The 144,179-nt window shown below is 31.6% G+C and overlaps 2 protein-coding genes across 2 annotated transcripts; one reads left to right on the forward strand and one right to left on the reverse strand.

The window, feature by feature from the left end:
* Positions 1 to 1,338: 1,338 nt before the first annotated feature.
* LOC111003432 lies at positions 1,339 to 60,859 on the forward strand. The gene is made up of 13 exons (XM_045628103.1): positions 1,339 to 1,572; positions 28,021 to 28,373; positions 33,903 to 34,039; positions 35,891 to 36,091; positions 39,971 to 40,207; positions 42,641 to 42,747; positions 43,063 to 43,282; positions 43,705 to 43,854; positions 47,215 to 47,361; positions 50,235 to 50,396; positions 57,847 to 58,061; positions 58,197 to 59,117; positions 59,359 to 60,859. The coding sequence occupies exons 2-13, from the start codon at positions 28,070 to 28,072 to the stop codon at positions 59,888 to 59,890; spliced, it is 3,333 nt and encodes a 1,110-aa protein (XP_045484059.1). The 5' UTR covers positions 1,339 to 1,572; positions 28,021 to 28,069; the 3' UTR covers positions 59,891 to 60,859.
* A 54,236-nt stretch (positions 60,860 to 115,095) lies between these two features.
* LOC111003431 lies at positions 115,096 to 116,322 on the reverse strand. Its single transcript, XM_022273943.2, has 2 exons — positions 116,265 to 116,322; positions 115,096 to 116,021 (listed from the first exon to the last, which is right to left on the reverse strand). Exons 1-2 carry the CDS (start codon positions 116,320 to 116,322, stop codon positions 115,096 to 115,098), a joined length of 984 nt encoding a protein of 327 aa, XP_022129635.2.
* Between the last annotated feature and the right edge of the window lie 27,857 nt (positions 116,323 to 144,179).

Consider the following 144,179-nt stretch of genomic DNA (forward strand, 5'->3'; position numbering starts at 1 on the left):
TTCAATCCACTTTGATATTTGAACATTTCTTTGGCGAACTTTGACAATGCAGTAGCTGTTTGAAACAAAATGTTTTGGCCTAAATATTCGAAATTTAAGCGAATGAGTCAGTCAAATCGGTTAAAACTTTGATGAATATTTCTCAACGTAAATCTTAATTCGGTTGCTTTGTCTCTTACGACGCATGTTTGAACAGGTCAAGAATTCTTTGTTACTGTACATTGGTAGTAAAATGTATTTTTATTTCGAAAACCATATACTACATATACATACACTACTACATACAATACTTACATTATAGTACCAGAATTGTATCTGGTTCATTAGTAATACAAAATCACTATAAAAACGATATCCTATGTCTAACATGAGTGGACTTTGAAAATAATATTACTCTGCAGACCAATATATTAAGTATAAAGTATTCTTCGAGTTAGTGCAGTGTCAGGTCACATTCGGTTCTTGTACTTTACGCCGGCTAACTTATTAAAGTCACTCGCAACACCTGCTCTCTAGATAGAAACTTTGCTATACATACGTAATATACTTTAATATTCGAGATCCATTCCAGACTTACCAGGTCTATATGAATAAGAGACAACTTATTTAAAGTTATCATAAGTTATGTCGTCTATTTAAATGAGCATATTACTACAAAATTACTGAGAGGTACATTTAGTTTTAATGTGTATAAATATTAATTACCCTATAATCAGCCGTAAAATAAGGTCATATTGCACGGTTGATTATACTATTTTGAAACTGTATTTATACATATTCAAAATTAGAACCAGAAAAGTGAGATTTAATAATAATTTTTGAATCTCAACTTCAAAAAAAAATATTAATCGCAAAGTATCAAACGTAAAAAATCACGTTATTTTTCAATTTAAAAATTTCGAGTATAGCAAAATTTGGCTTTCGTATTTGTTTTTCTCAGATGAACCAAATCTCTTAAATTCAAATCATCGTTAGGGATTACAAGTTTAAATCGCCTTGCTGTAGAATGGTATGTATAACAAGGCTTCGAATGTGTGCGTTAAAACATAGACGTGTTTGTCATTTACAACCCGAAAAATGTTACTTTCCCGCTTCCTCTTACGGCCTTTTGGCGGTGAGAGCATTTGTGAGCGTGCGTAGGAACGTTGTTACAGCTACGAATGTTCGCTTGTGTGCGCGGTCCGGGTTTCGTAGCCCCCGCCAGTAGCTTGTCGGTCGTGATAGAGCTACGACGCGTCTTCGTCGTAGCTCACTATCGGACAATAGAATCTGCGTACGTACAGTTTTGTTATTTTTGTGAAAAGCTTAAAAAAAGGACAATGCGAGAGAAAAAAAGTTAAATATGCCCAAGTAACATTGACTATATATTTCTTCCTGTTTTCAGTAATTTAATATATGTATAATTAATTTTGTTGTAATTCAAAACAGACGATTAGTGTGAGACAAATAGGGCTCTAATAATTTCAGATGGATTATACAGCATTTATGTGACGTTACAGTGTCTGTGAAACTTAATTAATTCTGACTGCTTCACGTGAGTGCTTATGGAATTACTGTAATTGTACCACAAAGGTAATATCTTTTATATATTCATATTATAAGACTTGCTTTACATTAAATATTTTTATGGTTTTTAACACCGGGTATAAAATTAAGGTATAAATATTGATATGAATAATGTTTAGATATCAATAATTTATCCCAATTCGATAAAAACATTTTAAAATTTTAAAGGGTGATTATGAAACATATGTAATCTTAAATTGTTTAAATAGCTTAAAGCGTGAAGGTAAAGTGTAAGCTCAATATTCTGTAGATATATTTTTTATACAATAGAGGGCAAACGGGCAGTAGGCTCCACTGATGTAAAGCGATACTGCCGCCCATGGAAATTCTAAAGTTAATTGTTTCTGTTCTGTTTATTTATGTATTTCGCTTATAGCTTATATGCTGCTTCTACTAGATGTACCTTATTATACAAGCGGCCTGTCACGCCTGGATGATTTATTTTTTAAATAATCCTAAGGATTATGAAGGCACTTGTAAAAAAATTGAAATCGGTCCATATGTTACTGTAGATATATAGGCAGTTTTTATTCACATTTTATAGTCAACCGATACAAAAATTTAAATTAAGTGTCAATTGACTATTTCAATATATATAGTATATCACATATAAACAAACAAAACAAAATGTAAGATTAATTTCTTTATTCACATCTATTTTAGAGATATATGTGACGTATTGTAAGAATACTTAATACTTCATAAACAACTTTGTATATTCCCTCGTTGAAGTCTAGTAAGGGTTACGGTAGCCTAATCTCCGATTGTCATCTCGGAATGGGGTCTGAAACAGGCAGTGTGCCAGAAAACCTGAAATATTAACGTACAAACTTCCTCCGCCGCATACAAAGTAAAATAACTTAAAATTGGCAACACTATTTTACATTAAAAATGGAACAGTTACATTTATTTTAAAACTCCGAGCCAAAAGATTTCATGACAATTAGCGTTGATGATCGATAACCATTTAAAGACTGACATAATTGTTCCTTATGCCTGACAATAAACGGTTAAAAACATTACACATAGAAGCATGCCTAATCTATACAAACAAAATATGTATTCGATTGGGACTAGATAATTAATCCATAAATATATATATATAGTCAAGTTTAGCTGACTCTTAAGGTCCATCATCATATGGCAACGGTTTACAGCGCCTACCCTAGGCAAACGTTTATAGTATCAATGATTTCCATAATTACTTTTTTATTAAAGACTTTTATATTACCTGTGCTAAAATATTTAATATAATATTTTTTAACACAAAACTTTTTGGGACGTCCCTCTAAGTAAAATTTATGATGGTGATTTTTCCAAATGATTTTTGCGCCTGTTACTTTGTATTCGATTTTCTTTACCGTATCTCAAATATTTTATTCCGTTTTCGTTACAAGTATTAGCAATAAACGTTCATTATTGAGAAGTGAGAGCACAATTCAAATTTCAATAACAAAGTCGAAACTCGTCAAGATTGATAGGGAAGTTTACCCAGTTAGTAATAACTGATATACACTTCACGATTTTTAATTTGAGATTGATAATACTTAACACATCAATATATATATAAAAAAGAATCTTTATTGCCCTTGGTATATCTGCGTGATGTCTTGTGAAGTCTACTGATGCGATACTCGTGAACGGAGAGGACAATTTCGCAAATTCTGTTCTCCTGACAATAATAAACTGTTATGTTTGTAAGGTTCTTATCAAACTAAAATTAAGAAGTTTTTAATTGTATCAAAGAGTAGAGTGGAAAACTTTTAGACAATATTTAATCTACATAGCTGTCAGTAGTTTGCATTAACTCTCAGCAATTGACAGAATGTATGCTGCAAATGATTTTTAACCCAGAGCAGTACAATATTTCTTTAATATTATTTATTTTAGAATTTATATTCAAATCGAATTTATATTAGTCATTTGGACCTTAAGCAATCTTTTTAGGCAAGCCGTTTTTAAAATAATTAAAAAAAATAAAAGATTCAACAGAAATTTTGACATGATTCCACAAATAAATATAAAATCTCAGTAAATGCTGATGTTAATTGTTTAGTTCATAATGCATGCATGATCATAACTACTACTCAATTATACATATATAGATGAATATGCAAAAAAACAGCTTTCAACAAAAGCTTCATTTTAAATAAGAACATTATGAACACGTGGCCTAGCAAGATAATTAAAAAAAAAACACAAAACATCCCCTTGCTTGTGATTGGTCAACATCTCTAGTTGAAACGTATTGAAGCAAGAAATATTACACTTGCAATCAAACAGGGTTTCGTTATTCATCTATCGATTTACATTCGTGTTACACTTGAACAATACTCTGCGATCTATATTATCGGATGTCAATTGTTGTGTCGTATCGCGTACTTTTCAAACCCCATACGTTGTTTGTAGAACAAGCAATACCTCGATTGAGTGAAGTCATTGTGTAATGCAACGGTAACTCCATTGTGAGCGCGAAATGTCATAGTCACCATGCAGAAATTTAATGCCAGCCTACTTCAGGTTTCCGTAGCAGCAATTGAATGTTTTAAAATCCTGTAACAATGGCTGTTTCGGTTCAAATACGCCATTATAGTACAATAATTATGTTGTTCGTTGTGTTTGGTGGCTTTCGGTATACTTATTGTTTCATGTTTGGTACTAATTTCGTATCGTCAATCAAAAATTACTGATACATCATAAACAAAATTTGGGTATCTGAATTATTTTGTGAATTTAATTATGGATTGCTATTTTGTTTTTATTATGTACTTATGTTTTTATTATGTATTTTCTTATGACGTTGTCACGTTCAACTATCGTCAGTGAACCGACTTTACAGAAGACCGAGTTTTTTTTGTTCTGTTTGCACTTCAAGCTTTAAATGGAACGCATCAGAGGTAACGACGCGCCGCGTGGTAACGCTGCATGTGTCATGTTTTTTCGTGCAAATTCTCTTCATCGAATTATAAGACGTTATGAACGGCTAGATCGATTTCGCTAATTCTTCTGACGTAAGAATTAGCGAAATCAATCTAGCCGGTTACGCGTGATGCCGTGACCAAGGGAAATAGGGATTCATTTTTATATATACAAATTTTATTAAACTAAACATTAGGCTATTTCCTACTATCACTATATCTTCTACAGTGCTATTATAGTCTGGATATTTCTTGTTTATTTTCAAAAACGAAACGGAGAATCTCATTTTCTATGTGTCCTTGAGTCATATAATTACGTAATCTTAAATGATTACTAAATATACATATAACAGTCCGAATGTTCTTAGGTTTTTAAATATAGAACAGAGAAATATTTCAAGTACTTTCTCCGTGAGAGTTGACATCTCTCAAGATGTCATTGTTAAGGAGATGGTTCTTATTTCGCAGAACTCCTTGGCTTTTAAATTAATGAGACAAAAATAAGACAGTACGAATACAGGAATATTGCGCATATTGTTCTTAATTCAAATATTATGAAACACCTTATTTTATTAAATACATTTAACAGGAGAACGTTATTATTATTAACGTATTATAGAACGTTATTATAGGATGTTATTATATTGATTACAAGGTTTTGATGATAAAAAAAAACAATTAACGTAACTAAGCCTGCTCTTACATTCTAAAACGTTGGAAAAGTTTTATTATTTTAAATTTTAAATAATATTATTTATTAAATAATGTAACAATTTTCTCACACTTAAATCGTTTAACTTTTTATATAATATGTTCAGCCATTTGATTACTTACCCAAATCTTCATTATTTGACTTCAAACCTTGGACATAGTCATGTGAAATTTCCCTTTGCTAAAAGACGGTCAACAGCAGCTGGAAAATAGTGCATTAATAGAAAATAGTTGCTATCGAGGAAAATTGACTGAAACTGAAACGTCCTGTTTGCTTACTGCCCATTTTGCTCCACTTTTGATCGGAAGCTTTGTCGTGAACATTTTCTATTTTTTTCATCAAAACACGCTTTATTTTTAGCTCGTATTAGCTTTTCATATTTACTGTTATGCAACGGCGTAAAATTCTAAATGAAGGGAAGGCAAGGCCTAATGTAATAATTTGGAATTCAAAAAGCCTAGTTTTACCTTTAATACAAAATATTGCGTTTTGATAACAATTAATTATATTCACAGTTTGGTAGTAGTTTGTTAGTTAAACGTTAAGTTTATTCAAAACAGTTTTGGATTGATTTGAAGCTTAATTATACATTTAAGTATATATATAACAGTTAGCGGAAGGTTAAATACTTAATATCTCTTCTACAAACAGTCAAATTATTGTACATTATATAATATTATTATTAAAGGACATACTATTTTGACGGACAAGATACAAAAGTTTTTTCTACTAAATTTCGTACTAACTATACTGACTTTTTACCTTTTGTTTTTACGGATTCAGTATCAGTTTAGTTTTTTTTTGTTCTTGTTCAGTTTCTTCTTAGTAACTACGATATGTAACATGTATTTTTTCACTTCTTGCCTATCTTATGTAATTTAATACATTTTTTTTTCTCTCACAGTGGTTGCCTGGAAGAGATCGCTCAAAAGCAATAAGGCCGCCAGTTGCTCTTCTTTTCATTTAATTATGTTCAATTTTTATATTTTAATGTAACGAATGTATGAAGTGTTAATAAATAAAAATAATAAAATAAATAATAATGTTTTGGCTCACACATTTGTAACATCATCTTTATGTAGGAAATGATCTATGCTGCATTAGTTACTTAAAACATATAAGACGCATTATTGTCTGACCGATTAAATCGTCTTAAACAGGCTATTTGTAAGCAATGTCCTGGGCATTAGTTAGTGCGTTAAAAGAGAATGATTTTAAGAAAAGCTTTCCTGGGAAATTCAATTTTATTTTAAAGCTTTTGCTTACGGCTTACTCGAAAAGAGTTTGGAGAAAATTTTACAAACAATTTTCAAACCAGCAAACTTGTATAACCAATTTGGACTTTTATAAATATTTAACGAATTATTAAATACTTAAATTAATACTAGTTATTTTATTGTGATCAAAAAGTACAGTTACACCTCCAATTTAGAATAGAGCTTATAAATTTATGCGCTTGCAGATATTGTCTATGTAAAAGATAGAGTTTATCGAATTGTACAATAATAGTATGAGTTACTTAAAAAAATAAAAACATGCAAACCTGCAGCCAATAGTTGTATAATAATTTATAACCTTAAGTCCAAAGATCAAAGATCAGGTATCCGGTAACAGAATAGTTTGAGTTATTATAAACTTAAAAAAATTGAGTGGATGGGAAACATCGTAAAACATTACACTTGATATTAAAATCCGTCAAAAATTTAAAAGTCTTAAAGCAAAATACTACACGGCACGTACACTTAAAGTTACACCTATCAATCAACTTTATTAATAGGTTTACATTTAAAGAAACTAATTTTTAATTCATATTATATAATATTTTTGAAGTGAAACTTCTTTACGCACGCTTGACTCGGGGAGTAAGCTGGCGAACGCGTTACGTAAGCGTTACGAAAAGTGTGATGCGCACGGAAGTTGAGTGGGGGATATAAGCAAGAGACAGCAGTGCGCGCATATTTTCTTTCTCTCTTCCTCTCTTAGCCAAATACGTTCCGTATCTCTAAGCACACTGCAGTCCTATTGTCTGTTTCACAGTGTAGGAGCAAAAGAGAGCAGTTTTTTCTAGATATCTGTCTAATTTAATTCTTACTTATTTCTCATACCATAAGTCAATTCTATTATTATTTATATCCTATTCTATTAAAATAAAAGATCTATGCAAAAATATTAATTTACCAATGAAAACATGAAATAAATTTAAATATTTGCAGAAAATTAATATATGTATATGTACATACATATATATATAATAATCTTAAAGTTAATGATAACAATAGTAATCTTAAATCAAAAAAAAATCTTTTTATACAAGTTACCTCATCTTCATAAATCTCATTCGGATTGACTTTTCGAAATGACTGTTATAAATTATGTTAGAGCAATTTCTTTGCGTTTATATTGTGCGTGATCGTTCGTGTTTGTAACTTCGAAGGTTTTGTATGCTTAACTTATTTATTGTTCCGTCTCGTATAGACAAGGTCATTTTTTTGTTAGATTTAGAAAAGTTTCTGATAAAGTTTTTTATACTAGTATATACTCTATTCTCGTCATTACTAGATTTTGTTAGAGAATTTAAGGAAGTTTACAAAGTTTTACAAAGTTTACAAAGTTTAATTCCTTTTTTAAAAAATTGAAAAAGGCACTTTTAAATCGATGGCAGCAACACCTGTCATTGATCTAAACAAGCCAATACAAATCCATATTTAAACTTAGAGTAGGTACGTAAGTAACGCTTAAAATCATTTATCTGAAGAAAAAGCTTTAGCCGTTTTAGCGTTTATACCTGGGCAAAAGTGCCCTTATGAATTTTTATAGGCCCGGGGAATGTTTATGAGACGCTGGTTATACCCCCAGGCCGAATATTCCTTGGAACGTAAAACAATTTGGACATGTCTATTTTTACCTACGTCACCCACCTCGTCACATTTCTCCGGCCAGCGAGGAAAAATATTAAATGCCTCGCGTGCCGTTTGTACCTAACGATTTTTGCGAACTTTCTGTTTTTTGCTTAACGCGTTAAAGATGAACTTGAAATAATGAATCGTATTTTAGTAATATCTTATAATTGTTTTAAACTATTTCCAGCAAAATTATTTATATATAGAAGCATAATGGTTGATTTTGAAAATCGATTAATTATACTTTTACGATAAATTATTTGTACATCTACAAAAACAACACATGTGGACAAGCAAAAAAACAATCTAACCTGACAGAAAGAAGTTCAATGTAACGATAAAATATCGTTAAAGAGTTATAAAAATTAGAATAACAGTCAATGTCAAAATGGAATTGGACACATCAAGAGAACAAACATGGAATGTATGGAAATTGGAACTCAAATCAAACCCGTAAAGGTTATATAAATTTTAAATAATTTCCTATCATATAATTACACTTTTTATAAGGAAGCTTACTGGACATATTTAAAAGCTTGGTGCGTCATGAGGGGTTCATGTACCAGTTTAGGAAAAGACAGATCAATGTCTTGTTTTGATGATGTCTCTTATAGAAGGTTTTTTACCTCTAAGTACATATATTGCATCCAGAGTGTATTTAAAACCTATGCTGAGCAAATACACATTTTTGAGTCTTTATTGATGAACATGAAGTATGTAGGTATGGAGGAGTTGGTTGAACAAGTTTGATCCATAATCAAACTTACAATTCAGCAAATTAATAAATTTAATTCGATGTTTTGCATTCTTTGCTTCGTAATTACAACTATCTAATCACAAATAGATTATAAGTATTTGATAAAAAATCTCTACGCAAAATGACGAACGTAGAAATTGAGACTTGCCGACAAAAACTTCAGCAAGTAACGGCGAAGTAATAACGTTATCTAATACAACTCGGCTGTGTTTCCAACGTGTGTTATATGGTAATATATTTTAGTATTTTATTCCGAAGTCCTTTTATATTCTACTTTGTTCTACATTCAATATATTTTCTTAAATCGCGTTTACTATTTCTAAAGGTTGTCCTAACTCTTTCATTGACTGACTTGGGAAAGCCTTTTATTAAAAGGCCTTAACTTGATCGATCCAACGTGTGGGGTTAGGCCTAGATCTTTCAAAGCTTTCATATAGCTCATGTTCCACGATATATATATAACTACTAGCGGACCTAACAGACGTTGTCCTGTCTACACGTCTTTAATTTGAAAATTTCAAACTTTTTTTAATAATCTAAAACATTCCGGACCATTTTGATGAAAATTATTATTCAAATGTTATGACAATATCTAACGATCCAGCACATGGTCAACAATAACACAATGATAACAAAACTTTTTTTTAATTTGATCGCAGCGCTGTCGGGACAGACTAAAATTAAAATTCGAATATTATTTAAAATTTGACAGTGCGATGGTAGCGCCGTCTGTCGGATCCAATGTAAAACATTCCAAAATCAACAACCACTAATAAATTAAAAATTAATTAAAAAAACATTGTCCAGCGGACAAAATTGTGAATCTAAACCATTCCCGGATCCCCTTGAACACACACAAAAAATTTCATCAAAATTGGTCCAGTCGTTTAGGAGGAGTTCAGTCACATACACACGCACACAAGAAATATATATATTAAGATTTAAAAAAATAGAAAGTGGATAAATATAACTTAACCTAACTTTCCTCCAACTTTTTTTTGTTCCCTTTGTTTTTCAACTTGGACCCCACGTCTAGAAGAGACGAACGGTTCAAGTGCACAGGTGCTAATTAAAGATTTAAATATACGCTTGGTAGATTATACTGGTGAGCCAAGAGCTGGTGATTTTCTCGCTCAAGGAATAAATAACGCAATACAGCGAGGAATTGCTACCAGCATAAAACATACATTCACGCCACGGGAATCTTACTTATTAAATTTGTTTTAGTTTTTTATGTATCAATTTTTTAACTACTGTTACTATTCATGTATCGGTTAGGAATATCGTGAATGCTTATATTTGTGTGATTTTACATAATTAAAACGGATCAATTATTAAATTATAAACTATTTAACGACTCATTACAATAAAAATTATACGAGTACACTAGAAGACTCGGCCAAGCGTTGCTGTGGCTGAGGTTTTTGTTATACATATTACAGAGAACTTATATGAAAGTTAGATAGCTTCTGTTAAACTTTGGTACCTTTAACAAAGCGCCATCTGTTAGAATTGTATCAAATAATAAACAAATATTTGCAATAAAATAAAATTGCGACTATAATTAAAGACCAGACTGCTCACGGTGTGCCAATTTAATTTAAATCGGTTAAGTAGTTTAGGAGTCCATCGCAGACAAACATCGTTCACTTCACTTTCTCATTAATAATATTCATTATTATAGTAATGATTAATGCTACATTTCGTATCCTCGAAGTACATTGAAATTCAGAAATAGCAAGCAATTTCAGAATGGCTGTCTGCGGATTGTACTAACTTCAGACATTCAAGTATTTTAGTCTTGTCGACCTAATTTTATTACTTGGGCCAAAATGTTCAAGCTGCTTCCGTCTTATTGAGATAATTCGACATAGCCAGTTCGTTTGCAAATGTTGATATAAATAATTTATATATAAAATATATTTTGATGCATTATAAATATGCAAAGTATGATTGTATAAATGAAAAGGTGACTAAAAATTATTTATGTTGATCTCCAACGTATCTCATCGTATCTCTCATCTCAAGTAACCTAACTAAATAAATATAATAAATCAGTGGTTCTACAACCTCTTTTAGGTCTTGGCCTCAGATTTCTGAATCTGTTTCATGATCATTTTTAAATCTAATAGGCAAGTAAGTGAGTCTCCAGTGCCTGATTAGTCCGTGCCAGGACCCTGCAGTCTTGCATTAGAACTCTGCCCACAAAATATTTATTAGACTGAATATTAAATGCGAAAACATATTTAAGTATCTGTGCTCAGTGTTATGTAGACATTAGTACCACTGATGGAGGCCTTCTTTAATTAATTTATTATCATTCAGTGGTGCTACAACACTATATGGTTTTTAAGACCCATATTATATTAGTGGGCCCTTTTTACTTAGGGTCCTTCAAGAAAAGAGTGTACCAATTCTTAAAAGGCCGGCAACGCACTCGCGAGCCCTCTGGCAATGTATTAAATAAAAGTTACAAGAAACATCGGTTTATCAAAAGATTTAAATGTCGGAGAAATATTATAATCACACAGATTGTACGTGATTTAACGTAGACAAGGCAAGCAGATGGCACAATTATTTCTTTTCTCTCATACATGCTCTGTTTACAGTATAATTAGATTAACCCCTCAATTTGCATGAAGGGTTGAAGGTACATGGTCTTATGTTTTTATAAATTAACATGAAAATAACCCCTACTTACTTTCATTGTCATTTGCATAATTTTCATTAGGACTGGCTTGAATTAATAATATAACTAAGATCACATGACATTACATTTTATAAAATCTAGATAAGTATTGCCTATTTTTTCTTGTAAAAAATTAAGGTGACGGAAAGTTTCTTCTAAGATGATTTAAGCATAAACTGATGATTTAAATACTAACATTTACTTTACAAATCATCAGGATATGGGAGATAAAACATATCTACATACATAAGTAGTTACTTGAATTACTTAACAAACATATCCCAAAATTATTTTTAAATTTATTATTTACACATAAGTTGAGTAGGTATTACACAATTAAAAGGAATATCTTTATTACCAGGTTATAAGTGATTATAGAACTCACTAAGTAATGAAAAGAACGCAAAATTAAGACTAATTTATTATATGGGATTCCATAAAGTAATTCCAAATTTGTGACAGTAGAATATTTGTTTTGTGTAAGATCAATGGATATGTATCAAAATTACTACAAAGTTGCGCTATGTATAAGGCAAGCCTTTGTCTAGTGACAAGGATACATATAGATTATACGACACTAGGAACAAGATCCATTTAAGGAAAACATTTCGGTGTATTATACGAACCTGAAATGCCGCTAGGGAACAATTTTGTTACTTCCTTGAGAGATAGATATGCTTCAACTATTTCTTACCTCGAGCTTATCTGAGAAAAAGCTGCGGCTTGCTACAATATTTTCGAGCTTTCTTTTTTGTGTTTAAATGTATTTCTAAATTCATAACGTGAGTTTTTTTTCATAAAGCTAAAAATAAGGATTTAAATATGTGAAGCGTTAGGAAGAGAAATATGATAGCTGATTTTCTGTATATGCAAGAGGTGCTCTCTGTAAAACGTTTAATTATGTAAGCGTTTTTTTAACGTCTTCTTAATAGAAATTAATATAGCTCATTGAAAGTTGTTTATAGAACAAATGAATATAATTGAAAATAGTTGGTATTCATTTAACATTGTGTAATTATCACCACTATCATGATGGCTGTGGCACACCAATGGACTTTTCTATGAGTTTATTTAACGGCACCCATGAATTTAAAGACAACGGAGTGTATAAGGAATATATTTTTTTCTGTAGCTTCTCAGCCTCTTAAGAAAAACCAAATTCATGAAACAGACACAAAAAACGGTCATTAAGACCAACCCTTCGTGGGGCTGTACGTGAATTTTATTTTTCTTAAAGTTCTAATACCGGAAATATTACCCTATTAACAATCATGTGTTTAAAACTTTAAAACAATACTGTATTACTAGAAAATATCCTTTGACAGATTTGAGTTTGATTAACGTCATGAAATGTTAGTCTCAAACAAGATGGATGCTAAATTTAGAATATTTGAAATCCTAAACAATGGGAATATAATTCATCACATGATAAGGAATATTGCAGGTACCTCTTTGTGCACTTGTCAATACGTCGATGACGCAAACATATTTACTGAACATACAATATCTTCTGTTTGCTCATTAATTTTAACCGTTAAACGTAGTAAGCGCTATTCATAATTAACTAGCTGCAAATCAAAGCAAATTATGTCAAGACAGCATCTACGGAGAAACTGTAACCTAAGTGCTTAACTCGCTGTTTCGCAAAGGGAATTGGCTTTAGATCAGCGATTTTCTTTATTAGGTGTAAGAATTTCATTAATGCTTAATTTCAGTTGATACATTAAATAAAACCTCTAGCTTTGCTCGATTAACTAATTGCAACAATGTTGATACTGATATATACATAATGTAGAATTATATATGAATTACACATATAGTGTACCAATTGATTATCTTTCTACCCACGGGTAACACTACGTGATACGAAAAATAATCATTGAAACATCGGCATATCGTTTTACGCCATCGTTAAATAAAAAAACACATTTTGCAGATTTATGAATCTCGTTCATTGATTTTGATGCTTGTGTCTCCGCCTTACTACACTTTCCAATATTGGATGTCTATTTCTTTGTCGGGAATCAAACCAATGACCCACGGAGATCCTGGCCTGATGCCAGTACTACTAAAATATATAAAATGTAAATAATACGAGTACAATAACATTATGTAAAGTACAAAAGTTATCTTCGATTAAATTTACTTTGACGAAGCTACCGAAGCTCATTTCGCATACCATTATCTCTTATTTCCTTGAAGCAAAATGTGTTTCTCTAAGGATTTCAGGACTTCAATTATGGAAATCTAACATGTAATATGGATATAGGATAGTTGGAACACAATAAAAATGTAATAACATTGAATGGCGATGTATGGAGTTGCAAGAAGTTTTTATATAATACGTATAAGATAATATTAAAAGCGATAAATTATTCTAATGTCTTTCAATGCTGGTACAGATTGTGACAGCAGGTAGTATACTATATTTTCCACATTTTTGTTTCCTCTAGTAACGTGGAGCTTGGTTTTTTCTGAAATCGATTTTCGGTCACACAAATATTATTGTTTCAGGTTGGTATTTGGCCTGTGACCCCGAAAAAAGACAAGGCCACTCTGATTAAAATATCTATGTTGGATATTAAAATTTACTTCAATTAATTTCGATATAATTTCGGTAAATTCCCATTCATAAATCATTCACAAAACACCCCATACGATCGATACAGGTAAATAGCTCGATTATCGATTTCACAGTTACCCATATCTAATGAAATACACTCTGTATGAATATTGAATTCCTATTACGATAACACTGCATTGAAAACTATTTCGTGGAAATTCAATCCTCACGGGCAAAGAGAACAATGCCCGAAGCGGAACGTTCGGTCAAATTAAAATGCTCTAAATAGTCTTGAAAAATGGATACCATATTTTGATTACGTAAACATCGTATCTTTAATGGCTATATACAATAAAAACTGAAAGAAAAAGAGTATGTTTAATATAGGACTAGACCATATGATCAATAGAATACAATTTAGTTAGGGTATATAGTTGACAATTCTATCTCTCGTATAAAAAAAATAAAATAAATAAAAATTTCCTTTATTTCACTCAAAACAAATATTACATTTTACATATTCTATATTTATTACATATACATCTATGAGCACTTATAGCAAGTATAGTTAACTGGTTTAATGTAAAAAACTTACTGCTAAAGAAGAATAAAACAAAATGTATTAGATTTACAACTAATAGCGTAAAGCGAGATATTGATAACCTGAAAATTAAGGACAGTTGTCTAAACTTAGTTGACAAAACTGATTTCCTAGGCAAAACAATGGATAGTAAATTCCAGTGGGACCCAAACATAGAGACTCTTTCGAATAGGCTGAGCTCTGTAGCATATGTAGTAAAGAAAATCCGACAGTTTTCTGATAAGGATACGGCTAAAGTTGTGTATCATAGCTACTTTCACAGCGTTATGTCGTATGAAATTCTACTGTGGGGTGCTGCTGCAGAAGTTCAAACAATATTTGTGCAGAAGCGGGCTGTTCGGGGTATTTCTGTGTTTTTACCTATATGAATAAAGATATTTTGAGTTTGAGATTGAGTGTGACTAGTTTATAAATCTTTTAGGTTGTCGCGTAATAGATACCTTGCATATATAGTTGGAGATTAAATAACCAGCATTTAATGACGTGTAAATCTTAATTCAAATAAATTTTATTCGAAACCCTTGTTCATGCAGTCAATGCAGTTAGATATTATGACGGTACTTGAATAGTTTTATCGTGATAGTTTCATTTTAGCGCCATGGATGAACTGAAAATTCATACAATATTCTAATATGTTTTCCAACGTGCCTAAAAACGGTATATTACTGGTTCAATCCTTTTAAGTCTTCATATATTGAAGAACAAGACTCGTGATCAGCGGGTTGTTCTTGACTTCAATGTAAAGCTTGCGGGCCTAATAAGCCTGCGGGCGGAATAGTGTAAAAACAAAAGTAACGATTAAAGAAAACACTTTTTGGATTGTAGCTATGTATTATTAAACTTATAATTATTTCACATAATTTTTCCAACGTTTCGCGTGCTATACAGCTTATTAACAACTATCTTAATAAGCTGTAGACGTATTGTCTTTATTTATGGGCAAAATTACCGATATTTACACGTATTACACAAAGTATGCATAGCACTACTGAATCGGTTTAGAAACGAGGGAATTATAAATCGAATTATAACCTGTTATACAATTCGATTCTCTACGGACAGCGCCATGCGCACTGGATAGAGACTAGATAAAGCACATTAGGTGCTAAAAACAAGCTATTCTTCAGATTATCACAATTTTTATGATGGTGACTGTCCGGTGGACCAGTGCTGGTTTCTTACATCAAAGCTTCTTTCCGAATGACACAACAGTGACAGATGTTTATTGGCAAGAATTGCAAACAATGGTGGAGAAGTTCGCGATTCAACAGCTTAGATCAGTCAACAAAATTACTGTAAAGGAATAAACAAATTGCCATCAATTGGCCAATTGTGCCATCAAATTGTATTTTGGCCAGTATTCAAATTAGCTGAAAAAAATTACAAACTTAAATAAAATAAAATTTATAAATAAACTAGCGACCCGCCCCGGCTTCGCACGGGTGCAATGCTGATACTAAATACACTACAGAAAAACTGTGAACGTTGTATATAAAAATGTGGGTTATCCATAAGAGATAGACATATACCATCACGGACTTTTCTGTAGACCTTTTCAATGTGTACAATACTTAGTACATTATTTTGATAAAACTCGTAGGGTTCAGCCTGCGTTTGCAATGTAAGCGGAAAAAATGTAATTATTTACGACATCACATTAGAAATCTCAAAAATAACAGTACTTCTCCACTATTTCATGGATGTTATTATACATATAAACCTTCCGCATCAAAATCGGTTGCGTAGTTTAAAAGATTTAAGCATACAAAGGGACATAGGGACAGAGAAAGCGACTTTGTTTAAAACTATGTAGTGATGTATAATAAGATTTATAGTTTAGAGTAAAAACATACAGGTTCCAAAGATACTTATTAAAAAATACTTGGCTTATACTTTGCTATGTTCAAAACATTGTTAATACAGTTCTTAATCTCAACTGAAGATTTTATCTTTCAAAAACAAATTGATTCCTTGTACCCTACCAGATTAATTACGGGGGCTGAATGTAAAATTCTAATGGAGTTTTCAACATGCATCCCTAATTCATAGCGTTTGATGACTATTTTGATTACAAAGGGGTGCCACATTCTATTCACAGACCCCACACGGTCAGTTGAAAGATAATCACTCTTTATATATCTCTTTTATGTTATTATTTATTGATCTACAAAATTGGAATGATTTTATGTTTACACAATCGAGTGAATGAATAGGTTGATTTTAAACCCAACAGCGAAATTGGTATGGTGTAAATAGGAAATATGTAACAGATACAATCTTTAGCAGATTAATTTTATCCGATTGTGAACTTATGAAAGACGAGCTGGTGTATAAATATTTGGTTGAATTATTATATTTAAGGCATCTTTATCGGTAGAATTTTTGATGAATTTTATACTGCTGACAAAAAATATACCATATACGTAATCAATACAATTTTTGTCAAGTATTCTCTTTCACTTAAGTATTTGTAAGTTGTTTTTGCCTTTACCATCTAGCAGGTCAAGAACATTATTGTGTTTAATGTCTGGTTGTACTGGCAGCGAAAATAAAAGTGCTTTCGAACTAACGATAACTTCTAATTTTAAAAAATCTGTGGCTGCGCTTCCTTTTAGCCCTCTCTGTATCCGTGGGTGTTCACCTACCGTCAATCAACCCCTCTTTTTATTGATACGTCACTAGGTTATTTTGTTTTTAGGGCGAGAGGTTATTTAGTTTGGTATCAGTACAGTTGTGTCTTAACTATAGTGCACGATACATATTAATCAGAATAAACTTGCAAAAAGCATGATGCTATTTAATTTAGTTGGCTTAGAATTAAGGGCCTAGACTACGCAAATGGGGCTTATGTAAATGAGTTGAGAGTATTTAAGTGCCGGCTTAAAGGGTCTCACACGGTGTGTTTTTACAACGCCGCATGCCGTCGGGACAAAACACGGCTCGAGAATGCCGTAGAGCCATTGTACTCAACATTTCAGCCACTGTTTCTTTTTCTAAGTGGCCGAGCTTTGTTACCGTATGACAGATATATAGCTGGTGTTTTTTTAATTCGCAGATTTGTCCATTACTTTTAAGGATTGTCTTAATTTTGTATGTATGCTTTTGAATTTCCTTTGTAATCTAGTTATATTGTGTGTAATGACTAAGAATAATTATGATAAATGGGTAGTAGAAAAGTGTATTCTGCCATACTTAAGTTTTTAGACGTTACAATTATTACAGTTGTTAGAGTTGTATTAGATTGTTAATTTGACCGTTTGTAATTTGCAAAGCATGTACTTGAATAAGATTCACTTTTCTTTAAAGATGTAGTTCTTAATATGTTCGAAAACTTAATATTGAAATAAGAATCATTATTTAGGCTTCATAGTAAGTGGGCAGTTGAGTGACAAGAAAATAACAATGTAAAATTACAAAAACTCATTTAAAAGTCGATATTTGTTTAAAGAAAACACTTTTTATCAGATTAAAACTATGTATTATTATATCCTATATCAACTCCGGGGAAATTAATACAGATAATATAACTTTTCATACAGCTGTGATACTTTTTGACATTCAACACCTTTTGTCTTCAATTATGTAAATTATATATAACTTTATAATAGATGTTTTCAATCTGTTAAAAAAAGTATTTTCTTAAATTTTTTAAAGTTATGGTATTAAAAGACAATACTAGTCGATATATGAGCTGCTTATGATTAATTATCATTTATTTATACTAGCTGTCTTGTTTATTAAGCAAATATCACACTTTCAAAACGAGTTAAATTATTACGATATACATGCTCTGAAATCGTCGTCTGATAAAAACTGCTCGACTTTAGTCTACTTTCTAAAATTACCTGTTTTATGATGTACATTTACTAGTATTGTCTTTTATTAACATAACTTTTACACATTTAAAGAAAACACTTTTTTACGGATTATAGTTACGTATTATTGTATTTAAACTTACAATTGACCGCGCACACTGTATAGCACGCGAAACGTCGGTTTAAATTTAAAAATTATGTCTAAATAATTATAAGTTTAAATACAATAATACATAACTATAATCCGTAAAAAAGTGTTTTCTTTAAATGTACATTTACTGTTTATTCTTATCTAAAAGGACACTTTAACTATTATAAATTAATAATAATATCTTGTGAGACAATTATACTAGTGCGTTATATCCGGTAAACAATTTCCATTGAAATAAATTTTCTTAATATGCCATTAACTATCAATTATTATTGATGTACAATGATAAAATATGTTACAATAGAAATACCAAATACACGACTATTAAAACTTTTACATTGCTCGATACATCAACCAATTTCGTCGATACAATACAGTACAGTATAAAATAAAAAGCGGAGTTGTACAAGTTGTGCCAATAAATATTCCTAACTGCCGTAAGGAAACAAATGCTCGAAAACACAATGATGGCCAGAAATAATGGCGGGAAGAAGTGACGCATGTCCAACATATTCAGAGGAAAATGTTCTTTTATTTTGGTGTAGCACGCGAATTTGAAATAGGAATGTTTTTGAAAGGAAATATAATTTGTTATATACTTATGGAAATCCATTTACTTTCATGAATATTGTGTTCTTTAGCAACTGTCTTAAAACATATATTGGTAAATGGAACACACAGAATCTTACGGTGATTTTTAAGAAAACCGTACCATAAAATAGGCTTTTTCTAGATTTGATATTTAGGTGTGATTATAAGCCTTGAGGTGTAACTGAGCCACCACTGGTAAACAAATGTATTACATTTTATTTATTTATTTAGTACTCATACAGCTAACATAAATTATATAAAATTACAAACAAATATAGCCAAAGATGGAATACATGATACATTTAACAGCAAAAATATTAAAAAAAAGGGAACAAACAAACAAAAATTATTTAATACATTTGACTAATTGTGATTTAATTTATTTAACTAAGCCTAAATTAGTTGATTTTTTATTTCATTTTGATTTTAATATATTAAATATGGTATAATTATCACACATACATACATATGTATATGTCCAAATTGCTATTCTGATAAATACAAACTGTAGTTTTGTAGACCTCATGTATCCTCTTCTAGTTATACGAGTAACTACATATATTATAAATGTATTAACGAGGAATTCAGTTTGTTAACCCTTTAATACAGATTATGGTTATTGGATATAATGCATTTAAATCTGACGGACGTTCCGGGTAAAAATACGTAATATATAAGCCTTCAACCGACCGTATTCATAAGATAATCTAATAAGGTTTATATTCTGTACTAAATTTCCGTACATCAAACAATTCAATCATGAAAGCAATCAGAATCTCTTTTATTAAGTCAGAGCGTATATTCTCAATATAACGAGCAATTTTTTAAGCTATTATTCCGTTCGTAACGTGAATATAAATGAGTCGCTATTATAGCCACTGCGATGAATACATAAATGATAATATTGTGTATGTAAATCAACTATCGGAGATATGAAAATTGTTTCCTGTTGGTTTTAAGTTAATTGAACGCTTGTGAATTCAAGTACTGAATGGTTATTTTATGTATTACATATGAAGAGTGTGTGGTACGGCGACCAAAAGTCTAAAAAAGTAAAATCAATAATTATACCTGCTGATGATGTATTAGTTATCAGAATAAGTTATTCAGAAATTAAATGTACAACAGGAAATTAAAGTTTCTCAAATAAGTTCAATGAAATGGATTTCTGAAAAAAAATTTCAGTTCTTATCCCTTCAGATTACATACTTTTTCGCAACATTTTATAAGTACAGCGATTTTATATTTATAAGTCATAATGGTTCCTAATATACTTAAATATTTTAGTATGTGATTTGACGACCGATTCAAATTTTAAATAAACTCTTAAACGTCTAAGACTGGTTTGTTTGATTCTTAACAAAATCCGAACATTTTCCTATAACGAAATAGTGTGGTGAAACTGCAGATAACATTTTAACTAACCCTCGTATGGCGTAAAGTTCGCTACCCATCTATGGACAGTGGTCGTTACATACTCCCATACTAATAGCCATTTCCAAATATAAACTTGGAATAGAGTAAATCTCTCACTAGAGTCATCAAGTCATTTGCCCAGATTGCAGCGCAGACGGGATTAAACTTGTGACGTCTGATAGCCCTCAGTTTGCTCACAGTTGGCGGCCGATCTCAGGGGCATTTAGGAAATTTGCATGCCAATACTATTGGGACGGAAATAACGAAGAAAGTTTCAGATAGCTATAAGGATAATACTTATTTCAGTCAATTTAACTAAATGCTAAGGATAATTGGTATATACACATTTTATACAACATTATATAATATTCTGGGAGTGTGCAGCGGTTTCGTTCGTTTTTTCGTTCGTAAAAGTAAGTTTGGTGGCGGTAGTTGGAAGGATGTTCAAATAATGGAACCTCTTTGTTTGAAGCTGTCAACTGTCTTTAATCGTTATGTGGTTACCCCATACCTCATGTAGTTTCCTTATAATATATACATTACCGATTTAGACGAAATTTTTTGTGTGTGTTCAAGGGGATCTGGGAATGGTTTAGATTCACAATTTTGTCCGCTGGACAATGTTTTTTTAATTAATTTTCAATTTATTAGTTGTTGTTGATTTTTGAATGTTTTACATTGGATCCGACAGACGGCGCTACCATCGCAGTGTCAAATTTTAAATAATATTCGAATTTTAATTTTAGTCTGTCCCGAAATTTAAAAAAAGTTTTGTTATCATTGTGTTATATCGTGTGTGACCATGTGCTGGATCGTTAGATATTGTCATAACATTTGAATAATAATTTTCATCAAAATGGCTTATTAAAAATTGAAATTTTGAAATTAAAGACGTGTAGACAGGACAACGTCTGTCGGATCCGCTAGTATATGTATATATTTTTTTCTTTTGTTAACGTTACAACGTACTATAACCATAATTATCTATTATTATTATTTCTTATCTTTTGTCGATCCGAAGTGGTGGAGGCCTCATGACCTGTAACACAGGTGCTCTAACCTTTAGCAGGCATCAGTGTCGCGTAACAATAACTATCCCTCAAAAGAAGAATGTATGAAGTTTTGTGAGAAAATAAATAAAGATTATTATTATCGTTAAATGTAACAGCTATATCTAACAAAAAAAGACACCAAGCAGCAAGCAAAACTAAGTGACACATTTGTTACATATAAAAAATTGAAGTGATGTCGACCTTATTGTACCTCGTAAACGAGAATATAAAATTAGAATATATGAATGTATGAAAAACTAAAGAGCTCATTTATTTTACTACCAAAACTGCCGTTTGACTACAAGTGTAAGATGATTGATTACATTTCAGATTTTATCATCAATTAATATATATGTACTTAAATAACAAATCATTTGATGATTATTACTATCCTACACATTTTCATTCAACTCAGTCCAGTACTTCCTGATAAGTGTGTTTGAACATATATTTTAGCCAAATAAAATTGATATTTAATATATAGCGTTAATTGTTATAAATGTAATGTGATTCGAAATTGTATAAAAAATATAAAGTGGAACTATAATTAGTTAACTATGTTTTGCGTTCGTTAAACATAACCACAGGAAACCTATGAAGTTAGCAAAATAAACGTAACAATTATTCTAATTGCGAACGCTTACTTCACGCGTATAAATTAGCAGTCAAGTTCCACTGTACTAATGAGTCAAGAGATATACTATTATTTTTTATGTAACATCTGCGGTCTCTTTGATTAATACTGTACGTTAATACGCTTCTGCAGTACTTTATGTAATGAGTTTTTTTTATATATGAGTACATAAACACTAAAATGGAGTACATGTTACGGTTACTCCAATTTTCGTGCCATAATAGAAGTATGGGAACAATTTTATATTTGATGAGTATAAGTGGGATAATTTTATAATTGTCAATAAATACGATTATATAGTCTGACATCAAATATTCTATTTCATTATTGATACTCTTAACATTACCTCGTATACAAATTGAAAGCTAAGCAAAGAATTTATATTCAAACAGTTTTAATTATTATTTACATAGCAACATAGTTTCATTAAAAGAAAGTCGACTTGAAATGTAACAAAGGATTATACAGTATAACGCCTACTACTGTATTTTTCACAATTTTAAAACAATGCTGTGTAAGTTTCCTTCCTTTGTTTTCTGACGGGTAAGGTCTTATGTTGCGACGGGCGTGATTTTTCATTTTCCACCAACAAAAATGTTGAGCAAAAATTGCACCTCACAAGCTTATTACTAAAAATAAGGCTTAAATTATGTGCATTGTTCTTTTTAAAAATAGGTTTTTATCTTAAATGAGGTACCAACAATTATTTTTGTATATAGTTATATACAAACGTTAATTCACAGCCTTTGGCCTTGGCTATGGATTATATTATATGGGGCAAACGGGCAGGAGTCTCACCTGATGTGATATTCTGCCCATGGACACTCAATGCCAGAGGGCTTGCGAGTGCTTAGCCGGATTTTAAGAATTGGTACGCTCTTTTCTTAATTATCTCATATGGCTGACACAAACTGTTCGTATGAATTTAGGCTTTCTTTCCTTTTTGTAAGCATTAGAAACAGCTGATTAATTCAGTTCAGTTAGTTAATTAATTTTACGTAATAATCGTTGGGTTGATCAAGTGATTAAGTTGTATCTTTTATATTACCGATGGTAATAAGCTGTAATTTATATGAAGTTTCTTTAATCAAGGCACTAGGTTACAGGTGCGATTTATTTACGATGCACACATGTTACCAAGGGTGAAATGAATTGCTCCACTTACAGGGGTCGATCGTTTATGTTTGCCAACCGGGGTTTGTTAGTTCTCCTTATTATGTTTGTTAATTTTCTTTGATAAAACAATATTGTAAACAAATCAAGCCAGTTGGGAGTTAACGCCTATGTTATGTAACCGACCAACGCTAGAGTGGATTATCGTTGAAAATGTATAGTTAAAAATATCTATATCTTTGCGGGTGACGGGATGTTGAATGCAATTAAAACATGCTTGTTTAATACAACATTTTTAACTTAATGAATTATAAAAATTGATTATCTATAGATACTACAAACCACTTTGTAAAAATGTAACAATAATTTATTATAAAATAAATAATCAATGTTTTTGTATTGAATATACAATAATGGTGTTATTTTTGACAGAAAGTTTAGTTATTTGTTTATGGTTGACACCTGACGTTTCTGTAATATTAGTTTTTCAAGTCCAGAGATAATTAAAATTTCTCAATCTGAATCATGATGGATACAATGACTACTGAGTTGATGCATATAATTCTGTTTGGTCATGTATAGCACTTGAACAATTTGGGAATCGCCGCAACTGCGACACAGCATGCAAATGACCGTAAAAGCGAATTTGTGTTTCCGAATCTGAAATGCTTACAAAGGGTTTAAATTTGCAATTCTATCATAAAACCGTTGCAGATACGTATTGGTTACGAAGATCAACATAATTCTGACACAAGGCGATATTGATACTAGTCAAAAATTCTAGGATAGTTTGCATTTTAAGCTTTAAGACGTGCTTTTGTATTTTTAACAAGCAATTAAAGGACTCGTAACATGTAGAGAGACTGTGTTAACTGTTCGTATGACTTAGATACATTTCTACAAATTTTTCGAGAGTATTGTATAATTTATATACGAACGTGTAATTTTTATTTTATTTTTTGGGTCTTTTTCGTGCGTGTTGTGTACTGAAAGAAGATTTATAAGCTTTTTCCTCTAAGCGAGTTCAATGAAGAATATATGGCTATGTCAGAGCTTAATATTTATTGTTAAATAAATTTGTTTAGCGGTCACAGAACCGTTTTTTGGTAAAAAAAAATGGCTAAAAATTATATTTTTATTGCATTTATTATTTAGCTTAGGTATTACACGACTAAACTGAATCGCATATTAAAAAGCTACACTTAAGTTTGGGTATGGTCACAACGTCAGGGCTGAGATTCCGACTCTTAATCATTACTAACAATGCTTTCTATATGTAATAAATATTTAGACATGTTTGATGGTAAAATGAATAAAGCATTATGAACAATCAGCTATTTGACTAACATTTTTTTTTAGTGAAAACACCCAACAATTATAGGACATGCTATCTTTAGACCACGTTGTGGCACTAAAATTATATTGCACTAACTACCCTTTACTAATATTTATACAAAATTGACGTTCATTAAAGCTTCCTGTCTAAAACTGACTATCTCACGTAGAGGGAAGCTGACAAAATATTGCCCAAATGTTGCCACTGCAAACTAATTTCGTGGAGGCACTTTTTGGCTTCATATGAACAGGGTATCGTTAAGAGTCGTTAGTTATGTACGGGATTAATTACCGCGGCGCGACAATTTTAATTTCACTGCTGTTTTTGGAACGATGCCTGATTTTAATCACAATGCTTATAATGCAGAAATTACTAATAAAGGCTACTTTATAATCACATGGTATTTGTTTTACGCGAGTCTACTTTAATAAAACCTTACGTAGAGACTCTCTCGAAGAGAAAGTTTTACACCACAATTTAATAGATCCGCATTGATATCTATTAAAAAATGTCATTATCTTTATAAAAAACTCCTGTCACGATGTTTGTCCGCGATGGACTCCTAAACTAGCGAACCGATATAAATCAAATTTGCACACCGTGTGCAGTTTGATCTAACTTAAAAGATAGGACAGCTTACATCTCAATTTATACCCGCAATATTATTTTATTGCAAATATTTGTTTATTATTTTATACAATAATTCTAACAGGTGGCGCTATGTTAAAAGTACCAACGTTTTACATAAGCTATCTACCTTTCAAATAAGTTCTCCGTTTCCCTTTAATAGTTTACTACTATGTAATATAACAAAAACTTTAGCCACAGCAACGCTTGGCCGAGTCTGCTAGTAAATTATATAACATAGTTAAGGAAGAAGATAGGACTTTAAAACGAAAAGTAAGAATATTCTTTATTTATAAAAAACAGTCTTTAGCGAAGATATATTCATATACTTTTTTATAAAACAGGAGAGTCCCAATGTAATCGTTGCGCATTAACTTTTCTCTGTTATATTGTATTCCGTTAATTAATTTTCAACGTGTGACACGAGTGTTAATAAAGAATCGAAATATTCTTAAAATTATTAAAGGTAACCCAACTATACTTACGTATTGGGTGATTGACACGTGTTCTCAAAATTCTCAAGAACAGTGAGTAGGTAAGCTAAAATTTATGTATCTGCTTTTTATTTTAACTTATTAATATTAGCCGAACAAAATTGTATTACACTGTTTGTGCTACATGCATACATAATTTTGTATTTAGTATAAACACTATTATATTATTCACTGAATTTCGTCCTAATTTTGCTAGTTAAGTTAGCGTTATAATTTTGTTCAAGCCATTGACTCGATACAATCTCATCAAATGAGCCTGCTGTCGAAAGCACTGGTTATGCAAGTTATAATAAAAATTACCTATAATATTGTAAAATAATTACTATTAAAATACTTAGTACATAAAATGCTATAACTGCTTAACACAACGAGAGTAAATTATTTAGTTAAATAATAAATTTATATTTATTAAAGAAACTTAAATTTATTTGTCTGTTTTGAGTTATTTATCTAGAAATAGTAGGTGTATATGGTGAAAGTCCAGGGTTCAGTTTACGATAACATTTTTGGCATATGTATTTCGTTTTTAAAATGAACAGATTGTCCCATTACCGGGCTTAATACAAAGCTGTGAAACAAATAGTATACAACGTGACGGTGAGTTTGTTTACGTTTTCAAGCTTACATTGCTGAACTAACAAAGGACGAACACACTGTAAAAAGGTTTTAACAACTTACGAAACGTGGACATAGATATTTTAAACGCCACACTATGGAAGCAGCCAGTGTTTATTTATTTAATTATAAGTAATCTAACAGCTTATACTTATACATATTATAATATAAAATACTAAGACAATACAGAAAGCCAAAACAGATTACATAGATAGACAATTTATGTATAAAAAACAGAAAACAAGCAAGCGCATTAAAAGACAAAGATACATTAAAAAAAACAAAAGAATAAAATTAAAAAACTGAAATTTGACATTTAAAAGCAACAAATAATATTAAGAATTTAAAACTACTACTTATAAAAATCTCCCCTTATACTCTTCCCGCTTCTCCAAGTTCTTCTTGACATCTCTCTTTTTGAGGTGGAAAAGAGTAATGTCCTGACAATGTTTGTCATAGTTCGATAAAACCCGAAACATTGGCAAATTATGCAATATGCACAAATAAGATTCTAAACATAGCTAAACGACAGTAACTATGCACAATAATATAAAAAATACATAACCTTAATAACTCTTCGTATGAGTTTAAAATATATACATAGATGTCTGCGAAACAAAGATAATAAATACAATTTCGTAAAACCTCCATAAGCCTACATAAGTCGAGCCGCGATACAATATTGGAACTCACGGTTAATGGAAAAGTTAATTTTGAACGAGGTAATTTCCCAACACATGATGATTAATTTTGATATATTATTTGTATTGCAAATTTAACTTTATCTATTTATAATTATACGCCGATAAATTTACAAAGCATTTAATCTGTATCAAGTGCATTAATAGAAAATGTACGATATATAAGATTTTGTCTCTTAGTTGCGCTATTTAAGTTGTAATATATAATTAATATTAATGTAAGTAAAGTATCTAAAGCTTGAATTATGACATACTGTTGATATTAATAATTTTCATTCAATAGGAAGACTGATGAGAGTAGAAATATAAATAAGGTATTGTTTGCAGACTGTGTAAATTTAAAAATTTTGTGCGCTTAATTTTCACACCCTGCTATAATTCAAAGGCTTTTTTCTGTTTGATGAACAGAAAGTTTCATTACAGGTTTATGAAAAATTCCATTCTGTCTACAAATGAGATTTTGCAACGTTTTTTGATGTCAGTTTTCACACGTTCACTATAGGCGTAAGGAGTGAATGAATCTTTGGAATGGATTTTAAATTGTTTTCGAAATTGGAGTAGCTTTCTTAATAAAGATTTTTTAATGATGTTCCATTGAATAGAAATACTTTGAGAGTTAATCTTTATTTTAAATGCAAAAACCTAAATTTTATGCTACCAATTAAGACACAATTTTGTTCAGGCGTATAAAGCCGACGCATAGCATCATACCGTAACCAACTTGAATGAAATTTATTAAGTTTATAATAGTATAATATTTTTGTTTCAGGTACTTCCAATCCATAGGAAAGCCATGTTGTGACAGCAGCGCGCGCAAAATGTGTTTCGAAAAGCATCTTAACTTTCTAAATAATAGAACTATTTTGTTTATAATCGTTTTACTATCGCTTAAACTGTGCAGTCCTCAGGACTTGAGTGACGATTTCATAGAGGACAGTATCGAAATAATAACAGAAATGAGTGCAGTTCGAAAAGCAAAATTCCCTAGAAACATTGGAGCGGCAACTCCATGTAGACTTAGTGAATTACTTTGTGATACGGGCCAGTGTATATCCTTAGATAAATACTGCAATGGCGAAGACGATTGTGGAGATAAGAGCGACGAGCCGAAGGCCTGCACCCGTAAGTAATTAGTAACCTCTGTATTAGTAACTGTGAGAAAAGCTAGAATTGAAGAAAGGGTTTAAAATATGATATTTATAGCCGCAGATAAAAAGTGTGGCCTCGATAGTAGGCATGTATGGCCATCGCAAACATTATTCTTATTATATATTATGTAATTAACAAGTTAACATTGATAAATTTACAACAGAAGAGCAAAAATCACAAAGTATAGAAAGATCACCTATGAAATAATATCATATTTCTATAAAAATATGACCGGGAAAGTCGTTTAAATTTTTGAACTTTAGTGTTCATGGAAACACTATTTATTAAGTTATGAGATGTCAAATAAACAAAAAAGCAGAAAAATAAAATACTATCAAATTTTTCCCAAGAGGATATAAAGTTGTAGTCGAGAAAATTTTGAGAATCGTGACGAGAATGTTGGAGCACACCCATTCCCGTTCGCCTTTTTATTCTCTGGACGTCTCCTTTGATTCACCTGAAAGGATCTTATAGTTTTGGAACAGGATTCTTCTCTCCTTGCACCTAAAAGTTTCCGGGCGAAAATTCCCTTGGCGATTGGCATTTTTATGACCACTTGTTTAAGCTTTTTTAATATGACTCAACACGCCAAGCGATATATATACAGATAGAGACATATTATTATTTGTTAGTTGTTAAATCAATTTAACTGGAATTTTCATTCAGATAACTGACCTAATACATAAGCTACATTCAATTATTGTTCTTACGATTAACTCTATTAGCACTTCAATAGTAGGGTTAATTAACCGCTTAGTATATTCAAGCGTTATATCTTGTAATGATATTCTATGATAACAATAATTATTAACAGTAGACTAATCCTTACATATGTAGAAAAAGTATCGAGTAAAAAGACGCAAATATATTAAAGCTTATTTACCCATAATATAAACTTTTACTTCTTCACAAGTGTAATAAAATATGAACATTATTATTTGTAATGGAAATAATTTGAATAGATTTATAAAATTGTCTTTAAACTTGCATCTATGTCGCAAAATCGAAAGGATTTTTAAAATAATAACGGTCTTCAAAATTCAAAATAATTTATAAAGTTGAAAAAAAAGGAAAGTATATGTAACAGAATTTATGGCCAGAGTAGTCATATAATAATATATGTTCTATTTAATATGTTTAAAAGATATTATAATGTTTTGCGGTAAAGCAATAAGTTAACAAATCATTTATTTGTGTGTAAATTAGCATAATTATAAAATACGGCGGCCGCAGCCGAATTAATTACATTTGAAAACTATACAATTGTTAATTTATCTTATGCAAGATAATTATTTATAGTAATATTAACAAGTGAATAAAACTTATTTATGTTAACACAAGGGAACAAATAATTCTTACTAAATCACTCAAAGTACAGCTATTGTTTCATAATTTTTAAATGGATCGTCATTTAATTATTGAAAAAAACAAAGGAATGAGAAATGTAAATTCTGTCATTTTAATTTCGATTTTTGGGTGCTAATTTTTATTCGTGTAAAACCCACTGAGCCTTAATATGTAATTGGTGAGTCATGAAAATATAATTGGTGATTACACGATTTGATTTCAAACTTCAATGACCTACAACTTGACTTTTTAAGTACAATATTATATTCATAATAAAATTTATATTTAGGGTCGTCAAAAATTGTTTACCACTAAAATATATAAATTTTGTTTATCACATATTAATAAAATATATATATGTATATGTCTTTGTGCGTATTTGACACTCACTAATATCAAGTGCCAGCGATTTCATAGCACATTATTATTATCAACATCTTGAATAGTATGTCCCTTCTATAATGAGAAATAATAGTATATTTGAAACTTAATATGTGGCTTTTTTTATATAGAACAGGGGGCAAATGGGCAGGAGGCTCACCTGATGTTAAGTGATACCGCTTAACATGACCATATGGACATTCTCGATGCTAGAGGGCTCGCGAGTACGTTGCCGGCCTTTTAAGAATTTGTACGCTCTTTTCTTGAAGGACCCTTAGTCGAATTTGAGTGCTTATACCTGAAATTATTGTTTATACAACTAATTAGTATCTAATATTGGTCTTCGCATTTAACAAATTGTGAAAGACTGCTCCATCGGGTTAAGTAAATCATGTATTATGTATATAATTAAAGAAGTATTTTTTAAATAACAATTTTATATCTTTTTTTAGAACAACAAAGCATGTTAAGCACCTAATTAAAGTGCCTCAGTTTCTTGCTTTGAAATACGTTTTTACGAATGGTCGGATATAATTGTCTTCAAAAGACTCGACAAAGATAGAGCTAGATTACTCTCGGTTCTTGCAATTCAGCAATTCCTTTGGGAACATTTTTCCTTCAGATCAAAAGGTGATATTTTACTTCGAGAAAAAAATCTTTTTCGTATTTTTTATATTCAGTTTTACATATATTTTAACTATCAAAAGTTATTTTATAGTTGGGAAAAGTGTATTGTTTATTTTCCGATTGTCTCAAAAAAATAGATAACGTAAACGAGAATCAGATGGTTTTTATAAAATAGATATTAATTTACCAGTCATGTAAACTAAAAAGTATGAACCAGTGTTTTCTTGTAAAGTTTCCTACAAATCTAAAGGTCAAGATAGATTTTTGTGCAGTTAAATAGGAATTATATACAGAATTTCGACATTTTTAATTGTGATATAAATTGTTACATCTTTAAGTAATAGCATATTTTTATCCTAAGTATGGGGATGAGATTGAAGTGCTGGTTATATGTGAATTACCAAATTTATATTCCAAGGCGTTCAACCGTATTTAATTAAGGTAACTTAAAGCCTCGCTCGTACGAGGCTTTCACCCGAAATATAGCTGCAATTAACAAAAAACCCCGAACCATTTTATAAGGTGTTAATTTGTCGCACTCTTTAGGAAATAGCGTTTTAACTTGTTACAGTTAAAAGTTTTTTACGTTTAATGTTTACGTCTATATCAAGATGAAGTATATTATTTTAATTCTTAAAACGTATTGCGCGTATTCAAAAATGATTTATTACAGGAAATTAAGATTGTTTGCTGATATGATTTTTATAACTGTTATGTAGACGATAATTTAAGCGCAATTTCAAGTCTGTATAGGTTGTATTCTGTATTTGTTTAACACGTGAATACACTATTGTCACGTGGGACCTTTTTGCGTATGTTTTAGTGCTTCTAACATAGAGAAGTGTTGGCCTAGTGACTTCATTGTGCAACTCTAATACCAGAGGTCGTAGGTTCAATCCTCGGCTGTGCACCAATGAACTTTCTTTCTTTCTGCGCATTTAACATTTGCTCGAAAAGTGAAGGAAAACATCCTGAGGAAACCGACGTGTCTTAGACCCAAAAGTCGACGACGTGGGTCAGGCTCTGGAGGCTGATCACATGCCTATTAGATTTAAAAAAATGATCATAAAACAGATTCAAAAAATCAAAAGTAATAAAAAATGATTCATTGGAAATTTATATAACCTCCTTTTGGTAAACTTGCAGTATTTACTATTATAAAAATTCTATATATTCTTTTAATTGTTATATTCCTACCATATTGTTTATTATGTATTTGCAATGTATATTTGCAGATTCTTGGCGGATGCGACTTCTTCGATAGAGTGAAAAAAAAATAAAAAAGTTAGCGCTACGCATTCTTAAGTTCTTACATATTTTTATAAATATTTGATCGTCCTCTTTTGAACATGTGTGATGTGAAAAATGATTAAATAATTGATTAATAAAACACATGTCATAAATAGTTTTATGACGAGCGCCTTTTACTTTATCCCTACTTCGCGGCCAACCGTCACGAGACATGCGCCACACAGACCAATAAGTTTGAGACGATGTAATAAAAGTTTCACTTTAATTTGGAAAATTGGAATAATATTTACTACACTACTGTATTATCCCTAAGCTACTACCCGTAATATACTAATTATACACTAGAGTGCCTTATATAAATGAAGATGACCGCTTGAACAGACATTATAGTACTAATTGAATACAATATCTAAAATATCTAAATTGGTAATGATAGCAGTTTAGGCTTACAAAAACTGAAAGGTATTACAATGAACAATAACGTCCGTGACGGAGTAAACACTCCTTGCTGTGTACTTAATGTGGCTGTCAGTGGACAAAAGGCTTTGAAAAGGTTGTAAAAACATCGCTCCTACTCTATTGTTCTCTAAGCTTTAATACTTTTTCTTGTCATTTCCGTTATATTTGGAAGCCGCCATGTTTGTCTATTTTGATTGTCAAATAGACTTCTATTAGTAATAATTTGGTATCATAATTTAAAAGCTAACTTCATGGTATATTAAAATTAATGAGTAACATAAGTTAATATCTTGATCTCTCTCGTTTCATGAAAGCATCAATATAATTATACGGAAAGAATGAGTTTCAAATAAACACTGAATTAATGTCGACAAAACAACAAACGAATTCACGGTATCTTGGTCTGCAAACGAGCCCATAGCTCAGTGATAATGTATGGTCTTAATACACTTAATTAATGTATATCATTGTACCCAAACTACGTATAATGATAATTTCTAATACGGAAAAAGAAATCGATTCATGTTTTTGATTTATTTACGTGTGCATACCAATTTTTAGGTTTTTTCCATAATATTGTTATATTAATCTATTTGTTATATTAATAGCGTCACTATTTTTTTATTACTTAAACAGGTTAGACAGGTTCAAATTACCAGTTTTAATTTAAAAAATAGAACAAAAGCGATATATATTTTATTTTGCCTCTCATTAAACTAATTATTATGACTAATATAAAAAATAAAACAAATAAAATAAAATACGTTTACCATGGAATATAAAATAGACCGGTATCACTTATTCCACGTCATTAAATTTGAACCTGTAGGCATCCCTACTCATCGGCAAAAAGACAGAGGGTGTAGGTCGAGAAAAAAGACGACGTAAAAATCTCTCGGTACTCTTTTAAAAAAGCAAATCATCAAACAATTCTTATTTGAAAACAAATAAAGCAAATTAATAAGAAGTAGCCTGCCCAACAATAGTTCCATATAATGTTAAGGTCTTCTCTTTGGTCATAGATCAAACAATGATAAGTACATGTTTGCTCAAAATGACTTATTAATATATCAAGTGTTTCATATTTCAATAGTGCCTTCAAGATTTCTTAGTAATTTAATTGATGTGCCTATAAAGTAATTATATTGTATGTATCATATTCTGTCCTATGTCCACAGAGATATTTATAAATATATATAAAATAAAATACTTTAAAAATTAAAGGTGGGTTAGTGGAGTACATTGTACTATCAAATTAATTAAAATTAAAATAAGCAAAATAAAATTAAAATATAAATTGCTCAGCAAATATGAAAATATACACTGTTTAACTTTGTAAAATTGATTCGCTTATACTCCACTCCTTATACTCCACCGCATTTCGTAGATAATATATAAAACTTGTAATAATAGGCAATAATGAATATGTTTTTTCAGCGTGTAACAGAACGTACATGGGTGACGTAGGCCGCACTTATGAGCTAGAAGTACGAAGACCGAGAGAAGACCATCTCCCCTTCATATGCTACCTCAACTTTACTGCAAGTGGTGGAAATTATGGCGATATAATACAGGTATATTCTTATTTATTTACACTTCGTTGCCTTAAACATATAAAAGACAGGTTACCTAAACTATACTTAATATACTCGACGACCTAAATTAATTACAGTAGAATTTACTATAATATTATGCGATGAATAATGTATCTTATTACACGCTTCCTAAGTTTCATTTTAGTATGTATTCCATATTTGGTTATATCTATTGTATGTTGTTTTACTGGAGTTTATATGTCAAACATATATAGATCGTATCTGAAAAAGCTGTTTAATCTGTATGTATGACTCACACGGGGGATTACGGCTATCAAACCGAAATCCCAACACGTAAAAACCTGAAACTGATCGTCATTCAGACTTATAACTACCAATATTATTTATTTCTTGTTATGCAATCGGGCTTATATATTCAAAGCTATATGTATTTAAAAAAAATATTGTTTCTAGAATACTGGACATTCTATGAAATGTTCAGAATTCAAGGTTCTAAACTAATTTTGTTTTGACCAGAAGGGTTCAATATTAATGTATAAATGTAATGTAATGTTATTATAATTCCTTGTTAGTAGGAAATGTGAAATAAAGGTAAAGTTTTGTTTCCATGAAATAAAAATAAAATAAATAAAATACGTTTATTTTGCAACATAAGATCATCAAGGTATCACTTATTCCGCGTCATTAAATTTGAACCTGTAGGCATCCCTACTCATCGGCAAAGAAGACAGAGGGTGTAGGCCGAGAGAAAAAGCCGGCGTAAAAAACTCTCGGTACTCTTTTAAAAAGCAAATCTTCAAGCAGTACTTATTTTAAAATAAATATAGCAATTTAATTAGAATTAGCCTGCCCAGCACTTGTCCCAGATCCTTGTATCAACTAGATAATGGATTCATGGATTCCTGTTTATTCGTATATTGTTCAGTTAGTATGAAAGTTAGACATACGATGCGATGATGTGATGATTAAAAGGAAGATAGAGAAATAGCTAAATTCCATAGCCTCACTGCGGAGACCCCTAAAGAGAATTATAAGTACGCGATAATATTTCTAAATAAATAATAATTGCAACTTCCTTCCAATTCAATCTTATAGAACATTTTAACCATACCATACTTGTTACATGTACATATATCCAATATAAAAATCATAGATTTAGCTATCCAATTTAATACCATTGCCGTAAAATGAAGGTATTTTGACGTGACAACGTCTTATAAATTGGTTTGCCGGGTGACACTTCAAGAAACTGCGTTACGCCCCGCTCACGTTATGCGCTCACAATGAGAGCGAGTGAGAGGCACGCGTCCCTTCCACTCGGGCATGGTTAGCCCGCCTAAGAGCGAGAGAGACAGACATAAAAAATTCAGTGCGAGATTCTTTGTATGAATTAATGTTTTAAATATAATTCTTTGTATAAATAATTGTTTTAAATTGTTACTATTATTTCATCCTTCTTCCTACTATACGAATGAATATTCAAAGTCACTCAAAGTCGTTGTCACGTAAAACTTTCGCCCGTATACCGACTTTACAGGCAACCAATTTTTTATTTTTATAGAACAGGGGGTAAATGGGCAGGAGGCTCACCTGATGTTAAGTGATACCGCCACCCATCGACACTCTCGATTCTAGAGCGCTCGCGAGTGCGTTGCCGGCCTTTTAAGAATTTGTACGCCCTTTTCTTGAAGGACGTCGAATTTGAGTGCTTATAACTGAAATTATTGTTTATACAACTAATTAGTATCTAATATTGGTCTTCACATTTAACAAATTGTGAAAGACTGCTGCATCGGGTTAAGTAAATCATGTATTAATTAAAGAAGTATTTTTCAAATAACAATTTTATATCTCTTTTTTTTGCTTCAGCTAACATTCGACACATTCACCGTGGGTAAATTCGTGTCGTTCACGTCGGATGGGTGTCCAGATGGGCATATGACGATTGTGGAGAGCAGCCCATCACCGCCTACGGGACAGTGGTGTGGTTCAGCTTGGGGCTACACAGTGTATTTCAGTGAATCAAACTCCATCAATATGACACTGAGACTGGACCGTTTGAGCCAACAGGTAATGTAAGAAACCCCTTTTAATAGATTGTTGAAATATATATCACTTATATACACTACAAAAGGAGGTTATCAGTATGCGATTTTCTTAGAATTAAAAAAAAATTGTGTCACCAAATTTCTCGAAAGTCATATCTCAATTGTTAGGTTAATTATAGTTTCAGTAAAATTGATTTAGTATTGTTTTTTTCTTTTCAAAGGATAAAAGCAAATAAATTTAGCCTTTTGTTTAAATTTAATTTACCAAATTTACGCTAAATGATTATATTAAACTATTGAACAATCACCAATTTGTTCAGGGTCGAACGGGTTGCGGGTTCAATTAATTTATTCCAAACCTACATAACCATGTTGTACTAACTTTACTACTTGCGCACACACGATACTTTAATTTCGCCCAATTATATTGGCCTAAATGAAATATTCAATGTTTGAAGCTTTTAACTAGACATACAGTCGGGCCGCTATTGTTTGAACTGATCTAGAAGTAGCGTGTTACCGGTGATCCTTTCATACATTTTAGCTTCGACACGAAACGTTAATTAACAGTTTCAGCACATTGCAAAGTTAATCCATATAAATGAACAACGGTATTTATCTTCATTAAGAGCTTACTAAGCAACCCCTTGTTTCAATGACATGACGTAACTAACAGTGCTCACGCTTGTAATACAGGATAATTAGGACAGTAGGCCTATGTTATATGGACGCTTTATTTGAAGCCAATTTGTTTACATTATTAACTTTAGTTAGTATGTTCACTTATTTACAAGTTTACTTAGAAAATATATATTTGGAGTGAAACTTCTTTGACGGCGTTGGAAAAAAAATTACCGTCACATTTTTCGGTTACGCGCCATCTTGATAATCGTTTGATTCGCAGAGAAAACAATAAAAAATAACGATAACAATGATAGTAATAATTATATTACAGTTAATTAAATTCTGTACTAATCTTAGTAGTTATAAGGAAAAATGAAATATTTGTATTCATGTCTATGATAATAATAGTCTTTTGTTAAACTGTATCTAAATTAACTTTATTTAACCAATTTCTGTAAATTTGCATATAGCAGATCATTTTTAGAAAAATAAGGTCATAAAGATGTTTCACTTCTAACGTGTGTACACTAGTACACGCACACTTTTTTGTCTTAACCTTTCTCTTGCCGTAACGAATTACTTAAATTTTGTTGATGTCGATAAGCTGTAACGACCTGATTAATATCTTTCCTTAACTTAAGTTGCCAATAAAAATTAGAAGATGAAGATCTGCCAATTAGTAGTATCATAATAATTTGTTATATTTAAATTGAAGAATTGTACTTGAAATTAATTAACAAGTCAAACGGAGGACTAGCTGCCGACGAAACAGGAGATCCTAGTATACTTTCCCCTTTAAACTATACATCATTTTCTATTGTCTAATAAAGTTTATTTCTTTCCGTTCTAATCCGATTATTAAATAGAAAAGTTGTATGGACTCTTAGGTGCCCAGAACATCAGGTGCACAGGTGCTAAAAAAAATTTAGAGCTGACCGAGCTGGTGTTTTCCTAGCTCAACAAATAAGTATCGTAATACAATGAAGAAAAGCTGCCAGCACTAAAGCTGCCACAGACACGTCATAATTTAATTAATTTTTTTTGTTTATTCATGTTTATTCATTATTATTACCATGCAGGTTAAGAATAATGTAAATAATTTATATTTGTCTGTCAATAACTAAAAACTTATAAGAAATGTTATTCTTTGAATAACTTTTAACAGAGTAGTGCGGGTATTTTCTAATGATACTTTTTAAAATCACACAACTGATTTAAGCATACTGTGTCACTGACTTGACTAATATTTCACATCAGCCTAATTTTACCGGTTCACTGGTCCCCTTTATCTCATTTTAGCTATTATGTGTAACGATCAATTAATTAAGAGATTATAAGGAACACCCAAGGGTAGGCTATTCTGTTGCTATTAATTCTATAAAATTGTAGAGATTTTCGATAAAAAATACTTTAATCCAAATTATGTAAGACTATTTAATTGAAATTCAATAAATATTTTTTTAGTAAAAGTGGCGCAAAACAATGAAGCGAAGTCAAAGGTTTGCTTTGGCCTTTGCTCTAGGTTTCAGAATACTTCATCTGTTTAGTGATATCTGTATCTGTCATGCTGGTTTTATTACGATGTTTCCTTTAAAGTGAGAGCAAGTCTTACGTAAATGTACACGTACAAAAAACCATAGATGCAAGTCCTGGGTTCGAACGTATGAACGCATGAATTAGAAAGAGTCGGTTTAAATACTAGATTAGACTGCTCAAGATGTATTTAGAAGAAACGAATTTAAACTTGTTTACAAAAACTTTATACCGAATTCAGTTTAATTCGGCATATTTTAATAAGTCATCTTAATATATATATTTCTTGTGTGCGTGTGTATGTGACTGAACTCCTCCTAAACGACTGGACCGATTTAGACGAAATGTTTTGTGTGTGTTCAAGGGGATCTGGGAATGGTTTAGATTCACAATTTTGTCCGCTGGACAATGTTTTTTTAATTAATTTTCAATTTATTAGTTGTTGTTGATTTTGAAATGTTTTACATTGGATCCGAGGCGCTACCATCGCAGTGTCAAATTTTAAATAATGTTCGAATTTTAATTTTAGTCTGTCCCGAAATTTAAAAAAAGTTTTGTTATCATTGTGTTATATCGTGTGTGACCATGTGCTGGATCGTTAGATATTGTCATAATAATTTTCATCAAAATGGCTTATTAAAAATTGAAATTTTGAAATTAAAGACGTGTAGACAGGACAACGTCTGTCGGATCCGCTAGTTATTATATAAAACACGCGTACAAAAAAAGAGAGAAATCGGAGTTCTGGATCTATATAGTGTTGTAGCACCACTTTATATATATAATATTATTACTCCCGTTTCACTTTAAAAAATAAAAACATATTTATACGAGTGTGATTGTTAAAAGCACACAAAAATATAAAAGTCTATTGGTGCACTGTCAGAGTGCGGACCTACAACGTTCTGAGACAACAATAATATAATAATATTAAAGAAGGGGTTGCTTTTTTGCTTAAGGTTCTCTCACGGTACATCGGCTATCAGGGTACGCCGACTTATATGTTTGTATGACACATATATAACAGTTATAGGTTATAAATCAATAAAACTCTATATTCTAGCAGTAACACGAGAGACAAAAACAATTACTTGATAATGTTAATGGCGATTTAATCTGAGGATCCCCTTAAATCCTTCGGAGATTTCAAATATTTTCACTGATTAAATTTCGTCATTTCACACAGTACCGGGTAAAATTAGCGGATAATTGTTTGAAATCCTGAATTGCTCGAATAATCTGTTTCGGATTGAGTACGAAATTAATGTTTAAATATTAATATTCCTTAATTTCATTATCTTTACAAGGGTCGCTATATTTATGTTATTCAACGAAATGGTTAAAAACTGTAATACAGCTTAACCATACCAAAATTGTAGTATCATAATATTAAAAAAATAATGTTAAGTGGAAAATATAAGTAATATTTACTGGCTTTGGTTTGTGTACTTTTCAACATTAAACAATTGTTTTTTTGGGTTTCGGTCCAGGGACCGCTGGAAGAAACGCGTTTAATAATAATCATTTAAACTCCTTATATGACTCAACCACTACACTATAGAGGTGTTACTTATGTAATTATCTTTAGTTTAGACATTGAAAAAAACCTTATATTATTCAGATAAGGTCTAGTCTAGTCTTTACAGCAAGAACTTATAAGCTAAGCCCATTGAGTAGCTAGCTAGCGTCATCTCTAGACACAATGACATGACGATTGAAATTATTCTAATTACGGCATTTCTAGGGCGTTGGATACAATTTCGACTTCAAGTTGGCTTACAAGTTTCTAAGACGGAGCGACGCTAGACTCCGCTTCGGTAACACCACGGTGGGGGCGTGGAGGGGGGAGGGGGTACCTGGAACGTACTGCGACCGCATACTGAGTGACTGCGACCTAAGAGCATGCAGGATACAGTCTCCTAACTTCCCTGGAGTGTACCCGAGGAACGCGACGTGCACCTATCGCATTGAGCATACTAAGGTGAGACAAAGTTGTGCTTCTAGCAAAAACGCATTTCCATTGTCCCATAAGGAATTAAATTTATTGTATTATTATTAAGACATTGTATACTATCAAGTCGATTATACATACATAATATTCACGTGAATAAATCGATGGATGCCTATTACTATTATATGTGCTGATTTGTCTTATATAGGTACCGTAATCGCGAGATTGTGATTTGTGAACTGACGAAAGATTGTGAACCTCAACGTACTACTTACAATTTAACATATATTCAGTAGATTTTAATCTATCGAAGTGAAACCGTCAAATTATAATCTTAAAATTGTCAACTGTCCAAAGGCTGTCCCTAATTTGAAGAGAATTGTTTCACACCGGTTCCACTTCGATATATTACAACCTAACGTTATTTACAATTTTACGGTGACATATATCTTTGAAACTACTTTTAAGAAACTAGAATCCCAACCAGCATGATGTATTTGATAGTGCTCATGTTGTATAATTCACGGGTTGTGATTCGATTAGCGGAAAAATCATTAAGTAGTAGTAAGCAATAAGATCCGACCTCTGCCATTCACGACCTATTGTTAAAGTTTTTTGACTCTAATAAAAACTCTTAGATGTTCCACGATGGGATAGAAACTATTGAAAAACGCAGTTACGTTCTATTATAACTTTTATATCATAAGAAACTTCGATACGAATTCCGATTCAACACAGATCATGAAGCACATAAGCTTATTTACTCATAATAAATGAGATATTGAGAAGATACGCGGTTCGCAAAGTTTGTATGTACTAGTTATTAAATTAGTTTGCTGATTACTAACGAAACGATGTTACATAATATTAGGAGCTGTAATATTTGTATTCACCAAACTATAAAGTTTTATACTAATATTATACTTTACTTATTAAATTTAAAATACAAAATGTTGAAGATATTTTTCAATAAAAAACGTATAAAGACTTTCATTATAATATATTTTTATAAGCTGCTTACAACTGGAATATACAATAAAAGGGAAAGTGAATTCGGGTTGATAGACCTTGCCGGATTCCTGGAGAAAAATCCAGGAAGTACTAACATATTTTATTGTGATTATTAAACGAAATGTATTAATTAACTTTTTTTATATCCTATTCTTATACTGTGTGTATAGAAATATCACGTATCATTAAATAAAACCATTGTGTTAAGGTTACATGACAAAACAAATTTACCGAGCTATAAATATCAGTGGACGTATAATTGACTCGGCAATAAAAAACAAAAGCGAAATAATTCGTACGCATAGGTTTGAACCGTTTACGAATTCAGAAGGAGCGGAGGCCCAACAATCGCTCGTGTGGTTGATGTGGCTGTTTGTATTAATATTTAATTTAAAATTTACACCCGAACTCGGTATGAGATTCGCATTATGAATGTACGAGAATTTGTGACGTAGGCATATTCAACATGCAATAGATGTTTCGGTCACAGGTGATACAATTTAGTTTTTCTTGGCACGAGTTCTTAATTTTAGAAGCATACCAAAATATATTGGATCATCACCATGTTCTAATTGATAACGTTTATAGAGTGTAACGGAGGTTTGGGGTTGATTTTTGTACGCTAAATTAATGAAACCTTTATATGCCTCGAGTCACAGCTGAATTAAGTTTTACACAGATAACATTTACAATTTACAAGTACAAAAATGAATGGCTATGGTTGTGTCTGTTTTAATATTTAATGCAAACTTCTCACCAGTCCTCGGTTGTAAAATTCATATCGTAACGCGACTTAAGATTTGTAACGTCATTTCGTGTTACCTTTTTTATCTCCTCATTCACTTCGCTTTGACTTGTTTTGCCTTTTGTTTTTATGCGTGATTTTTTAGTATTCTGTCTCGTTGTATTCTCTCGGTTTTTTTTTATATCTCATATCTGAGTCTGTAACGAGGTAGTCAACAAGGAATCTATTTCTACCTGTTTCTGTTCAGTGCCTTCCTTATAACAGTCTTTTGATTTGAGGACGATGAGTCTTTCACATGATTGGTTCATCTGGTTTCAATCAATGGCCACGTGAACTTTAACCTTCTGCATTACCAATCGCGATCAGTTTCGCCAAGTTTTATTATTCTATGGCCGAAATATGATTTAATTCGTTGTCGGTATATGATAAACAGGCGAGTCCGTATGAGGAGTTGGGTCAGGTTTGATGTATTTACGCTGGTATTAGTTATTTTTTAGTCATGAACTTAATTTATCCAATTTGAGATACCTACTTATCGATTTTAGAGGATACATTTTTATGAAGCGCTAACATTAAAATTTTGAATGTGGTCCTGCGATGTTAAATAAATTAACATAGTTATATAAAAAAGACGTTTTTTTATATAATATCAGAATAATTTCCTTAAATTGATTTAATAGTGAAGATAATAGGAATGAATTTTTCAGATACCAGCAGACAAACACGTCCTATTGGCAGTGAGGCAAACGAATAGTCATAAAATACATATCAAAGACCAAATAGTAAAGTACGATAGGAGTCAACGCGTACTAAAGTAAGTATAAAGTCTACCAAGCTTTTAACCTTAATTACGATAACATTGGTTTAATTACAGCCGTCCTTCAGTTAAAGTGACTTGATAAATGCAAAAGTTTGAAATTTAATTTCCCGAATTTATTTATAAAAGTGAAGAATAATTTTCTTTAATTTATTTATTTTAATAATATTGAGCCTTTACAAGATACTTTATATCATATATATTCCGATATTCTAATATTTTCGTATTCTTTTAAAATGATTTAAATTAAAATTGATACATTTGCAATATGTATAATTTTATCAAGTACATTGCTGTTATTACTTGTAACAGAATCTGGGACCAATGCAACGTAGTCCAAGACTACCTAACGGTTTGGGATGGACCAACAAGAGATTCTCCAGTGCTTGTGCGACTTTGTGGTGGCGATGCTGTACCAGATATCATTAGCAGAAGTCCAAATATGCTGCTCGAGTTTCATACATCGCCGTATGATAATCCATTTCATCCCGTACCATTAAGCTACTTGCCAGGATTTGAACTTGAAGTACAGGTAAATTCTGAAATAATTTAAAATGTATGTAATATTTTTATTTATAGTTTGATGAGAAACATTATACATAATAAAAATTGGTACAGAATAAAATCTTTAGTATTTTTTTATGTATATATAACATCGGTCAATTAGTAAATTAGCTGGTCAATATATCCACGTAATATATATTTGCGTTTATTATTCTGTAACCAATTATAGTTTAATTTAGTCATTTGAATGTATTTTTTTTTAATTAACAAAGTGCCGCCCATGGACACTCTCAATGCCCTCTGGCAATATCCATGGGCGGCGGTATCCTCCTGCCCGTTTGCCCCCGTTCTATAAAAAAAGAGCTTCTTGATCTTTTCATATATTTTTCTTTATATAAGTTTTGAACATACATTCGATATCACGTAGTAACAGAATCAAATCGCCGTCAGGTGTTGTACGTGGACAAAGATTCCCACTCGTACGTGGGCACCGATGGGCGCTGCCGTTTCGTTCTACGCTCCTCTGACAGGACGAGTGGCGTGCTACGTAATCCGCGACACTCCCTGCCTCCTAATACCTCCTGCGTTTATTACTTTCAGGTTAGTTCTATTTTTGAATCTCACAGTATTGAGACCACCTTTTATAGTTTTTGTTATTGATACAAACACAATGGTTGATGTGTGTGCAGTCATTTGAATAATAATTTTAAATTAGTCTCCTTAATTATATATTACTAGCTGACCTGGCGAACTTTGTTCCGCCTTAATGGCAATAAATAAGCAGTTTGGGTTTTTTTATTGGAAAATATACAAAAAAATTAAATACCTACATTAATCATTCATTATTATTTCTGTATTTTAGTACATAGGTTGCTCTTCACTTAAGTACCTTGTGATACACATTTTTTCATTTTTTGTTTTATTATCAGGCGCTAAAACAAACAACGCTGATGGTCTTCCGACCCGTGAACATGCCACGTATAATTGACCATGGGAAAAACATGAATGTTCTAGATTTAAACCACAAACTTTTAAGGATTGGCCTTGTGATTTGTTGATGGTCATGGCAAATGCAAGACGTATCGGAAATTGAAGTCTTTTAAATTCAAACGGCATATCGGTTGGGATCATCGGGATCCTCGGAATAAGAACTTCCTCACCTTTGAATTTTCCTATCATTATCGTAGCGTAAATTACATTGTTCTTCAATTTTCTAACCACCAAACGCATACCATTATGATGTTCAGGTCATCTACATCTTTATTCTTTTTCTTCTTTTTTATCAGTAAGCAATGTAACTCTCATGTTTGTTGTCAGCTGCAGTTTCGTCACATAGCGCCATAGATTTGACGATTTGAGGCAAGCGTTTATTTCGTCGACAGCCGTAGATCTTGGAATTACTGGCAGTATTTGGCGGAAATCGCCAGACAGTAAAATCATTGCTCCTCCAAAACATCTCGATTCATTGCGTAAATCTTTTAATGTTCGGTTAAGTGCTTCCAATGCACGTTTATGCGCCATTGTGCATTCGTCCCAGATGATGATTTTCGATGCCGCTAAAACTTTGGCCATTGCTGAGTGTTTTGCAATATTACACGTTGGTTCTCCAATAGTTTGAAGATTTAACGGTAATTTTAATTCTGAATGAGCCGTACGGCATCCTTCTAACAATGTGGCTGCTATTTCAGAAGAAGCAACTGCAACCGCTATGTTGGATCTCGCCCGAACAGTTGCTAAAACTAATGACATGAGGAATGTCTTGCCAGTTCCACCAAGGGCATCTAGGAAATATAAACCACCATTTTCATCATCGTTTGCCTTCATTAAAGTATCATAAACTTCCTTTTGTTGGTATTTCAACAGGGGTACATTCGTTTGAACTACTAAATCTAATTCCTGGTGATCATATTCACGTTCCCGTTCCAATACTCGATTAAATGCGTCATTCGACAACAACAACAAATAGAAACATTCATCATTCTTTGGATGAACTGTATACATACGACAATACCGAGTTTTATAGTTCTCTTCACTGTTTATACGAATGGGCAATAGCACTATCATTATAATTAAATTGTAAATTGTAAAAATAATTAAACGTATTTATTTAATAGAAATATTTTGAATATTGATTTCTTACAAATATCAAATTGTCATATATACGTCATTACACAGCTGTCATTATACGTCAATTACATAGCTATCATTTGCGTTTTATTATTCCAAGTCTGATTCTTATTTGTTATACCACTTTTTATAGTGACTGACGTTTCATGTCAAGTCCCACGGGAACGCTGTCGAACGGGATAAAAAGTATCCTATGTCCGTCTCCTGGCTCTAAGCTACCTCCATACCAATTTTCACTCAAATCTGTTCTTTCGTTCTTGAGTTATAAGTGGTGTAACTAACACGACTTTCTTTTATATATATAGATTTAAGTTAATAAAACTCAGCGATATGCTTGTGTTATTTAATTTCAATTTGAAACTTATGCTATATAAACTTATTAACAATATGATTGCTATTTTGACGTAAAAGTAACTGCAATTGAAAAATTAAATGTAAATAATATACTCGTAACTTGTATTAAAATTATCGAATTACACTATTAACCTATATAAAACGAATTAAGTATTGAATATAAAAAAGGTATTTTTATACCTTTGTCAGCGGCATAGAATTCAGGAATATACGAAGAAAATAATATTTCATTTAAACTAATCAACGAATTCTATTGAATCGATATAATTATATGGAATAATTGTACATGAGTTATCAATTTGCTGGTTAGAACTATTTAAGGTTCATTTGACACTATATCAAATTATTCATGCAAAACAATTTCAAATGTATCGAAATTGTATACTGTGTTTGGGCGAAACACTTACTTATATTTAATTAACAACTTTTACATATATTATATTATATGTTATGTGTATGAATTTTTATTTTATATGAATATTCAATGCAATGAAATCGAGTGTTTGAAAATTAAATATAAAACATCTGAACTTGATTTATTTGCAATAACTCCATCGTAATTTTGTTTAAAAAACAAGTGAACAACGATAAAACCGAGAAGGGACCCTTAAAATACAGCATTTTGTATGTAAATTCTCGTTTTTAATACGGTATAATCCAAGTCTTAAGATGAATAGTACCCATTCAGAGTAATGCGAGCCAGAATTACCTTTCTCAAACAGACATCGTATTTTGTTTCTTGGCTTATTTTAATCCGAGATCTCCACAATATATCTTGATTTATTTGCCTTAGATGTTTGGAATTATTATGAACCTAAAAACATTTGATGATTGAGTGAAGCGGTTGTAGAGATTTTTTATTTAACCTTACTTATTTATGATTTATACTTTGCTATTCAGAATGACCTGAAAGACGCAGAGTCCTTCTGAGTATACATCGTCACCACTTTTTATGAAGCGTAAATAAAAAAAAAATAACAACACAATCGTTGTCTATCTTCACCGAACATTGCATATTTGAATAATACCTTTCGAGCCATATGCAGTATAAAGAAAACAATAAGTCACATTTATTTTTCATATTTATTTTATACTATTAATGGCTTATGGTTATTGTTGAAAAAAGTATTTGGCCAATTTTTTAAAAGTTGAGCCACGGAAACTGCAAATGTTTGTCTATCCCATTATGCCTAGGTAGTTATACAATCTATTTAAAATTTATTATTTAACCAAATTGAATAATGATAGTAATGTCAATTATCAAACAGGTTATCACATTAAAAAACGATCTTTAGTTTTTTTATTTATATTTTGTCATCCAACTTTGTCAGTCAAGTTATGAGCTTCATAAAACAGTTGAATTGTAAAGTTTTTCAATAAATTATTAATGATGTTCCGTTGCCACTTTTACTGAGAGTCGTTTTAAGTGTATTGTTCTGTTAAAGTTTTTCTTAGCAAATAACAAAAGTGCTCTTACAGGGTCGTTCTAACGAAGTTGTGTGGGTTTCGTTTGTGAAGTACCACGCGGCGGGAACGGAGCCGGCTGGCTTTGACCAACAAAAGGACTGCTCTTCACAGCTAACCATTTGGGATGGGGCTGCTCCAGATGCCGACCTCGATAGAAAGGTAGGTTATACCGTATTACGGGATAAATGTAAAATACTGATTGAATGGCATTGAAACTGTAACTATATATTCCTATACTCAAGATGTATACTAATTTAGTTCAGCAGTGGTTTTTAATATCCCGTTATAAAACTAGCAATCAAATTTTTATGCGAGAACATTCTTAATAAAATCATTATGTTAACGTTGTGTGGAATTTTACCAACATTTTCAGCGATATTTTTTTCCAACAATGTTCGTTATCACTGACGTTTAAGGAAAATATTGCGAGGGCACGGGTGGTTTGAGCCCTAAAAATTGTGAAATGCATTTTAGTGACGAATACTACGGGCGCCCCGCTAAGCAACGAGGTGGCCGCACTATTCTACCGTCATACAGTTTTTAACAAGCATGGGGGTAGGTGTTAGTTCTACGTCACTACAACTAGCCCATATGTAATAAACAATTACAATTACAAGATTGTTAAACATTTATTACGTTTGTTTTTAATTAAAGATATAATTAGGCTAAGTTTTTATTGAAGAAATAAAGATTTTAGTACACGGCACAGTATAACAAATCGGTTGTATTAGCTTGTTGTAAGGTTGGTGGTATTAGCTTTTATTTATTGAGACTACAACATTCGGCTGTTCGCTACGCACTCGATAAAAATGTCTAGTTTCTCGTAGCACTTTGCCAACTACCTATACTTGACGTTGGAGCCAAACATTAATTTTCTTTAAAGTGTCTGAACACTTTCCTACTTGCTCTGCAGTGCGGTGTTTTCATTCACTCGACATTCCTATTGCATTCAGTTCGGATGAGCACAAGTTTTTGTTAGCACTTTAATCAAAAGTTTTCTGTGTCAAGAAATACCTGAGTTGTGAAGTTCTATATATCGTTACAGATGAGTGCCAACACTAAAATGTTGACTGTGCTAACTTCAAGGTGTGGGTTTTTTGTGACGGTGTGCGCGCGCATCGTAAAAATTTACTCTCATAATTTTTCCTTAACGTGCCAAAAGTATAACTTCAAGAAGCTAGCCTAGCTCTGGGCTTAGGCATGCGGCACTCTTTTCTGTCTATGTGCGCATCTAACACTCGCTCCTACGGAGACCGGCATGCCACAAATCTAAAAATCATTGATCACCTATAAAATAAAATATAAATTTTAGTCCAACGACAAAAGTTTTCCTCAAAGAGCCTCGACGATGTCATTAACCTCTCGAGTTTGCTGACTAGCAAAATGTCAAATATGTTCAAAAGATTTAAAATTAATAAAATAATTGCGCATGTCATCGATAGCAATATAGCAAGATAGACAACTACCTTGATAAGTATTTACTTAAATAAAAGTATTAACTTCTCTCCTAATTTTGAGCTGTTTTATAATACTTGAGACCCATCTAAAAAGTTGAAGTCAGCAGAAATAGGTTATTTTAATGTTCCACGCTGTCAGTATGAATCCCTAGGTTTCCAGAACTGGGTTATTCATTGTAGCAACATGTAACAGGGATTAAGTTTCACAATGAAAACGCTAGATACGGTTATTACTGGCTAGATTAAATCTAAATCGATATTTCTGCTGTACAAACTGTACTTATTTACGTCAATCGATACGTATAATTAAGCCGTGGCTGACGTTACATGAAACATGTGTTTATACACTGTAATTGAACGTTGTGTTGTGTATTAGGAATATTTCATTGCAAATGTTATTAACTAACAAATAGACATAAATGTTTTGATTTCCCTTGCGTAATAACATGAAATGAACTAACCTATTTTAGCTTACGCCATTTTGCATCAATAAAGAGGAAAATCGTGTTCTCAAATATAATCAATCAATCAGTAGGGAGTAGTTTTTCTATTGATTATACATTACTTAAGCATTGTAAGTATTACATTGCAGATGATATATAGCCTAATATATTATTATAATAATAGCACTTAATTTACATCACACTAACACGAATAGTGTGAAGAATAATTAAGATAAAAATTAATTACTGCTATATCTTCCAGAAAACGTCACTTAAAACTTATTGTATTTTTATCCAACATAGACAAGCGGGCCAGAGATGTATCGATTGTTAAGTGATGAAGCCACCACCTATGGCTACTCAATGCAAGAGGGCTCGAGAGTGCGTTGCTGACTTTTGATTGTTTTAATTTTTATGTTGTTGTTATTTTATGTTGTCTACATAAAAATATCAAAGATGCGATGATTACTAACACGTAGGAATAATTTCTTCTTCGTGGTCCGAGTTTTTGTTATTATTAAGACGTATAAGAATGTGAAGTTGTTATTGATGTGGTAAAAACAAACGAATGACGTTGGCCCCCGTTCATTGTATTGAATTAATATTAAACCCAAATACAATTATAATATTTTAGTGCTGTCTGTTACCATTTTATTTTGTTTTTAAACTTTCTTCTTGATACGTATTTACGTTTTACTTCCCCGTACTTCTCTTTTACGTTTATCTTACGTGAAGTTGTAAAACAAACTTGAAGATTTTACATCTTTTTTATGTGAACAATATCGCATAAGGGTCGGAGTGTGTAAATTAAATTATGATTTCGAATAAACAAAGTCATTTCTTTTATGTGTATTATATTTTATTATACGCCGGTTATAATTTTACACCTTAAACGTACTACTGCCTTGCTACTAAACAACTACTACTGGAGAAAAGTATCATGCTTGTATCACTTTGTTAATGTACCATGTATAAAATATTATAATTATGCCATTAAAAACCTATCGAACGACGCAAAACGAATGCGTTTTAAATAAATATCAAATTCATGCTACGAATGTCCGTTTTTAGTTTGTTATAATAAATTTATAAAATACCTCACAAACTTAAAATTATATTTTTTTCTAATTAGTTGGATATGACTGACAAGAAGTTGCTGCTGGGATCGTTTTGTCGCGAAGAATCTCCACGACTATGTGACCACGCCCTTCTCTCGAACGCCACGAGAGCAACCAGACCTTGCGCACCATCTGAGAGTTACATCACTTCTGGACCAGCGCTTACAATATTACAGGTTTGCTTTATTATATTTTATTTATGAAGCAAGTTTTAAACCTTACATAAGCATGAATACGTTTATAAAATGCGCTTTTACTTTTTATACAGTCTAATAAAAATTACTGATTTTTTTTACTTTATAATAGACTTTTATATATATTAGAAGGTCAAAAACACTATCCTAAAATATTTTTGTAACAAAATACTGTGTTTTTCAGGAAAAGGACACTTTAATAAGATTTCATATTCACCATATTTTCTTGCACGTGTTACGTAATCTCTTTGTGTAGCTTCCGCATGATGCGATAACGCTACGTCGTAGCACCACAAAACGACTCCAACCTCAAAAAAGCAAATTTATCACATTTATATTGTTCAACAATTCAAGTCGTTGTAGCAGTCATGGTCACTATTGATTCTACAACGTAGAGCCTATCTATCGAAACCATTTATATAATTATATAACTAATCCGGTATTAAGAAATATATAATACCCTCTTGTTAGTAGGTAACGTAATTGTTTTATTGATGATGTGAAGTAATCGTCCTTGTTATATCATGTTCTGTAATATATTATACATATGCAAACGATTTCAACTATTCACTCTCTATATATTTTTTTGCTAGTATTTAACGACTTAGACGTTGATATAGTTCTTAAAATCATTATATATTAATATTGTTAAAGTATAAAATACGTCTGCGGGGTAATTTAAATCGTAAGAGAGAGCCTTCGATAGAAAAGCTTTCTGAAGTATATAAGTTATCGGGCATCAATTTAGGAAAAGGTAAAATATTATATGCCATATGTTTTCTAAATTGTTAAAATGTAATGTAAATTTTGGTACAATTCCAAACCATAGTAAACTTTAAATCAGATAAGTAAATCTTATCGAAATCTCATCAAATCCATTGAGGACTAGGACATTAGAATCGTAAACACACAAGATGCATTTGCGGCAACATTCACTATATGAATTCTGTACCGTCAGCAAAAGGTTTACTAATAGTTTCTAGTATTGCCAAATTATATTTTTTTTAATCTCGTTGAGGCAAGAGGCATGATATACTTCGGCGCTAACTTTTTTTTCTGTTTGCCAGCTCTTATATGGTCAGAATAATAATAATTTAATAACAAAAAGGTTTATCGCTTACCTTATATGTAACCTTTTAGAAAATTAAAATGATATAGGAGAGTACAAGATGTAAAAAACTACATAACATATATAAGGAAATTAAACTTAAATGTGTTGCAAAATATTTATTATATAAACAACATTTAAAGTTTGCTATTTGAGTTAAAATTACTTTTTTATTCTATTTACTCATAACAAACACTTCATATTCAAATTAAAAATGACTGTCACGTCATAGACAAACAAAACTAGTTTCTATATCACAGACTAAGAAACAAAACTAAATGAACATGTATAAACACAAAATAGATAAATAATAGTCGAATTTAAGAAATATAATTATTTCTTTACACATCAAAATCACAATAACTTAATCTTTTACATATCTACTTTAGGGTATGTGCAAGAATAAATTTGCCTCTTACAAAATTGAACTATACATTTCGGCCAGTTTTGCAGGAGCCGGTTTCAAATAAATATCAGTTTCATTTTCCGATTAATAACTCATTATTATAATCTATCTATCTGTAACACTAAGCCACACGTAAGAAATTCTTAAAAGGCCGACAATGCACTTGCGAGCCTCCTATTAAATAAAAAAAATGCTAACTAATGTGGTGTGATACTTTATTTTTTTATACATGACTTATTTATAGCAACATTAATAAGATCATAGCATATTAAATAAATCTGATAAAAATGTTTAGGTTAGTAGGTAAGGACTCAGTTTCTATTTATTACCGTGTGTGCTGATAGTACGTTAACCAGACGTGTGGGCTACAATTAATGTAACACATGCTTGAATTTAATTAATTTCCGAGAATTTATAATTAATTGTCGGTTTTGTTGATTCCGAAATTGATAAGTTTCGCTCTAGTTATAAATGAATTTTCACACGGATTACAAGGGATGCAATCTCATTATTTCTTTAAATTGGTAATTTAATACTCAGTATTGAAAACTAGTGGAGAAATTTAGGCTGATGACATTTTCCAATCATTAATTATTGTATTTAATTGCGCATATCATGGCAAACATTGGAAGAAGATTCGTGGATCGCTTTCGGCCAAACAATAACTGATGACAGAGATTAGAAAAATTCAGCAATTTAAACACCATATTGCAATATCACATTGTCATAGTAAATGCGAAAATATATGATATGTAGCCTCTTGAATATCTAAAGAAGCTATTGTTGGCTTCATTCATTAGATATTGCGCCTTCGTTTCGGGTAACTCAGGAATGCATAGCGTGCCTGTATGACTAGCAATTCCGTTGAAAAATGTAACGCACAAACAGGGCTGGTACTCGTAGTCTACACAACGTTTTTCACAGACAAGATTGCAATCTATTACGTTGTTTTACTAGTGGCTCGTTAGATTTTCACTGTGTATTTTAGATGCATCTAACTGTAATGTCAGTATTGCACATACATATATAAATTCTTTATGTATCGTGAAAATGCAGTTGTACAAAGAAATTATTGAAATATTAAATGTATGCTTCGTAAATAAAATAATATTTATAGTTATTATTGTTGTTTACTTATTATAAGCGAGATTGTATTCGAACAGGAATAGTTTAATCATATACGATTTATTTAGAAAGTCCATCTAGTGGCAATTTTTATTTTCAACAAGTATGTAGCGTGTGTGATTTTCGGACCTAAATCTGAGTTTATAAATAATAATGAAATTTTAAATGCTCGGGCTTGAAAGTCGTATAAATTATTGATTATCCGTAGAAATTAATTCAGTCTTTTTTAGCACATTTTAACTTTGTCTCTTTTTGTTAATGCTGTGAAAAATATATATGGTGCAAAAACCTATTTGTTTTGACTAAAACATTTATTTTTTTAGGTTGTAGGTGTAGTACACCTTTCTTTCTCCACGAGTAATTTTAAGATATAAGTTTTAATAGGGTAATAATCCCATGTAAATAAAGTTACTAAATCCCAGTATTTCCATATAATCTTGCATAGTCTGCAATTCTATCACTTTGTATGAAATTGCTTGAACACGTTCAGTAATATATCAACAATACGACATACGACAAATCGTCTACACATATTCTACGTCTGCTACGTGACAACCATTGGAACTGCTTTGTTATAATATTATGTAATCCAAACCTATACACGGCTTAATATATTTATTTCGCATTACAACATTCACTAACATGAGAAAATATATTAATAAAATATTTTATTTATTTATTTTATTTTTTATTTATTAACACTTCGTTGCATTACATAAAAGATAAAAAAAATATATTAAATATAATTTAATGAAAAGCAACTGGCGGCCTTATCGGTTTTGAGCGATTTCTTCCAGACAACCACTGTGAGTAAAGGAAAAAACCACTGTGAAAATATTTTGTTACGCTTATTACAGTAGGTATTAACAATAAGTACAACAGCAGGCAAGAAACGGAAAATATAGGAGATAAAATTCAGCATACTGTTCTGTTACTAAGCATAAAACATGTACATTTTTATTTGCTTATTTTTATTATATTACATTATTTATATTGTAATCTTGCTATCGAGTTATTCTGAGAGAGAGAGAGTCTATTGAGAGTTGTCTGCCTACGAACGAACTAATGCCGTGTTAGACTACTGGTAGCAGCGTACGACTCTCATACTTGGAGTTGTAGTTACGATCCCCGGCTGCGAAACAATAAAATTTCTCTATTTGCGCGTTTAACACTCACATGTACATGGGGAATTCGGCATGTTTATTATAAGCACTGGTTTTTTATCTGTCTGTGTTACAAAACCAGACTAGAATACGATCATTAATTTAACTTATTATGATGACGTAATAACAAATATCTGCTACGCGTTCAGCGGCCGAGTATATGAGTACGAAGAATCAAGTTACAGATATATTCGTACTATAACCATTCTTAACTTTTGTTTTTTTCATTTATAAAGCTGAAGCGTATTTTTACGGCTCATTTAAGACAAAACACTACTACTGTATGCAAATGTCAGAGTTATAAAAGTAAATTTTAATGAACTTTTAGCTGCTATTATTCATAGAATATTAAGCATACTTAAGTACAATAAAACTACATTCCTTTCAACTGCATTCGTCGGTGACGAAAGTACAATTAGCGATGAGTTTCTCTTTGAATAAATAAATAAAGAGACAGGAAAATGTTAATTCTGAATAAATTGTACAAATTTGCAGAAGCGCAGTTGGAATTAGTCTGACTTTGCACATTTTTTTCATAAAAAGCTTTTGAATTGTGAAAATTATTATACATTTTTGGACCAAATTTTTAGAACAATCTCTATTAGAAAATCTTAGTTAGAAAAAATTACTTAGTAGGTGCTGTTTGAAAATTCAGAGCATACATTGGCGATTCTCTCAGTTACACAGGCCTATAAGTATGCATTCATTCAGTCAGTTCACAGTCACAGGAGATAAGTCACGTTGCACTCGCCATAGTGAATAATGCAATGGGCACGTGTACACTTCACGATGCCTTACTTGTTACTGCGCATTAGGGCGTGGTTTTGAGAACAGCGGGAGCGGAAATAGAATTTTTTCAAAATAAATACATAAGGGTTATTTTTCCAAAGTTTAATGTGATGATTTCACATTATATAAATGTATTTTTACATGAAATGAATGAAATGTATATACGAGATACATGTCGCGATCAGTCGTTCTTATTTTAGCATACTAGGCTCATTATGATATGTATCTTTATTCTGACATATTATATATATTTAATTATACCTCGGAAGCAACGGACCAGCATCTGCAAAATAATCTAACAATGGCGATGCAAATAATACATTTATTACTAATATAAAATGTAAATAATTATACTAAGCACCCATATGTTTCATGTTTAAGTTAAGACTATTACAAAAAAAAAAGGTATTAATTTTTATAAATTATATAAAATCGCTTTCGCTTAACTGAAGTTGTAGTCTAAAATCGCACACACTCCAAGCGTTTGAGGGTGCGCTGATTCAAACGGTTGCGTGACAAGTACTGCAACTGTAAACATTTTCAATAAGTAAGTAGTTCAACTACAAACCTCTCGGAAACTGCGAAGTTCTGTCTCTACGATCAAAGGCAGCTCATTATTTTTCTTTTCATATCCTTATCTTTAACAAAGGTTTTATTTGACAAGTTTTATACCTACTGTTTTTCCTTACATACGGAGCGTTATTTAAATTTATCGATATGTATAAGGTGTTGACCTAAGTATAAGCGTGCGACTCTTTTCGCTTACATAAACGTGCGTTGCGTTTATATCTTAATATATATATTTCTTGTGTGCGTGTGTATGTGACTGAACTCCTCCTAAACGACTGGACCAATTTTGATGAAATTTTTTGTGTGTGTTCGTGGAGATTTGAGAATGGTTTAGATTCACAATTTTGTCCGCTGGACAATGTTTTTTTAAATTAATTAGTAGTTGTTGATTTTGGAATGTTTTACATTGGATCCGACAGACGGCGCTACCATCGCACTGTCAAATTTTAAATAATATTCGAATTTTAATTTTAGTCTGTCCCGACAGTTAGCGCTGCGATCAAATTAAAAAAAAGTTTTGTTATCATTGTGTTATTGTAGACCATGCGCTGGATCGTTAGATATTGTCATAACATTTGAATAATAATTTTCATCAAAATGGTCCAGAATGTTTTAGCTTATTAAAAAAAGTTTGAAATTTTCAAATTAAAGACGTATAGATAGGACAACGTCTGTCGGATCCGCTAGTATATTATATATTTACTAGAACAGATATGAGAACTTAAAATGTCGCAGCGCTAACTAACTTCTTCTTCTTCTTCAAGTGCCACTCCATTACTGGAGATTGGCCGTCAGTTCTCTGAACTAACTAGATCCATGCAATTTCCTCCCAATCGAGTAGCGCGTGATTTGAGCCCGCCATATGCGCGATAAACAATTACTATTCCGCTAATTATAAAACGAGGGAAATCCGGAATATAGACACAAAAATTTGTCAGGCTCACAGATGCTATTCATCATTGGCTATAAGAGAAGATACGATTACAAGTTACACTAAATTAGACGGATATTAGCCATACCTAGTTCATATATCTTGTCTATGAGTAATCTAACAATGTGAAGATACTCACAGATACAACGAAACGCTTTCAAGACTATCTGTGAGTTTATTCGGGGTGAAACAATTTAAATAAATTACAAATTTAACCTTTATGTATGAAAATTAACAGATCTGTTATTGATCATTTATATAAATGTCAGCAGTAAAAATTTAAGCCTGTCGAGTTTCATCTACTTCATATTCATCGTCATATAGGTTTTAAATCAACAATTTAAGCATGTTATATGCAAATTTTATTAAAATAGCTAACAAAGGTCTAACCGAATCGTTGTGGTGTAACTAATTATGGTACGTAGAGTTTAATAATTTAACGTGTTAATTATAGTACGGCAAAGCGCTAGAAAATTGGTGCAAAACCGAACAAATAGTTGTGGCACTTAAATTGTGGTTTAGTTTTCGCATTAACTTTAAAATGTTATATAAATTTGGTCCAATTCGAAAATCTTTACTACGCTTTAATAAGTATTTTGCATACGGTTGGGAAGAGTTTATAGTGACTGTAGGGAAATACTATGACAGTTAATTACCATTTTGGGTTTATTGGTGTTGCATATACTAGTGCATAGTAGAGTAAAATAATTATTGTATGGCCGAAATTGATCACCGATATGAACACAAAAATTGTTATTGAAAAAAATGTGTCCACGTCCCACATTAACTCGTATATGAAACTGAACAGTATTATTGTTTGTAATTTTAAAAAAATATGTAAGCCGATATAAGAAGTTATTAACCGAGTTACTACGAAAACATGATGCATTGAAAACTTATTAATTAAAATATCTATACTATGTGATAATGATATTTCTTAAGAGCAGGTGAATGTGTTAATATTAGAACGATGGTTTGGTACAAGTTATCCAAGTTAGCAGCTACTTTGTTATTCAATATTAAGTATGGAAGAGTAGGGACTTTATAGTTTGCTAACTTAATATTTTAACTTGTTCTGAAGTACTAAGCTAGAAATTATGAATCAATTTATAATATTTTGTCCAAAGTGTTTTATAGTATACGGATAAAAAAAATAAAGATTAGAACAAGGACTGATTTTACATTTCAATAATAATTTGGACTTAAAATATAAATGATTTGGAAAATGTGGTTTAACATAAATAATAAAAATATGACTCGAATTCATCTTATAACAAATACACTCATCGAAACGAAAACGTACAAGTTTTCAGCTTCTTTAATGTAATTGTTTTTCTCAGGAACTTCGCCAAGGATCAGCACTGTATCCTGTGTCATTTGTTCTACGTTACGAGTTTGTTGACGTCAGCGAACAGGGACAGCCATTGATGGACTCAAAATCCGCCTGTGATAGAGTTTTTAAATCCGCCCAGACTTACTCCGGAAGATTTCAAGCACCGAGAGCTATATTTTATTACGGTCGCGGTGGAGCTCAAAATCTTACGTGTATATTAAGGTATTTAACTTTTATTTTCATTGTAAAAAGGAAATAATCTGTTTATCCTTTGTTGTATTTCTGGTATATAGTAAATAAACTTAAAAACAAAGTATGTACATGATACTTTATACTTATAACAAATATATTTTTTAGGTTCGAAGCAAAATACGGCGAGCGGGTTCAATTAATTTTTAATAACAACAATTTTGGCAATAAGCATTGTAGCACTCATAAGGATTCGAGAACCAGCCGTTGGATATGCAATAGACCTCTCAAGAGGACAATAGGAGGTGAAGGCCTCGCGCAGATAATCATCACTGAATACCCATGGGAGGGAGTCCCCATAAAAAGAGATTGCCTTTGTACAAACCGCTCTGAACCTCTACACATTCATACGTTAACAGCTCCCGTGATAGAAGTCAATTTCACTGTTACTATGATGAACATTACTGAAGATTATGACGATTTTAGTTTTGAAGGTGAATATAAGTTTATACCAACTGGACCAGGGGATGAGAGTGTTTGTTCTACTGGCTGGGGAGAAAGACGACTAAGAGGAAGCAGTGGTGAAATAAGACTGTTTGACAGGAGAGAAACATCGCTCTTACCAGAAATAGTCAGTGATAGGCATGTGATATCAGAGAGTGTAAAAGCAGAAGTAGCTTGTGTGCATAGACCGTGGCTAATTGAACCAGGTGGTGATGAAGTTACTCCAATGCAAGGTCGATACCTTTACTTAAAGATTCCTGGATACGAAATCGATAAATCTTCATCGTTATGCCTCACACCAAATCGATTGTTTTTATATGAAGCATATGATACAAGTAGATTTAGGGAAATATGCCCCGATACATCGAGCATGATGGAATTTTATTCACCTGGGTGGGACTCAGCTCAAACTTCTATAGAGTCATCTTTGAAACCACATGCAAGAAGCTTTGTTATAGACTTCTTACAACATGAGCAAGCTGATTATTCAATTAAATGGATAGAGATTATGAAGAAGCCTTCGATAGAAAATGACCCAGAAAACACTATTTTACCATCTTCAGTTCTTCTGGATTGCCGATACCAGTAAGTTTTCCATTTTATATAAATTTGAGTTTCTTTTACTACGTTTCAGGCTTTTATTGTACTTGAATATAAACCTATATGAAAACTTATACTTCTACAATTTAAAGGTCCCGTATAATAAAAAATTATGTTATTATTTTTTGCAATGTAATATTCTCACACATACCAATTACAATATTAAATTAAATACATATAGGATTTAGTATTAGTCTGTTTTTATAACTAGTTTTTTTTCTTGCAGTTGTCCTGAACTAAATGCTTGCATTCCACTCACACTGTGGTGTGATGGAAGCGCTCACTGCCCATCTGGATACGACGAAGATGATTCTAACTGTTCGTTCCGAATATCATTGCCTCCACCGTACGTCGCGGCGTTGGCCGGCGTAGGCCTACTAATATGTGCAATAGCGATAGCACTTTGTGCGTGCAAACGAAGAAGAAAAAAGGACAAAGAATTTAAAGCACGTCTCGATGGAGCATTACAAGTAGAAGAACCATATGATCGAGCCAAAACTAATGGCATACCAGAAGCAGCCACACAATACGCCACTGTACAAAAATATGCCACCATAGACAAATACAGTCTGAGCCAAAAGTATAGCGCAGGTTTAAATGATGCTAGGTATTATGATGAAGTGGCTCAAAGAGAAAAATTGAGTGATACAAGATACGCAAGTCTAGGCCGCGGTAGAAGCAGTCGAACAGATAATAGAAGTTCAAGAAAAGCTTTGCCTGATTTAGGTTACCCAGACCTAAAGGATGGCTTTTGTTGACAATCCCCGGACCCTTTGGAGACGACAGTGTGAACATTAATAAAGTTTTTTTTCATATTAAAGACTGAAATGGCGAAAGTGCCTACAAATGTAATCGCTTTCTAAACTCATACAGTGCGTGAACATATTAGATGCATCGGAATAACACTATATCGTGTCTTGATTTTCAAATAACTTGATGCGATACTAACATTTCGTATTTATACATTTTGTATTCAAATGGCTCTTCAAATAACATATCTAAATTGTAAATAACGCTTGACAATATTAAGATACAAACTCAATAATATTGTAATTACAAAATTAAATGTGTTATGAATGTATTCGCTTAATTTTAGTGTTCACTTGAGATTTGTATTTTTTTCGGTATTAATAATTTCTTTCCCAATGACTTTGTTTACTGAATTAGCATATATATTTGTAAATACAACATGTTAATGTTTTTCGACAATATTCTAGTATTTATTACATGAAAACTTTAAGGAAATTTTACGTGCAAATTATATAATTCCTATTTTTTTTTTACAAATTGATTTTTTTTCAGTCATCGTTACTGAAATTTAATAAAATCTGTATTAATTACAAAATGTACACACTGTAATTTATTCTAACTTATAAGACACTTAATATAAATGGTGTTGTAATGTCATATAGATAAAAAATGAAATGTGATATAGGTTGTAAAAATACTACGTAAGTTGTGAATGTATTAACTAGTTTCTGCACAAATGTTGTTTAAGATATATTTAAGTAATTAATGACATTTGACAGCAAAATTATTCTTTATCTGTGAGTAATGTTGTTCAAGGTTCTTTTTGTTCAGATAAAATGTTTGTCATGTATGTAATCAAACTATGTATATTATGTAATTTCTACGAACTAAGTATCTGATTAATAATGTAAATAAATAATTTTTAATATCTAAGCGATTCCAGGTAAATGGGAAATTAAAGTCATTTATAAAAATTATTTTATCTTTTTTTAATACCCCGGTATTGTTGGTTACACAATGAAAGTAAATATTTAGTAATAACAGTCACTTATGAAGCATTAAGAATCGAATTCAAAACCTATTTTTATATACGAAGGAAAGTATATGTATTTATAGACAAAAAAAGTATTTTTTTAAATTTTTATTATTATAATGTCATGCCTAGCAACATGCAATTTAAATTTGCTTTTTCAAAAATCAATTTACATCAATATAATAAATAATAAGATAATAAATAATATTTATGATCTCTCTCATCTCATGATATTTTACTTATGTTGCAAGAAGTTCAAATGGTATAACTTTAAGAGTATACGACTCCAACGAGTAGAATATAAATCGTTTGTAATGGAAAATTTCATTAAACTTTTTGCGAAATAATAAACCACAAATAGAATAGTTATGGAGTTTTAATGACGAGAATTACGGCCTCGACAATGGTAAGTCACTAATTACAATTTAAGTATAATAATTGAGCTTGACTGAATGTAGGCTGTGTGGGTGTCCCACTTTTAAAACTTTATATTCATCCGTCGTTAGTGCTATTTAAAAAGTTTCTATTTGCTTCAATGCAGTCTATTTGCTGAAGTTCGTACTTTTTTCTAAACGACATCGCTAAGTTTGAAAAATTAAAAATGTATATATATTTTTATAAATTCGTGTTATAAAAAAGTATACTCATTAATTTAACGTTAGCTTTCAAATTATACTACAACTTTGCGGGATCACTCGGTAACCATACATAAGAAAATTAATTTAAGAAAACAATTAAAAAAATAACTTGCAAAGTTCGTTTATTCTACAAGAACACTGCACAATGTTTACAATAAAATAGCTCAGATAATCAATACAAATTTAATTTGTCCTCGTTTAACAAGGTTTGCGAGAAAAATTCATCAGCATTTAAGCTCATGGAGCCAGGTACGTCATTAATTCGTATTTGTCTCCGCAGATAATTAAATTATAGGCTCTAGGTGCATTAGCCTGTCCACTTCGTTGACGTAATGAGCCCGGCAAAGTAAATTATCCGACAGCACATTCTGTTTTATGAGGCCTTGGGAAAAGGGTAAGAGGTTTGGGACCTGACAATCTTATGTTTGAACCTTTCTATTATGTATCTTGTTCTTATTCTAACATAGAAAACATTGACCTATATATTGGCAAATGAGTTCGCTGTACACAAACGGTAATAAAGTACGCTCGATTTATACAGTTGGATAAGTTACCCAACAGACTTATATGGCACCCATATAGGTTTGGTAACATGGTAGCCGAAATTTAACACTTAACTATCACGTACGATTCGTGTCTATAGAAATAGATGGCTTAAAGTTATTTGTACTAACGAGTTTATTTGTTTAAATGTGCTAAGAGAAGATTTAATAAAAATACGATTGGCATGTACTACTCATGGGCTATGTGAAAGATCATATACTATTATAATAGAATTCACTCAGTTTACTGGTATTTAACAAATAATAAAAATATGTAATAATTTTTTTGAAACTACGAGAGCGCTCTTTTATATCTACATAGCAAACAATAAGCTTTTTTTAGTTTGACGTAGGCTTTATAAACAATAATTGTAAAAGCTGTATCCTAAAAAATGAAAAGGTTTTTTTCGACTAACAAATAAATATATGGGTTCTGTGGTTAAATTCCCGATATAACGAAGCATTAAAGATGGGATTTGTTATTTGAGATTCTAAAATATAAAAGTATTAATTAAATTATTTTCTTACATAAAAAATATTTTCTAGAGCCTACACAACATGCCAACAGTTCATTAACTATGCTAAATTTAGGAATAAAAAGTGACATATAATATATATACCTATCTAGTTATCTACATATATATCAATTGTAAACAACACACGTTGACAATGGAGATTGGAATATTTTTATTATACATAGGTTGTGTAGTACCGCTTGAATTTCCATATCTAAATGGAATGCTGCCCTACAATCAATTTTGTTCCCGCATCCCATTCGAAACTGCACCTGGACCTGCTAAAGATATGGATTTTTTGCATTCGAAATTGGAATTGAAAGTTACGAACGCTTACCTGAAACGAAATAGCTTCGTATGACGTGAAACTCATTTCTATATCACGATATTTGCATGTCATTAAAACTATAAGAAAACTATTGCTTTAAAGATTATTTCAGAATATATTTCGACGTTGCGAGTCAGCTTAATTAGGAATTTCATATCTTAATACATATATTTCTTGTGTGCGTGTGTATGTGACTGAACTCCTCCTAAACGACTGGACCAATTTTGATGAAATTTTTTGTGTGTGTTCGTGGAGATTCGAGAATGGTTTAGATTCACAATTTTGTCCGCTGGACAATGTTTTTTTTAATTAATTAGTAGTTGTTGATTTTGAAATGTTTTACATTGGATCCGACAGACGGCGCTACCATCGCACTGTCAAATTTTAAATAATATTCGAATTTTAATTTTAGTCTGTCCCGACAGTTAGCGCTGCGATCAAATTAAAAAAAAGTTTTGTTATCATTGTGTTTGTGCTGGATCGTTAGATATTGTCATAACATTTGAATAATAATTTTCATCAAAATGGTCCAGAATGTTTTAGCTTATTAAAAAAAGTTTGAAATTTTCAAATTAAAGACGTATAGACAGGACAACGTCTGTCGGATCCGCTAGTAGTTATATAATATAATATAAGGCGATTTCCCTAAGTGGCCGGCACTATTAACTGTAAAGTACACGGTTGTCTTAAGACCTTCTACGCCCCATTTCTGAGAAATCATTTCATATTGGTAGGATACAGATATATGCCTTACATAATGAGCCATCAAACAAAGTAAATCATACTAATGATCTATGTGTGTACACATAAATAACGGAGAATGTACGAACGAACGTAAATAATGCATCTCTAATAAATACTAAAAAAGTTAACCTTATAGCACATTATAGGAGATTCTTGACACATACTTTCCTTTACTTTCGATTATCCCTACCCTTGATGAAGTCTAAGTATCACGGGTATGGAATGTAAGAAATTATCATACCCTCTGTAGTGATTGTAATGGTTAAAAATGAATCTTTAAGTCAGTATGCAAATAAACCAATTTATTTCATCCAAACAAGGCTATACGTTTTCTTTAAAGGTGTTAAATATTAAAGCACGGACCTGAAAATATGTTTTATGAATAATAATCGAGAGCTCCTAGATAATTCCGTTTCCCGAACGCGATTTTTTTTTTGTAAACAGTCAACGAACTTGGAACATTGTAATGTATTATTTGTTATTGTAATTGATACCTTCGGTTGTGATGCCAGATCAATTAAATAAACTGTTAAGTTAAAGATAACTGTTTGAGTAAATTCTTTAGGCTTATTAAGCTTTATTTACGTTGCTTTTGAACTTGCAGCATAAATCTAAAATATGGATTACATAGCAATCCATTTTCACTATGGAGAATAATTTTATAAAAAAGATGAAAAAAATACCTATGTAATAAATGTTCTTATATTGTAATCGCTTTTAGTTATTTATGTAATCCAATATGAAAATGAGGAAGGGTCCTAATGAAGGGAAGACTTTCAATAGCCATGGAATACAGTAATTTTTAACGATTAATTCTCTGTTTCTTTCTGATCTGTTTGCCACTGCGAAGTAAAATTTCACCAGAAATCTATCCCAGGGATGTTATAAATCACTATGATCACTATCCACCGAATCGATTGTAATGGCTCATCTCTTATATTTATTTCGATTATGTAAAGTTTCCATTGTACGAGCTCAAAAGTGCGTATAGACAAAATAGTTTGAACCCTTCAGGGAAATTATTCGGGCGTAACAAGAACTTTCGAGTAAATGTAGCATGTGTTTAACCACGGCCATAATTCTCAGGTAACGACCTACTACGTGAGATAAGTACAAGTTTCAAGCCTACTTGTCAGGTTATCTTACGGACATTAAAAGATGTTATAGCAGTTAACGATTAATTGGTTCCACGAAGTTCAGAAGGGGGTTGTTATTGATTTTATTGTCGCTTGTCTGAGTACAATTACGCCTGTCTATTCAAAGGTTTCATATTTTTTTTAAGCTTTACGCTGAGCGTATAGCCACAGACAAAGAACTTCATATTATAGTTACTAGAATAATTTTGGTGTTCGAACTTCAAATGTTCCAACGATATATGTTTTCTTAGTAATATTAAGTATTGTTAGTTTAATATTAAAACATTATCACATCACAAAAAATAACTATGTGCAAAAGCTACACTTCGACGTATCAAAGTATTAAAGTGACTTGGGTCCTCCAACAAAACTATGCTCTAAAAGAGTTTAAGAGAAGTGTATGTCCCAGTAATACTTAACATCAAGTTCCCTTCTCCGTTTGCTTATATGTTTAAAGTCCATACTATAATATACAAAGCACCTACAAATCCCAATTAAAAACTGTATTGTGATTATATGTTCCCAACATAGCAAATACTTGAGGTACCCTTTAATCTCCTACGTACCCATTTCTTTCCATGGTTTGGTATTATTAAGTCTTACAGTTAAAACCGAAAAAGGATGTTAACAATTCGATATGAATATCTTTTTTTTAAATATAGTTGATTGTTGAATAATTAAAAAACATATTTTTTACCCCATGATTTGTACTTGTTCAATTTAGTAAACTATCAGTGACACCGTTTACTATATTACATTTATCGATTTTATATACGACACACTTAAGTACATATCAAACACACGTATCTTATTACTCCTGTGACTAGGGAGAAACCTCAAGAGGTAACAGGGAGACTGGATCTTAACAAACTCTGACATTTGACAAGTAGTTAGTCGAGCACTTACCCGAATTAAATATTATCAATTTAAGGAGAAGTTCCCCTAAGTCGATTGAACGCGTAAAGCGCATCAGATGCAATAAATAATGCATAAGCGTAAGTGGCATTAAGTAGCTGCGAATTCCCCCTCTTAAGTATTGGGTATATATGCTTTACATACAATATCACTTGTATGTTTGAGAATGTTAAATGTTTTCTTTTCAAATTTAATTATTGCATGAATTTGATTGTAGGCACTGCTCTGTGATATTATTACAACGCCATACATTAATCGTGTTGAATTTCTTATTATTGAATAATTATAGTATCTAAAAAAACTTCAACGCACGTCTAGGACCATAGACGTGCGTAATATTTAATTGCACGTCTGGGTGTTAGTATGTATTTGATTTTCTTATTTTTGTAGGTGTACTAGTAGGTGAGCCTTGCCACAGTTCTCTGACACATTTCGTAAATTTTTGGTCTAATGCTGGTAAGTGATTTTTGCCTCAACCTAAGAACAGAAATTTCGTGCTTGATACTGGTATTACTGAACCGCTAGACAATCACTTATTCTTTATATATATATATATATATATATATATATATATGATAAGTTGAAGGTTCAAGCCACCATATCACAGAATATTCTTCCCACAGTAGCTAGTACGCCAATATTCAAAATAATAATTTTATTAGTATTTTCAGATACAGATTAGAGTTTTTAGTGTAAAATAAATCATTTCTTTTTCTTTTCAAAAGAGTTTCTATGAGCTGGAACTTAATGAAGATGTGTGAATGTTGAACAATTTTATTTCCTGTGGATATCACGGAATTATTATTGAACCCCTAGCGCGCTTTTATTCGCAAATAATTGAATGTAATCGGGCAGCAAATGACATGTCATATCAAGACTTAGCTCGATGAGATTTCAAAGACACGTGCTTGGGTACGCAATTATATAAGTGGACCCCTAAGGATTAAAATATAGCAAAGATAGCGCTGAAGTTTAGCTGGGGTCAGTTGGTTTCAATTAGTGCGATTTTCCGCCTGTTATGGAAAAAAAAACTATTTGAAATTCAATAATTTCAGCATACTAATTTTTTTTATAAAAAACAGCACAGATGACATATTGTAACAGTTTCAATCTAATTTTATAAAAATTATAAAAAATTATAAATGAAAGATGAAACAAAATATAACTTGAAAATTGATAATTCCTTTTTTAAAGCATTTATTTACTTTTATCTTTTGTTTTTAGTATAATTATTTTCTGTTGACATTTGTTTTATTATTCATATTATGTAACATTTAATCTTAAAGGAAACAAATATATTTTAACTAATTGTTCTTCTAATATAATCTTTGACCATAATAAGCACTAGCTTATACGACGACTTTTTATACTAATAAAAAGTCGTCGCAAAGATTAACACACAAAGCTTCATCGTGCGATTTACCCTAGTTTATCCTACTCCACCGTTGCCATAGATTTGTTCTTTTCATACACTTGACATTTCATGAGGGGACGTCAGTTTTATGGTGCTGGGGCGCATTTGTGTGGCCGCATTAACGGTGTAATTGAAATTTGGGGTGACGAGAGACGTAAGGCATTTTAAAGCGTACCATGAATAATGGTGTATGTATATGTGAATAGGGGTTTTCAAATCTTTTGGAACATTCAGTAGAGTTCACATATTCATACAATACAACAACGAATACTTAATTTTGTATGTCATTTACTCTATAATACTTTTTTCCGATATCAAAAATAAGTGTTATATATCAAAATAACGTCTGGAATCGCTAGTAGTCAGCATTTGTGTTCGTTATTTATTTCGGCTATGTCGTGTTGTTCCCACGAGGATATAAGCCAGGAGCTAGGAACACCATACCTACTGCTGATAGAGGACAAACCTTTGTTTTTTTTATTTTTGTATTATTAATTAACTCTTAATTACTTAAGATGTCATGTGGAACATAGTTCCAGCAGCTCCTTAGAAACATTGTGTAAAACAAAAAAATGGCGATTAAAAAGAGTGAGTCTACTCGTCCATTCTGTGCCCTTGAGAACTGGCAGTAAATGTAAAATTAGAAGCGTTTAACATTTAACATGTATTTCTTTATTGACGTTCATAAGTATATATATAAGTATATATATATATATATAAGTACTAGCTGACCCGGCGAACTTTGTTCCGCCTTAATGGCAATAAATAAGCAGTTTGGGTTTTTTTATTGGAAAAAATACAAAAAAATTAAATACCTACATTAATCATTCATTATTATTTCTGTATTTTAGTACATAGGTTGCTCTTCCCTTAAGTACCTTGTGATACACATTTTTTCATTTTTTGTTTTATTATCAGGCGCAAAAACAAACAACGCTGATGGTCTTCCGACCCGTGAACATGCCACGTATAATTGACCATGGGAAAAACATGAATGTTCTAGATTTAAACCACAAACTTTTAAGGATTGGCCTTGTGATTTGTTGATGGTCATGGCAAATGCAAGACGTATCGGAAATTGAAGTCTTTTAAATTTTCCTATCATTATCGTAGCGTAAATTACATTGTTCTTCAATTTTCTAACCACCAAACGCATACCATTATGTAGTTCAGGTCATCTACATCTTTATTCTTTTTCTTCTTTTTTATCAGTAAGCAATGTAACTCTCATGTTTGTTGTCAGCTGCAGTTTCGTCACATAGCGCCATAGATTTGACGATTTGAGGCAAGCGTTTATTTCGTCGACAGCCGTAGATCTTGGAATTACTGGCAGTATTTGGCGGAAATCGCCAGACAGTAAAATCATTGCTCCTCCAAAACATCTCGATTCATTGCGTAAATCTTTTAATGTTCGGTTAAGTGCTTCCAATGCACGTTTATGCGCCATTGTGCATTCGTCCCAGATGATGATTTTCGATGCCGCTAAAACTTTGGCCATTGCTGAGTGTTTTGCAATATTACACGTTGGTTCTCCAATAGTTTGAAGATTTAACGGTAATTTTAATTCTGAATGAGCCGTACGGCAACCTTCTAACAATGTGGCTGCTATTTCAGAAGAAGCAACTGCAACCGCTATGTTGGATCTCGCCCGAACAGTTGCTAAAACTAATGACATGAGGAATGTCTTGCCAGTTCCACCAAGGGCATCTAGGAAATATAAACCACCATTTTCTTCATCGTTTGCCTTCATTAAAGTATCATAAACTTCCTTTTGTTGGTATTTCAACAGGGGTACATTCGTTTGAACTACTAAATCTAATTCCTGGTGATCATATTCACGTTCCCGTTCCAATACTCGATTAAATGCGTCATTCGACAACAACAACAAATAGAAACATTCATCATTCTTTGGATGAACTGTATACATACGACAATACCGAGTTTTATAGTTCTCTTCACTGTTTATACGAATGGGCAATAGCACTATCATTATAATTAAATTGTAAATTGTAAAAATAATTAAACGTATTTATTTAATAGAAATATTTTGAACATTGATTTCTTACAAATATCAAATTGTCATATATACGTCATTACATAGCTGTCATTATACGTCAATTACATAGCTATCATTTGCGTTTTATTATTCCAAGTCTGATTCTTATTTGTTATACCACTTTTTATAGTGACAGACGTTTCATGTCAAGTCCCACGGGAACGCTGTCGAACGGGATAAAAAGTATCCTATGTCCGTCTCCTGGCTCTAAGCTACCTCCATACCAATTTTCACTCAAATCTGTTCTTTCGTTCTTGAGTTATAAGTGGTGTAACTAACACGACTTTCTTTTATATATATAGATAAGTGTACGTTGTGTTACCTCAATGAATAAGTGATTATGTGTTTTGAATTTAGAATTTATAAATAAATTTTGTAGGGTACACTGCCAATAAATTTACATTCCAATTAATTAACGAGATATCAAAGTTACCCACAATTTAATCAATTAATTAGTTATCGGAAAACGATTGAGCAAGTAAGATTTTCTTGCTAACAAATAATATAGATCTTTGCTAAGTACTTGGAGCTACTTATTGAAGTTTTAAGCTTTCTTGATGAAGATTTATTGTATAAAAAATATAATTATATAATTTGTCACAGCTTCATTCAAAAGAAAAATATCCTTGGTATTTTAAAGCAATACTACTTGCGATAAACTTACGATATTAAAATAATTTTTTAACAGGAATATAATGAAAATGTTTTGAAATATTTGGTTACATTTTTGGCAAAGGGTCTTATGTGATTAATTCTAGAAAACTTATATTTTTGTGATTTTATTTTTATAACCTTGTTTGCTTAACTTTCACATAAATACGACATGAAAGAACTAACCGGCAAGTATTTAAAACGTGTGTTAAACAAAAAGTCAAAAATTATGAAGAAAAAGAAAGATATTTAAATTCATTTATTCATGATCTGAATGCATTATGGCTTGAAGTTTTTTGTATAGAACAGGGGGCAAACGGGCAGGAGGCTCACCTGATGTTAAGAGATACCTCCGCCCATGGACACTCTCAATGCCAGAGGGCTCTATTAACTAGTTTTTGTTACCTACGTTCGATTTCCAGAGACTACAATAATTTGTGTCTTGACACTTTTTCATCTTTTTTTTCTTTATACATATTATGAAATGTGCCAGACTGCAATTGTATGAGGTGCACTTTGAACCCTATTATTAAAAAATTAAATTAAAAACAAAGGAAACTAATCTAATGAACTTGTAAAATCTTTTACAAAATTCTTACTAATTAAAAACTCACAGAATCATAATAAAATAGTTTTTATAATTTGCAAACAAACAAATCAACTGTTTCGCGTCATGTAAACATTACCCGTAATTCTAAGACATTGCAAAGTTAAAATATGAAAACGGTGACCTATATTTTCTTAATCATCATAATGTTCCAAAAAATAACGAAAAAGAAATTATACAAATGAGGGAGGATAATGGTATGATAATACATTATGTTGATTAGATTGGCTCTTCCATCATTGAATAGCACAATAGCTAATAATCACGCACCCGGTACTTTCATCAGTATATTATCTTAATAAGGGATCCATTCTCACTATGGAAATTTCCACATATATATGTGTCAAACCAGATACCATTGGCCTTAATGATATTTTAGATTTGGGTGAGAAAAATTATGTCGTCCAATTCATAAAGTGCAACAGGCTCAAACGGCTGGGACCGAATGGCGATCGACAGAACCCACAGGTCCTTATTTAACTCACAACCCGTAGCAAAACCCGGTAGACCAAGGCTGCGTTGGTGGGATGGAGTTGTGAAGGACCTCGAAACAACAGGGGTTCGCATTTGGACGCGGGAAGCACTAGATAGATTGCGAATGCGAAGTGGCATATCCGTTTAGAGGAGGCTAAGCCCCACAAGGGTCTATATAACCATTGATGATGATGAAGAAAAATTATGTATGAACTTGTTAGAAGAATATATGTATAACAGCTTTTATAACTTCAACACTACTTCTATTTATTTATGAAAGAGTAGTGGATTCAAAATGGGCCCTCTTGTTGTTTTCCAATTTGCAAAACATTGTTTATATAAATGTCATTTCCTTTATATAAATATTAATTTTTAATTTATATATATCTAAAACTAGGCACCATGTCATAACCTATAGATCAGCAAAAACATCGTAACTTTCCATGTTTGATCAGGACTTAATGAGATATTAACTACTGTAAGCCAAGATTACTGACGCGTCGCTTAATGGGCCAATAGCGTGCTAGCCACCCTTGGTAATGATATATTTTTTACCCTATTGAATAATATATTTCATTATTTAAATACTGATATTTATAAAATATTAGAAATACTTGTGATGTGATAAAAAATGTGATAAAAATCTGCAATTTTGTTCAATAATGTAATTCGGCTTAAATTAATATAGTTAGGAATGTCTTCTCCTACTTATATATTTGCAATACAATCGACAATTCTTATTTGCTCGAAATATATAGTTTTATTTTCTTTAAATAAAACTACTATATAGTTTTATTTTCTTGACTAATATATAGTTTTATTTTCTTGAAATAAAACTATATAACGGCAACGCACTCGCGAGCCCTCTGGCATTGAGAGTGTCCATGGGCGGCGGTATCACTTAACATCAGGTGAGGCTCCTGCCCGTTTGACCCCTGTTCTATAAAAATAAAAAATTAAAAAAAAATATTTTGATGAGGGTAATCTATATTTTATTCTGTCGTCATTTTGATTCAATTGCTTTTTGTTTCTAACGGAATATGCTAGACGCATTTTTATTTTTATAGTAACGTCTTCAATTGAAATTTTTTAGTGAGTGATTGTAAACTTTTGTAAAGGCAAAGTAAGTATAAGTAGTATATTATCAGCCTAACCTCTCTTAATGTTCCCCTGATAATTTTCTACATATCCTTACGACTGACAATTGTGCGGCTTTCAAAGCAATAGCGTATTTATATGTACAGAGCTTATTTAACTTATATTTGTGGTACAGTTTTATACCCCGAACCAAAGTCACTTATTATGTATACAACCCAAAAAAATCAAACAAACACTTAAGATTGTAGACCCATAAAATAGACAAATATTTTCGTAAGTCGACTTAGAACTATAGAATTAAGGTGCAAAATACTACTAGTAATTGCAGCAAATATTACCTGTTTAAAATAAAATAAAAAAGTTGTCACTACGAAAAACTCAATATTCTTTAAACGTAAATTGTTAATTAATAGAATTGATTTTTGCTGTGGCATTTCAATTTCTCCCGACAACGTTTAATATACTGTCACAACACGACGATGGCTTTTAAAAATATTGTATTATTAAAAGCTATCGTTTTAACACCTCGACTTAAGAGGACTTGTTTTAATGAATATTTTCAATGTGATGAACGAATCTAGATGCATAAAACATATATTTTAGGGGCTTCAAAACAGACGTATGTCCACAAATTTCTTCATACTGAATTTATTTTAATCAGATATATTTAATTTTCATAAAAGTCAGTTCAATAATTTTTAAGATATGGATAAGTCAAGAATTTTAAGAGTGACCGAATGAAATGTTGTGTCGATGTCTTTTAACGCAATGTTTTCTTACAATAACTACGTAGTATACGTAAATAAAAGGACCTTAGATTTACAGTGTCTGCACTTCTCCAACCAAAGAATCACATTAACTATATTCTAACACTGCTCTAGTTTATTGAATGGAAATGTAATAAAGGGGGCTCATCAAAACTTCATCAACGAAGCGTCTGATTGGAATGTAAAGTGTATTTTGTAATGATTCACTTATAATACTTATCAAGGTTCAAAATCTAAATCTGTTTAAAATATTACATATTATTCACTATATAATATATATATATATAAATCTCGTGCCACGGTTTTTGAGGTGGCATTTCTTTGAAACAATTTTTATAAAATTTTGTTTCGTATAAGAAGCTAATTATAGTTCATACTGCTAGTTTTTTTATAGAACAGGGGGCAAACGGGCAAAAGTGACACCGCCGCCCATAGACACTCTCAATGCCAGAAGACTCGCGAGTGCGTTGCCGGCTTTTTAAGAATTGGTACGCTCATTTCTTGAAGGACCCTAAGTCGAATTGGTCGGAATACTTCAGTCGGCAGTTGGTTCCACAAAGTGATGGTGCGCGGTAAAAACTGCCTTGAAAAACGCTCAGTTGTGGAACGGTGGACATTGGAATTTTGTATTCTGCCTCGACGTCCGATGATGAATGGTATTATTCTAAATTAGAGAGTCCCTATCCATATTTTATTTGTTTCAATACTTATACATTAATAAGTATCAATAAAGCCTGATTAATATATAACTTATAACAACATGAGATGACTGAAGAAGGAACAACTAGAATACACAAACTATATAATTTTAATCGTGAGACTTGCTTAAGTTATTTATAAATGACATGCTCGTTTTAGTATAACAAGTTACAGAAAAAATCAAAATTGATTATGTATAAAAAAGTCTCAAACTCTGTAAAGTACTTTGAAGTTTAAATTTTGTAGGGCTTCTCGTGCTGTTGCGACAGAAATTCTTTTCTGATAAAATTATGAAACCTTTGTTTCAACTCCAACAATATACTACAACTCTTAATTATAAATAATAACTTGTTTCAAAATTATAACTGTGAGAAAGTTATAACTGTGGGATAGTTATATTTCTTTATAATTATCCTCTGAGAGATTACCCAATACTTCTGTAGCCAACAACTTAAAGCTTGTCTTACTACTTATATTACTTGTAACTACAACGAAGTAAATATATGTGCATTTCAGCTGTTATTTTTTTCTAATTGAATTTCGTCTTTCGCATATGGAAGTTAATTGTTGTCGATGTATTTTAAACGGAACTGAATTCCCAAAAAATATATTTGACGTAATAATTGAGTCACTTAAGTTAAGGATAGAATAACTTTATTTCTCATATGAATTATGTACAAAAATTCACTTACTGAGAAAACATTATAAGCTAAGATTAATAATTATTATTAGGACGCACAGATTAAGGTATGTATATAAAATTTACAAAACAAAAACAGCAACAAAAATGTAGACAATGGACTCAACGGTCAACCAAGCAAAAACATAGATGTTCGCATTGGATTTATTACTAGATGTGGCATTGATGGCATAGTCTGATATAACTGGTTTATATTAATTACTTAGTTAAAAGACAATAGACAATATTTTTGCTGAACGAGGAAGTCACGAGCATATTATAGTACATAGTGTAGCCGTGTGGCACAGTGTGGCGTAAAACATAGCCTACAAAGTTAAAGCCTCGACCGCAAGCGTGAACTTTGTAGGAACGCCAGCGCTCGGGTTTTATAAGTGAGTGAATCTGACCTACTAAATATTTTACCCTGTTGAAGTACCATTTCAAACTCAGCGTACTGAATAATAAGCCTTAGCTAAAAAGTGTATGCATTTTCTGAGACGTATCTGTTGGAATGTAGATCACTATTTAATTCAGGCGGAATTACCTTATTGTTATAAATAATAAGTTTTAACGGTATTCAGAGTGGCCTTTTCAGTGCATTTAATGCATTATAATGATATACACAAATAAAAGGTGGCCTTTAAAGATAACTATATGGATCAAGGGGAAGAAGGAGAAAAGGACGCCCTAAAAACAGGTGGATAGAAGTTATAGAAGCGTTAGCAGGAAGTATATGGTGACAGAAACCCATGGTGATTTGGAAAAATCTGGAGGCTTTTAGCCATCAAGGGTTCGGACCAATAGTATTGAAGGAAGTAAGCATATTGGAAAAACAAATAAACAAATAGATAACGACAGCAAATACACTATATAATAAACTAAGATCATCACCATTTATTTTTTACCTGAAGGCAATACGACATGTCAGTATGTTACATAAGTGTACACAATTCTACTATCGCACGCAATAAAATGACTTGTTTTGAGTTACAGACGAAATTAGGTGATCACTAAGTATGGATGCGTAGCGTAATGTGATTCAACAAATACAGTACAAAATGTATCATATCTTGAATTTAGTTATAGAACCCGACGAATATACATCTAGTATAATTTATGCAATTTTGTATATTAGATTAGAAATATAAAATTTTTAATTTTAGTGTTAAAATTTTAATTAAAAAAATAATAATAGCGCTAGAACCCTTTTAGGTCTGGGCCTAAGCTCTCTGTACCTTTTGATTTTTGTTTGTCAATATTAGGCAAGTATTTAATCAGCTCCTGACAACGCTGTCGACTTTTTGGGTCTAAGATAAGCCGTTTACCTCACGGTGTTTTAGTTTCCTTACCGTTACAGTGATAATTAAATGTGCACATAGATAGAAAGTCCATTTACAGAGCTGGGGATCGAATCTATAACCTCAGATATGAGAGTTGCACGCTGAAGTCACTAGACCAACTCTCTCATTTTCTTGTTTTTATTCTGGTGCCACTTTTTTCTGTAGGGCGGCTGTAAACAACCCGAATTACCATAGATCTTGCGCTTCAGATATCAGAGTCAAACCGTCAATTTGATTCTAATGTGGCTACAACATAACTTTTTTCAGTTCATTAAAAGATGCCCGGGCCAATACGATTCGATATTTAATATCTTGATCGGAATCGCATGTTTCATACATTTTACATATTATATATATATACATATTTCATACATACATACATTTACAATTACATTTCATGCCCCTAAGTACTTGTATCAATGCTATCAATTGTTCTACCTACTATGACCATGACTGGTTTAATAATATTACGGGCAATACTACGGGCAGTCATTAAATACAACTGAATGTTTTATTTATTTTACTTTTGATTTTATATTCACAAAGTTCACACATTGGATATTATTAACACGTTAAAGCATTGTTGTTTTCTCACCTAATTGTTAAGTACTGAAATGGATGAAACGGCGTCATTAGCACAGAGAAGTGTCATTTAAGAAGTCGTTTTGCCATTGACATTAGGTAGTTGTCGAGGTGAATTCGCATTCATGGAACGAAATAACGAGGAGACATCTTGTTATAAGCTATAATTTTAATTAGATGTGGTTTATCTATTAAGAGGGCGATAGAACTTAAATGTATGTAAGCATTGTAGGATTTCAATGAATAAAAAGGCATGATCTAGGGTCGAAATTTGAATTTTCTTTAATGCAAAAGTTTATAACATTGTGATATATAGTAGATGGATAGTGAGAGAGAAGAGGCAAAAGAGATGGGAGGAAGATATAAAAAAGATACCAGATCCAATGTGGATTCAAACCGCTACAGATTGCCACGACTGGATAAATTTAGAGTAGGCCTTTGCCTAAAGATAGACAGGTATGATAGATGCCTATCTATCTATCCTACCTAATATAAAACTGTAGACACATTCACATTAAATTTAATGTAGTACACAAGCTCACTTTCCCTAGCTACAACCCACGGCCATATTATAATTCCTAATCGTATGGATTATTCTTATCTCCAAAAATTGGTACAGTTAATATTTAAAATATTACATATTATAATATTTAGTTAAAACGACAGATAACAATTTTATAAATATACAAATAATTTTATATACATACATTTCAAGTATATGAATACAAAGTATAAGAATCAATCCTGTTCCCAAAAATTTTATTGAGAAACATTTTCTACACGTTTCGTAAAACGTAAGGATCGAGTATTATTCAACGTTGGTCGTTATTTCGTTGAAATATTAGACAATTTAACCGTCACGTACCTATGGTCTGTTTGAATAATTACAGCGGTCTTTTAAAATATATCATTTGTACTTCATTCGTGTTATATTATATTTTGAAGAATTACATCTATGAATTTACAATTCCGTATTAAGCCAGATATGTACATGCGAGCGTTTAGTTATTGTGAATGTTTTTAAACCTGTCAATTAACATCTGATGAAGAGTCCATTTGGCCCTTTTCTATAAAATGCGTAATGTAAGAAATATAGTAATATGAAATGCTATTAAAAAAAATCGGTTGTCTGTAAAGTCGGTTTAGTGACGATAGTTAAACGTGACAACGTCATAAGAATAACAACGTCATGATATATATTTTGTATGGATATAGAGAAGGATGTAAATGGAAATCACAATTGAATTGAATAAGTTCGAACGCTGCCAAACGTGGAGGCCGATTGTACCTCTTTTTCGCTCGTTCCGCGCTCTCGCTTGCACTTCAAGCCTTAACAGAACGTCTCAACGAGGTAACTCCGCATGTGTCATGTTTTGTCGTGCGTGCAGCCGGCTCCATCGAATTATAAGACGTTGTCACGTCAAAATATTATATTGTAAAATTTATCGATATATCAACTTCTAATTAAATAAGAATATTTCTATGTGACATTATAGTTTAGCCTCTTACCTCTTAATGGAGAATCAGTACTTCGTCTGCTTTAAAGCCTATATTTTGTATCCAAAATATTTATGTTAAAAACAATAGAACACCGCCGTGCATACAGAAACAATCGTTCAATACAATAAGTCAATCTAAGATAAAGAATAAACTAAAACTACTAAAAATGTAAACTCAGCATTGCCGTTAAAAATCAATTGTGGAAGTGCAATTTTAAACAAAACATTATAATGATAAACATGACACGATTAAGTATTCGCATTTTACTCAAGTCGGAAGTCAATACAAATTTAATAACACAGTTGACCGTTTTAACATAGCAAAGGAGGTTGGTGTATAAAGTAACAATACAGTCAAAATCTGTTATAATGATATCGAAGGGACTACTCATATTTGGCCGTAAAAACCAATAGTCGTAACAGCCGATGACGTTGTTATTAAGTACCTAATACAATAGAATTCAGCCAGGACCCTTGATTTTGGTCAATATAAGCGGTATGTTGTTTTAACCGATATCGTCGTAAACGGTTTTGACTATTTATTTCACATAAAATGTGTTTCTTGGGTATGTTTTAAACATAATTGTATTTAGTCAGTTTCTTGGCTTAATGGAGCCAGATGTGTTCTTGAAGAGTTAAGAGTTTTATGTATCGTAACAAAAAAATCTTCTTAATAACACAGTATTACTAAACGATACATGAAAGATTATGTATGGTTTTTACATGTTTGAAATTTTTAAATTAATAAAATCGTATGATATCTTCATCCGTACCTTAGAAGTACCAGTTATTTAATGCAAGTAAAAGTAATAAATAATATATGAGGAAAATAAATCATAACAATAAGTTACTAAATATTCATTTATTAAACAAATACTAACTATATTAGTCTTAAGTGAAATTAATTAGCGTATTTTTTAATTTAATCTGCTCTAAATTTGTACACGTAACGTTGTGCTTAAGCTTCACTTAGTTTTAAGTTGTACTTTATATGTTGACCGTACAGGTTATAGGATTGTCCGGTGAATGCCTGGAGAGCACGTAACATTTTCATTGCAGCGGAAAATTTCAAGTTTACAAAGAGCGTCTGTTGAGAATAGCAATGGCCCCGAATTCTTATTATAATGCTAGGTAAAATTTATTTTTATTACCTTATTATATTCTACAGAAACGTTCTGTATTAGCAAACTCTAGAAGTCGTATAATTATTCGTGTTAAGAATGAGTTCCGAATACTTTACAGTGTTGCCCACAAGGGCACGGAAGCCACAAGGCTTCAGTATGTTACACTTACCTCTGCGGTCCTAGGTTCGATCCCGGGCACTGATTTTTCGGTCCATAAGCGCATTTAACCATCGCTCATAGGGTGAAGGTAAATTTCGTGAGAAAAACCTGCGTTAGTCCCAAGAAATCGATGCAAGTGTTAGCCAGATAAGGTTAACCAGCTACTTACTCACTTGTAGGGGGAAATAGCGAGGTATGTGAGGCGGACCTCACTTTACCTGATTTAGCTATACTAGGAAGTGAGGAGGCCTGGAGTGCAATGGTCTCCTTCTGTAAGCATGTAATGCTTCAGAATGACGCTGCTGAGCGTTTAAGGGAGAGGTCTAGAGATGACGAGGAGAGATGATGAGGTGTGTGTTTCGAGTGGCCCGAAACAGCAAGTCTTGAATAAGCTTTCTATGTCGGATATGCCCCGGTCCCTTGGGCTCTAATGCCTAGCGAACCTCAAAGGCCCATCTCAAGGGCGTGTGAAGGGCTCAGGTGTTTTTAGTGGGGTTTCGCTACCCCTCTGAATAGCAGAGGGATTTAAGTGTAGACCCAGCCTCACAGTCCCCGCTTTAAGCGCGATATCCTTGGCGCAAGCCTGCGTGAGCCCATTTTCACAAAAAAGCTACTTCGCCTATTAGAAAAAAAAAATGATCATCATGAATCCTACACATAAATCTGAGGCCCTGATCTAAAAGTTTGTATTGACAATGATTTTTATTACAAGGACTTTAGACTGGAGTTTCTGGATTAATTCAGTGAGAAATTGTTGTTTTTATTTGACGTGAAATGTTTGTTGTGCTACTTGTAATATAATAACGTCAATCCACTATTGTCTTTCCATAATTAATAGAAAACCTATGATCGTATGGTTTTCAAATAAACTTTAGACAAAGCTTTTGAGTGTAACGTTTCCGTAACATTTCCACAGTATTTTTTGTGGCTTTTTCTTTAACTTTAAAAGTTCAATTGGGCTCAGCAAACAGATAACAGCAAATTCCGTTTTGGACATTCTATTAATCCTATTACCAATTCTAATTCTTCAACATTCAGAAGTATGAATTCTCACTTTATTGCGGTTACTAAAAAACAGTAATAATTTTAATAAAATTTCTTGACATTAAAATACTACCTTATTATCTAATCTAAATAGCATTGTATGTATTCAATACTGCACAATCAGTATTCCTGTATGTAAGGTACTAGAATGCGCTGTGAAATTCAAATCAATCTAACTTTGAATATTCTGAAGCGATTTACTCAAATCGTATCGTCGATATATGGTTGTCGGGATCTGTGCTTGGTGACAGTATTGAAGCTATTTTATGCGCGCTGACTACATAATGCCTCTTCAAATATGCTATATTGGGTTTATCTTTTGACAAATTTAACAAATGATTTATACGTGGGTAACACCCGTCTAAATATTTTCAATATTTAGGATGGGTCAGTTAAAAACATTGCTAATGAAAACTTTTCTTGAATTTCTCTTTAGTAACCTAATGTATTATGTAAATTGAATTTATTTGTCCTTTGTGCTTGCTGCCAGCAATTCTAAAGCTCTTGTTACACGTAAAATAATCTAACGTAACCTAACGTAACGCGAGAAAATTATCAATTATGATTACTCAACAACAAAGCGATAGCTAGATAGCTCATAGACTGCAATAAGAATTTCTTAATGAAGCCCCATCTCGTGCCAATATTTACAATTGGTTTAACAAGTTTAAACCAATTATGTGATCCGCATGAAGGACGTCCTTTAATAGCTACTACTGAAGATAATATCTACCAGTGCTGTGCGACGCACCATAAAGGATGATAATAAAGATAGTTTGCCTGTTGTCTTGGGAAAAATTCTACAGCAGCGCCCTCAAAGCAAGATCCTCCTTCACCAAGACAATACTTCAGTACACTCCGCAAAACGGACTGTTGAATATTTGACTATGGCTGCTATTCTCAGTGGATCCATCAAATGCGACGATGTGTAGAGAAGAACGAAGATTACATCGAAAAATAATAACAGTATGTGCAACTTTCTACATTTAGCTATTTATTTATTATCATTTTCTAAATATTTTCAGTCTTACCTAGGTATAAAATTTTTAAATATAAACTTACCTTCTTTTAAGCGTTCATTGTTCCTGGAACAGTTACGTACAGTGCATCCTTTGGCATTTGCATAGTACCGTTTTTTATAGACAAGGTTTAATTATTAATATTAGACACCTAAGTTCACATATTTTTTTATATAGCTGTGTTTTTTAATACAGTAATAAATAATTATACAAAGATTTTGAAATGTTGACTTATTTCGTTTTGAATTAAATTTTTGAATTGTAATCAATAAAATTGAAATATTTTTAAGGCTCATATAAATAAACTCAAAGCAGCCTTCTCGAGGCTAAACGTGTTATCAATTATTAAAATTGTAGCTTAATACTATATTAACCATTAATAATTTAACGTTAGATTTGACCCGTAAATTTGAGTATAACCGCAAATTTTCGCTAATACATATTTGATATAAGATTGAATTATTGAAAGCGCTTTATTATTAATAAATAGTGCTATTGTTGATTATATTTTATTATCCATATTTATTAATCTATTCAATTGTTTCAGGTTTAAGTATTATTAAATGTACCTTCAACCACAGCATTAAGGTTATTGCAAGAATGAAACAATGCTGTTCTGAAAGCGTACATATTTTACAATAATTAAAACAAACGTGAAAAACAACCACATCGTTAGTAAGTCATTAATATCAATTTCACTTTCCGAACGAATTACGAGGAACAATGACACCAAATATTTACAAGCCCCGCGATTCCGTACACGCCTTTTATCGAATTTACACATTTCAAAAATCCAATCGGTATTCCTGAACGAAAAATGTCACGGCAAAATAGAACTTCATAATACAGTGGAACGTGGTCGAGCAATATGCTGACGGTGCAACGGAATCCAGACTCAATTTTCAGGTCTGGGAAATAGTAGCGGTCCAAGGTTTCGCGGAGTTTAAACTTTCCTTTGTCGTTTTCGTAATTGATAGTTTATGTTGAGTAAGCTTTGTAGTGATTGATCTGAAACTACAAATTGCATGAGGTTTTATTCGTTTATATTTCGATTGTTCTCACTTAAAACTTAAAATGAAAATCTTTTAAAGGAAACACTTTTTTACCGGATTGTCAATGGGCGGCGGTATCACTTAACATCAGGTGAGCCTCCTGCCCGTTTACCCCCTGTTCTATAAAAAAAAGTGATTTCTTTAAATATGTAAAAGCTATGTTAATATAAGATACTACTGTTTAATCCATTATGTTAATAAAAGACAATACTATGAAAATCTTTGTTAAAAACACCAGTTAACATCGAGTATGCTGCATCATATGATCCAAAAAAATCCTATCTAGTACAATATTACTGATAAATTCATCTTTTATATGTGAATATTTTTTTTCCACTCCTTGCATAAGAACGAAATAAATTCACGTATTTTGGTAAAAATAACTTCCAATTTCCCGACTGCTCCATTGTGCATTGCCATAAATTTTCTCCATGGACACGCAAACAATTGTACGATCGTAAAAAGAGCCACACTAAAAGTCCTGTCAATAAACTATCGTAAAATAAGTTAAGATCGAATCGAGTTATGCAAGGTGATGTTCCGTAGAAATTAAGGAATTAATCCTGTAATGAAATTTTGTCAAAGTTAGCGCGACGGTTCTAAACTTATTAAAGTTCTTACGTATCGACCTTTGACGGCGCTTATACTTCCTGTATTGTTTCTAATGTCATTAACTTGTCAAACATAATACAAGTAAAAGTATTAACTTCAATTTAAGCTCGAATCATAGCATCATATTTTGGTAAATCCATAATAAATACACATCTAATGGAACCTGGAATGGCCCAGTGCGAAGAAGAAAGAGAGGACACCCACCAGAATCTTGGGAAGATGGAGTTAAACGGATAGCGGGGCAGAATTTTCGGAGGAAAATTGTCGCGAGGAATAAGGACAAGTGAAAGAATTTGGAGGAGGCCTTTATTCTGTCAGAGTTCGAGTACTAGTATAAAACGGACTTAGTGTAGTGTAGGGCTCGAACAAAGGCTTTTTTATTTTTATTTATAATTAATAAAAAACAAATTATTTATAATTTAAAAATTAAAGCTCGCTCGGATCATCAAAACATATTTGATAAATACTACAATGTTATTTTTAGAATAGCCATATTTTTTTATTATTTATTCAACAACAGATGGCGTTGTGCATGTGAATATTATATAAGTTGGAGAAATATCGTCCTTCCACCGACAATCGACATTAGCATCATCATTATCGTTTTAGACGGCGTCGCGTAGGTAAAGTTCCTCGCACTACAAAAATAAAAATCGAATAAAATTTCATTTAGTTTTATTCCTTGTGTAAATAACACATTAACTAATTAGTGGTGGGTTCAAAGCACCGATCTCATTTTTAATCACAATCTACCAGTCCCAACTCGGTCTATTTCTCATCATCACCCCACTCGGTGCATTTGCTCTGCTCTGATTGGTTGTAGAATATTCGTCGGTCGTAGTAATGATTTCAAACTATTAAACAATACTAAGCAAATTAAATAATGATATTTCGACTCGATTCGATTATGACACGATTATAATATTGTAACGTTCCCTGACAGATGTTTTTTGTAGAAGTTTAAATATATAATAGTAGCGTACGATGTGCCATTCCGTACGTTAGGGGATTTTGCGTACACTTTATTATTATTATATTAAGTTATTATTATTTTATTGATGTTATTATACTAATGTTGTACTACCAAAAAAATCTAAAGGATACCGAGGAATAGGAAAAGTAATTTCAAAATCTGATAATATCTATAAAAGGATTGTGGGCATGCAAACTGTCGTATATATACAGAACCCGTTTTTGAACTGATTCAGTAAAATAAAATTACACAGGTCCCTAAGTATGAATAAAGCTCTGTTATTGCACACAACCCTTTGTTTTCGAGATAAATTCGTTTTTGAATGTAATTTTTACAAGTAGAAAGAAAACTTTTTAAAATGGCTTTGAATACAAATTTAAGCGGCTACCGAAGAGTTTATAAATGTAGATGTTGAGATTGTGGAGACGAAAGAATTGAATATTCACTACTTCGTTAAATTCATACTTTTTTGGTATATAATTTTTATTAAAAGAAACTGATTAGAAATATATGTATTTGGTTTTGCCGATGTCTGATTTGGACACAAGATTCTTATGCTTTAGGTTTTAGTCACTTACATGAGAACACTTATATGCTAACGTTAGAATTTGAAAAAAAAAGAAACTTGGTAGAACTTGGATAAACTTTCATTTCCGTAAATTGGGATCACTCAATAGATGGTCTTTTAATCTTAATTTAAATATTGCTAGGCTGCCTGCACTTTTTACATTTTTTGGGAGTCTATGTCTATGCTTTTCATTCAATTTACCATAGATTAACTTAAATATTTACAGAAGGAACTATTGAATATTCTATGTGTGATGTGAAAGTGTTATGATTTATAAATATTATTATTTGCAGTGTTTAGTTATAACAGTTTATATAAAAAATGTATATTTTAGATACCGTCGTTTGTTTTTAATTATCATGGCATATACTAAGAACACACACATAAATGGACAAAAATATTTTGAATGAATATGTGATATATAAGTTACTAATTATAAGGTTTAATAAGATAAACATAACTTAGGTATTATACCTAAACTTCTTAAAACTAACAAGCGACTAACTAACAAGCATTCGAGTCCACTAGCATTACATAACCGGACCAAAATCAAATTCTGATGTAGACTAAAGAAATGCTTGATTTGCTTCATCGTAAGTCCATATACAAAGAAATGGCACTCTTTGGGCATAGAGGGCTAATAGATGTTGTCTATAGGTGCAAAAAGACTCATGATAAAATATTTGTCAGGCTTACAATCCTGTCTATAAAAAAAAACAGTTTGAATTCTGAGGCTAACGAGGTTGTAGCGCGGGATCATTTTTATCATACAAAAATATATATTTTGTAACTACCAATAAAAAAGAGGCAAAACAATATATATATTCGTTAACAAAAATAAGCTATAAACAGACAAGAAGTACTCACATAAAATGTAAAACAATCGCATAACGAAATACGCACCATTAGCGGTATTTATTAACACCTAACGTGTTCGTAAATAGGCGAATAGAGTGTGGGAATTACCATTCGTATGTGAACATGAAGATATCTTGGGAGGCTCTTCCCTTGGGTTGGGATAAATTAAATGAACGGACATTTATTTGTTAACGAAAATTGAGTTTTGTTTTACGACGCGCGAGAATTGGTTGATGAGGGATAAAAGTATTTTGTACGGTCGGAATATAAATAACCACACGTATACAATAGTTTTTATATAACAAAGAGAATCAAACAGATCATTAAAACTTTATTATAATGCCGGGCTCCGCGGTTTCACCTTTAATACGGTTGTAGGAAGGTATTATTAGTCTAAAGCTTTCCTTGATAAATGGAATATCTAACATGTGTATAGCGCGTTTCAAATCCTCTTTGATAATATTAGTATAGGTACACACACTTTCAAAAATGCTAACCACACAGAGACATTTTTACAGTATTGTAAATGATGTTAACAAGAGATTAGTTTTTAATGTGGCGTATGATAATTTGGTGTAATAAGAGAACAAATAAAATGGTTTTTTATTTACATTATAATACAATATATTCAAATACAAAAGTTATTGAAATCCATTGGTTAACCTTCTAGATATTTTTTACAGCACAGAACGTTAATAGGACGTTAAAAGAACGTTAATCATTTTTAGGTACTGTGTGTACATGTGTAATCCATAAGGCACACACACATTAAGTGCTCTTTTCTCGGATCCTAGTTGAGCCGGGTCATAGATGCGGTGCCGCGCACTCCGATCCGTGCGAGCGTCCCGTTAATTTTTTTAAACCACTGCCATTCCTAGCTCTCGGATCCGAGTATTCGGCACCCAAAGTGCTGTATGACGAACACTCGGATTCAAAAAATGTTTTTAAATAAAAATATTAACATACATTCATACATATTTTCAAACATTCATGTTTACTTAATACATACATACAGCATAAAAAGTTTTGGTTTCTGTCTATTGCCTACTTCTTAATCCATTGTTTTAGCATTCATTGTGTTAAGGAAAACTGTATATTCTACAATTTCTTTACGAGAGTAGGATTCGCTACTTTAGGAACCAGCATTTGGTCTTACACAAGATGTCGGGGTCATAGACTTTGCAGGGTTACTCACGAGCACAATTTCAAGCCTAATTCTGTTAAAAGCTTCATTCACCAAACATCTTCAAAAAATCCTTTACAAATACAAATACCCTAAATACTGAGGGTCTTTGTTGAATGCACACATACTTGTAGTAACATAAATAGATTGTAAATTTCTACTATCTCCTCAAGGAAGTCTTAAATTTTACGTGAGCGATTATTGTAATTCTTTTTTATACTAAAACGGTATTAATAGCATGCATGCATTAGTTTTACCAAAATTGGTCAAGACAAGAGCAAAGACTAGACGGACAAATATACAAGTTCAAAAACGCATCAAAAGGTTAGGTTTTTTATTGTGTTATGATTGACAAATTAAAATAAGGATTTCGTGAATTTTGTAAGGAATCGTGAAAAATATGTACTGTAATCTCAAATCAAATTCATTAATTTTTCAAAACATCAAAGTTGAAATAAACAGTAATTTGAGGTAAATAAAAATCTTGACTCCTTAAATTACAGCAAAGATTTAAAAATCAACCCGCGTTCGCGGAAATCAAATTATCTTTCACCATGAAAAATGAGGAAAAATGTTTTCCTCATTGATCGGATCTGAAAAAACAAGTTGCCAGATCCTGGACAAATATCAATATTCTGTAATGAGTTGTTAAGTAAATTATTTTTTTGTTTACATATCGTATCTTTAAACGAATTTCTAATTTAGTAATACTTGAACGGCCCCATTATACAGAATTAGACAGTGACATTTTGTATTAATCGTATTCTTCTTCTTATTCTTGATGACTGTCGTCGTTTAGTGTTTAAGATCGACCCTGTCTTCTCACTACTCTCTAAGGATACTCAGCTTACCTCAGGGCATTAGGGATGTGAAGAGCCATGATGTCTTAATTTGGTAGACCAGCTGGCGATAGACCTTAACTTCTCCTCGTCCTCTTCCTCGTTCCTCTCGTCATCACTCTTTTCTGCCATTACTAGTTTTTCAAGACTACTCGGTTCTCTCCTGGCAATATGACCAAGGTAGCTAAGTACCTATTTGTAAATGATAGTTGACAGTGGAAATCTAGTAGGTTGTCAATAGACGTAATGTATCCATCACCAGGTCTCTTATGTCTCTATCTATTCTCGGTCTGCAATACAAATTGACCAGGCCTCTGAAACGTACAATTGTTATATAATCAGATTATGTCGATTCTGTTTAGTCATATAGCAGCAAATTGTCAGCAGTCATTACTGCTTTCGTGTTCACCTACGAATTTCCCCATTACATCCCCGTTGGTTACTTATGAGTGATCCTAAAATTATCACATAAGAGTCATAAAAACGTTCGCGTCCGATCAGCTTACAAAACAGAAATCACAACGGCCTTATTTTAATATAGAAATTACGAAACTATGGTGACACATAAATCTACGTTGCACAAGACCGTAGGATTAATTGATAGTTTATTTTTAACAGTTGGCTTTTATAAATTTAACGAATAGTGGATAAATTAAATGAAATGTGTGAAAATCGTGAATTCTTATTTATTGCGGGAGAGCGAAGCCACAAAATAGCCCGGTCTGTAGGTTTTGAAAATTGTCTTAAAAATATGAGTATTCGAATGAATACTGTTAACCTCCTTTGGAGTAATTCTCACTCCCAAATACTAATGATCTTCAGTGTTTGAAACAAACTTTGGTACTTAATGTATTTGCTACAAAGTATAGACTCAAGCTTAACTACTGCAATATCGCAAAATACATATAAATCTATGTTTACAACGGAACCTAATGATGTTTAAACTTAATATGATTTGTGTCTGTTGAGATAGTTCTGACAAGGTTTGGCAGTTAACAAATACACGTTTATCATTATGTGCATTAGGCAGGTTATTAAAAATGTACCTTGAGCGTCTCAATAATATTTTGTTCAGTTCATTAAAACAGATTAAGACAGATTAAATCAGAACATTAAAAATGAACCTATTACAAAAAACCGTCAACCGTCTTAGCTTATATTTAACTTCCAAAACCTACACATACGGTCATAACGCATGCTGTTGGCAAGGAAGTTTTCGAATATAATACAACATCATTTGGGATACTGTAAGTAAACCTAGTGTAAAAGAGGCGCCAGAATATTATTACTCTAACTAGCTGACCCGGCAAATGTTGTTTTGCCATGTATGTTATTTCTAGGAAACAAATTTTTAATTCTACTTCATTATAATATTTTCATCTTGCAACCTTATTGCGTATCTGTGGATAGATTAAAAAATAGGGGTTGATCGTATAAGAGTGAAAAATTCAGGATCATATGAAATTTTTTATTCTAAGTCATGACAAATTATTGTAAATGTAAATTTACAATTCATTTAATTGGTTTTTTTTATGAAGATCATTAAACCTATTTTAAAAGAGTAAGGTTGGAGTTTCTTCCCATTCTTCTTCACATGAAATAGCCTTAAAAAAGGCTATTATATATTATTGGAATAAATGATTTGACCTGACTTGATTTGACTTCCAGTTCAAATAGAGAAATATTTCAAATATAAGGTTTTCTTATTTATATCATATACCTAGTACAAATATCCGATAAAAAATGTGCTCAAGTACTAAGCACTAAGAAAACGAAGTGGCGTGATACAGCCTTAGATCGTGTCCCAGATTCATGTTCCTGCGGTGGCCATTTTCCTCAGGTCACTGGAGCCACGCGACATCGATATTTGCATATTTATACGTAATTGGAGAATTATTCCTCATACATTTTTATTGCGAATCATTGTAGTTATAAAAGTGCTCAGTGGGTTTACAACTCGCTATTTAGGTTTACTGCTGTAATTGTGTAACAGAATTTTAACTACATTTGTTTTTTGTTTCAGATACAGATATTAGAGGACGTTGTAGTATTTATAGTACTTTTAAAATGTAGAGGATACATTAACAATATTATTATTTATATTAAATAATATCAATAAATATCAAGAACGATGCAACGACAAGACAACATAGCAGTGAAAGATAATTTAGAAACGAGTAATCAATTGGCATTGTGATTGAGGCCTAGTACGGTTACAATAAATAAAAAAGAAATTTGTCCAAGAAAAATATTTTAATTCAGATTAAAAATATAATCACTATAATGTACGTAAACAAAAGGGAGCGCTCATATTAAAGCATTTACATAATTAAACGTATATAAACGTCGACATTTAAGATCTGTGCACACAGCACAATGCACTGCAACAAAGGAACAGTAAATATATGTCAAGAAGAGTGGGTAATGAGTATAATGGAAAACTTTATACATATTTAGGTTTTAATATTCGTTAAATTACTTTTACTTAGGTAACCTAAGTGGAAAGACTGTCGTGAATATAGACATGAATGTAATTTACTTGTTTGATATTGCATTTTGTGAGTTTGAAGTTCTCCTCTACGGAATATGATTTTTTTACTCAAGCATCAAATTTCTGACAATTTTTCAAGCATATTCCATAAGGTTCACTAATACCAAACACCTATACTTTCGCAATGTAATTTTATGGCATTTTAATTCGTAAAGTCCAAAAAAGGGTGTACTATTTTATTTAGAATAATTCTTTTGCTGATTTTCTTTTCTGATGCTTGTAGCATCAGCTACTTATTGTGTTTCAACCGCTGTACAATTTATTATAAAGGATTATAATTACAAACTCTGATGTATTAAGAGGTCTGCTGTACCTTTGCGGTATTAGTATTTTTTAACATATTATATAACAGAAAATAACAGATTTTACATGAAATAAAACCAGACTGAGGGAATAATTAAAATGACGTGCAATAATTTATAAAACCTCGCCGAATGTCAGGGCACAGACAGGTAGCGACGTGATTCGATATAGTCCAATTGTATACGCTGGTGGAAATCATTAACTAACATGTAGGGTTGCAAAAAAATACCTAAGTGCAATATGATCCATAGAAATATCAATTCAACATAAAAGCGCAACGCGTAAAGTTAGGGCTAAGTAGCCTGGAAATCGATAACTATGTTCAAGTTGTATTTTCTAGTATTTTTTGTGTGAATAAATAAACATTATTTTGGTGTTTTTAAATCAATTTCATTAACGACGGTGATAGTATTTACTAATAATTTATTTATTTAAATAAAATCTTTTTTATTTATTTTAATATTTATCGTTAATTACTACTGCATTTTAGTTATTTTTTTCCATACGCCAAAGAAGTATAACTCTAACGCGTGTACATAAGTACACACACTCTTTTTTTAATAAAAGTTAATACTGCTTTTAAAAGACAACATTTATTTATGTATTTTGTTCCGCATTAAGCAGGAATGTATAAACAACAAACTTTGTATTTAAGACATAAATTTGTAACAAAAGTAAAGAAACTAAAATACCTGTTCTAGGATCGTCGACAACCCTACAAATCTGCAAGTTTTAATACAGTCTGTAAAAACCGTATAAATTTTTGTACCGTTTTACTGACTCTTCTTGTGTGAATATGTAAATACCTTTTCAATTGTGTTAATAATGTATTAAGTCTGAAAGCTTGAATACAGAATAGTTGTAAAAGTCAGCGTGGAGCTTTTACAGACATTGTAGAAAATACGTTAAGAATTCAACAATCTGTTACAAAAACTGTTTCGTACTTGCTAATTGATTTCGAATATAGTTTAGTATTTAATTGTATATAACTAACTTCATATAAGGAACAGTGATGATCAATTCTGGGACAAAAAAAAGTTTTCCTTTTGACTCTCGGCGGAATAATATATCGCTATAAGGTATTTCTGCCACTAAAGAAAAATATTAACGGATATAAACATAGAAATGTATATGCCCTCCATTGACTTAATTACTGAAGTCATCACGTATGTAATATTTTGAATTAACTTTTCAATACAATACGTGGGTAACATTGAAAATGTCTAGAACTGGCCAGTTAGAAACATTGCGAATGAAAACTTTTTTTGATTCCAATTTTAGAACTCTTTGGTAACCTATTTGTATTTGTGAATTGGTGGCAAATCTAAAACGCTTGTTACACTTGAAAATGAACTAACGCGAGAAAATTGTCGGTCAATGATTTATTATGACTTTTAATGTGTGCTTACTAACAAAATAATAACAACAAAGAACTTTAAAAAAAACTGAATAACAAAGCTATGATAGGCTGCGATTAGCATTTCTTAATGAGGCCCCATCTCGTGCCACTATTTACAATTGGTTTAACGAGTTTAAGCGTGGACATAGCAATCTCGGCTCTCTCATTTTCAAAACTTTCTACATTGAGCCGATTCACATGATGTAGCCACGAAAAATGTCAGGAAGGAAGTCCGAAGTTCAAAATAATGTTGTAAAAGAGTGATTATTTCGTGTTCTAGTGTATCTAGCGTAAAAGCTACATCAATTGCTAAAAAAGATAAAAGATGTTTAACTTACACATTTATTTTAAATATTAAGCGCACTGTCAACTGCCACTGCAACGAATGGCCGAAGAGGAAATTCGGAAGGCAATTTTCTCTCCGACTAGATAAGTAGGTAAATTGGTAATTTCATGGCGCATTACTTGCGAGTTGATTCACAGCCACCAATAACGAATGTTAATTTGCTTTTTCATGTTTAAAAAAATACAGACCAGAAGTCTATAAGATGTTACAGTGAGGTTTATTATTTAATTGTATTTCTTTGTATTTTTTGCCTTTGTATATTATTTACGATAATTTATTTTCAATATAATTTAGTTACAAGTATTTATAACGATGTTTTTATATTTTTCACATACTTCCTTTTACAATCATATAATTTGGTAACTACATAAGTACCTAGTGAAGTAACATATAACGATGTTGCCATAGAAGTGATCCTATTAGGATATTATACACAATAAACTATAGCTAGCAAAAGTCAATAAATCACTGTCTCGAAAACTAAGACACAATTATTTACAGAGTATACAAAACTTCGACAAAAATTAGTAGTCACCTATTCAGAGGGTTCATAAATTACGATTCCCTCCCCTTAGAACAGTCGAATCCCATAAATTATGCCCATCAATAATAAAGGCACCACAGTGTCAACAACACTCTAGAATGGGACTTACTTTACTTTGTTCTTTTAATAAGATATAAAATAAAAAGGCAAGATAAATAACAATAAATAAACCAGGGCCGCTCTTACGGGCCCCGAGGTTTCTTTGATAGATAACTTTTCTTAACGGACCATTATGTCATAAATTTTGATGTTTTTACGCAAGAAAAGAGCGTACCAATTCTTGGCATTGAGAGTGTCCATGGACGGCGGTATCACCTAACATCAGGTGAGCCTCCTGCCCGTTGCCCCTGTTCTATAAAAAAAAGAAAAATACTAGCATATTGTAATATATAAAGTACTATCCATGTTTGCATAGTTGGAGGTGGAATTAAAACGCACAACCACTGAACCAAAACGGGTGAGAATAGAACGTTTAATATGTATTAGAAATACCGTATAAATATAATAAATAAACGCGATGTAAATAAAAAATCTAATACAAAAATTATTTGCCAGAAATAAAGTTATGAGGATAAAAACTCCTTATAATTTTAATGAACAAACAGTTAACGGCGTATATTAAAACGCGTTTCATTGCCGCTCTTATTGAGGTATTTTCCTCGGAACTTCAGCACTTAAAGCTGGCAACATCCTTTTATTTTTTAATAAGCAACTTTTTTGTTATGACTTGTAAAGCTTTTCTAATAACCTCAATTAGAACTAATAAAACATTCAAATGTAAAGAGAACTAGCTATGTTTCATATAAGATGTTCTCACTAAACTAATATGCAACTCACAGACCCTTAACTTATAAAGAAAACTCAATAAAGAGTGCCTCAAAAATCATAACCTATGCCGATTTTCATCTATTGTTAGTAAATACAATTTACGTTAATATAAATTATATGTGGTAGTACAAAAAACCATACCATTACACTTGCATTACGCTTGCAAAAGTAAGTTGTAATAATAAAACATTTCGATATAAATAACTGCTAGAAAGTGATTCCGATGCTTTGAAATTTTAAAAATAGGTGGGAAGTTCAAACAGATAACCACAAATACGTCCGATAGATTTCCTATTCATGTCACATTTTCTATTACAATTTACGGTTTGGATACTTATACGTTTTGTCAAAAGTCATTCTGTTTTTTTTACAAATTGCAACTTTTTGTGCTAATATGATTATATTCTATTAAAAAGGTCGTGGCAGATATTATATTTTTGTAATTAAACATTAATAGCATAAAACAAGTTACGTTCCGAGTGTTTAAATCGTGATGGCTCAGATAAAGCAAAGATTAAAAATTTGATGATTAAAATATGACAAAGCTGTATGGCCATACCCAAAGTATCACTGACTGGCTTAACATCGCCGGTATTAGTATTTCTAGGTAAAGATATATCAATAACAATTCTTCTTAAAAACAAACCTTATAAACGAAAAACAGTCTGAAACTAACAGGTCCCAGGTGTGTTTTAATGACTAGCAACAGAGTTAAAATATATTTTATTTATATAAAGTACCCTCAGCGGTGGATCGTATAGTAATTGAACGCAGTATGTTTATGTATTGCACTCTGCTAAATATTTAAGTGGCGCAGAGAGCACTACCGCCACTTTACACATATCTCACAGCTTTCATGAATCCCAGAGTTATTTGCAAAACTTGTTTTATTATTTAAATACTTACCTTATGCCAACTTAATTTGGAAGAACTGGGTCATGCATCTCAACAAAAATTAAAGTAATATGGATCGATAGCGTTTCCGAATGGAACATTTGATTAAAGCATCACAAAGCGTGTCACAGTAGAGGTTAGACGCGGCAACTCACTTTACTGCATTTATATGTCAACATAATTTTTCAAATGTATGTCCAGTGTATTGACAAATTTGTTACCTTGAGATGCGTTTACACGTTTCTTACCATGTCATCGACGTAAAATTGTTGTATGTCAATAGTAGTCTTATTTGTCCTATGGTACCATGTTGACTTGTCGCAATGCGCGGCGCAATGGTGCTATCAAGTGCCTGACAAGTCACAAAACACAACAGAAGTTCGAAGGAGGACGCAACTGATCCAACCGTACCAATACGAAACAAAAAAACTTCGGATGACCTATACGTATGCTGGCATTTACTAATTCCAGGGAATATGTATTAAATACATCAAGGCATCTATAATTGTGACGTTATATTTAGTGCACAAGTTTTAAAATAGTATGCGAATGTGTTTTAATTTTTATATTTAAGAATCACTTGCTTATTACTAGAATTTCACGTTTACTAGTAATCATTTTACATTTAACTACTGCAAGTTAATAAAATTATTAACAGGACCTTAAGCTGTTTTTGGCAAAGTAGTCTCAACTCACAGTATAAAATCTGAAAAATGTATCAGATAAAACTTTTTCTCAAGATAAGAGGTGCTCAACAGTAAAATATGGCGATAATAAATCTGAATTATCTTCATAAATATCTTTTGACCCCAGGAGGGTAAATCGATGGTACGTGATATGCTGAGAATCTATCAGATTTTAGAAATAAGAAATGTAGGTTTTATTACTAGTAACTATAACATAAAAATAATACATGCTGTATATTGTCATATTCATATAGGTGTATGTGTGTGGTATTCAACCCAGACGCGACGTTAAAACGAAGGAAAGTTAACACTATATTTTATTTTATACAACAGTATATTATACTTAAAAATATTAAGACAATTGTGCCATTACATAAGCCATTACATAAACAACCCTTTATGTAATGGCTTTAAAAAATATTTATATAAATTAAAGTGTATTTTACCTTTGAATAAAAAAATACAAGCTGTGTCTTATAGAAGGAATACAACATATTTAAACGTGAACGAACAATCGTTTTTCAGTATCGATGCTGTGAAGTTTGCGTAAAGCAATAATTGTATACTGTTGCATATTGCGAACCCTCAAAGCTAAAAGTCCCATATGTCACCGTACTCGTCAACAAAACTTAAACGTGGAAGACAAGTGAATCCCATTAGTTCCATTGCAAAAAATATATCACGAACAAAACGCTCTCAGCGATGTGTAGCAGTAATGTACGTCGGCCCCTTGAATTTTTCATTCCCTTGTGGCTCGACAACTAAGCATTACCGAAATTGCTTCATATTTCTTTTCTGAACACATTCTACGCTAAGTAGTTAGGGGATTGCTATTTTACCAAGTGTTTGTTCACGCACCGATAATTATTTATTGGCTTAAATACGACACGTGGCAGCTGATGCCTTGAAATCTTATTTAAAATCAGTTTAGTGATTAAATTCTAACCCTAATAAAGAGAAGAAAAACAAACTCTACTCTCTCTAGATATACTTTACCTTAATATAAGAGGGTAATGGTTAAGTGCGCAATTCCTTACCATAAGCTGATGTGTTCCAAATGATCTACGTTCGCAATTAACACATGCTTCTATAATTAAGAGAAACATTGTGGGGTTACAGGCATTTCATACTTTCTAAGGCGCAGGAAGCTTATCACCGAAATAATTAAGGGTAAGAGAAAAAACAAGATTCTGTGGTATCAAAGGTAAGGTAACATTTGCCAGCCCAAAAATACTGTGAGCTTCACTAACACTGACAATAATACGTATATAATAATAATCCTAAAAAAATGTTTGTTTCGGAGGCCAAACACATTTTGTTTCGTAAAGACGAGGTGTTCGCAGAGAAGTACATATTTATAATTATTACAATACTACGCAGCGCCGGTATTTTTTAAGAATCGAAACTAAATAATCAAATATTTGACAACAAAAATTTAAAATAAAAAAGTTAAGCAATATTTGAATTAATTTTAATAATAAAATTTAATTCAAGTTTCAGATATTAGATCTATACCAAATATTTTTATTTGCAATGAACTTCAGATATTGGATTACTGAATCATATTATCTACGTTACATTTATTATCACCTACAGACGTCTTTCAAAATGCCCTTTAGTAATGTATTGCTAAAATCTAATTTATTTTGTTTCGTCTTCTACCCTGGCGTTAAAAGTATACTGAACTTTAAAAGTATTAAATAAATTTAATACAGTATGAAATAAACGTTGACTTTATTATTTTTTTCTATTATGACGTTTAATTGCTTTATTATTTGAGTAAGAGAATTTTAATTACATTGCTTTGGGTACCAGCATCTAAAAAAAACTTACATATGGCACGTGACACGTCTTTAATGTGCAGTTTGCAGATTATAAGTTTTAAGGTGTATATAATGTCATAGAATATAATTTAATTGCCATTAATCTCATGAATCTTAATTTCTAACAATTAGACATATGATAGTTTAATATGCCTGATAATGTTTTTTTTTATCTACCTTAAAGTAAAAGGATTTGAACATGTATGTCTTATAAAAAAAATTAAGTGTGTTGGAAAATATATATACGCAGTACTTCAGGATTGAGACTCGAGTGCCTTGACACTAGCGTAACAAATTAATGTCAATATAACCAAAATAATTTAAAAAGTAATTCTGTAACTATGACGTGTTTTAAACGCAGGAATTTAAAAAAGGCATTGTTATTTGATAATCCGATTTTTAAACAAAGAATTAGATTAAAATTTGGCAAACAAATTGGCCTGAAAAGGTAATCACACGGGACATTAAACTTATACATAAAGCAGTGTTTTCTCTGAATAAGTATAGAACACTTTAAATAAAATGTTTATTTTAACTATTGTGAATTTCACTTCAATTGTGTACACTTATTTGAAGTACTTTTTAATTTTTTTTAATATGTCTATGCATATGTTAGACATTGGTTAGTTATTTCGAGGTTCTTCTTAGTCTTACTCAAGTCTCTTAACCTTAGTTCCGAAACTTAGCCCAAGTCTAAGTTAAATCATCCGCATTACGTTGCGTCTGTGATGAGTGTCTGTTTCATTAATTGTATTATTTGGACAGATAGAACTATTCGCCATGGATATTTTTTCGGTATACATCTAACAAACGTATGGATGTGTGCTTTCTCGATACTTTATCTTTGTATTGATATAAACCTATTCTTAGCACATTGGTGCTACATAAATGACAGAATAGGTTTGTTTACAATTAAACAAAGCTTAAAATTGATAATATGATACTGTTTAACACTTGACCAATAGATAGCTTGACTCGTGAGTCAATCTATCTATTGGTGAGTATAACATAAAAATGAAGTCATTTGAGTGTAGGACTTTATAATATGTGTAGGTTTTATAATATGCAGTGACGTTAGTGATATACTATTTTGTTTTTAATCGAGTCTAACAACCTAATAAACATTTTAAACTACGAAAGTCCTACAGTACTATAATTCAAAAAACAACGCAATGTTTCTTTCCATCATATTTCACACTAACACACCGCATAGCTGCGGTTGCCACAATCTCTAGTCACAACCATTATTCTCTGTAACTTTGCTTCTAACTTCACCACTTTGACGAAGCGAATACATCGCTCAGAATCTCTACAGAATAGTGAACACTTGAGACGAGCGTGATAATAAGGGAGAATTGTATTAAATTGTAATTAAGTTTTAGTAGCCAGTTTCCTACAGGGTTCTAAGTTAATTCGGTTAATAGGGCCTAAAAATCATAAAGATTCTTCGGTGTTGCCCCATGCTGTGCCTCGTAAATTTTATTTAATGTGAGCTACCATTCCATATAACTCCAATATGGTAGATATTTACATTTACATCACTTACAAAACAATACATACACATCGAAAAAAACAACACAACATTAATAGATTAAGAAATTAACTAAGACTTTCTATTTCTGTATTTTCTGTTCACTCAACAGACAATAATTATTAGAAACGTTGGTTAATCTATGCAGTGCATCAATTATTTCCAAACATTGTGTCATGTGCCACTCATGAGACAATGTATGGAAACCAATTCAAGTTTTCGCTGAGTATACGAATAGTAACAGCAGTCGATATAGCCTTCACATGTAACATTAGGCACCCTGAGGCCTAGGCACTGGACCATTGCCGAATTGTTGTCCTTTCCATGTAAACTGAACTTTAACCGATATGGTACGCGCAAATTCTCGCGAAAATTGTTCTAATATTAAAAATAAAATAAGTTTATTATAATATTATTGTAGATGTAAGAAGGCAAGCATTTTTTGTCCCTGATTAGCGGACCCGACAGACGTTATCCTGTTTTTATTCTTCTGTTATATTATTAACATATATGTTGGTGTATCCAAACTTATCAAAACTCCATATTACATTAAACTTTTAATTAGGTGTGATAGCTCTGATCTAACGGTGATGCGCACTAATTAATTCGTTATTTGTTAGTAATCATATATTAATTACTTTATATGTATTTTATCAGTATTAATACTTTTCTTGAAATTTTTCTTACATCCTCTTTGACGTATTCTGTCAATGATATGTCAAAGGCCAGAAGGTTACATCACATCATCAGGTTAATGATGTAACCTTATGGCGTTTGACATAAGATTGACATACATTTTTGAGAAAAGTTTGAAGTATAAAAGCGCTACGCACTGAAAAAATATCTATATAGCTATCGTAACAAATGTCAGGATAACTCCATTTGGGTTTAAGTATTCTTAAATTTAAAGAAAACACATTTTTAACGGATTGAATAATTATTTTTAAATAATTTTAATTTTTTCCAACGTGCGTGGTTTCGGTGACTGAAGACAAAGGGATGTTAAATGTCAAAAAGTATCACAGCTGTAGAAAAGTTATTATTTGTATATATTTCCCCGCAGGTATTATCTACTAAAAGATAATGGGGTTTTGCAGAATTGACTGATGGTGTCCTCTATTTGCGCTGATTTTTTGTCTCGATATTTTAATTTGGATATTATTGAATCCCAGGTGTCTGATAACTAATTCTAACTTTTCTAATTTCCCGTGCAATTTTCTTATTTTTTCTTTCATACGAACCTTCTGCTCACATAATCAAATTCAACGAATTAGCGAAGTCGGTCCAGCGTTTCACTGAAAATTGCGTTTATATTTGCATAGGTGAAGTATGCTTTGATTTCTATACCTTTGTATAACTTGACGTATTACTTTTCATCAATCGTGGTCAGTCAATCACTAGGAATTTGTAAATAATCAAATAAATTCTCGTCTATATTTATAGAAGATTTATTTAAGTGTCACCAAAAGACACTATAGTAAATTCATCATAGAAGCGTATTTGGTTAGTGTCAACTACAACGCACAGCCGAGAAAAACAAAAGCTCTATTCGTATCGCTTTCATCGGTACAAGGTATTTGGAGCTTAAATAAAGTGTTGTATGTGAAAAACCCAAAAAAGCGTAAAGTATTGCACTCGATATACAGTGATATATCGAGAACAGTTTCGCTTGGAACATGGCTTTTACTTATTGATGACCTGTTATTTATTAGTTTGGCGCACTCGAACGAAGGATGTGATACGCTCCATTTCTATATTTAACGGAACGTTGATTATTACGTCAGAATTTGACGTACGAGAACTTGTTTAAGACTTTATTAATATTATTCTTAAATAAATATTGGATATATATTATTGTATTTCTTCTGAAAATGAGCATTAATGGTTTTTATATTAATAAAATTATGCAAATACTATCAAAAGTTTTTAATTATGTTGTCGCAATCTACGTTCCAATTCATCGGAGCTAATAAAAATTTAGGTCACCCAAAACTGAGCCTTTGGAGGTACAATGACCTCAATAGGTGGCGCTGCACTGGCGTTCTATTTCTGGCAAGAACCACTTTTTAATGTTTAATTAGAAAAAATATTCTTAAGACCGATTTATCATATCGTTTTTAGTAAGAATATGTCTCTTCACCCTTTTGAGTGGGCGATGAAATGATGTCTGTGAAATATAAAAATAGAATACATTGCTTTTGAAAAATATTCGGATATCTTGTGAGGAGATGTCGATTGGAGCGGCTTATGAGTGTGACAGGTAAGAAGTATTACTTGTAAAAATATCACACAATAGGTTTGCTATTCTCAAAATGTTTCACAGAAAATTCTGTTGTGTGCTTTGCCAATGTAAAATATTTAATATCCAGATGGATAAGAAAACATCAAGAACTAAATTTAAAAAATTTGTTATGCTTTATTTAGTGTGTTTGTTACCTTATTATAATATTAAGCATGTACGGGCTTCAAGATTTCGAATCCCGGGAGAATGAAAAAAAATAATTGTGGCATTTTCTTCTGAAAGGTGACGGCGGTGAAACCTCGCACGAGACTAAAGTGAGCACGGGTTTCAAAATGCTATCGCTCTTCTCATACTGCGATTGTATCTGATATCCGTCCCATTCCAGAATGAGAGTTATATAATAAAGGATGTACCAACTCTTGGCCAGGCAAAATGGAATTAGGATATGGCTAACAACCAGTAAAAGAAGAAATCAGAAAGAATTTTTAAACTCAATTTCATAAATTTACATTTTTTTATCAACTCCTGCCTTAACTAAACTACGTTGAAATTCGACACAATATGCCTATTTTTAATCTTAGCTGTTCGCAATAATAGTTAAAGAAAACCAACGAATGTCCAAACACTCTGAACAATTTCAAAAATAGAACACTGAAAAATGTTTCAAGCTGGACATGAAATAAGTGAAAGAATTTATTCGATTTATGATAAATCTATTGATTTTACAGTCGTGTTGAGAATACGCATTATTACAGGACAAAATATAGTTGGCAAGCGTCCGAGGCTCGTAGCGATGTCGTTTGTCGCACGACTGTACTGTACACATCTCGAGATGTAATCCCACGTTTTACAAGGGTATAAAATTTTTGTCGAGGTTTTCACATACTACTTCTAAGTAAAAATCGTCATTCATTTTGCAATGGGTTCTATGCGTTAAAATGAGCTATACATGAAGGATTACCTACCCGTTGCGAACTAAAACTAACATTATTTTATATAATCTAGAATAAATGATTTTGAATTGAATTGAATATGAGTCATTAAAACTTTTTCTTTCCCAATTTATTCATTTTAAAACCGACTTCAATAAAGAATGTACGAATCTACGCTAAAATACGTGTGTTTGATTTATTTGGAAACTAAACCACGAGATTATTGTGTTATCAGTGGTTGTTCGAACATATTCTTTTGTTGATCTTCCAGCGGGAAAGGATATAAATAATATACATGTATTATATTGACAGCTAAACCAGAAAATTTAATATGATATAAACTAATGGATTATTATAAAATATTGTAAAAAACGCACAGTTTTTACTAACGCGAATGAATGTACGGGGAACCACTAGTTAGAAGATAAAACGATATTTTGTGTATTCACAACTTGTTAGTTCAATTTTATGTAGTTTGTTTAAGTTTGGGCGTTGTTTTAGCTAGTATGTTTGTTACAAAATATTTTCTCTTTGCGCAGTTATCTTCCAGCGGAACTTATTTTCTAGATTGATTTTATTTTTTTGGAAATAGTAACATAGTTTCGGTTTAAACTTTCAAATATACCTTTATTGATTGCATGTATTATTTTAGAGGATCGGTGGAAAGATATTAAATCGAACCGCTTAGAACAATTACAATGATCCACACTAAAACACCTGGTCTAGACTACAGATTTCTGTTTTGTTTTCTGGTTCACTTTTCTTTATAGGCAAGTAAATAATCAGACTTATGTGCCTAACAAACACTGTACTTTCATAGGCATCAGACCTGCTAAGTGTCTCACGCTGATTTCCTTCCGTGTCTATGGGCGGTGGTATCACTTAACATCAGGTGAGCCTCCTGCCCGTTTGCCCCCTGTTCAATAAAAAAAGAACAAAAAACGCGTTAATATTCGTCCACTAGACTAATACTGTTCGATGAAAAGCAAAATAACAGAAAAATGATTTAAATTTTAGACTCTTAAAACTAAAATAATAAATATGTTTTATATTCATAGATCTTTACTAAATATCACTTAATCTGTCAGTCCTTGGAAATAATGTGATTTTGGTGAATATCGCAAAATAATAAACAACGTAGTGTTATTTAAATGTGTACTATCAAAGGAAATATTATATAAAACTATTTTAATAGGGCTAAAAAATATTAATTAAACATTGAGACAACACAAATTAGGGTTTTTATTATATATAAACCATATTTCAGTATTACAGGACTTTATGTATTAAAAATATCTACGCAATGCGTTTCAATAATTATCAATAATTTTTATCATAACGAGTGCGTTAATAACAGTTTGCATTTTATACCATTTTAAACCTTTCAACATTATAATACGTACCATTAAAACGTATATTACCTCCGAATGTATGAAAACAAATAGCAATCCGTTTAATTAAGCACGGCCGATGGCAATTAGCGGACACACTATTATTATTGTTATTTTAAATCGGTTCCCAAATAAATTATATGAATCAATATTATTTCATTCCTTTATAGGTTGATGCATTATACATCGCCGATCACTAATGAGATTGACTTGTGGCTACAGATTCTTTTGGGTACTTATTGTTATTTCTTTCGCGGGGTTATGTGGCCTACGTGAAATGCGAAATTCCTCTATTAGGTTAAACATTTGTATGTTTGAGATCAATGAAGGTAAACATTGGTCGTATTATTATTAGTTTAAGGGCCTGTTTCTGTTCCTTAATGTATGGATAAAGTGCCAAATAGCTATTCAACACATAAATTATTCGAAAGATAAAAGTTCCAAATAAGATACTTCGACGACGTTTAGCGCTATCTGAGAGTCGTGAAACGCAAAAATACTATTTATCCTACCAATAAGTAACAAATAGCTTATGTGGAACTTATCCGAACATTGTGAAACAGGCGCTAAATGTCTTGAACATCGTCAAACGTTTGTGCTTAAATAATTTTAGCGAAATTATATAAATATTTAGTATCTTTGAACTGGATTTAGTTTAAAAATAATAATATCTGTAAGCCTTTAAGCTTATAGTTTTACTCGCGTTAGTTAAGTCTTAGTACAACGCTAAGGAGTATTAGTTTGATAAAACACACATATTCTATAAAAAAGACATAAAATTAACATATTAGATATATTCACAAAAAATTCAGTGATATAAATAAGATACAAAGCAAAACATGACAGCAGAACGTTAGCTAAGTCGAAAATACAACACAAAATATTTTAATCAACACAACGACCAACATATTAGTAGATATTACTTATTTCTATAGAAGAAAGATTAGGACAGACAGAAAAGTTTAGGCTTAGGACAATAATAGTTGTCTTGTATAATTATTCTTATAGGAAGTTTATTAGTGGAATAAAGTTTAATTGTGCGACAAAGAAATCTATTTCGTAATTTTTCCTAATAATTGTAATTGTAAATGTCCTAATAATTGATTTTCATGTTTATAGTTTTCATTCAAATAAAAACAGATATTGTATCATATTGTATAAAAAGAAGATGTTTGTCTCTGGTGATTTGATTTGAAATACGGGAATCGAACCTAGTGCTCACTCTGAATACTAAGCTGAGTAATATATTTTAATGTGCTTACGGTTATTACTAATAGCTTCATTAGGTACGCTTAGATATTTCAAATAAGGCTTTTATATACGCGAACAAAGTCACGGTATTGAATGGTAGCTAATTATATTACATTAAATACTTTAAATTTAATGCTCCGTAAGCTTATTTATAATAAGGACGCAGATGAACATAATAGACTTACACAGAATGCCTAATTAGCAAAGATTAAAGGGGAAAGTTTCAAAATCAAAATTTTACACTGAAAATTACATTAAAGCTGCGCGCTAATTAATAAACAGAATATTCTAGGGTCGAGAGATTTCAAGTATTGTTTGGTCGTATATGCTTTAAATTTCGAAAATGTATATAATATATGAGTTATTTAATAAAATAATTCATATATAATATAAAAATAAAGTGCATTTATTTATAATATATATTTTCGACTTAGGGTCCTTCAAGAGAAGAGCGTACAAATTCTTGAAAGGCCGGCAACCCACTCGCGAGCCCTCTGGTATTGAAAGTGTCCATGGGCGGCGGTATCACTTAACATCAGGTGAGCCTCCTGCCCGTTTGCCCCCTGTTCTATAAAAAAAAATTAACAACGTTTAGTTCGATTAATGAGTGTAGATTTTTGTCTATAATCTATCACATTGAAATAGTAAATTGTTGGCTTATGCAAAGGTTATTTTATTCATAAATAAAAATATTTTAACCAAACTCTCTGATACTATTTAAAGGAATGGATTGAAATATGTCCTATGGCATAACCAAAACAAAACTATATGTTTCAATTTCTAGTGTCCATATTTCAATTGGGAACGGCGGTCATGCATCAAGCGCCCTCACTATTTCATTTAAAGCTATTAAGACGATAGTGAAACTCCATTTTATCATGAAAAACTGTATTCGATCTGCGGTAACACATCAGTGGAAATTTATTACTGTGTTTTGGCGAAGACCTATCGTAATGCAACGCACAGTGGCCGCCAAATAGGTACTTTATGGTAATAAATGGTAGGGACTTTTAATAATCATTTTTTATATATCAATTCATTTAACGTTGCTATGTTTTATATGCCGAAGGAATATCGTCACTCAATAATATTTTATATGTAAGGGTTTAATGGCGGAAGTGTGAGCAAAAAAAAACACCGTACAATATTTAATTTAAATTTTCCTTTATAGGAAACAATTATATTTAGCTTAAAGTGTAAAAGTGATTTAAAGGACCGATTGCACTTTTAATCACAATCGACAGGGCCAACTCTGTCCAAGGTCTCATCACCACAATGCTCCACTGTACTGTGTTCCGTGTTAAACGCAATATCAAAAGTCTAGATGGCCCCGCTCGAGGTATTTGCTCTACTCTGATTGGTTATAATGATATTCGCTAAGGAATGATTCTATTAAGGAATGGTTCTATTAATTTGTAGTTACTTTATTATTGTTATATAGTTCAAGAAAATTCGATTGTAATCATTAATAAAATAGAAATATATAATTATTAATATATTCTAGATGAAACAATTAAATAATAATAACACAAATCAAATCAGATTAACTTCATGCCATTCGTATAATCTTGACGTTTCTCAAGGCAATTTCTGGTGAACCACCACTCTGTCCACCAGCCAACAAAAAGCGTACCAATACCTAAAAGTCGGCAAAGCTCGCTAGCTTAAGTAGTGCAAGTGTCAATGGGCGGCGATATCACTTAGCATTAGGTGAGCCTTTTGCTTGTTTGCCAACAGTCAACGCACTGAGGCTTTGACGAATTTATTCAGCCTCTGTTATCCGTTGCAAATTAAATTAAAAACACCAGATAAAATAGTAAAACCCTCGGGGGAATATAACAAATATGAACTCGCAGTAATATGGCATAACTGTGGTAACGTTAAAATTGTAATAGTCAGTCACGATCAAAATTTCATCTGTGAACTTTGGGTAGGTGCGGCTCACTGAACAAAACTGCTGTGTTCTCGAAATGCTATATTTCAGTATGGCATTAAATACTTTGTAAATTTCGGATCTGGCTTAAAAAAAATCATAAATTCTCATATTTTAGGAGACTTAAGACTCGAATGTGAATCGAGATTATGAAAAACGGCGCTCTATTGAGTGAGACTAAAGTAAGCGATACATTTGTATTGAGGGGTGAAATATAAATATTTATTGTGCAGGTGGTATACCGCTAGAGGATATTGAAGGATAAATTGATTGTGGCGGGTCGGTTTTCCATTTAGATATGGAAATTTCCGGGATTGTGTACGAAAAAAATCTTTGATTTTACCCTTTTTTCTACAAATCATGCTAAGAGCTTTTTGAGGTGTTTCTCGGGGATTTTTATTTAAATTTAACGTTCTTAGATTCTTAGAAATCTTGAGATTGGTTTTTTTTAAATACCTACATATATATTTGGATTTAGTAAAAAAAACTACAGTGCGTGGCTTATGTTTACTATAAAAAATTGATACATAATGTTACACAAAAGCTCAGAGATTTTAAATGTATTAAAATTTTGTTCTCCATATATACGACTTATCATTGATAGCTCAAAATAGTAATATCGTAATAGAAAAAAGATAAAAGATCATTTTTATAAATGAAACATTTTACATTCATTACATAAATTACACCTAAAATATTCAATACGTGTTGAAGACTAATAATTTTAAAAGGCTCGTTATCACGATAACATCCGTGATGATAAATAGATGACAGTCATTAGTTGAACACCTTTGTTGTACTTTCATTCGTTTGTCGGTCGTTTATTTTTTTCACTACATATTTAAATATGCCTCATGGTAGAAATATTATTTATATACCAAATATTATTTGTATCTGTTCCGTGATCATCATGACGCCAGTTTCCTCACCCTGGTTTCCTTAAAAGTACAAGGGAGTGTTAATTGCCCGCATAGATAGAAAGTCCATTTATGCACAGCTGGGGATCGCTGCTCTAGAGTAGAAGTAGACATATTTGTCTCTGGTTAAGAGGAATACTTTTAATGAACAGCTGTCATTGTCCTAAGTATATTTTTTTAGGGCAGGGGTCACCAGGAGGCACACCTGATATTAAGTAATTCGCCCTTGGACACTCTCAATGCCAGAGGCTCACGAGTGCGTTGGCCGCCTTTTAAGAAAGCGAACCAATTCGTTGTTTCTCATAAGGGTTGCCTGGAAGAAATCGCTTGTAAGCGATAAGGCCGCCTTTTGCCTTATATCTTTTGTAACTGTTTATTTTTATTTTTGTTGTGTGTATTTTTGTATAATGCAAAAAAGGATAAATAAATAAATAAATAAGGAACCCAGGTCGAAGTGGTTTGGATATGAAATATATGGATACTTAGTGGTGGTGTGGATGTCGAGGTCATACGGGTGGAACTATAGTGGCGCTAAGTCCTATCCCAAAGTACGTCTTGACATTTAGAAAATGTCACATAAAAAATGAGACACTATACAACAATTTGTTAATTGATAACGACAGAGGTTAACCGAACTTCGAAACAGTTAATTCACCAAATAAAATTGAAATGAATGGACCGAAGTTATTTCTTAATTAGACGACGCCAGAAGTTCTGTATGCCTCCTTAGAGTGTCGAAATGAGAGTTAAACTAAACTTGTTTACCTTTCCACAGAGCTGTTTATATGAAACTTCGCAAATACGTCCCCGCAGAAGTAAAATTAAGCTGAAGTGCCATAGACAAACTTAGACGCTTTGTTCCCGGGAAAATATAAATTTCGTATGCCAATCCATCTGGGAGTAATTTTTCCCGTGGAAACTTCTTCAAACATTCAAGTAACAACGTTTTGTCGTTCGTTTCCTGTTTTCAATTTACATGTATTTTTATATGATTTACTTACTTTACTTATACGTGCAACATTTTAGTCAGTTATAATAATATTATATTAAAAAATATTTCATTGATTATTTGCATTGAATAGGCTTCGAAACAACTGGACGGATCTAAGCACTTCTCTCGCCATTGTTTATTGCGCCATATATATGATGAACATAGGCTTTATAATGTTTGAATAAAGTTTGTAAACTTCAAAAATGTATATTTATGTCAATTAAATATCTATATCGCGTACGCTGCAGTAATTATTATAATCAATAGATAAACAATATTTACTACAGTTTTATAGAAGACATCAATATCTTCATATACATCATATGAGCGTTTTTAAGAGAATTTTTGCCATACAACACCGCTATGTGGAATCAGCTGCCCACTGAAGTATCGGTATCGGTATCGGTATGTGGACTGTTTCCGCACTTAGACGCTAAATAGGTCAGTTGTACGTAAAGTCCTGGCTAATTAAGCCTGCCTGACTTCTTCCAAAAGCACAGAAGCTTCCTGGGCACTTCGCAGGCTTCACTGAGCGAACTCACTGTTCCGAGGATTTCTGTACGTTTAGCCACAGCCTTGCATTCCAGGACTACGTGGGTGACTGATTCCTCTGCAATGAAACAGTGTCTGCACATGGGGCGGTCAAAGGAGATAATGGCCCGTGATGGTACTTATCATTGTTCTAAGATTAGTTCTGTTTAGGTTTAGAAGTTGCTTTGTCATTTTTGGGTTAGCTGCTGGCAGAAACATTTTTATTGTTCACCTTATCCGATGTTTTGTTACTTATTCTGCTATTCACAGCGGAGAGGAATACATCAATAAGAGGATAATCAACATGGGTCCAGCCGATCTTGAGTTATAAGTGGTGTAACTAACACGACTTTGTTTTATATATTTGGATTTAATCAATTCAGCTGTGCGAAGCCTGACAATAAACGTCACTGTTACAATAATGACTAATAATAAAATAATTCTCACTCATACTTATTGAGGATTCTTAGGGCCTGTTTCACAATGTCCGGATAAGTTGCAAATAAGCTATTTGTTACTTATTGGTATGATAAATAGTATTTTTGCGTTTCACGACTGTCAGATAGCGCTATACGTCATGAAATTCGAAGTATCTTATTTGGAACTTTTATCTTTCGAATAATTTATGTGTTGCATAGCTATTTGGCACTTTATCCATACATTGTGAAACAGGCCCTTACACTATTTGCATGTGAATATCGTTAGTAAATATTAATTAAACTTTGATCTCTTATTAAAGTTGCGCTCAAAAAGTCTTCTATCAGGTTATATTGAAAGCGAGGTAGAAATTTAGCAAGTTGATGAATATCTTATGCTATTGTCTCTCACAAAGTGATAGATTGGGACTTTCCGATGAACCTTTCAGAATCATTTTCCATTCAAATACTGCTTTGCACTTACTTTAGATGGATTACGAATCTTGCTCTACTGTTTATAGATATATTTTTATATGATAATAATATGTATTAAGTTTGAATATGATTAATGATGTGTATTGTGGATTTAATTTCACGTATGAAGAAACTATATATTTTAAAGAAGCGATAGCACTGAGGCATTTACCATGTAATGATACCATGATACCATATTTATCACATCGGTAGTTTTAAACGGAAAATTACTTTTTATGATTAATCTTAATATATATATTTCTTGTGTGCGTGTGTATGTGACTGAACTCCTCCTAAACGACTGGACCAATTTTGATGAAATTTTTTGTGTGTGTTCGTGGAGATTCGAGAATGGTTTAGATTCACAATTTTGTCCGCTGGACAATGTTTTTTTTTAATTAATTAGTAGTTGTTGATTTTGAAATGTTTTACATTGGATCCGACAGACGGCGCTACCATCGCACTGTCAAATTTTAAATAATATTCGAATTTTAATTTTAGTCTGTCCCGACAGTTAGCGCTGCGATCAAATTAAAAAAAAGTTTTGTTATCATTGTGTTATTGTAGATCATGAGCTGGATCGATAGATATTGTCATAACATTTGAATAATAATTTTTATCCAAATGGTCCAGAATGTTTTAGCTTATTAAAAAAGTTTGAAATTTTCAAATTAAAGACGTATAGACAGGACGACGTCTGTCGGATCCGCTAGTTTACTATAATTTTCCAAACATTATTTGCAATTTCTTATTCGCATTAGTTAATTGATGAAAAGTGTAGACGTACTCCTTAAGAATTTCAATGTCATTAATGTATTATGTCTTCATAGAATTGAAATAAAACAATATTGCGGTTTTGCAAAATATATTTTTTATTATTTCAAATAAAAGATCTTTTAAAATTGAAATAGAAAGTTCGCCTATCAATTTAAGAGTACATAATAAAAACCATTAGGGATGAGCGAGTGTAAGAGTTTATATAAATATTTCCCCTCGTCCTTTCATATTCAAACGAATAATATTACATGTAAGCCCAGATCAGTGTAACCCTTCACGCTCGTTGATTACATTATGGCTTTTATTCTGTGGCATTTACATGTTTTATAAAGTATAATTTACATGTATGTGGGGGGGGAGCTTAAACTTTTGCCTGACTTTTTTGAGTTCCATCGGTGCACAGCAAGGAATCGAACCTGCGACCCCAAAATGAGATTCAGATATGGAAACCAATACTGCCGTTTCGCTTATTGGAATGTAAAGAACATAGTTAAATGAAATTAGTTTGCTGTTTACTCCACAAAAACTATAAGAACTATATTCGTAGAATTAAGAAAATAAATTTTAACACATAATTAGTATTATGAAATAACTATATAACACATAAAATGTCTTTCTTTAATAAAATTTACTGAGTATAAGCCATCCTCGCATTTCCAGTATCAATATGGTTTCCCATACATTATGTTGCATTCCCCCAAAAATAAATCATTCGTTAGAACGTCGAGGGTGTGAGCACGACATTTCTACTCGATAATCCCTTTGCCGCATTTCAGAGCTTAGATTTCATTACGCAAAAGATTTAGTCACAAGAGATCGTTCATACACTTACAAGATGAGGAGGAAATATTTGTTTATTTATATATTTAGTGTCGCCTTATAACATCAATGTCTTATACCAATATTCACACAAAACTAAATAAATATTAACAAAAATAACCTTTCTGACCAATCAAATAAATCAAATAAAACTAGCCTAGCTCCTCTAGCAAAACCTACACATATATAGTCTTGACGAATTGAATTGCTTGAAAACAGCCATTTTTATTTCGACAATTCCTAGAATAATTCGGTAATTTACAAACCATGCTTTCATATTCACAACAATTTCATTCTACATCTTACTACTTAAAAAACAGGATTTCTCCTAAAATATTTTTTTTAAAATGTCTCTCCGTGCGAAGAAGGCCACTAGTAGTAATAAAGGTAGTATATATACGTTTGATTATACAATATTCAGGAATATTTCAATATTAATATTAATTTATTTAATATTACAGTTCCTAAGAATATATATTAACATTTCACGAAACGTATAACATTGATTAAAAAATAAGAAAGGTCACATTGCTTTCTTTGTGACCTACCTTATCATATCGTTATTATACCCTATTCGAGTTTTACCAATGTTATGGATAAATAATATAATATATAAAAATTGTATTAATAGATATTAGTTCACAACAGCATAGTTATATCAGTGAAAATTTTTATTCATTTTATACAGAAATACATAGATTATTCTTACAGACTATGCAAATACGATAATGTCGAGAAACATTTAATAAAAGATAATAAAGTACATTTATAAAATTAAACAGAGAATATACACAATATCGCTACTGTGAATTCACTCTGCGAGCATACAAATATGTCGATAGTGTTGGAGACAGCATTCAGTAAGCGCAACGTCCTGGATAACGGGGATCTGTGTAACAGATCAGATCAGATGGCTCTTGCCATTTGTGTCGCAAATAACCTAGGCCTTCGCCATCGCACAAGTCCCATAGGTGCTAAGAAACCAACTTCTTGGAGAACACTTGGGTTGCACACAACACCCCTCCTTTCAGTACGTAGTAGGCCAACTGCAAGTCCCGTCCAGTTTCCAATTTATTGTACCCTACCATCCCTAAGACGAATAATGTTGGGTACATTAACACGAAGTACCTCAGGATTTCTAGCATTGACCATTTGCGAAGCACTGGTAATCTGACTTGCTATTGACGTAGTTTGGTTACTAACTGTCAAATCGCCAGCCACTTCGCTTACCAACGCCGGTTTCCTGGCCTCTTCTTTATTGAGATGTGTGTGGTTAACGGTCTTGCTACACTTTTTTATATTATTAGAAATAACTTCGGCATATGCTAACTTATCTTCTTTTTGTTTTGTATTTATACCAAAACCTTTGGAAGCACAAAACGCACAGGTACATTCACGCTCATGATGTGATACTGCGATGTTCTGCACATTTTTTTCTTGAAGCTCGAGATAATGTATTTTGAGTTCCTTTAAGTCCGTTTGTGTGGTTAAACATACTTCCTGCATATGCGTAAGTGCCTTTGCTTAGTTATCCAATTGTTTCACAACTAAAATCTCGGAACTCCGATATTAAAATAAAATCGTATTCTGGTCTCTCAAACGTCTTCTACTTTTGGTCGGGCCTCACTTTTTTTGTTTATGGTTTTTGAGTCCGAAGATATTTGAATCGGAGAAGTATCCTCATTTTTTTCACCACAACCTAAGCGACTACTAATCCCTATTCTAAGCAACCCTCGAGACCTACTAAGTTACCTTTGTTTACAATGTATTGGATGAAGATTATCTTAACGTTTGCGATGTGAAACCGTAAGTCGCAAATCAAAAAGCACTTTGTTTCCAGTCTGGGACGAACCACATGTAGTAATAAACCCCAGGAGAGGCCGTAAACATAATATTAGTATTCAGGTGACGTTGGGGGAGACGCATTAACCTTTAAAAAGGGGTCAATGCGTAAAACTTGTATCCCCTGATATCTTATTCTAGCCAACTATTTGTTTGAGGGTTCCGTTGGCGACAGGTACCAACGAGGAATATTGATTGGCTGGAGATTAATTCGGTTTTCATTAGTTTCAAGTAACTAGTTGAGGTCATTTACCTTAGGGTTGACGTTTAATTACAACTGATAGATTAACGTTAACTTTGTATATTATGTATACTCTTTTAGAAACAATTATTTATGTTAGAGTAAATTAATTACATGGTTATATTTATGTTAGAGGTTTATGCAGATTCATTTTGCGAAAGTGTCTGGTAGAGTATTTTGCATATACCTTAAGCTTTCTTATCTTAACAATTCAACATTTCATATATTTATTTTTATGAATCACGTGACATATCGTGTCAAATGCTATCATGATTCAAAGATTTATCGATCATAATATAATGTCATCATATAATCATATAATATCATGTCTTTATCTTCAAATAATTTAATAACTACTTTTTAATTAATATTACCAAAATTAAGAATAAAGTTAACTAGCTCATATGTTTAACGAAAGTTTTTTTAATTACCAAAAGACATTATTTAAATGTGTACAACGTAATGATTTCAAAACCTATGTCCGTTTATTCCATTATTTAGGACTAAACATTATTTTCATTGCAAAAGTAGTCTACCAATAAACAATTAAAAACTTTCCAACTTCAAACTAAGGGGTTTCAAATCAACCAACTGTTCGCAAAATACTTTAAACGAAAATCTAGTGGTTTCCGTTGAGCATTTTACGAGAACTTCCAACGCGAGTGACTCTGTCAGGTGAATAATAAATGTTTAAGAAGTCAGCGTCCTTTTATTTGTTACTTGCTCTAAACATATTTTACAAAGTTTATTTCTACAATTACATATGGGTACTACAGTTTATTTTTATGACCAATGTAGACGTCTGGGGAATATATGGTTCTATTTAATTGATTAGTACTTGCCTTTTGTAAGTACCAATCCCATATATATTTAATTGTCTTAGATTATACGCCAAACTAAAAAGTTTCAATATAAACTTTGTTAAAATTATTATTCAAGCCATTGAAGGACACAGATCTTTTATATGTTTGATGTGAAACATCTATAGCCGCAAGTAAAACCGATTTCTGGCATGGCGACGCATGCCGTGGCGACGCGTCGCCACGCTATATTATATACAGTCTAAATGCAGTAGTAAATTTCATATTAAAAATAATGTTTATTCAACAAATAGTCATCGTTATCTGGAAAAAAAATCGTTATATTTTATTTTATCATTATGATAATATACATATTTAGTTCCTATCACAGTCTGTTCTTTTCTGCATATTACTTTTACAAAATAATGTCGATGTTTCACATCAGCCAGGCGTCCAGTGACGGCTCACATTTTTTTTATTTATTTTGTCACATACAATGATAATAACTGAAATCTAACTAAATATTTCACATATACTAAGCAACGACAGTACATACATAAACACATGTAATAAAACTCCTCATTTGCTAACGATACATTGTCACAGCTCGAAGCACAAAAGCTGACGTTCCTTTTACGATATGCCCTGACAATTGCGATTCAAGAGCCTGTAAAGTTATATCGGTTACAGTTACTGCTATTGTTTCGATTTATAACCCAATTGCGAATGATGCTAAGACATGCTGTATTAATGTATTATCGCGAATAGTATATATCTTTGACTGTGGAAAATGTATTTTGTAGTTTAATTTAGTAAGGAAATATCGTTGCTTTAAGCAACTAGCTTTGGTATATTCGTCTGTTATATTTAGAAAGATAAATTGGTACTTAGAATATAAAATAGTAAATCCATACATTTCTTTGACTATTTTGTTACTTTTTTAATTAATAAATTATCACCTTGCGTATGTTCATCTTAATATATATATTTCTTGTGTGCGTGTGTATGTGACTGAACTCCTCCTAAACGACTGGACCGATTTAGACGAAATTTTTTTGTGTGTGTTCAAGGGGATCTGGGAATGGTTTAGATTCACAATTTTGTCCGCTGGACAATGTTTTTTAATTAATTTTCAATTTATTAGTTGTTGTTGATTTTGGAATGTTTTACATTGGATCCGACAGACGGCGCTACCATCGCAGTGTCAAATTTTAAATAATATTCGAATTTTAATTTTAGTCTGTCCCGAAATTTAAAAAAAGTTTTGTTATCATTGTGTTATATCGTGTGTGACCATGTGCTGGATCGTTAGATATTGTCATAACATTTGAATAATAATTTTCATCAAAATGGCTTATTAAAAATTGAAATTTTGAAATTAAAGACGTGTAGACAGGACAACGTCTGTCGGATCCGCTAGAAGTACTATAAAGTTGTAAGGACCTTTCATTATTGCATTTCATAGATTCATATTTTTAGAAACATATCTAATTGAACTCGAAATATGTTTCTAAGAACCAGTTATCAGATACTCATAAATAGTTTAATTTTTAATTTAAAAATATATATATTTATAAATAGTTTAGTTTTTAATTTTCAAAATTTAATAATAATATGTATTTCCATATGGAACAAATCCAGTTTTCTTAGCGGGGGATTTATGAAGAAATCCATCGTAATACAACCCAGCAAGAGGTCGAAATTCGGAACTTAATTTATTATCTCCCGAGTAGTTAGTACTCCATCTTTCTTGATTTAAGTGATTAACCGGGCGTCTATAATAAGAATCAGTACTTGGTTTCCTATCATTATTATAGTAGTAATAAGTGTCTCTAGTAAAATCGCGTTTAGAGTAATTTATATTATTAGTCCATACTTCACCAGCTCTGCCCTCAACTTGTAATTCCGTGGTAAGCACATTAGAATTAAAGTTTGGCCACTTATTGTCTATTGAAGGAAGCCTGTAGGAATCATTAATAGGAGGAATAGGAGATTCAGTAATTGATAATGAAGCTATCATATCATTATTATAAATTGCATTTGGATACGGTCCGTGCGGCTTTGTCGTATTTGTAGAATTAGTAGGTTCCACTTCTGAAATGGTTGTGGCTTCAGTTGTAGTCATATTATCATTATCTTTTCCCACATTTGGTTCAGTTACAGTATCGTTAACAATATTCTGTCTAAATGTATCCTCTTCTTTTACGTCATTATTAAGTAATTCCACATTACTTTTAATCGCAACGTTAGAATTACTTTTATCTTTAGAATTATCTGTTGAGTTGCAGTGTTGGATGAGTTTTTCTGGAGGAACAAATTGAAAAGAACCACCTTCATCGAAGTTTTCATTAGGATTTTCCTGAATGTGGACACTTTGCTGTTGGTTGACCGGAAGGACAACTACTGGTGACAGAACTAAAGGCGATATTTGTAAAGCAAAGTTTTGACCCATTTTATACCCCTGAAGAAAGCCCATCAGTGGAAGCAATTGCCGCTTTTTTCGGGTGGCTGGTGCACCATCAGCAAAAACTAAAACATAAATTAATACCATTCTAGTTTTGATCCTATTTAATACTTACTACTGAGTTACTATTGATAATTTATAAAATAATGTTACATAATTGTATATTAAGAAATCACTAACAGCATACAAGTCTGTACAACCCTTTACATAGCCAGCCAATAAAACTATACTGAATAATAATTTTCATTATTTTGTGAAATATAAAAATCCAAGGATGTTTTATTAAAAAAGTTTTAAACAATTCTTACCAAATGAAAAAATCCAAGCTAACGAAGTAACTAATAACAAACACCAACCCACATGCATTTTGAGTTCTCAAATGATGCTTCCTATAACAATACCTTATTATCGTTTTGTTATGGATGGCTATATGCACGAGTGGAACAAAATTCAAACTTTAAAAATATATATTTTTACTAGCTGACCCGGCAAACGTTGTTTTGCCATGTTTTCGTGCCAAAAAATTAAAGTTTATAATTAACAAAAAAAACATAAGGGATGATTATAGAGGGGTGAAAATTTAGCGTTGCATGTATTTTTGTATGGTGTATCGTAAAAAAATAATAACGAAAAATTTTGTCTAAAAAATAAATAAAAAATTTAGGAGTGGACCACTTAACATTTAGGGGGATGAAAAATAGATGTTCTTCGATTCTCAGACCTACCCAATATGCACACAAAATTTCATGAAAATCGGTCGAGCCGTTTCGGAGTAGTTCCGTTACTAACACCGTGACACAAGAATTTTATATATAAGATGACAACTTGTGTATCCAGCTTTATTGACGTATTTCCAAAGTAATTCAACTTACGGTTCTTCAAACGCTTTTCAATTGTAACTTTTACTTCCATAAATTCTTAACAGACCGGCAATCCACTTGCACTCATTACGGCAGTGTGAGTACTTATGGGCACATTGGGTATGGCGGTATTACTAAACATCAGATGAGCTTCCAATCCAAGTCATCCAATGGTATAAAAAAATTGTGTTTCATCGTGGAGGTCGTACTTCCCTAAAACGGCTGGACAGACTCTTATCGTTCTTATAAGAATAAGTACATTAATTTGCCACCGCACGAATATAAATGTATCATTAATGGTTCAATGTTGCATATGTTTTAGTATTTTTATTACAAAATAACTGATTTCTCATTGACAAGGTGAGTACAGTGAAACGTTACGTTTTAATGCGGGCATTGGGCTCGTAATCTTCTTTCACGCCGATTTTCACTTTTATATACATATTTGAATATCCATCTTAATTCCTAAAAAAAATAGTTATTTAATAATAGGACGACCTTAATATTACCGTATATTAATAAATAGTAAATTGCAGAATAGGTATCAAAATCACAAAATTTTATTTTTATTCAGTTTACATGAAATAAATCTATCTAAATTCCACAAATAAATGTTATAATAACGAATATTACGCATACATATAAAATTGAAAGTTGACCTACTTTTGGTTAGTAATTGTCACCGCTCAGCGTATAGATTTAAACTATAGCAAACTTAATATAATTCCTGACATCGAACGATATTACTTTGTAAGCGGTGTTCAAGTGAGATAGTAATAAACTTCAGACAGATCAAGTTGAGTCAAATTGGACAACGGTACAAAGCGAGTACTTGCCTTCGTAATATCGTTGGAGGTGTGAACTGGGAATATTAAAATCGTATTCTATGTTGCTAGGATTGCAATTGTATTTTTTATTGAGGTCGTAAAATTTTAATAGTACGTTTCTAACATTCGCAGAGATTTATTCCCTTGGAGATGGTTAACTCCAAAAAGACTCTCGTGAACTTAAATTGAGAAAAGGCCATAAATTAATAAAAATAAATGTAAATGAGAATTGTGAACTCAATGTTAACATTAACCCTTTCAAAACTGGCGTGCACAATTGTAGACATAAGATATAATTAAAAAAATAAATATTAAACTCTTAAGCTTTCTGGTTGAAAACTGTTGTATTCATTTGTTCACTTATAAACTACACTATTTAGTACTAGTAACCCCATCTGTTAGCATATTCTAGCGCTTTTTGACAAGTTGCGACCAGTGCCCGTTCGTGATTTGAACTGTACAGGTAAGCTATTTATTTTATTTTTTTTAAATAAAAATTAGTGCAAGAAATCATCTGGAAAAAATATAAATGGATATCTAATATTATTAGGGTCATGTGTAACGTAATGTTTGTGTATTTTTTATCACCTTATATTAGTAATCTCGATTTTTATATTTGTGCTCAATTGTTCCCATCAGGACTCAACTGAGATTATCTCATTGTTAACGGTTTCTTACGAAAATATGTTTTGTTTTTATTTTTAACGTCTTGCTAATCATATAAATAAGAACAATGTATAAAATTAATTATGATATTGTTTAGGTATATTTTCAGATTCAAAAACACGAATATGTTCTCACCGGAGGCGTTACAAGCATTAGAAGAAGGAGATTTTTCTGACTTGTTGTTATCATCTGATGACGAAGATTATTCTTATGGAGATTCAATTCGTACAGCACCCTTAGCTGCTAGAGTTGGAGCAGATGTCATTCACCAAAATCAAAGGGAGTTATTTCCACCTGAATCTGATGACAATGAAGGACCTAGCAAATTTTATAAGATTACATTTAGCCACAGGAATATTTAGTTACCCTTGTTTGATAATGTACTGGGAGACAAACATTAGCATTCCCTCACAGCTAATATGACAAGGGACCGTTTTTTTTGAATTACGAAATAATTTACATCTTGTTGACAACACGAAAATTCCGGCTGATTGCAAAGATGTATTTCATAAAGTGAGATCCATTTATGATGCTGTTCGGAATCGATGCTTAGAGTTACCACTTGAACGAGAACTTTGTGTTGATGAAAAGATGGTTCCTTTCACCGGAAAACATGTAGCCAAACAATATATAAAAGGAAAACCTTGTCCATGGGGTCTCAAAATCTTTTTTTTATGTGGTAAACATGGCCAAGCTTATGATTTTATTCTTTACCAGACCTCCTCTCCAGAACTTGACAGTAATATTGCAAAAAATATTGGCTATGGTGCTTCGATAGTTGTACATCTCGCAAAGAGAATCGGAGAGAGCCAGGGTCATGAGCTTTACTTTGATAATTATTTTTCATCATACCATTTACTACAAATCCTATTAGGCACACCAAACGACTTATTAGGCACACCAAAAAAGCAACGACTTACTTTGCTTTACTTTCGGCGTCGTTTGGCTGACAGTTTGGTGCTACAAGATAAATTTTCTATCGCCAAAAGAGATCGACCATCTAGCAGTAGTTCAACGATGCAAATTATACCAAGAAGGCCAGGAGAGATTCGCCCTGCAGCTGAAATTACTACGGACAGTGTTGGGCATCTCCCTACACATGACGATGGAACTGGGACTAGGTGTAAAATGGTGGGATGCAAAGGAAAATCCCGTGTCAAATGCATAAAGTGTAAAGTACATCTATGCCTAACTAAAGACAAGAATTGCTTCTTGGCCTTCCACACTAGATAAAAATATTTTTTTCCTAATTATTGTTCATGTGCCAATGACTGATTATGCCAAAAAAATAATAAATGTTTATTTTTCTTTTATAGAAAGAATTAAACTATTTTAATTCATTTATAATTTGTAATAAAAATGTTTCTAAATTAATATTATTTAATTTCAGAACAACTTCGCATACCTTATTCTTATTACTATGTAGGACGAGAGTCCACATTTGTGCACATTAAGAAAAAAATGATTTTCCCGTAAAGTTTAAGGCTAATATTTTTTTATTTATTTTTTTAATAGTGTCCTGATTATACTTTATACACATGGAATTTACCAAATCCATCGGATGAAAAAAAATAATTCAGGTCTGAAAGGGTTAAGTACAATCTATGTAGCCTTTTTTAGAACCGTATCTACCGGTCATGATAATTACAACTTCTAAACTAGCAAGAATTTGATTTGTCGTTATTCTTAATTCACAACGATTCGAATTTATAATCAAACAATTATGCGGTATAATGTAGCAATACATACAACTGTCAACTGTAAACCGACAGTAGTATTAAAATCTTCTAAAAATATGTACTAGACTCAAACGATTCATGTTAAGAAATATCATACAGCATAATACTTACGCAAATAAAAGAATGTTTTGTTCCAAATTGTCACTCGTTTTCCCGTAGGAGTTGCATTATTTTTTGGGAAATATACCCCGTGGATACGAAATAAAGAGAATCTTTCATCTGTGGAATCGTAATAATGGATTCTTTTCACCTGTCATCTATCCCCGCTTCAATTCTAATATCCTTTCTGTTGTTTATCTCGATCTATTGTGTTTGAAGATACAACATCTTTTGAGAATTTATTCGCAATAATCTCGAGAGAGTATTGACTAGCTGTATCTGATGGATTCGTATTTTTGATATAATATATATGTCGCAGCCAAATAGCTTAATTAGTCGTTCAATTAACAGCCTAGCCTTTTAACTAAACGGCGCCGTTTAACTAGTGTCCTGAAAGATATTCAGCCGTAGCATTGGTTTAACATTTAATAAACTGGCTGGGTAATACTTCCATTTATACGATAGGGTATTTACTTGTCAGAATGAAAAAAGATAAAACAAATGACATAAAAATATTTCTTTTAAAATAAAATCGCTTGAGTTAAATTTACATTATTATTGTCACTACGCTCTTGTTGTTTTTCATGAAACTTTGAAAGCATCGTACTAAATCCAGGAGGGACTCAAACTGCTATCATATAGCTATTATTGTCAATAAATAGCATTCAAGTACTGCCAATTTACCAATAATAATTCCTCAGTATACGTATTTTAGAATGAAGATTTATAATATAATTTTCCTTCGTTCAGGATTCTTAAAGTTTCTCTACAACTGAGTCTTGAGAAATTTCTTTCTTGAGAAAATTTTGCATTTTATCATAACTTTATTTTAAAATAAGGTAGAACCAAAATTTAAAGTACAAAAACTTATTTGACCTAACTGACTCATGTATTTATCGATTTAATGTTTTGCCGCTACAAATTAGCTACTTATATGTAACATATAACAAGTCTTCATAAACTTAATATTTAAAGTTTTGCTAATGTGATACTTTTACAATAAACGTAAAAATAAAACTATTTTTATATATTTCAGTTTTTGTGAAATACATATTTTTATAAAGCTAGTCTAGTCAAAGACACTTAATCAACCCATTCAATGCTGTTCAAGCCTTTTCTGCAATCATACAGCAGTTATTAAAGTCCATTTTTTATTCCAATTTCTTTCGATTCGCCATGAACCGTGAAAGTCGCAATCTCACTTCGCCATTACTCCACCTTTTGTAGACTACGAATTTACATAAAGAGCCTTGCTCGGTCCTTTGGGTCCTTTCCGGGTCTACTATTTTGAATTCGAATTTGGAATACTTTTGTGTTTTTTTTTCATTCAACAATCACTGAAAGAAGTTTGTATAACTATACTATGTATAAATATACTATATATAACTATTTATGAAAATGGAATTCCATTTTCAATCTGTTATGATATTAGAAATAAGTAGATCAGTGATTGTAGGAAGGGATTGTGATGTACTTCAGTGTTCTTTGTTCCCGTCTTCATTCATAGCAGATTACACAGAGACCTATTTTTACCTTTTGTTCGTCATTTTGTAGAGAAAACGCTGCGGTATCGATATATAATCTTTTAAAATGTTTGCGTATCAAACATACAGTTTTCGGTTTTGGTAAATATAATTCTAAAATAATTAAGATATAACGTTTCAAAGCAAAGTCTTCATATTTGCATGAATATAGCTTATACCGAAATTAAATCATATCGCCCAATATTTTAAATTAAATTCAATGTAATTTGCGAGAAATCGTAACATCTTATTTGCTTTGATTCTTATTCATTAATTTAAAGATTCGTAATGACGGTTCACGTACTTTTGATACAAATCTGAAATATAAATTAACTTCGGATTGATGTTTATTAAATAGACTTTGCTTATACATTACCTTGTACCATTTTTGGCTTTGAAATGAATGGAAACTATTTTATTTATTTATAAAAACACTCCTGCTCTAACAGGAGACCCTAATTTGACAAGAGTGAACAATAAGTGAATAAAATTTACAGACGAATCAAAACAAACAAACATATGAAATTACATAATAAAAAATACAAAAAATTAACTAACTACTATAGACACTAACAAATAATAGAACTTTTGCCAGTTCACTCAACGGACAATGAAAAAGGTCCGTAAAGTATAATTAAATAGTACATTTAAAAACTTCACATCCAATTCCAACGATAATAATGAATAGTGACGATAGTATAAGAGTCATTTAAGACTTTTTAATATATTTTTTTTATATTTATTGATTTTACAAAGGAGAAATGTTTAGTTTGCTTCATTGCATTTGGGACACTAAGACCCACAATAGTCAATCTAGTAAGACCAAAGGACAGAGGGTAGGCGTTCGTCTTCATTAAATTCAAACCTGCTTAACAAGGTTAAATTGTCTCATGGCATTAAGCCTTATAATAACATAAAATAGTATATAACTTTCAATGTTAGATATAAATAAATGTTACCATTATTTACACTTAAGGCTGTAAAGGAATTATTGCTATATCCATAGAGGCCCAGGGGTAGCGTAAACCATACTCATGCTCACCTGCGGCCCATATCGATAAATAAGCATCAGTATCCTATGGGAATTAAAAATTATTTGCGAGGTACTAAAATCTATTTAAAACGATATCTGTTTAGTATATGTTATAACTATATTATTAAATGAATTATGAAAAATAGGGGCAAGATGGTCTACGAGAGGTCATTCCTCCCCCTTCGGATGCTGTATTTTTTTGCACCCTACTGATACAGGGCGGTACACGGGGGCAGGCAATATAGCCCTTGATGGGGGCTGCAGCGCGCTTGGAGGCATATGCTCGACTCGCTGCACGCTGCCAATGGCCGGACAGCTTGTATAATTAGCGCCTTCCATTATTATATCTGAAATCGGAAATGCCGCGTTGATTCCGCATCGGATCAGGATATATTCGTGATTGGCTCAGATTGAGTCAAGCCTCCAAGGAGTTTAAATGTTTTAAGGAGTTTTGGTTTTGAATAAAACGATTTTTAAAAAACAGGAGTAATTTATAAATCAAATTTATTTTTATTATTTTGACTAGTTGCAATTATTTTTAGTGCTACAAGTGTTTTGGATCTGTATAGAAAAATATATCATTTGTTTTATTTTTCGCATTTTTGCCAATTGTGTCTGTGGCTTAGTGGCTAATGTACAGTCACTATGGCATTCAAATTCCCGGAGAAATCGTATTTTTTTTACATGGAATTTTTATAACGTATTAACGTAACGTTACTTTTCGTTGTAAAAATTAAAAAAATTTACAACGAAAAGTAAAAAAATACTTCTTGTATTAATGACATACTCTTTGAACAGAAAATAAAATATTAATAAAAATAGCCCAATATTTCATTCATTACAGTTTATTGTTTAAATTTCAAAAGCCATTTCATTACATTGCACTTTTCTTAATAGATAAAAATATTGAAATGATTTTTACTGTTTAAATATTTGAAGCCAACTTTTATTTGTATATTGGTGTTTTAAACTTTGATGGATTTGTAGTTTATAGTTTGAGAGTTAGTTTTCTATTAAACTTAATATTAAATTTTTACTTTAATCTTAGTACCTGTGTTAGCACACAACGTTCAGATATGTCCATCAATTGAGTTTATTTCTGCGCATAATTGTGAAATGATAAGGGTTCACAATCATGTTTCGATGGAGATATTATCATCTGATTTTTTTATATTTTCTTTAATACAACCAGCCTTCTATGCCTGACATACGTTGTTGATTTTTCTGAGGAAGCAGTTGGTCCACTGTATTTTACCTGAAGCATAAGAATATGTTTTCAAGTGTCACTCCAAGTTCAAATCCACGATCCTAAATGGTTATAATCTAACACGAAGCTGTCATTGCTGTATTAAAGAAATAAGGTTGTTAAGAACTTGTGCCTAAATAAAATGAGTCACGGTCATAATAAAACAATTTTCATAAAGTAGCTCGTAATTCAATTTAATTGAAATACAATTGAACCTTATTAATTTTTATCGGACAAGCGAATACTTTTGTAGGTCAACTGCCTGAACGAATCGAGCTCATTGATTTCCCAGGCGAATGTTAAAACCAAGTCTTATTTAAATACTAAAGTCAACAAGCAACTCGGCCATTCGATGTTATACGCGTTCATATATATACTTAATACACTACAGAACGTACCTAATGCACGATAGGTCTAGCAAGTTCTAGTACATTCGAGTGCAACTGCTCTGCTGCACACTGCACTGAGACACATTAAATTCACTAACAAATAGGATTTTTTAGCCCAAAAAGTTTTTGCTCAGCTGTTGCTCGGCAAGGCGACTTCGCTTCGGGTCACTGCTTGCAACTATATAAAGCGCAAATCAGCCCCACATGGAATACTGTTCACACTTCTGGACGGGAGCTCCCCAGTACAAGCTCCTTCCACTTGAACATATCCCACGAAGAGCGATTCGAATCGTCGACGACCCATCACTTTCCATGCGGTTTCATCCCTTAGTGTTGCGTAGAGATGTGGGGTCTTTCTGCATCATTTACCGCATTTATCATGTGTTCGGAGGAGTTGTTAGGTCTGATACCTGCAGCTGAGTCAAGGCAAAATATAAAATACCATCACCTCGACCTCCGTCATTCCACAGCTCAGCGTTTTCTAAGGCAGTTTTTGCCGCGCACCACCACTATGAGGAACCAGTTGCCATGTGAAGTATTTTCGTCGATATAGTAACATCCCAACGATCTGTATACGTTCTTACTATATCTTTAATGCTCAACGTATTTTTCGCTATAGTCGCCCAGATTTTTTGGGAAACCATAGCTGATTGAATGAATTCGCTGTTTTTTTTTTTCAAATTAAGTCTAATGTGACGTGATAAAATAAAATAAAGTTAATTTTTTATATATCTACACACTTAACCTGCAATTTTTTTTAGCAACCTGTGTATATTGTGTAATATACTACCCGTAAAGACATTTCGTATATTAATAAGACTGAAAGACCTCTACCAAAAGTTTGACAAAGTATTAAATGTTTACGTAAATTACGTCAATGTTTTGAATGATAAATTTTAGTATTTTTAAATTAATTACCATCAGAGGCGCTACAAGATTTATTGAAAATTAATAGGTTATACAAGTATTTAATGGCTGGCATATATTTTTACGTAAACCTTAATAATCAATCGTATGTTTTTTTTAACGAGTCGTTGCCATGTTTTTAAATAATTCAAACTATACAACATATTTGTTGATTTGTGTAACCGTTTTAATAAGGCCGTAATCTTAAAATTGTCCCTACTCAATCAAACATTGAATATTAATTCTAAATACGAATAAGGGTTAGAATATATATTAAGTAAGGGTAATATAAAAGCTATGTACATATTGGTAAAATTAATATAAGCTTGTTGATACCTTAACTAATCAAAATAGTCGGGTCTTGCCAAAATATTGTCCTAAGTAAACGTATAAGTTATATCCGCTGACTTAATGAATTATTCAACGTAATATATTAATTAAAGAGGCAGCATACTGTATATATTTCTGATTAAATATATCAAAACCTATCCTTAATTATATAAATATTAATTATTTTCTGCATAAGAAAGAAAATACATATTATTAATATTAATTTATTTTTCTACCACATAACATTTACAACAATAAATAAGATTACAGTTGAGACGGTATTAGGAGACTGGTTTCCAAAGTAGGAAAGAACCTGTGATATAGATAACATAGGAAGAATAAAATAGGAAGGCAAACAAATTTAACGTTTTATTGAGGAAAGAAAAACAAAACAACGAAGTCAACTAGTTAGAAACTAATTATAATACAATAAGCAGTTAGTATTTAACAAGTGTAATGATAGCTAAATAAACCTTATTTTATTCACATGTGACATAATTTAAAAATTAATATACGATTTACGAAAGTTTTGTATAATTCAATATAGATCCAAAATAAATAAAATAGATCGTATAACCTACAAATAAATGCATTTTAGTAGTAACTAAATGATAATGATGAATGATCAAATTAATCACATACGAGCAATTGTATCTCAAATGTAATTTATATTTACCCGTCTATATATAAGTACAAAACCGTAAAAATTGCACATATAATATTTTAAATTTTATTTTATTATTTTTTATTTAATTATTATTATATATTTAAATTGCAATTGCGTCATAGCACTAAATAGCAATATAGTTGCCTAGCATACTGTTCGTAGGCTTATAAACAAAACCGCTAGTTGATTAAGTATGTTTTAGGAGTCCTTGACTGGATAATACCCGTAACACCAAATTTGCCCATTGACAAACAATTGTTCTTCTATCAAAAGACGAAACCTACTGGTTTCATCATGTGCGCAAAGCCACGAAGATTATACTAAGATCGTTTCTTACATATCTACGATTTCCGTTTTCAATCGGTACTTTTCTATACAAAACTGACAAAAGACCGTAACAAAGTTTAAAAACAGGGCTCATACCAAATACATTGTAAGTTTGACAAAATCTAAGCCCACATATTCTCGTAAAACTTATATTCCTCAACAAGACTTAAGCACTTGAAGATAACAAAGGCTGGAGATAAAGGGTATTTAGATGTCCGATAAAACTTTTCCAACCTTCGCGTAGGTATCTAGTTCCTTATTTATCTTTCTTTACTTTAATCCTTTTCTTTTCCATTGATAAGGCTTTAGGATTGTTTCAAACTTTACAAAGCTTAGGGCGTATCGTTTTAGTTGATTAATTGACTTTTAAAACTTCTGTTCTATACACACGATAGATTCACATGTATATGCATGTTGGTAGTGCGTTTTTAAATAAATCTTGACATTCCAAAGTCTATAACGACTTTACCGATTCAGTCTTCAGGAATAAAAGTAAGATTCTATTTTTCATACTACTCTCATAATAGTCACTAGATGAATTATTAATAATTAAATCACTTGAAATGTTCAAAAAACATATTAATAGTAATAATTATTAAAATTAATGCCTTTAAAATGTCTTTCTCATCGTCTTCGACATATTACACATTATACACAGTATTCAATTGTTCATTATAAAATTCTGTTATTTCCAACATAACTTATGTACTTCGCTGTAGCCCTCCATAGAATCATTCAGTTATATTACTTGAATTAGATAACATTAAAATTAAATTAAACATTCGTTTTGAAAGACCTTTCTGGAATCAAGCATCGCTCCCTATTCACTTTGGTGAATTACCACGTACGGCGTACTCCTAGTACCCAAGATAACTAGTACTTACTTGCTGGAGCGGTAACAGGAAGCGAATGGAGAAAGAAAGCCATGGACAGAGTCAGTTGGAAAAGCTGGAAGAGGCCTTTACCCGCGAAGGGGTTCCGATATAGGATATAATATAATTATAACAATATTTATAATAATAAGCTGTATATTATCTTTTTGTAATAATTGGAAATGAAACGGGCTTTCTTATTATTATTATTAAGACAACAAGTGTGGCTCTTCCAGATTTTCTCTTAAAAAATAAATAAATAAAAAAAAATAAAATTGCCTTTATTGCTGAACTTATTTTTACAGTAATTTTTCTTACAAATACGTTTATAACTTTTAACAGTTTCTTTTCTTTTCATAAATCAGGTATCGGTAAACGGTCGTTTCTACATTTCAGCTTGTCTTTCGACATAGGCCTCCTCTAAAGATTTCCACTCTGTTCTATTTTTCGCTATGCGCCTATAATATCCCACTTTAACTCTTCTATTGCCAGCTCTAGTTCTTGGAGTTTTTCAGGTGTTCTAAGAGATCGACAGTTAATAGTTGCTATGTGGATGTCATTTACTTTGTTTTTCATGTTAGTGTTATTTTTTTCCTTTAGAGGGTCGTGGTCATTTTTCCCCACGATGACCAGTCGGCTTGGGGAAGTATTTTGTTTTGTTATTTTATGTTGGTTCATGTTGAGCTGTTTATTTTTCCGTTTACCGACAGTTAATTGTTATTCTTTGTTAGTTGTTGTCTTAGCGGGAAGAGACGAAAGAGAATTAGCTCTAATCCTCATTACGTCGAAAGCATTTGGTCTATTGTTAATCGGCGGCATTAGAGTTTGTTGTTTCCTTGGTTGAGCATTGTTTTGTGGGGATGATGATGTTTCTCTTTTGCGCTTTTCCTTATTTATGTTAGTATTTTTTCCTTTTACTACTAGTTTGTCAAATTTCAGGTACGCGATATTTCCCTTTTCTCTCTCCTCTTTTAGCTGCGCCTGCAACGTTTTCCTTTTCTCTATTACTTCCTTTGTGTAGTCTTCTGTAACATATACATTTTTGAAGTTTTTCTTCTTTCCCATAACTTCATTCTTCTTCCATTCGCTCGTAAAGGAAATCAGAATTGGTCTTGGTTTTCCAGAAGACTTTCCCTTTCCTAGATGATATATTTTGTTTATCTCATGTTCTTGTAATTGTATGTCAAGGTCAGTTTTGAAAATATGTATTGTATTTTGTATTAATTCTTGTGTAGACCTTTCGCCTTCATTTACTCCAAACATTATCAAATTGTTTTGCTTCTTTCCTCTTTTTAAACTTTCTACTTCCTTTTCGAGATTTTCTACTTTTATTTTTAAGTTTCTATTTTCTGTTATAATAGGTTGAAGTTTTTCGTCTAATCTCTCCATTATATTATTTGTTATCGAATCTTTCAATTCTATTGTTTGGTTCAAGATTTCATTCTTCATTTTATCAAACAATAGTTGAAACTGATCCTCCATTCTTGTAAACTAAATCTGCGTGTTATGGAACGTAATTAGTGGTAGTTTTTATTTACTTGCTCTGGCAACACTAGTTAGCTGTTACTGTGACAAGTGTCAATGTCATTGATCTTTTGTCTATGCTCAATATGATTGGTGGATTTCTAACCTCTAATTATCACTTTTTGGAGATACTTTTGTTGAAATTCAAGAACTTACGTGATATTGTGTGAAATCGGTAGTTCCACTACACGGACGACACTTCAATTTGTGTTTTGTGACGTCGCAGTCTCAAGAACAGTGTACGAAATTATTTTTTAGCACTCAATAATACGGAGCTACACAATTACGATGCTTACAGTATGACAGCCCAGAGAGGAATTCTCTTATCTGCTCACAAATCTGCGTAGTCTGGTAGGGAAAATCTTTAGATCGTATTTTTAAAACTAGTGATTTAGCAGTAGACTCATTTAGCATAGAGATAATAATCAAAAGATAATAAATATCAAGAGTATTGTAAATATGCCGCGAACGAAGTACAATACATTTTTAGAAGAACACAATACATTTTTTTAATAATTAAAAATCTATGAATCTATTCAATCCCTGATTCAAATAGCTGTAAAAATTAATCAGAAATCTACTATTCACGAAACTAATTTTAACAGTACAGTGAAATAGTCAAGTGCATAACTTCAAATTGCGATTGTCATATCGCATGGGAAATCCAATTTGCTTTGGACAATATTGAATTGGCTAAATATTGCTAAATCCGTAATAAGCACGTATCAAACTTATATAAGGTACTTATGCAGTGTTTGGATTTTCATATTTAATTTATTAGTTTTTGTTGTGTAACGGCAAATCTTACTTGAATAGTTTTTGTCCAATATATATGGAACACCTAACGACATCACATACCAACGCCAGGATAAGTTTCATTATCATTCATACATAGTGTTTTTAAATACTATTTACATATTTTGTACATTGCATTATGTGAAAGTCGTAAAAGAATAGTCACCCACCAAGCCAAACATTGTATGACATTTATGGCAAGTCAGCCACTGCCGTACAACTAAAAAACTTCATGAATCAATATTAAAATGTAACATTATCTTCTTATATACAAGTTTTCACAGTTAAGTATGATTAATTCTAAAATGTTTTATTAAAAATGCACAAAGAAAATTGCATCTATAGTAAATTTTAGGCTGACTGTATAAGCTAGCAAAAGCATATAAATAACAAATGTTTCCGCCAAAAATGTAGTTTATCAAGAGCAGTGGCCAAATAAAGAATTTTCCTGAATCTTATGCATTCTGGAACAGAAACAAGAAATGATACTGTCTGACATGTTATTTACATTTTTAGTTTTCATAAATTCAGGCTGCCATGACTGGACCAAACGCAACTTTGTAGTCTGATTAATAGGATATATATTGATAGTTAAGTGAGCTTATAGAATAGATAGATAGATTTATTAACACTACGTACTCGTAGATATACACTATTATAATGGTATTTAATCTGCAAATCTTTAATGGTTCAACAAAGATTTCGGACCCAAAATTCACAGAATTAATAATTATAATTATTTCTGAAGAATTTTGTATTTTTAGATAATATACATTATAAAATTCTCTTGTCGCGGTGTTTGTGGTTAAACTCCTCCGAAACGGCTTTCTCATGATATTTTCTGATACTCATGAAATGTTGTGTGCATATTGGGTAGGTCTGAGAATCGGACAACATCAACGGTAATCCACCCCTTTTTTCAATTTTAGATAAAAAATAATTTTTTTTTTAATGATACAACATTAAAAAATACATAAAATTTTCAACCCTCTACGATCAAACCCCTATTTTTTATTATAAATGATATACATAGCAAAACGACGTTTGCCAGGTCAGCTAGTATCTCTTATAAAGCCTGCTACAATACTCAGTTGCTAGGTCTAATATTCAAAAAAATTTCAACCTTTATATTTAGCTAGAAAAAAATATAGGTGAGGAAGGTCGCGAACAAAGATGGTTTCAAATGCCACTCAACTTTTTACATCGGGCTGAAAGGCTAGAATAGTTCTCAAACTTTAAGTACTTTTGGCGTTTGACCTAGTACAGCCTTCAGATTAACTCGGCCTTAATTAAGAATTAAGAATAATACTAACTCCTTGTTCTAAAAAATCAGCGCTCTTAAAAATGCAGCATTTAATTTTCGTTGCTTATAATTTTCCGGTCAGCTGTATTTGTTAAATATTTTAAGCATGAATTTTTGAAGAAATTCAATTTTGATTTAATTGAGCTTGTGAAGTATTAATTAATGTACATTCAGTTTTTCGCGAACATATAGAATGATGTTTTGATAATACTAATGCATTGTTTGCCGCCCTATTCACAGATTTTTCATCAGAAAAAAAAAATTGTTTTTGAATTGTTCTATTTGCTTTTTTATTCAAATCAAAAAGTTGAATTTCAATGAGAACAAAGGCTTTGTTTGATTGAGGTGTTATATAATATATTATTTAGTTGTTACTTTTTGTGACCATTTTTATGAATGGATACGTATGTTAAATTGTCTTCAAATTTTTCCAATACATTTACAACCACTTTCAAAGTATACGGTATGCCGATGTATTTCCAAAATATTTTAAGTTTCTATCACACCCTAAATACAGTATGTAATGTAAGTTTGAAATCGCCATTTTCCAATTCCATTCAATAGTTTGAACGTTCACTAATTAAAATCTCGGCGTTCGGTTTGCATCTCATTCAAAACGTGCCGCGTTATGAGTCGATCTTTTGTTAACTCCACTATTATATGTGCTCACGCTGACACGAATTTGGTTAGTCTATGGTTTGTCTTCTGTTCGAAATTCGAATTTAAACGTCATGTCACTTCGCAATTCATGACGAGTTCACGACCGTTTATGTCAGTCTGCAATTTATAATGACGTTGAGTGGGAAGTATCACGGATTTCATTTCGAATTGTGGTCATAATGATTGACTGAATTCTTGGATAAAAATCCGTCTCTGGGGTTAATTAACTACCGTCTGAGAACTCCAATTTATTTTTCATCCAATGATAACTGATAAATAACCATAAATCTATCACCAAACTTAATAACTAAGCTGGTGAGACGTTACTAACTACTAGACGTTTTTCATTTCAATTGCCAGCACAAAGTAAGTGATATTGGTATATTTGTATTGTTAAGTTAATATCATATGAACAACTTAAAACAAAACATTGTTAACAATTACAATTAGTGAGCGTAAAGTTATTTGTATTCAAATATTTTATATCTATGGCAGCGAGCTTTCAGGTTGTGTAGCACTCAGTATAAATTAAACGTATTGTTTTTGTTTGTTCTTAACTTTTTCTACGACACTTAGCATGTAGGTCGTGACATAAATGACACTTGGAAAATCTTCTTCAATAAAAATGTTTGTTTGTGGCAGAAGGTCTCTGCTACGCCGTCTGGGTAAATTCTGCAACTCTATATATTTCCTATACCTGTGAATTGTATCTGCGTAAATTTAGATTCAAAAAAAAATAGTGTTATTTTCCAATTCCTTTCTCCATACAAAAAAGCTCGCTTAGTTCAATCACGATTCATACATATTTACATTTCCGATAATCCCTCAATACCAAAATCTAAAACTTTCGTATGTCGCTGTTTTATTATATACATGTAAAAGTGTATGTAAATTAAATACCTACTGCAGAAATGAAATCCTTTCAATAGTCTGTAACCATAATATCACATAGTTACTTGTCAACATAATATAGCAGTCTCTCGCTGACTATCGGAAAAGCAATGGAAACGTCGACTTATGTAGAACATTCTCGGAGATGAAATTTAAGAGACACTTTTTAAGTCAGCCACGCCTTTAATTATCTTGTAAATTTATACTGTCATAATAATTTTAGTTACGCAACTAGAAATGGTTTTATTGAAAGTAAAAAAATATCACGTAGGTATTAGATACATAACGTTTCATTTGAACACCGTATACCCTAATCAATATAGACATTATATCCTGTATGTATGTAACATATATACAGCATCATAAGAACATATTATTTTGTTTTTTATTAAATGAGTTATTAATATATTTACCGTAAAAGCAAATTATTTCTCGATGAAGCGTTTTCTAAACTCTAGTTGCGCATATTAAAAAGTTTCCAACAATTTATCAAAATTCACTCGCTCCTCGGACGCTTTCATATAACTTTTCAAATATTTCACGATTCTGAGCAACTCCTCATACATTTAGAAAATAAATGTGTATTTTTATGGTAAAAATCGAAAGTAAAGACGAACATAAATTGCTAGTTAATGTATAGCAACTTCTCAGTGTTCTAATAATAATTACACGATAGACAAAGGCTGCGTTGCTGGGTTAGGCTAGTCAAGGACCTTGAAGTAATAGGCGTTTGAAGATATAGCGATAAATACTTACGAAATCCCAGAAGGGGCTGTCGCCAAAAAGACAAATGAAAGTAAACAATAGTATCATAAAAAGTAAGTAAACTAAAAGTTAATAAGTACATAAGTAAGTTAACATATGTATTTATATCATCCTAAGCAATAATATACAAAATAATCTCTAAAGCAACCAACAATAATTATACTCCGATTAATACTTGTATATGATGACACGTGTTACATAGGATAATTATAATCTGGATCCCAATAATAATTACTAGCCCAAATCCTATTTGCTAAGGTCAATGTATGACCAACTGTTACAATCCTACTTTCTATACTTATATAGAAAGATTAATTCATCAATGTTAGTTTTCCTACCTATACATTAATTATCCCTGCATTTACATTAACCTAATATAGTTATTAAAATATACTTAGAATTAAAAAAAACGGCTTCCAGATTTATAACCCTGTATGTAGAAAAATGATAACTGAAATAAATCGCAAACATGATCACTTATAAACATCATTTAAGCCACGCCATTTTGTAACGCGCCCTAAACTGCCTAGAAACTGGGTCGAGTTTTAATGATTTTAACTGACATTTTTTGCTTTACCATTTATCAATTTGGTCTTAAGTTTTAAATTTATTTAAACATAATTTTTCTTTTTCACTATATAGTTTTAAAGGAACTACATTTACTTAATACGTATTTATTACAAACGCGTATGGAAATAAAGTGTTCTGGAAGTCAATTTGCAGGCAGCAAAATTTCATCATCGGACGTTGAGGCAAAATAAAAAATTCCGTTCCTTTGTCCATCATTTCGCAACTGAAAGTTTTCTTGAGCCCATTTTGGCAGACCCAGTTTTTAAATGGTCATAATCACGAAACTTCTAGCACTGCTAGACACCCTACAAAATTGCTTAACTAAATTTCTATACCTTATATATATATATATATAACATAATATATTAGTAGCAAACGATGAACTAATATTATATAAATAATAATAATTCATCAATTAATATATAAATTTTCATTAAATATGTTTAATAAATTGAATTTAATGAATGATGCACTGTAATTCCACAAAATACCAATATATCTAAAGATATTATTCGATATATTCGATATTTAAATTTTGTAATGGTCGATTTCTATATAAAGCAAAAAAATGTCTATAATCTAAGTTCAAACGAACCATACTTATTCACCCTCGAAGACTTAATACACAGTATATACATCGATTGTACCGAGAATTTCAGTTTAGAATTAATTAATCCTGTTAAAGCTTGCAGGGAACGTGAGATAAAATGAGCCAGTATGTTCTTAAGTGCGAAAGGGGTTATTTGAGGTGAAATTTTAATCCTTTGCGAATGTTGTCGCGTTATATTTACCACAGTCTGTAGGACTTTTTAATTAATTTGTGTAAACAAACCATTGATGTGAAATACAAATTTTGTTGATAAATATAATCTATTAACAATCTAGAAAATTATAACTTAACTTTGAACTTTTCTCGTAGGTATATATTTGGAGTAACAACAGTTTTTTATTACATAACCTGTATATAAATCAAAATGATATAATACAACGGTTTAACTGGAACTACTTACAGAGAAAAATCAATATTAGTTCACTTCTAATTAATGGTTAAGTACATAAAGTTTTCCATTCCAGTGTATAGTGGTGACTGGTCGTGCTTGAATTCGTGTATGTGATGATATTAGTTGTTTCTACTATGTATTTGCGTGTTGCTACCACGAGAATGTAAGTGCGTGCTCCTATTTCACCAGGCGTCCTGCTGATAGTAGACAAATCTTGTTTTTAATTTAATTTACTATTCTTTATTCCTCAAGATGTCATATAGAACACGATGTAATGGTTGCAGCTCCTTACAAACGTTGTGTAAAAGAAAAATAAACTTGGCGATTATGAAGAGTGGCGGAGAGTTTATTACCAGTTCTTCTCTTCCGTTCTACGCCCTTGAGAACTGGCAGGAAATGTAAAATTAGAAGCATTCAGTGTATATTTCATTTTTGACGTTCATAAGTCTACATTATGTTACCTACATGAATAAATTATTTTTGATTTTGATTGTATTTTTTGTTTTTATAGTAGGCGCGAAATTTGTGGTTTATGTAAAATTTTGTTGAATGTATCTCAAAACATAAAACTGATCTTTATTAAGTAATTTCAAATTTAATTTAATGGTACATAATTAGGTACCTATTTTTTTTGAATACCCAATATTTTAAATACTTTTACCACTGTATATGGAGAGTAAACTGTGTCTACTCCTATTACAATTCTGTCATCATTACGGGAATTTCTTTGTGACATATTTAACAATGGAAATAATTATTGTAGGTGCTTTTAACCTCAATAATTGTTATTTGATTAAAATATAAATGTTAATTGTGGCACATTGTTATTTTAACCCACCCAGGAAGCACCATAAGGATAAGACTTTTAAAGAAAACACGTGTTTACCGGATTGAAGCTATGTCTTCTTATAAACTTATAATTTTATTTTTTACCGACGTTTTGCGTGCTTTGCAACGTGCGTGGTCTACACTACAACAGTAACATAATGTACACTTGTAAACGTCAAAAAATAAATATAGTTAAATGCTTCTAATTTTACATTTACTGCCAGTTCTCAAATCAATGGCGTAAACTGACAATTAACTCTACGCCACTCTTTTTAACCGCCTAGTTTTTTCTTTAACACAACGTTCGTAAGGAGCTGCAACCATTACACTATGTTCCATATTACATATTGAGTAATAAAGAACAATACAATAAATTAAAAACAAAGATTTGTTTGTGGAGGCATGGTGAAATAGTTGATCGTGTTCTTCGCAGCTGTTAAAAACAGTGTGCTTTGTATATTTAATTTAGCAAATTAATGGAGGTACAATAAATTACCGTCCTTTTTCGACTCTTATACCGAAATAACAAACACTGTTGGACTAAGATTTCTATATTAGAAAGTCGCGTCCGTAATAACTTACCGAGAATATTAAAATAAGATAATTTTTGTAGCGCTAAGAAATTGTTAGGGAAAAATTATGGCTGGAGATAAAGAAAATTGCAACAGGATTCATCTCACATAGACTTTATGCTTTCAAGATAAGAATAATTGATCTTCATGAAGTTTTCTCTACATTAAAAGGGGATTTTTCTGTCCTACATTTATGACACTAATTTTATAAAATGTTCGCCACTCCGTTAGCATAGAATTACGGTAGGAATACGTTTTTATTTTTTCTTTATGTTGGACTTTATCTTTGGGTTTAAGATATAAAACAAACTGGAACTGGATTCCCAGGAACCCGAAAATTGTTTCCGTTTAGTTAGTACACAAAGAACCCTTAAAAGACAAGACGGTATGGTAAATGTAAGGTACAAAATATGTTTGCTACGTTTTTGCCTTCCTTCTTAGATATTTAGTTAACCAAAATTATTTTATAAATAATTTAGATGAAACAAATCAACATCATTTGCAAAAACCTAAATATAACATAGGCTGTATGGATTCGCTGCGAAAAATTAAACTTATTTAATTTATAATTTTTATTTTCTTTAACCAAGATATAAAGGAAAATTACGAATGATCCATTTTTTTTTATTAATTAGTATTTCCAATTAAATAACTGCATACAGAAACCTACAAATATAATGTTTTTTTTGTCAAAATGTTTAATCGATATTATTATTTCGATATTTATAGTTTAAGTCTTAAGTTCCAAGTATTTTCCCTTACGTAATACATGTTCAATACGTTTCGTAGCAAAGACTCTAAAGTTGACCGTAATGTTATCATAATGAAGAGTTTTGATAAATAGGCTATTTCCTTTTCCGTGTTTTAGGCCAACCATAGTTTGGACTAAGGCCAAGAGAAAAGTCGTTAAGGTTTTGAAATATTTTTATATTTGAACAACGTTCGAAAAGTATGAAACACCGTTAAATTTTATTACAAAATTTAAATAACATTATTTCTAAGCACATATTATGTTTATGACCATGTTTGATGGCAGGCTGATTTTGGAGAATGGGAATATATAGAGGCTTAAGAAGAAGAAGAGATTACCAGAAACGAATGGTTTTTGTTTTGAGGGAGTGATATTTGCTATTAAATTTCTTGGCTTCCTATATTGTAGTGCGGGCTACTTAGTTTACAGGTACCAGTGCAGTAGCACTACAACCTTTTTTATCTGAGCCCCAGATTTTGTCTATGGCTTACCGGTTTCATCGCGATGTTTATCTTTTGGTACGAGCAAGTGTTCAGCCTATACAGTAATAACGGCAAACTTATTTCTCTTTAAATTTGAAATAGCTATATAATTGCACATAGTATTGTCAGTAACATAACTTTTACACGTTTAAAGAAAACACTTTTTTAACGGATTAAAGTTAAGTAATATTTATTTTTTTAGTTATTTAAACATAATTTTAAATTTAACCGACGTTTCACATGCTTTACAGCGTGCGTGGTTACGGTGACGTTACGCACGCTGTAAAGCACGCAAAAAAAAGTTAAAAAAGTGTTATTCTTTAAATATCTTAATATATATATTTCTTGTGTGCGTGTGTATGTGACTGAACTCCTCCTAAACGACTGGACCAATTTTAATGAATTTTTTGTGTGTGTTCGTAGAGATTCGAGAATGGTTTAGATTCACAATTTTGTCCGCTGGACAATGTTTTTTTTAATTAATTAGTAGTTGTTGATTTTGGAATGTTTTACATTGGATCCGACAGACGGCGCTACCATCGCACTGTCAAATTTTAAATAATATTCGAATTTTAATTTTAGTCTGTCCCGACAGTTAGCGCTGCGATCAAATTAAAAAAAGTTTTGTTATCATTTTGTTATTGTAGACCATGTGCTGGATTGTTGGATATTGTCATAACATTTGAATAATAATTTTCATAAAAATGGTCCAGAATGTTTTAGCTTATTAAAAAAAGTTTGAAATTTTCAAATTAAAGACGTATACACAGGACAACGTCTGTCGGATCCGCTAGTAGCTATATAATATTTATAAATTTAACGCCTTTAGTCCCAATAATCCAATTCCAAACCAAGCAATAAACTTTTACCTCAAGAAATACGTCTATGTAATTTAAACAAATAATCTACATTTTTATTGAATTTTTACTTTCATCGCGAAGCCTAAGTATTAGAAACATCTGTTCAGCATTTAAAACTTTGCCGCTCTCTTCAACTGGGAAACTCATTTTATTCAATTTAATAAAAGTAATCATATTTGGTATATAAATATTTTGGAATGGTTATTCAAATCCACAACCTTTTGTTAAAAATCTGGGCTAATCTTAAATCATTGAGGCGGACACTATATCATCAATCCAAAGCGATTTGAATTTCGAATTTTATACTGCTCTTCAGCTTAGAAGGTTAGGATTAAAATGAATAACCTTAGCATTAATAAATCGTTATAGCGTTGATTTCCGGGCTTTTAGCCAATTGAGAGCATTCAAACCTTCAAACTCGAGCGTTATCAAATAGCTGGATGCTCATAAATTCGAAGAGGCCTTTTGCTGTAATGCCTTTCATATTTCTCCGGGAGCACACTGCGGGTGCCGCTCTAATAAATTACGGCCATCAATAAAAATCTCGACGAAGATCCCGCGACTTATTTAATTTATATTCCATCACAAATGTATTTATCAAATATTGGGTGAAAGATGTTAACTGTCGAAAATGTTTTATTGTGGTTTTGCTGGCTATTTTTATTTCATTTCGCGGTGGCGGATCAACATACCTATGTATACCACAAGAGTGGCGAAGAGTTTATTGCCAGTTCTTCCCTTTCTTTATACGAAAATGTTTACATTGTGTTACCTAGATATATGAATAAATGATTATGAATGTAATAAAGAATATAATAATATAAGAAAGTCCTAATAGTTACACTATTTATAACTTAAGAAAGGCTGAACCAGGAGACGGATAAATGATATATAGTCCATCTCCTGGTTAGAGAAGATAGATTTACTGTTTCTTTTTTAGAAATTAAAAAAAAACTCAAAATTTATCAGTCAAAACATCAGTTCCGTTCATTTGTTAAAAATGGTATGTACCACGGCGTAACTGACACCAATGAACCAAAAAAACTAACAGGTAAACGTAATGTTATCTATGGTTAAGTTATAGTTCAAAGTTGAACCAATTTTGATTCTAGAATAGTTCTGGTTATTTGCAATGTAATATATAACGTGTAAAATGTGTCTTGTTTGTTTTTTTTTAAGTTTGAAATTTTATTTTTAAGATAAGTGTATCGGGTTCGCTAGTATCCCATAAAATATGAAATCGTTTTACAAAAATAAATATTGGTAGGATGGCGCCTTATTCAGACTTACAAAAACCCCACGTTTATCATACTTAATACATGTATGTGTGTATGATATTATATGCAATAATTTCTCCAGTTTCAATAATAAACTTATTATAATAAAGTCCAAATCTAACAAATTTCTTTTCACTACACTTACTTACATTATCTTTAATAATCCAAACCCTTACCAATTTTTGTACCTTCGTTCAAGGGATTTAGGAATCATAGGGAAATTTCAAACTCCTGCCAAATAATATGAAGAGGGTCTAATCCAGCTTAGTGGAGGAAATCAAGATAAAATATGAGCGCTTTGCCAAAGCCTGGCTGCAGTAACGATGTGATACAAGCAATGCTATTCTACTAATTGCCCACCTTCACCCGTGTGGTTAGGTAAAGGCCTATTGACATTGGAAACGGAGGAGTTTCAATATGTGTAACGGATTTGAAGGTGCGGCTTAGAATACCTTTGTAATGATACTCTGATATTATCTCGAGAACAATGGTGATAGAACACAATACGCTATTGATACTTATTCAATATGGTAATGCAAGAGTTCGTTATTGCGGGATCTTAGCTTATTTATTATTATAGTATTATATTAATTATCTCTAGACACAAACCTGTAGTGGAGTATTGTTGTTTAGTCACCGAACACTTGATGTTAGGTGAAACCGCCGCCCATGGACATTGTAATAAGATATAAAGGATTTTATATTATTTTATTTATTTATATATAAAAGCTTTCTAACGTATCAGACATCGAGACAAGAAAAATCCATACGATATTTATATCGATAGAAATACTATATGTGCATGTAGTTTATAAGTCTAATTTACATCAAGAGAGCTAAATTGTTTGTAATGAATATTTAATCCCTATTAACCTTTTCAGTCTGACTCGCTACATTTTATGTAATAAATTCACGAGACTTATTAGCCGCAAGGGACTCGTCAGCACTAGATCAGTTTTACCAAACCATAATGGGCGTAATCTAACTAAATTTTCTTTAAAACAAACTGTAATTTCAAATTGGGTGGATTTAATCGACCGAACGATGCTATGGGAACAGTTGTGTACAGTTGGATGCCAAGGATGATAATTGTACCTTTCCTTTCATTTGCAGCCCTACAAGGAACTGTACAAAAGGCTTGAAAGCAATTATCTCCGTCTCCTATGAGATAATTCCTTTCGAAAGGGTTATCTCTGATCATAAATTCAATTATATGATTGATTATATTGCGCAGTTTGCGTTTACCTCGAAGTTTCTGAGCTGAAATGCCAGAGTAACATTTGTATCTTTTATTTCATTATTTTAAGAGTGTATTTTTCTTTCTACTGATATATAAAAAAATATAATTACTTATGGTAAGTTTTTCAATATAGTGGAACAAGTACTCAAAACCAAACGCTCCCTATCAATTCTATCGTAAGCTCCATACGACCGAAAGCGAGGGTAATAAATCCTAATTTCTTTTGGATTCACGAAAATAAAAAAGAATTTTCGGAAGCTTCCCTAAAGTTTTTGAAGTGTTTTCAACTTTCACATTACAAAAGGAAATTAGAGTGGGCTAGAGGTATAATTTAAGAAGTTTTGCACTGAACAAGCGACAAGTTTTAATGTAAGCTCTGTTAAACGAAACTCAAACACCTCTCTTATCTCTTTTCAATGATTCTAGTTGCCAACGTTTGATGAACAAAGTTATGGGAGAATAACATTGTTTGCTATACTGGAGTTTAACATTTCAGTTGCGTTAGCGCATTACGAAGGTCTGACCAAGCTACTACAGGCACTACACAACTACAATTCGGCTCGCCTTCTAAGGTTATAAATTTTGTGAAAGCAACATAAAATTATAGTTTTAAGCTTTTGGGTTTGTTACGCATCGTTATGTTAGTATATCCTAGGTCTAAGAGGAAAAATATTTTTTTTTATCAATATGTGTTTTTGAACTCTGTTGGCCTGGTGTTTGTTATGCTTAAAATCATAGGTTCAAGCCCCGACTGTGTATCAACGGACATTATAATGTTCAAATAACAATCGCTTGTACGGTGATAAAAAAAACATTTTATGGAAACCGGCAAGGTTTAGACCTAAAAAACAATACATAACCTTTTATTATAAATAATAATTATCAGTTATGTATCGTATCGTATGCCTTCAGATTACAACACAAATTACCAGCAAATAGATATATTTAATGTAACTAAAAAATGGATAAAAATTATTTTAAAAACTCTGGATTTTTTTAAAATAATGGCTCTGTTATCCTACCTTTATATTAAATATTTATTATAATTATCAATGAATTTTCAAACTTATATTTTAGAATTTAGTATGAATTTATACTTTGTTATATTTATTTGTATAAATAGCTAAAACTGTGCTTTATGTTTAATGTTTATGTTTGTATTCCGTTTTTGGCTTTTGTACATAATATAATTGTTTGAATATTGCTTACTGAAAAGCTGTAGGAATAATTTAGTAAAATATAAATAAAAAAATTCAATCAAGAGACTTAACAGGTCCTTTGCTACTTTTGGCTTTCTATAATTTTGCGAAAATATCAATACATATAGCCTTTTTAAAAAAATGCAAATAAAAAACAATGTTTGAGAAAAAAATGTGTAACTACTTATATAATTTAAATAAACTATCCATTTATTAGACTAGTTTTTCTAATAACCTTATATTGAAGTCTGTAGAACAACAAATATAGTTACTATAAACTGAAACCAAACACTCAAATTAATCATTTCTGCTTGCTCTGCAAACTGTTGTATAATCTGACCAACTTTAATTACCCATATACCTAATTACACAGATATGTAATGCTTGCAAATCGCTCGTAAGTAAATTATGTTCCATACCACTATTATATAGTAAGCAGTACTATACTATAGAACTACTATATAAGTAAACTAAAGATAAAAGGTATACATCTTATATCAACATAAACCAATAGTCGTTTATTCCTGTTTACAGTTATTAGAAGCCAACAAAATAAAAAATATTATGAAAACAACGTCGACTTTATAATTCCTTATCGTACTCGCAAGGCAGGTGTCATATGAGTTTTATCGCCCAAACCCTATAACCTATCTCAATCCATTTTTGACCATATGACTCTCTGCCAATAACCAATCGTCGGATTGTAATAGCCATCTGTCGATACAAGCTATACATGGTACGTCTGATCGGTGTATAGTATGAAAATGACAGTTAAACTGTGCCAATATCCTATCTTCAGATTTTAACTTACACCCGTTTTTAAAATAATTAAAAACAATTAAAATTGGTTTAAAATTATTAATTGTTTTTAAAATTATTATGTTTTAAACACAATAATTTTGAAAATTTAATATTATTATATTTAAAATTTAATAATTTATGTATATTTTGATATTATTTGTACAGTTTTATTTACTTTAATTGGTTTACATTGATTATTAAATACTAGCAGACTCGGCCAAGCGTTGCTGTCGCTAAGGTTTTTGTTATATTACATAGTAGTAAATTAATCAAGGGAAACCGTAGGAGAACTTATGTGAAACGTTGGTACCACGACACGGACCTAAACTAAACTACCTTTAACTCAGCGCCATCTGTTAGAATTGTATCAAATAATAAACAAATGTTAATGTTATCGTAATTTTAGTAAGGATGCCTATTTTTTTTGAAAATGAAATATAGCCTATGTCACTCAGGAATGATGTAGCTTTCCAACAGTGAAAGAATTTTTCAAATCTGCCAAGTACTTTCGGAGCCTATTCAATTCATACAAACAAACAAACAAACAAAAAATCAAACCTTTCCTCTTTATAATTAGTATAGATAAGTGTAAAGACGGAAGAGGTTGCATTCTTTCTGTCGCCAAAAATGGATTGTCTTCGTAGGGTTTGGTTATTGGGATGCATATAAGAGATCGATCGACTGTCACGGTTTAATCTCGGATTGTTTTCAAGCTTACAGCACACACTACACGACACTTATACAGAACATATACAATATACACTCTCTAGGACAAGCATAGGTAGACATAAGTAGCCGACACACCTACAGGCCGAATACATCGACGATTGGATATAATATAACATATGAACTAGGGATATAAACGTCTTTATATTCTATTATATTCTGGTTCTAGTGGAAGCTTTCAGTAAAATGTCTTCGAAGAGATGAGTAGCGAAAAGGCTGTTTTTATTTTATCTATATTTAGAAATTTATTTCAGAAAACCTAAAATATTTCCTAGTCAACTAACTTGTTAGCTTGTTTGTTTGCTTACTCAGTAACTACATGAGTGCTTTTTTGTGTAATCGAAAACGACTCTGAGATATTTATTTAAATATCTCGACAAGTTATTAACTTAATTTGGCATTACTTTATATTGTGTATATACTTAATCGTAGTATTGTTGTTCATGTTTCTCATATAATATTTGAATGCTCTTATTCCTACTCTACAATACTAA

This window comes from Pieris rapae, chromosome 4 (assembly GCF_905147795.1).
Source record: "Pieris rapae chromosome 4, ilPieRapa1.1, whole genome shotgun sequence".
NCBI classification, from domain to species: Eukaryota; Metazoa; Arthropoda; class Insecta; order Lepidoptera; family Pieridae; genus Pieris; species Pieris rapae.

Bases quoted from the DNA above. Each gene is read 5' to 3' on its own strand.
- LOC111003432 (XM_045628103.1), top strand. From the start codon at position 28,070: ATGTGTTTCGAAAAGCATCTTAACTTTCTAAATAATAGAACTATTTTG. The intron at 36,092-39,970 runs GTAATGTAAGAA...CGGCATTTCTAG, and splicing joins TGGACCGTTTGAGCCAACAG to GGCGTTGGATACAATTTCGA. The intron at 59,118-59,358 runs GTAAGTTTTCCA...TTTTTCTTGCAG, and splicing joins CTTCTGGATTGCCGATACCA to TTGTCCTGAACTAAATGCTT.
- LOC111003431 (XM_022273943.2), bottom strand. From the start codon at position 116,322: ATGCATGTGGGTTGGTGTTTGTTATTAGTTACTTCGTTAGCTTGGATT. The intron at 116,022-116,264 runs GTAAGAATTGTT...TTTATGTTTTAG, and splicing joins AGCTTGGATTTTTTCATTTG to TTTTTGCTGATGGTGCACCA.